We start from the raw sequence: 144,179 nt of genomic DNA, 5'->3' as shown, positions 1-144,179 counted from the left end.
ATGTTCAAATAAATCTGGGAAAACTTATTTTTTGCGTTTTAATTGTGACTTCGAGCAATTAATCATTTTATTTAAAAAAATTGTTTTGGCTAAAATTTACAATTCGCCATTTCGGATAAGCAACATGACCTCTGGCGGTGGAAAGTTAAATCACCGAAAATTATCGCAAACAGTGTTGCCAACTCAGTAGAAATTCTACTAAATCTAGTAGAATCTGACATCGGTTTAGTGGGCAAAATTTCGATCTAGTGGTTGGTAGAATTTTTAGTAGAAAATAAAACGCTACGAATACGAAGAAAGATTGCCGATCGTCCATAAAAAAAAATCGGTGTCGATAGGTTTTTGGTAGTTTTGGCACCCCTGGCCTTGAGTATCGACTTCGACTGTCGGCTGTTTTCTTTCATGTTCGGCACAGATGTTCGGTTTCGGTACTTCGGTCTTTTTACAACTTTTACAAACAAGAAAATGACCATCCCCTCAGCCCTCACCCCTATCAGTCCGGGATGGTAGAATACTTTCACTCTCACTCTCACTCTACAGTCTACACTCTGGCCTCTGGCGAGTGGCGGGTTTTGAAAAATGCCCAAATGGCGAATGGTGGTGCGTGGCGACAATGCCGACAATAGCCGTCGGAGCCGTCGGAGGACGACTTTTTCCCGTTTCCCGGTTGTTCTGGCACCAAAGTAGATACCTGATACCGACGACCGTGGGAATCGTGGGATACATGGCGGAAAAGTAAAAGTAGTTGCAGACGATATCATATTTTCATATTCATAAAATGAATTGGAAAGGCCGCTCCAACAACGTCCGAATATTTGGTATACTCCGTACGGTGATAGATTGCACGTTTTTAAATTCTAGTTCCAAAACATGAAGCAGTGAAAAATACTAAACTCTCCATCTCAATTGTTTCACGTTATGTAGAAAACCATTGTATCCCTGCAGATTAATTCCCGCCAAACCAGTTTCTGTGTCTGTCTTCTGTCAAAAAACGTGCAATCTATCAGAGTATGGAGTATATATTTAGATTTATAGACTTGTTTTGTCAAAGGAACCTTCATGAATTTCGACAAATAGTTAGAGTTACACAAAACTGGACCCAAATTAATACTCTCTCCGTTCGGAAATAAGTGTCCGATCTAACAATAATTAACATTAGTTGGGAAACACCACATTTGAATATTTGAAATAATAAAGATTTGTTCGTAAAAAAAATCTAGTAGAATTTCTAGTGGGATATAGTATTTATCTAGTGGATTTTTAGTGGAAAATTTTAAAATATCTAGTGATCAGAGCAAAACAAAGTTGGCAACACTGATCGCAAATGGCAAAATAACACGGTGATCTGTGACGGTGAACGTGTACGGGCCACAGGTACGGGCGTTAGTGACAAAAAGTGGTGTTACAATGGGCAAAAAGAAAGTACATAAAACCAAGTGTTGTGTCCATGGTTGTCATACATGCAGAGCGAAAGACAGGGAGACCAGCTTTCATTACTTTCCACGCTAAGATAGTTGTAAAGTGCAAATCATAAACATTTTTGGCGGCAAGGAAAGTATAGACAGAAGAAAAGCTTGGGAAAAGGTTTTGTTATTGAGAAAACCTGCAAGACGGCACATGCGAGTATGTGGAAAACATTTTTTACGTGAAGATTTTATAAATCGTAAGTTCCACGAATTTGAGGTTAAAAGTTTGTAGTTTATTCTACTTTTCTCAGCTCTACGCAGCATTTCCCAAAAATGGCGATTGAAGGAATTTGCTGTTCCTTCTCAAAAGTTACCCAAAAGGACACACGACACAGAGAAAGTTTGCATCAAAAATGACAGGCAAAGTAGACTGTAGTGCACTTTTCATAATAAGTGAGAAGGTAATTGTATTAAATAAAAAGACATTTAGTTTATTGATGTATTTTTATTGAAAACTTGTTGCTGTAAATAAAATTTCATTAAAATTTAACGAAAAAAACCTAAAATTACCTGTCCCATATCCCATCACACTGTACCACACACCGACTGTCAGCAGAAGCCTCCAAGTATTTAAAAATTGTAGCTAACTGAAGAAAAGCCATCCTGTAACTGAAATATCAACATATAGTATGTTTTCCACTTTTTAAAAGACTTTCAATGTTTTGAAAACAAAATATTTAATGCACCTAACCTATCTTTACGCCTCTATTTATTTTACGCCTGTTTTACGAAATTACATCATAATCTTTGACGTCTACATTAAAAAATGTTACTTTAACGAATACACTTACCTTACTGAAAAACACACTGCACACAATTAACAAATAAAAGAGTTTTGAGCACAAACATTAACACGTAAACAAATGGAAAATCTCACGAGGAGGATTTTCGAACAGCTGATTGTCAGAACAGCAGCGCCCTCGCAGTAGTCGAAATCGCGAATACAATGGTCGTTAGCCTATAAAATTGTCCCAGATTTATTTGAACGATTACTTCGCCTGGTCTATTTTTGTTACAAAACAGATAAAATATTTATTTTTATTAAATTAGATAGAGTGTGACCCTTGAGTGAAATTTTTAAATAATTTTAAATTAAGTTATCCGAGTCGAGTTGGCATTTACAGGAAATAAATATGGCAATGTTGCATAATCGTGAGACCCAGCTGTCAAAGGTAAAATATTGAAAGGTCATCGTTGACAGGTGTCAAAGAAAGTCATCCTGTAATCCTAATTTCTTTATTGTTTAAAATAATGCCATAAAAGCTCCTTGAAATCGCAATTTATATATAATAAATGGAACCGGTAAAAACAAAGACACCATAAAATGACTTCATAATTACACCATCTCATTAATTACACGATATAAATAATTTAAATAGTCACGTTAAAATCTATACAATAACCTAATCTACAGATCTACACCTATGGTCAGTAGTAAGTCATTAACAATTAGATTAACACTATAAAAGAAAACAGATTTTTCAGTGGCAGCTTGATAAATGCCCAAGTCATGTAAGTATATTTTTGCAACATTTGAACCAATCGCACCCTGGGCCGGACCGTGCACAGATCGGAGTGTTTTCGCAAATGCTCTTTTCCAAATAGATTCTTTTTCGTAAACACAACACAAGGTGTCGAGTGAAAACAAGTCTAGCGGGAACAGAACCTTTCACTCTACACAAAGTTGCAGCAGTACCGACTCCTCTACTCTGTCTCTCCGTTCGACATTTCGAGGGGGTATTGGTACCTACTGTGATCTGTACAGGCCGACCGTCACCGCCGCACCTGTCAAAACAAGTGCCACTTCCAATAGCACCCGCATCAGGCTCCGGACTGCCGCACGGAAGGAACTACAGAATTAAGGAGAGCTACAACAGAGAAAGACAGATTAGGAGGGAGGGGAGGTGGTTAGGTGTGTGGCCGTCAGTCGAGGCGGAGGACCTTCGGCTTTTCCCAGCTGAAACCGTCCCGACCGAAGTGACCGTACGTGCTGGTCTTCTGGTAGATGGGCTGACGAAGATTCAACTCCCTGCAAAAAAAAAACACAATTTTCAAACCATCCCCACAACTTCACTACCCGCGAGAAAACAACGATAACCTCAGTGTGGTGTATTTGTATCATTACCCATCAAAAGTAGCAAATAGTAACATAACATCATATACACTATAATACGTCAAAAAAAAAATGTAATTTCGTACTCACTTTACGATCTTTCCTGGTCGCAGGTCAAAGTTCGACTTGACAACGGCGAGGAGTTCTTTCTGCGACAGTTTCGATGTACCGTAATCGAATACGGTGATCGACAAGGGTTCGGCGACGCCGATCGCGTACGCCACCTGGACCAGGCACCTCCTGCAAAGACCAGCTTTGACCAGGGACTTGGCGACCCAGCGAGCCGCGTATGCCGCCGACCTGTCCACTTTGGTGAAGTCTTTTCCGGAGAATGCGCCGCCCCCGTGGGCGCCCCATCCGCCGTACGTGTCCACGATGATCTTTCGACCGGTCAAACCGGCATCGCTCTGCAACAAACAAAACGCCGATCAATACGGCGTGCCGAAGAGATCCGATGAGAATCTGTCGTTGACCTCCCGCATCAGCTTGGTCTTGACATCATAGTCAATCAAGAGTAGCAAATACCACGATGACATCATTTGTATCAAAGTGTACTGTTTGGGTCGTGCACGCCACGGTTGGAGACTCACCTGGGGTCCCCCGATGATGAACAATCCACACGGATTGATGTGTACAACGGTGTCGCTATCGAGATACTGTGGTGGGATCACGCTCTTGATCACTTTGTTCAAGATCTCTTCTCTGAGTTCATTCAGAGAGATTTTCTCGCTGTGCTGCACCGACACCACGACCGTGTGCACCCTCTGCGGTATGCAGGCCCCGTGTTCGAACGTGTACTCGCAGGTCACCTGAAAAACACCCATGTCACAACATCATCCATCACAAACTCGCCGTCGAGTCTTACTTGCGTCTTGGAATCCGGTCTCGCCCACCAGAACTGTCCCGATCTTCTCAGATCGGCGATTTTGTGATTGAGTCTGTGAGCCAGGACGACCGTCAGGGGCATGCACTCCTCAGTCTCGTCAGTGGCGTAACCGAACATCAGGCCCTGCCAAAATGACGACTTTTAGAGTGTCGTTCTCGTTGCCGCCCCGAAACGGCAATTTCCCGTTAGAAATGACGCATGTTCGATGAGCATTGCCCTTGTCTAATACGAAAGGATTAGATAGGAACGCCTATTGCCACCGGTTTATTTTGCACACTCTTGGAACATTCTAGCGAATAGGAATCGCAAGAATGTGGACATTGTTGTGTGCAAAATCCTACGATAACCTCGATACATTTTTAGCTGACAAACGTACAAAACCGATAAGCAACGAGACTGGTCTCCTTTTTCATCAGCGCTTGCAGAGATTTTTATCGTCAACCAAAAAAAAAAATGAAATTTATTTATTTCTCTTAATACTCCGGCCTGAATGCCGTACTGTCGTCATGTGATCTATAATATCTGAACCATTAAACATGTTGACCTTTTAAAAATTATTTCGCCTAGTGAAAATAATTATCTGATAACAAAAGCGAACTGCGTAGTACGTTATTAACTAAAAAGTAATACGCAACACGATCTGTGAAAGTATTAATTACGCATGATAAAATAGCAGACCTGTCAACGGATGAAGACGTTACACTTTAAAGTAAAAAGCCGCAACAGCAACCAACTTAATTTCGCACTTTTGTGGACTTTCAAGGTTTTGTATAATCTTCAAAGATGCGATGGAACAAAATTGTTTACGAAGTGTTAGACAAAAGTGCAAAATGTTGTCAAAGTTGGTGATTTCGGACATTCAAATGAATTTTACTGTTGCTACGTGTGGCACCATGTTCATACAGTGAAGCTTCAAGGTCACGAACGGCCATTTCCCAATGAGGCAAAACAATCGAAATAATTTAAAATAAAGCGATCTATGTCGACGATATGATAAAAACTGTCCTCGGCTTGGGAGTTTTTGCCGATTAGTTACATTATAAAAAATGAAAACAAACCAGGACAAATTCGATGATACAAAAATATCAAAAGCCATTTTCAAAAAACGTCCATCATTAAAAATAAATTATTTTCTGCCACATTTTTGCCAAATGTCATTTACGGAAAAGACAAGACGATTACACAATGTCCGTGGCATTATTTTTATCTTTTAACTTGTTATCATCTTTTCCAAAAAAAATCGTCATTTTTGTTACAGTTCTCTCCCAGCATACATTTTATGTCCGAAACCAACCAACAACATATCCAGTCAATGCCGACAAAACACTGATAACTTGCGGACAGAAAATTGCACAAACACTGGAAAAAAATTTTCTCCAAAAACTGACACCAGTCCCACCGGACCAATCTCCTGTCCACATTTTATCTAAACATCCCCCATTTTACAAGCCATGAACAAAATGGCGCGTCCCAATTTTTATTCGACTGAAAAATCTCAACACGTCAAGCTTGAAAAAACACTGCAAATCGATGCGTCAATGTTAGCCATTATTGAAAGCACTCCAATACAAACTCAAGACATGCTGTTTGTTACCAACGATCCAACAACGTAAACCGCAACCGATTCAACACACTACTCGTACGCAATGACTGGAAAAAATCTTTTTCAAAATTAATAATAATGCTAACAGCGGCAAGGTAGTACCGTACCACACTACTGGAGTGACTGCAAAAAAGTTTTCAATCGACTTTCAAAGATAATAATAATAATGACAAGACTATAGTACTCTATCACACTACTCTTATTTTTTTTTCGATTTCCAAAAACAGTTGCAAGACTAGTACTCTACCAGAACCGCGTTTCGCAAGCAAAAAACAAGTTAAATATTACAAGAGGGGGGCGCCACAAATCTGTCCTAAGCGCTAAGTTTGGGGTTTGTTGTTAAAAAATCACCTGATCACCAGCGCCGACTTCTTCTTCATTGCGGTTCTCGTGTACGCCGGCCGCTATATTTGGGGACTGCTGGTCCAGTGCCAACAACACATTGCACGTCTTGTAATCAAAACCTGCGTAAAACCGTGCATGCAATAAGTGACATGATCATGGAAACAAAGTTCGAAGTCTGAAATGTTGCATCGAGTCCAACATTTTCAAGTCGCGCGGCAGTCAACTGTTTTTAAGACCACTTTACGTCACGTGTTAGGGTTAGTCGTGAAAATTCGAAAGTTAAAGCTCGGAAGTAAGCGGTGAAAGCCAATCATGCTCGAGAAAAAAATTTACACATTGAGAAGCAGTCGATTCAATGATTTTTTTCCCCCAAAAAAATTTCGTGATTTTGATTGATTGTTTTTTTTTATGTTATACCTGATCACCAGCACCGATATCTGGTTCTTCTCTGTTTTCGTAAACGCCTTTTGCAATGTTCGGAGATTGTTGTTCAATAGCCACCAGAAGGTTGAGCGTTCGCCAGTCCAAGCCTACGTCGAATCAATTTTAACGAAAAATTTTCAAAAATTCTCTCAATAAAAAAATTTCGGTTAGAGGTCATGCACACACAGTCTCTCTCCGGGGGGAAAATTAACGACACACGGTTAGCAAAAGAGATTTGAAATTATAGCGCTCTCGTTTTGACTGACGCTCGAAGTTGAAGAAGAGGCAAAGAGAGAAACAGTTGGGAGGAGGGAGATCATCGAAAGAGTGGTCAACTCACCCTTGGAGGAGTCGTCGTAGCCGATGTGAGCGACTGTTTCCCTGACGACTTTCTGATAGTCCACGACTGCTTTTGATGTGATCTCTCCGCAAAGAAGGATCATGCCGGTTTTGGTGACGGTTTCTGCAAATTATACACAGTGAGTCGACAATTATTATCGAAAGCGGTTCGGACTTTTACCGCAAGCCACTTTCGCATCCGGATCTTGCTGGAGATGGGCGTCCAATATGGCGTCGCTGATTTGGTCGCACATCTTGTCTGCAAAAGAGAGAGGAAATTATCATCACCACCAGGAATTTCTCCGAACATTTTCTTCTATTAACGGGTCCCGGTTCAGGTGCTCTATATTTGAAAGTGGTACACCGGGCGATATAGAAAATGAAATCATTATCTCATCGGTGACGCCGAGATATAATTGGGTGCGGTCATATTTCTTTAACCGCATTGGCACTCTGCCCTTGGCACTAATAGGTACCATGGAATACGGCGAAACAGTAAAAATACAATTTTTTCAAGGACAACATGCAGGTACGTTAAAAACTGAGAAAGTGGACTGCCCATTTCAATATTCTTCCAGTACAATTTTTTCCTGGAAAAACAAAATACAAAAGGACCAACAAAAACAAAGGGAAAAAACTTCTGAAAACGTGTGGCGTAGCTTCAAACATAGGAAGAAAGATTTTTCGGCCTCGATCAGTTCCGTTGCCCTCAAGGTCCAAAAATAAATTTACAAAAATGAATAGAGATGTTTGGATAACATTTTGGCGTTCAGGAATTTTGCCTCACAATGAACTGTTTATTTACGTCGTTACTAGGCGTCCGCATAATCGCGTAGAATTACATTCTTGCGCAATTGTACTTGTTTGAATCTATGGGTTCAAGTTCTGGAAGGCCAGGTGGCCATTTTATAACAATTTGTAGATTTTTTTTCATTACGTTTAGGACAATTTTTTTTATTCTAATCGAACCTTCTGGATTCAAGAATTGCACACTTAAGACATTCTAAAATTTATTTGGACAGATTTTTTAAAGCGAATTAAAATGTTGATGCAAAAATAAACACCTGATGAAAGAAAAAAAACATTCAAATTCTTCTCTTGTTCTAATCTCTTCTCGAAACTGTTAGTTAGCAAACAATTTAACGATTTTAATACCAAGATAAAAATAAGTACATGTTTCGAAAATGAAAATATGTATGTATTTTAATCTTCAATAATTATGTTCTTAATTTACATATTTTGCAATTCTTGGTTGACCATTCAGGTGTCAAACTGTACATTTCCATTCAAAGAAATCCTAAAAATAATCCCGACACGCTAATGACAATTGTGATTTAATATTCATACATAAATGAATATTCAAAGGGTTTTATAAAATTATTTAAATTCCTTTTTAATTTGTTAAAGCTAATTTTTCATTTTAGGCTTTTACGTTTTTATTAGTTCATTCTTTTTTTCAAAATTTCAAAAATAATGTGAACGGATTAAAAAAAAACAAATTGTCAAATCGATTAATTTCTACAAATTAATTTAAAAATACATGTTCTAATCCAAAAAATGTTTTATTTGTTACACAGAAAGCATTCACGTTGTTTTGGCATAATGGGAGGCCATGGAAATTTTACATTTAATTTGGCAGTAAAAGCACCTGTTTCATTAGGTTATATTTTTCGAAATTTGAGGTTATAAATAGCGTCAATGTCTAGTGCATTGTTGTTAGTTTTACTAGTTTGCAATAGAAGAATACTCAGGCATCGCGGGAAACTTCAGCAACATCTTATGTTGATTCTGACAGATCCGCATGTCAGACACTTTAGTGACGGAAGTCAAACAGTGTGTCCAACGCTAAAAAAAATAAATCATGACCTCATATTATGTCCAAACAACGTCACGTTTTTTAGTGTCAAAATTTCAAACGATAATTTGGATGAATTGAAAAAAAGTAAATTTCAAAATATTTACTTTTTAGATTTCTTCGTCAATTTCAGTGTTGCATTTCATTTAATTCCACAAATTATATACATATTTCTTTTCCATCTTCCATTGTACTTATAAATTTTTTCCAAAATAATTACCGAATAGTTTTCGACTAAATTCTGATGTAAAAAAAAAAATTAAAAAGAAAAATTTTGACTAAGAAAATTTAAATGTTTTAGATTTGTTCTTGACATTATTCAATTTTTTGTTAGCAATTCCTTCTAAAAATGATTCAGAATTTTTTCAAACCGATCTGAAAACACTGACAATACAAAGCAATATTTAGGCAAGTTAGAAATCCTAAGTTTTTTTTTTTTAATCTGAAAATATCAAATTACACATACTCCTATGTATTTATTGATTATAACATAATACATAATTACAAAAGCACAGAAGAATAATCTCAATATTCCAAGCGGTTAAATATTTTTGTTATTTAAAAAGTATTCCTCTGATGCAAAATAAATTAAATAATACGAATAGATCAAATCTCAATTTTTGTCCAAATAAATCTTGACATATATTAGGTACCACGTGCAATTTTGCGTTACAATCAGATAACTCTGCTGCGTACTTTATCACGCAACAGTAAACAATAGCAATTGCGTATCGTCCAAGAAAAATTTCTAATAATATTTTACTGCTGCAATAAGAATCGGAAATCCCCTCAAGAATATTCTGGAAAAACAGAATTAATTGCATCACGAATTTATGAGCAATCAAGTTTCCTCGAACAGGTGCATATTAATTTCCAATTTACACTTTTTTTTTAAGTTATCCCAGTACAAACATAACGAGAAAAAAACGTAGAAGTTAGTATTTTTGCGAGTTTCAACACGTTTTTTTATCGCGGTATTACACAGGAATTTGCTTGAAAGGTAAGAAATACATCTCTGCGCGCCTTGAATCTAGGCCACCCACAACACACACTTGTGACGCAGTTGCATCGAGACGCTTTGAAAGCGTGGTTTTCGGTACCGGTTACAAAAACTGCACTTTTCTGGCAAATTCTCGACAAAACTTGAACTCATCGTGACAAATTGTGACGGTGGCCCTTGCGGGCGTCGTTTTCTGGTGCCGACCAAGCGAGCACCACCTAACCTCACTTTCGGAGTCGGCGTGCACGCGGCACGTGAAACTTGGCGAGGCCCACGTGCCGGGGGCATGGGGGCGGCGCGAAAGCGTCGGTGAGGCTCGACGACGAGTCCCGATCGTAACGAAGGACCCGTGCCGAAAATAAAAGTGGAAGACGCTCGGTGCGCAGCGGCCATGTTCCCGTCGAAAATCAAAAATATCGTACCTGGATGGCCTTCTCCGACCGACTCTGAGGTGAAGAGGAAGTTAGAGCCGTCCTCCATCTCGAACATGTTGTTGTGGCCGTTGGTGTACCCGTTGGTGAGCGACGTCTCCGGCATTTTCTCCACCTGATTGAACCTCCGCCGAACTGACACAGCCAACTACAACTTGTGTGGAAAAGAGAACCGGTTGGAGGGAGTCGTGTACTTTTATAAGATGGGGTCGTTCACGTGTCGGCGGCGTCGGCTCTGATTGGTCGGGTGTTGGCGGCAAATCTGAAAAGCGCGCGGTCGGTTAGTGCGTCTGTAGAACGCGCGAGGTTTGTTTGGGGGCCGTGGATCGATAAGTGCGTGCGGAGGCGCGCGCCGCCGTTTGTTTGGATGGGTGGCAAGGCTCGGGGGGCGACCTCGGCGCGAAACCGTTGAGGTAGACTACGAAAAAAACTTGTTTGTATTCATGGTTTCGGAATCATTTGCATAAAGGCGGTTTTTGGAAGTTTTCAATTTTTCGACGGTTTAAATCCGTTGTGCAATTTCATGTAACACTAGCTCTTCAATGTCACAAACAATTTTGACAAAGTAATAATCAACACAAAGAAAAAAAAATCTTTTCTCTCTACATTTTATAAACTCAGTGCAAGTGCAATCGCTAAGCAAATTTCCAATTTTGTCAGGTCAACAACACTCCATTTCTTGTATTTAACAACAAACAAACTGATAAAATGTTGCTTTTACAGAATTAAAATCTTAACAATTCTCGATTTGTCCAAACTAACTGAATTCTTTTTGCAACAACAGAAAATACAAATTTGTGCTGTAGATCCTGTAGACCACCAAAATGTCCTAACATTGTCATTATTTTAATCGTTATTCTGCACACACTGCCAACGACATAAAATTTACAAACACCACAATCACCAGCCGATCAGGTTCTTGTAAACTTGAGCAAATTGCACCAGATATGACTGTTAATTACATATTTCTAATTATACACAGGCTATCGTACTTCCTCTATCGCCCGTTTGGAAATATTTTTACCATTATCACTTGACAATATAATAATATGTCGAGGCGATAACCTGATATACAATTTTGTAACAGGATTACATCACACTTTATGTTTCATTACAGCGATCGACCATTTATCAATCGACTTGGACAAAACTCTACCACTCGACCCTTCTAGTATTAGTTCTTGTATAGGCTTCAATTTTTTGATAACTTTTTAGCAACGACCTCTGACCTCCGTATTAGCAAATCGAACATGCAGATGATCCGGGACCACGAACTTGTATCCGACAACCAGAAATAACCAGTAGCGTGATTCCAACGATTTTTTTCTAATTGTCGTTTGTTTTTTTAGAAAAATCAAATTTACGTCGCTCTTCCCTAAATTGCAACATTTTTTAGTTGATTTTTGTTTATGAAAAATTCAAATTTTGAAAAGGAAATGTTTTTGGGAAATACCTGGGTGAAGATATCCTGTTCGAAGTGTTGGCGAACTGATCTGAACACGTCGGAATTCACTTAACACGAGCAGAGCAATGAGCGAAGAGCGTGAGCAAGCACTTCTGGCTGACGAATGTTGAAGAAGGGTGATGTTATCTCTGGTTTTTATATTTCGTCGGAGATGATGAAACAGTCGCTTTTATTGTGCCCCACCGATTGTTATGCTAAACTATTTGTAATATTTCTTTAAAATAGCACAAAAATAAAACATTACCATGACAATCGGGCACAAGTAGGTACGTTTTCAGTTTTTGCATAAGTGGTAGAAACGAGTCACAAAAGTCGTACTAGAGCTGGGCATAGGCACTAATAGTGATAAATCAGAGATAATCAATGAAAATGTCTGTAATTGATTGACATTTAAAAGAAAATAGCGTCAAAATTTTTATTTTCAAAAACAAAAAATTTATTCTTTGCACAAAAGCAAAAGCAAAAATTAAAGACCGAAATAAAATGAACGACAACTTTAACAAATCATGCGATAAAAAATTCTTGCCAACATTCAAAAGAAAAAGAAAAAATGTGGTGCAATTGAAATTTGAAAAATCTTTAAAAAATGTATTGTACAAACTTGTCAATGGGTTTTTCTGCTTTTGATTTTGATATTTTGACGCTAACGATAATTTTTGGTTGATATTGAATCCAGAAAATTGCTAAAATCCACAAGAGAAGTAGAAATAAGATTTTATGATGAAATTTTTTTAAATATAAAAACAGTTTTTTTATTATTTTTTATCAAACGCGTTTTTGTAACAGCAAACTGTTCGTATCTAATCAGGTTATAAATTATGCGCAAGTTTTAGCATTCATTCACAAAAAAATTCATGTGTCAGACTCGCTTCTTTTGATCTTTTTCTTCAAATCTTCCTTACGTCTGACATTAGAGTGGTGCGATTTTCCTGTTTGCACCAATTAGAATCGCAAAGGTCGTACTCTCTGAAATTGTAGATATTAAATGTTATTAACATTTAATTAACATTAATTGTTCTATTTGTTTACAAATACATACACGTGTCAACTTTTATCTAATAATTGTTCTTTTGATTTTTCATATTTTTATCGCTTCATTATATTAAATAATTTATGAACATTATAATCCGTTATGAGTTGCATCCTGAATATCGAGAACGAGAACGAATTAACTGCTGCAAAACTGAAGTTGATTGCGTTTCGCGAAGAAGAAGGTTATAGAAATCTGAGACAAGTGAAAAACGTTACATTTGGTTCAGAAGCATTAATACTTTAGTAATTCTATCTACTGTAGACAAGTTGAAGATGTTTTTGGCAATTTCAAAATGACCTAAAGCAATTTGCAAAAGTAAAAACGTTCACAATTAGAGATCATTATTTTTATGTTTCAGAAATATTACACGAATGTGTCAAGTACTTGTTTTTACTTAGATATACCTATTGAGCAAGACTCTAAATATTTCAGTTATTGAAAATTAAAAATTATAAATAATTCCACTAGAAATGACATTTACGTCAGATGGAAATGGCAACATGGCATGACGTCAAATCTTGCGAAGTTTTTACAGAAATGGAAATTTTGGCATAGCGGACAATTCGCATAATAAAAAATAACGAAGCGAGAAAACAATGAAAGTGAATCTAACAGGGGGAAAGAAAACATTTTCAAGTGTTTAGTTTCTGAACGTGACGTTGCCAAACTTCACTTTGTCCACCACAAGTAATTAATAATAATTTAAAATCGATAATCATGCAAAAGTGAAGGGTAAAGTGAATTGTTTGTTAATTTTTACATGATTTTCAAGATTTAAATGAAATAATTTTCACTTTCTGAAATTTTTGTCTTGGGTTTATTGACATTATGTAATTTCATTAAAATATAAGGTTCAGAGAGACCCAATGAGTTATAACTAAACTCTGTCCACTCATAGATTGCTTGACATAAATGTTACTAAAAATGTTCACTGTACGCTACAACAAATAGATCCGGCACGAAATTTACAAAAATTGAAAGAGCAGGTTTACACGTGATGTTTTATTATTATTCTGCATGTTTGCACTTCGGAAAGACGAAAGAAAACTTCAGTATAGTAGGAGTAATGTATTAGGTTTTATTAATACAGGGCATTTCACGAGTGATAATGTGCCCCACGGAATTAAAAATGCAACCCACAATACATTTTCGAATTTCCGAAAAAAGCTGGCTACTGAAATTAAAATATCCAACTTTTTTCGGAAATGGCTAAACACAAATTTTGTAATGTCACTTAAAGTGTTCATTATGCTAGATTCTTGAGGCACGCACTCACTTCACAAATTCAAAAAAATCAACAAAAAATCGCAACGGAACAGGTCAAAACAGCAACACGATCAAAATTAATAACTTTTAAAACCAGAAAAACGCAAAATAAAGCTCAAAAAATGAAAAATCGCAAATCTAAAAGATTGACACTTGACAGTACCATTGCCATCTCGAACTCCAGACCTTAAGCCAGACAGCGTGTGACGTCACGAGAAAGGCCAAACGTCAAAATTTGACATTTGTTTACATTTTCAGAAAGTATCAAATAAGGTGTTTTAATCATTCTTATGGAAAATTGTGAGATAAGCAAAAGCTTTGTGGCAAGTGTACCTATATAATAGTTTCAGTTGATACCAGGATATTTACTGTTCATCGAACGTCGCAAGAGACGTTGAAACCTGGGAAGTATTTTTATACCCTATCAACATTTTCGTGATTACAAGTCGTTGTAAGGGCAATTTAGTTGAAGCTATATTTGCTACACATACAATTAAGATGTAAGAAGCATTTGTTGTGATTTGGTGTTATTTAAATGATTCACAAAGTAAAAATTACGCAAAAACAATAAATACACAAACTTAACCTCACTTGTAAATGACAATTTTCGCGTCATTAATGGCATTTTACTCCACGAGGCAGTCATGTAAAGCCTAAACACATCGTTCTACTAAAAAAAAAGAGTGATAACCAAAAATGTTACTGTTTTTATTAAATTCTGGAAGTTTAATGCGTTTTTTGATAACGCCTTTACTGTGACGTCACGATCAAAAACAATTGCTGCCTTAAGGCTTTGTGTTCTAGATGGCAATGACAGTACTGACAATTTCAAATTTGAAATGTCATATAATTTATTTTTCGCCTGGGTTTCATAACAACCAATGAGAATCAGTGGCGCGAATGTTTGAAGATATTACCAACACAATCTATGATACTTTGTTAATATTTTAATGTTATGGTTTGGGGATTTTTTATCTAAGGATATTTAAAAAACTGCATTCTATCAGTGGACGTAGTCTACTAACTTTACTCATTTAGATGTCATACTTAATTAAACAATTGTTTGAAGCATTGGACATGCTGTATAACAACCAAAATTTAAATTTTATCTTCAGATATATTTGATGATCTATTAAATTCTTCAAAATCTTCTCATTACTACACTTAGCAACAAATTTTTGAAGCACTTTTTGACCTCTTTTGAAACCCATCAATTTCGACACTCTTATCATTAGCTAATTCTCTCAACTACCACTTTATTGAACGAAATCTCGAATTGTTTAATTAATTATTTTTAACAACGAATCGGTGTTTTGCTGTACTGGATCAAAACAATAATATGTGATGTTGCACAAATGGTGACCAAAAAACTACGTCAATATTTTCATGTTGGCTAATCTTAATTAATCGTCGCTCTTTATGATATTTTATTGCAAAATTTCACTTAGCTGTGTAAATTCGAACCTGCACCGAAGCCAACACAGTTGTTTTGTCTCCATTGTGGTCGCCGATAAATTATCTCAAGTGAGGTAAGCAGAAATGCTTCTACGAAGAAAAAAAGCTTGTCTGCACGTGGCTGAAAGTTGTCAAGTAGGTAGCTTGCAAAGGGGGGAAAGAATTAAGATAATTATAGATCGAGGAGGCCAGTCTGGCCATACCTGTAATCATTGGTAAATTTGTTTTGAAAGCGCTTTGAGCAATTTAAAAATTGTTTCAACGAAACTCCAGTTGTCGAGGTGGACCTAGTTTATGGCAAAAATAATTCCAAGTTAATAATAACTGATGCTCCACTTAAGAATGCAACATCTTTACGTAACTCTTTAATTTTTCGTTTTCAACAAAACATTATTTGTTGCCATGTCTGCAGGTTTCACAATTTTTGTTTTGCCTTTTCGAGGCATAATCTTCATGGTGTTTCACTGAAATTCGGTTTTTTCTGACCTTTATCCACGATATCGATTGGTAAAATCCTGTTTCTACGAGGTTTAATCGTCGGGTGATTGCATGGTGATGTATTTGTTACTAATTGTGCAATGCGACACAGATATTTGTTTTTTTTATTAGCAACAAATTTTCTGGTTAAATTGATAATTCATTTGAATGATCAAAATAGCGACGGGCTCGATGATATGAGCAATTGTGAAGCCCATGTTGCAACTTAAAAAAAAACAAAAAATTTATTGTTATTTTGTGCAATGTAATCTTACACAGTATCGTGCCAGAGATATATTTGTTATTAATAAAATTAGATAGATACTTAGTTTTCAGCAATACGAGAAGATTCCCCTGAAACAGTTTGAAAAGTTTGTGTTGAAAGATATTCTGAAGAATCGCAGACACACTAAAAAGTTCAATTGAGAACAGAGTTGTCAAGAAATTTGATCTCAATGAATATTTCGAGTTTAAACTTAAAGTTAAGAATATGTAGTCAAACGAAGAGTTTGCTTTGGCGCAAAGATACCTAGATTAGATTAATTTGTGTTTTAGAAAAACGAAATGAAAACGCGTTCTCAAAGAGAGGCAAACAGAGTGCAAAGGGAAAGAACTCTCGGCAAAAATTTGGGAGCCGCTGGTACATACAATCGTACTAAATCAACCAGTGGCGTAGATAGCTTTTTGCTTTGGGGGGGGTCCACATACTTTTGTATTAGGTACAGTTGCGGACACGGAATTTTAGACGTCAAATTTATGTCAATTCAAAAAGTGTCAATGTAAGCCACGCTTTATTGTCATTATGATTGACGTTTGAAACTATTTGACATTAGAAAGTTTTTCGCATCATCATTACAAAAATCGAAAGTGAGGTTAGTTGTACCTAAAGCCAGTTTTACATTTTTATGTCAATCGAATGATAAATCGTCCAAGATTCCGTGTCCGCCATTGCACCTATAAAAATTTGGTTTTTAATGTAGTTTGCTACATACAGCGTGATCAACAATGACTGAGTCTGTTGGCAATGAAACAATTGAAAAATATTGGTGTTTTTCAGTTTCGTAATTGGCACTGACCGGATGTTTTAACTTGACACGACATTAAAAAAAAATTAGGTTATGTCAGGTATGTTTATGCTAATACAAAAATGACCCTTTGATGGTAAAAAAATTGATTTTATCATTTTTCATTAAAATCTTATTTGCTGTGTATAATGTTTTCTTTGTCGTATATTCTTTGGCAAAGAATAACTTAAATAACACTTATCAATAGAATATGATATACCAAATATACCAAAAATTTTTTCTGAGACAATGAATTACTTAAAATTCAAAGTGAGTCGTTTTTTGTGACTGTAAGTGTATATACTGAAAGAGTATTATTCAGTTGTAAAAGTATATGGATGAGCTCTGGGGGGGGTCCGGACCCCCTGGCCCCCCCCCTTATCTACGCCACTGAAATCAACCACATCGACTTCAACACGTCGCTCTTCGACCTCAACAAGATCGACAAAGACTTCCAGAACCAACTGTTGGGAATCTCCGAGTACGAGTACTTCACGAAGAGACAGGTCGAGCGAATCAGCAACAACATTTCCTTCAAGAATGGCTCGCCGGTGGAGTCGGTGAAAGTCCATCAGATCAAAGTCCAAGTGGCCAATCGCTACATCAGCAAGTACAAGTTGAAGGCGATTCCGAAGAATCGGAGATTGGGATGTGTCGCACTTTTTCCAAAGCGACACCATTCATCCCGATGAACGTTTCGAGTGAGGTTCTCGAGGTGAAGATCGGTCAGAGGATTGCGGAGGTGAAGAGTTCGCGGTTTTTCCCAAAGACGGTTTAGACAAGTTTGTATTTTGAGAGAAGCGTGACGCAGTCTAGACGACTGCAATTTCAACACTTAACAACGAATTCCAAAGATACATTTTTTACCGAATTTTCTACTCGAACAATTTTCTGATGATGAAGGTGCCCTTTGTCATCGTCACCATTTTTCAAAAGTGTTAAAAAATCTTTTCGAAAGTATCGACAAAACCTACCAGTGTCAGTGGTTTTCGTACGACGTCTCGACGTCTTGCACGTGTCCCCGAACGTTTTCTGCAACAATAATTTTTTTGATTTTATCTGGAACTTTAACAATATTGGTCCGTATCACGAAACCCTTATTAAATTTAATCATGACTCGAATTTCCTTGGTGACGAATTCATCTCTTTATGGCAGGTTACAATTGCATAAATCTATATCATTTTATGTTTACTTTAATCATGACTCTAGTTAACGGCAACTTTAATAACGGTGTCGTGATACGGCCCATTGTATTTTCGAAATTTTTATAGTTAACTTTTAAACCCGAAAGTTCCTTTTGAATTTTAATCTACCGATCCGGTCGAATCTTTGTTTATAAAGTCTGTTGTACTGTTTATGTGAAATATACAGGTGTCTCTCCTAAGACTTTCGAGCCATATCTCGGTAATTTCCCAACGTATTTTTATGAAATTTAAAGTGCAGATATGTTAGACGGTGAAGTTTCAATAATTAGCAATAACAAAATTACCTCATGTTAAAAAATGTAATTTTAACACGTTTCCTTTATTGAAACATTATTAAAAAATAGGTATCTACAGAAACAATTAACGTAACTCACTCGTCCGATTGGTCCGATTCAACGAAAAAATTAGATTTTGTTGTTAAAAATTTGATCTGAGCATTGCCAAGCAACGCCCCTTAAAATCTGTCAAAAGTGGTCAAGCTTATTAGAAAACTAAAATTGTAGGAACATAAATTTATTGTAAATAGGTACCTACCTACTTGCCAAAAATAGACAACAATGGCAGACCTTTCAATATTGTTGAAAAGGGAAACAAATTTTGCAATAAATAAATAACAATAAACGTCAAATGTCAGCTGCGTTTGTGCGAAGAGGGGTGACCAAAATATGACGATAGTGCGTATCTATTTGTTTCATACGTTTTCAGACGACCACTGTGAAATATGGCACATTTCACACGGTTTTTCCTTAGTGAAAATTTAAAATTGCAAACGATTTCAACACGAACACGAACGAACAGCCTAACCGTGTACAATGAAAAATTTGAGAAATCTGATTGGCCGACAGCTGTGTGTTTTTATATTGTACACGGGCCGATGATTAACGATGTCTATCTCCGCGCATGGAAAATGCTCTGTTATAAAACGGTCTTCATAACCTATCATCATGTTGTATGACATTTAGGCCCGGTTGTACTGGGTGTTTATAAATGTCTGTGATCGCGATTTGCCATGAAATTAGATTCATACACATGGTAACCACTACTGTAAGAGAATTTTAAAAACGCAACAGAAAAACTACCTCTTCCACCCCAAACATGTGGCTCATAAATTATGTTCTGAAAGGTCCTTGACTCGGGGGTGATTTTTAAGAGTTCCACAGGCGAGACAGGGCCAGTGTCGCTTGGCAGCTGCAACCGACGGGCTGTCCAAGGTACGAGTACGAGAGTGACGGCAGGTGAATAATTGTGGCCCGGAAGTGGTGTAGTGAATTAGGCTAGTGATAGCAGGACATAGAGATACAGTTACCAGGTGTGTTGGTAACTGGGTGATAGCAGGTTTGGGCAACCAGGGCTATAAATCAGTACCTTAATGCGTAAAACCTCCCTATACCATGGTATGATTCCTGAGCACCGGATGTCCGGGTGGGGCACCTTTGACTCATGACACGGCTAGGCCGTTGACCGGGCGCGTCTCATCGGGACGGCCGGTGGTGGCAACCAAATGCACCGATCATACGTTGCTGGTCAAAAGGTTATGAGGTCATCCCGGCTCCCAGGTACTGAGGGGGCATAGTGACGTATGGAAGTGGGTTGTAGGCTCATACTCTGGCCGTGGCGGTCTTCCTCTGTGGAGACTGCGGGCGGGCTGTGCACCCCAAACTGCACACGGGGCCGTTACAGGTGCTGCCAGACCATCCAACGCAACCCCGGAATGTAGCGCTCTGAAGACGACGCCAGCGGTTCGAGCCCCTCATCATGTTAGAAGCTAGGGGGAGGAATCCCCTGGGTGAGTCACTGTATTACCTTGATTCGCGACAGATGTGTCAGGTGTTTATCAGTTACATGTTTGTACCGTCCCATTGAGCAAACCTGAGTCCGGACCTGTGCTTTACTTTAGGTGGAGGTGAGCCCGATTGTAGATTATCGTATGACTGTAGCTGAGATTGTCTAATTTAATGTGTACCGATGAGTCTGATCTATTAATTATCAAATATTGAGGGATAACGCCCTTGAGCAAAAACCAAGTCTTACACTACTATAATAAATTTTAGGTTAAGTGTAATCTGACAACATAATTTGTTCGAATTCCATCTTTCACAATCTGTCTACTTGACGTATAATTATTTTGACGTTAGTCAAGTTCACGATTTTGTAGAGAAGTAGCTTTTTTCAAAGGCAACGTGATAACAGACATTTATAAACACGCTGTATAAAGCTTAGTTAACATGTTAACATCGTGTCAGCTAACAACGCGTCAAGTCGGAAATCCGCCCATTTGATTGGTTGATTCAAATAAAATTTTAAATATCCTCCAATCAGATCGTTTGACATTATGTTAACTTTAACAACGACTTGACATCGCTTTATGCAACCGGGCCTAATTGACATTGATTAATTTATTTTTCCGTTGACCGCTTGTTAATTTCAATATTAATGAATTCTTTTGTCTAAATTATAGTGTATTAATGGACCTCATTAATACACTATTTTTCATTAATCAACGATTTTTGAGATTTTGACGTTTTGATGAAATTTTGATTTATAAACAACCTCGAACATGCATTGTTTGCACTTACCAACACTGCAGCAGGTAGTGCAGCAGGGTTTTCTATATTTTATAGCTCCATAACTGCACAATTCAATTACAAATTCACTTTTTCAAAAACCGACATTTTTGGTTATAATTCGCATGTCATATTTTTCAAAGGTAACTAGGTTTCCGTAGCAACCGTGATTTTTACGTGAAATTGAATGTGAATGGAGTTGACGTCTTCTGACACTCTTTGTGGAAAAGCGAATAGAAAGTGTTGAAAAATTTAAAAATGGCCTACCCTGAGGACAAAAAAAGAATGAAGGTATTTAAGGTCTCATCTTTATGGAAAAAGATGAAATTGGTTTTGATTTGGCTTTAATTTCAAAATTTGTCACCAAAAAAAAAAAGTTTGCGGTCAATGAAAAAATGTTGTAATCAACTCTTTTGTTAATGGGCGATTAATAATCTCAACTATTAAAGCCACTCACTCGCTACACTCGTTCGTGCTTTAAACAGTTTCGATTATTAATCGCCTTCATTAACAAACTAGTTTATTAAATAACTATTTTGACACTTTGTTGACGTGGGCATAATCAGGCAGGGAAATTTTTTAATTTGTGAGAATCTAACCAAATTTTGAAACGACATTGACGACCAGAATTTTTTGCTTGCGACAGTAGATCGTAAACAGTAACATAGTTTTCTGTTCATTTCTGCGTAAGGTTTAAACAATATAATTTTCACTTTTTCGAATGTTTATCTTGGGTTTATTGTGGCAAAATTGTATAAAATATGAGGTTTCAGTGAGTCTCAGTGAGTTTCTCAATCAACCATCTATTCAAGAAGCGAACTTTATTGATTTAGTACCCGGAAACTAGACGTCAGATTTGATACAAAAGTTCGTTTGAATGCGTTGAATTGTGCTATACGACATTGATATTTTTATCTTGAGGTAGACCTTTCACGTTTAGTAGAAAGTGTTGGTGCGCGGTTTTTGGTTTTTGGAAAAAAATTGTGATTTTAATATCAGAATGACAGTATTGACAGTTGAAAAATTACTGTCAAAATTGCAAAGATTAAATTTTGTCCGAAGAATCTAGTGTGCTTAAATCTCAGTCACCATTGACATCTGTCAAAAAAACTCATTGTGTAATTTCTTTATTGTTTAAAATAACGTCACAAAAGGTCCTTGAAATCGCGATTTATAATAAATGGATGTGATAAAATAAAGATGCCATAAAATTACTTCATAAATAAGTACCTACGCTGTCTCATTAATTCCCTGATGTAAATAATTAAAATGGTTACATTAAAATCTACTCAGAAACTTAGTTTGCAGATCTATTTTTACATTTAGTAGGAAGTTCTTGAATACCTACTATAAAAGAAAAAAGATTTTTCAATGACAGTGTAATAAAGTGATTTATAATCTGTTTCAAAATCAAAAATCCACCAACACTGCATTCTACCTCGAAAATAGGTACAACCGACAACGTCGCCAACTTTTGTTTTTAGTGTGTTTGTAAATGTCGGAAAAAGTGGGGTTATGAAAGATCACTGCTGACAGTCGTTTTGGTCGTAGTTCATCGTGTTTTTTTAATTCTCATTTTATTATTTCACTCAAAAGGTGTGACATGGCAGCTACCACCTTTTTATTCATAATAATTATTTTGCGTTACGTAATAAATTCAACAGTTCGATGTCAAATTTTGGCGAAACGTTGGGCCAACACAAAAAAATGAAATTTATTCTAGAGATTTCTTTGTTTCTGCCAACATAATTCAACAGGTGGTGGATTTTTGATTTTGAAACAGATTATAAGTATATTTTTGCAACATTTTTTTGGTTAAAACGTCTGTAAATGAGCGAATGATTGGCAGTTTTGAATACGTGAAGCTTCACGTCAGCAAGATCAATAAACATTACACCAACACCAGAAGGTGTAGTGTGTTTTAGTGTGTTAGAACCCTCATAATTTTTTTTTCTACAAACACTGGTAAAAAGTCAATTTTTAACAGGGCGTACATGCATTAAAAATTAAGTTTTTTTTTCTACTAGTGTTAAAAGTAATGACAAGTCGTTGGTCACAATGACGTTTTGACAGAGCACCACAGAAAGACCCATGAATACCAGAATAATAAGCTCTACCTACCTACAATCGGGGGACGGTGTTGAAAATAGGCAACACTCCATGACTCCATGCTCTTCTGCGTCCTGCTTTCAATTATATTTTTAACATAACCTCATTTTTTAAGTATTTTTAATGGTTTTTGTACTGTTTGTAGAAAAAATAGTGGGTAATTGTTCACTTTAACTACTTCTGGAATTTTCGCGTTTTTTCTGGCTAGACAGCCTCAGGGCGTCCTCCTAGATCGTGTCCCACCATTCAAACCTTGTTGTGTTTCAAGGTCGCGTCAAGGTCGCGCCAAGTCTTAGTATAACTAAAGGGTAAGGAAAATTTTCATTTGCACAAGGTTTGACTGGTGGGAAACGATGTAGGAGGACGTCCTGAGACTGTTTAGCCAGAAAAAACGCGAAAATTCCAGAAGTAGTTAAAGTGAACAATTACCAAATAGTATATGATATTCGTGTTAAAAGTGATTTAATTTTGTTCGAAAGGTTTCTCCACTCGCTGCGCTCGTCCCGAAAGCTTCCCTTCTCTCAAAATAAAATCTTACTTTTAACACTTATATCATAAACAACTATTTTATTTAACTAATCCAATATATCATACGGAAAATAACACAAAGCTAAGTTTGTATTGGTTTAAGAGTGGGTTGTAATCTTTGTACATCTCATATTTGCAAATGCAGTGCGAAAGTTGACGAAATTGGCATCCACGGTCTAAGTTGTTCAAAATGCAGTGGTAGATTTTCAAGACACACTGAAATTAATTCCATTATCAACCGGTCTTTGACTTCTATTCATGTTAATTCAACTTTTTAGAACCAAACAGACTGTTTCGGGATGATGAAAAACGCCCAGATGGGATGACTTTATTATAGTAACATGGGTTTAAAGTCAACCTTTGGTTTGGGACGTTACTGTTGTAGATACACTTGCAGACAGTTACGTATTGAAAACATCTGAAGTCTCAGGTTTTGCCGCTGAAATGGCTTGCAAACGCAAATATAGTTCAATTATTTCGTCAAACTACATATTTAAAGGTTTAGCCTTTGAAACCTTAGGCCCTTGGTGCAAAGAAGCCATCGATTTCATTAATGTCATCTGAAACCGACTTATCGCGGAATCAGGCGTTTCAAAATCAAAAAAAATTCTTTTTGAGAGGATTTCCCTTGCCATTCAACGTGGAAACGCTGCAAGCATTCAGGGCACTTTTCCAGATTCCGCATTATTATCGGAAAATTTTGTAGGTATTACTTATAAAACAAAAATGTTATGTACTTAAGTTGATTAATCATTATATTTTGTCTTTTCTGTAAAAAAAAATCTAAGTGAAAAAGAAATGACAAAACAAACTAAATAGGTAGGTAATCTTATTTGTCCTACCAAAAGTTTTCCACGGAACTGTTCTAATGTATGATTGGACTCTTCCAGACTAGCTATGGTAACAATTACAGACATCATACATTTTGTTCTAAATTGTTTATTATTAACAGTGTATATATTTTTTTCTGTCTCACTGCGTTCGGCAGCCAAACTACCAGCCGCAGCACATAAAACTTCATTTTTGCTCCTCATGACATAATATACTATTGTGACAAATAACTAAACATTTAGAAAATAAAAACGACGCCATATTAGGTTATCTGTTCATTAAAACCTGGAGTACCAGTGCATTTAAGACGAAGATTTTCTTCCAGCTAATACCTACATTACTTAGCCTTACTAGCATTACTTATATGAAATATCCAGAGCTGTCAGCAACAAAGTCTTCATTCTGAAGACATTTTGCCAGCTACTGTTTCATCCAACATCCAATGAACCTTTGTTCATCTAAAATGAAAAACTTCGCAACACTGTGTCTCTGGGAAAACAATTTTAAAAGATTATTTAAGAAATATCTCCTCTTCTTCAACTATCAAAAACATCTAGTTTGCTTATGATGACTCTTAAATTTGAATCTTTGTCACAGAATGGAAAATTTGGAAAATGACCACACCATCAGAGACAAAAATGAAGATTTTTCATAAAGATTTGATTTTTACTAATGAAAGAACGATTTAAGTCTTCAAACATTTGTAAACTTGTTAAACCGTTAGAAGATTAAAGAACCTTTGATCACTCAAAAAAATCTTCTAAGAACAACGCACAAAAACTTGTAGTATTTTTCTATTATAATAAGTACTCCAATTTTAGTTTTTGGAACGTCTCAGATTATTTTTAGTAAATTTACAAACATTCAAGTTGTCGACAATGAAATAAGCCTGTGATAAAACTTTCCAGACCACAACAACTTCTAGAATTTATTTAAAAATACCACAACACCCAGGAACTACTTCCACTCTTATCTACAACTATACATTTTTTCGTTACACAATTCTCGCAACTCGTCATCACCTTCATTCATTACAAGCTATTTACACAACACTCCACACCCGAGCTGCACGCACCGATATCTCAGATAGCTACAGGATCTATTGATAACCCCATCTTAGAAACACGACAACAAACCAGAAAAAACGTTCTAGTAGAGCACGTTTCCGTTCAGCACTCATCCACATCCAGCGCACCCAGAATCTGCATTATCTCTTAGGTCAAGGAGGCTTCTGGTTGGGGCGTGACGAAAGAAAGTGTTTGTAACGTGACATTTATTGTAAAACAATGTTATAAATAAAACTTAAGTGAACATCAATATACGCGCTCTGACAAAGCAATATCACTTGATCTAAGTGTAAATAACTATTTCTGATGCGGTAAATAATAACAGTAAGGTTAAAGGTATTGTATTCAAAAGGCACTCCTATATTCAAGTCTTATAAATAGGGGGTTAAACGCACGAACACGTTGTATCTACAGGATTGTGGATTAAGAAGAGTAATCTTAAGAGTTAAGTCGAGTTTAGATTCTCCTAGTTTAGTTTGGAAGAACAAATACCTTAGTAATCCTAACGACGATGATATTTCAATGATATTTGAACCTTAACACTTGGTGCGAACGTATGACCCTAACCTACAGATTATTTGGCTAATGACTAGATGCTTACACTATTCTACCGTTTTTACAATCTACATAGAAGCTCAAAGAAGTTGAAAATTGCAACTTGATGCATCATCGGCGTGTCACACTCTCTACTATTTTTCTATGACATTTTATGGCAATGTATTTGTAGTTAGCTCAGTTGTGTTTGTTCCGTTGCAATTTTCTTCGTCCCAAGTACCGATTCCTGTTGGTGAGAACTGTTGGTCGACGTGTTTGACACTCCGAGTGCTAAATCTTCTCGACGTAGTTCCCTGGGAAGGTACCGAAGGCGCCGGTACGATCGCTGGAACCGACGTACCATCCGTCGTCGCACTTTTCCAACACGTACACCGTGTCGCCTTCGAGCAACTCCAGCTCGTCGTCGTTCTGGGGGAGGTACTTGAACATGGCGCGGTATCTGCAAGCCGAGATACTGCAGTACCAAGGAATGGTACCAATTACAAACATTTCAATTGTTGCATCAGCAACCGAGTTGTATCCGGTTTGTTGGTAAAGGAGATGACTTGCAACTTGTCTTATCAATGTGGACCAAAATAATGTTGTGTTTACACAATCGCCTATCAGTGGTCATTTTTTATGTGTGTGCAATTGGGTACTAACACATTCCAAGAAGACATGATGCAAAATCTCGAATGTAAAATTAAAATACGTAAAATCAATTTGTTTTTTTATCTACTTCCATTCAAGTCTTTGTTTCATTTGATTCTTTTTTTTTTGACAGTTTGGAACCAACTGATTGACAGCAATTTGAACGGAAGCATTTCGGGAAGATTTCCCCGCGGTCGACCACCCCTATGACAACGTGTAACAAGTTTCGACAAAAACACGTCCAAACCCTTTTTTTTTCAGCTCGGTACTTACGGTATTGGTTCCGACTGGGTCTCTATGTGCAGGGCCTGACTGACCGGATTCTTGGCCCTGTTGAGCGAGCCGTAACTTCCGCCGGAAGTGACTTGTACGGGTTTGGCGTGGTAGCTCGTCGTCAGCTGAGTGGAAGAGAGACTTGGGGTGTAGCTGTGACTCCCCATTGACTCCTTGCCGCCGGACGAGCCGTTCAAGAGGAGCGAATGGGCGGCAGGCGCCGCCACCGGCTTGGAACTGGGGGGCGGCGGGTCGCTCGCGTCTATCAGCACGTCGACGTACGACACGGGGAAGATGCCCTTGCGGCCGCCGATCTTGCCTTCGAACCAGTTGTCGTCCACCCTGCGGGTGATCACCACCAGCTCACCCTTCGCCAGCGAGAGCTCCAGGTGGGTCTGGGCCACGAAGTTGTACTTGGCCCGGGCCTGGCCCTCGTGGGACTTGCGCGGGGTGGTCTTGGCAGTGTCGTATGTGACGATCTGGAAGAAAATCAGAAAAAAAAATCTAAAAGGGAGGAGGTACTACTAGTGTACTACCGGTACTACTTATCTATGTATCTAGTTAATTGAGACAAATATATCTAAATGTTGTAATTTTGCTGTCGGAAACAATATAGGGAGTAGTAGAGGGTCTCATTTGGATCCTTGTGGCACAACAGATTTTCCCGAGTTTGGTACTAGCGAGTTGACATTAAAAGACGGTTCTAGGAAAAGATGAAAGGGATGTGGTGCGAAATAATCACACTTGTGGTAAAATAGAAACCACCACGATCTTGGCTTTTGCAAAAAGAATACTCCATAGAATGGCAAATTATAGAAACGGCGAAACAACTGTCAACAAATTAGCGATAATTTGATTTAATGAGGAAACAATCGGAAACTTTCCTCGTCATTATCTCGGTGCGAGTTTCACTTTTCCGCTTCCACCGTGAGAACGCGAAAAAAAGAATCTTGTTTTTTCTTCATCTATGGAAAACTGGAACGTTCGTTGGTTTCATTCAAAACTGTCATGGTGCAACAGGTCAAGTTATGAATTAAAATGGATAAACCGTGTTTGTTATTGGTACTATGAGCGTGTTCGAATATTTACAGACCCCTAATCTATTGGGAGATACTCTTACAGTACCGGTTATCTGCGTAACCTCAAGAACGTGAAGATATCGTCGAAGAATGTTACAGATAACGCGCATTGCGTCACGATGAATCTAAAGAGGTGTTTCCGTTATCTACAAAGTTCTGTTGGTACTTGTCAAGCTGACGGAGAGAAAAGGTACTTTTGGGTACTTCTTTCGGTACATCTACCGATCAGGTGTGAATAGAGTGAAAACCCATACAAAAAAAGTAGTACTTCCATAACTTGAATACCTTCTTTTTTTTTTATAAGATAGTACCTCCCATATTGTTTTCATAAACGATTTTCCTCAATTTATTTTTGTGCTAGCAGACTGAAAAACTACATGAAAAAGTAAATTTGAATATTCTCTCCTTTATAAGGTAGTACCTCCGGGACTGTCCTAATAAACTGCTTTCCCCAATTTATTTTGTATGCGGATAGACCGAAAACCCGCATGAAAAAGTACTTCAATAACTCGAATAATAACTTCTTTATGAGGCAGTACCTCTGGTACCGTCCTAACGAGCTGATTTCGCCAATTTATTTTGTGTGCGAATAGGTTGAAAAACAACATGAAAAAGCACTTGGATAACTCGAATGAACTCTTGTTTACTAGGCAGTACCTCCGGTACTAAATTAACGAACAACTTCCCCCATGTATTTCAGTTGAAACTTAGCTTCTGCATTCACTCTCGCGTCAACTCGTCTCATTTGCGTGTTTCCACTCGCCGGCGGCACCATCCGGTACCACTCGACGGATCGAGTGTGGGCACCTCTCAGACCAACTCTTGAATGGGCGTTCACCCCCGGGCCCGTCTACTACTCTTCCGACGACTTTCACCACGCGGTACCACTACGGTACGACCCGTCGTAACCCACTAACCTCGACATAGTTGACGGGAAAAAGTCCGACCATGGCATTCAACTCTCCTTCGTACCAGTTCTTGTCCACCTGCCTCCTGACGTAGATCAGGTCTCCCTTGCGGAAGGTCAGTTCGCGGGCCGTCTGACCCACGAAGTTGTAGAGAGCTCTGGCGAGGAGGCGGGGCTCGGGAGACCGGGGGCGGGGTTTCACGGGGGGCGACAACTCCTCGAAGTCGTCGTAGCGGTTCAGGGGGATGGGGGACTTCTGCGAGGGGATGAAGTTGTCGGTGTGGCGGCGGTTATTCATGTCTTGGAGCTCCTAAAACGTCAAACCAATAATAATAATAATAAACATAAGAAAAATAACTGATTTCTTTTTGGCAAACTAGACAGAAGGAGAAATTTTTGAAAAGTTTTTGAAAAAAAAAACAACAAATAAAAAAAAAAAATTACGGTAATACATAATAACAACTGACTTTTTTGTTGAAAACTAGAGAAAACAAATGACTCCAAGGACATATGTTCTGCAAGAAAGATTAATAAGTGTGATAAATATTAATTTCGATTGTGTCAAAACAGAAAAAAATATGCAAAAATAATTTTTACCTTGAATGCGGAACTAGTTTTATGACCAAGTGAAGATTAAACCGTACAAGGTTATGTAATGTTCTCTAAACTGTAAATAACACTACAGTAATTCTAACGCTACAGTGTAAACTACCGCTCAATAATAACACAAAGTGGTGTGTCAAATTGGAAAAGATCTTATTGGTCAAATTCAAAAAATTTGGGGGCGTAATTAATAAGTTAAGCAAACTGCACAACTACTCCATACATACCAACCACCATTAGTGCAAGCGTTACAGCGCCACCCTGTACCTCCCTAAATCTCTACTTACTTGCAACGACTTGCTAACCTGGAGGTATTTTCGTCGGCGCTCTTCTTGGTAGATTTTCTTCATTGCTTCGGCTTGTCGGTAGGCGAGCTCGTCTTCGCTCAGGTACTCTTTGATTTCTTGCCTGACCGGAGTCTTGTAGTGGATGGTCACTTCGTTTTCCACATATTTTCTTGGTGATTCTGCAATTGCAAATTTTCTTAGAACTTGGTTCCAGATGTCGGTCGAGTCGACCCGATTTGAGGCCTCTCGAATGTCAATGGCACGATACAGTTACGGTAATAGGACGAATTCTTCGGCGTGTACGATTAGCATTCGTTAGCCGTGGCGACAATATAGTTATTGAGTGTTCGCGAGCGTGGAATTATTCGAAAATCAGAACGTTTCGAGATTTTATGGCGTGGTTATTGTTCTGCATTTATGAGGGGACACGTTGTAAAATGTAGAAATGATTTAATTTTTATCGAGATCGATGATAAATTATTACGTATGTATTTTGCTTACTAGAAATAAATAGATTGTGGCTTGTGAGCGAGTCCTCTGGTCCAAAAATGAGAGTTATTAGAAGTACTTTCGGTGGGAAAAAATAAGGAAAAGAAAAGAATTTAGATATAATTATGTAGCGAGTAGCAGAATGTCAACATAATGCTTCTTTCTGGTCCAAAATATAATATTGAAGGATTTGAAATGTAGAAGAAATAAAGAAAGTTTCTAGCTTTGTGTTATTTCTGAGGACTTTGGAAGCAGAAATACTGAAAGAATTTTCCTTTATACCGGGTGATCAAGAAGGACTGTTTAAGTTGGCAGCACAATTAAGAAAATTTTTTAATTCGGTTATTTATAACACTGCAACCGGATATGTTTTGTTGGTTTATTTGACAAATATCTGATGTAGGTATAGCATTAACAACGACAAGCCATCAACAACCGAAAGTTACTCCTGTTATACGATTTAAAATACAATTCAGTGTTACCAACTTAAACAGTCCTATTTGATCACCCCGTAGAAATAGACACTAACTAAGAAGTATTTCTTCAAGATATTTTTTATTGTTGACGAAGATAAGAATGAGAGATGAAGAAACAAGAAGTGAAGAAGATACAGAGCAGTACAAAACGATACAAGAATGAAGGTGAAATAAAACAAAAGAGAAAATAAAAACAAATCTCTTATTTCTGAGGAAAGCAGAAATGCAGAAAATGGTAGAATTAATTTTCTCTTCTTTGTAAAATAAATTAATGAAGAAAAACTAAAAGAAGGTTCAAAAAGAAACCATTTAAGAAGTATCTTTTTTACTTCTTCGTTTTTGGAAAATTTAAGAATGGGAACTAAAAAAAACAAAAAATGAAAAGAGACAAGCATTAAGGTGGAATAAAAGAAAAAACAACAAAGTGGTAACTTGAGATGAAAATTCTTTCTGCTAATTCGATTTTCTGTTAATAAAAATTTTAGAAATAGAAATACAGAAAGTAGTAGAGTTGATTCATTTTCTTTTATAGAAGAAATTAGAAAAAAAAAGACTAAACAAACTTCCAAAATAGTAATCAACAAAGATGTATTTATTCATGTGTTTCCATTATTAGGAAGATAACAATGAGAAATGAAATAAAAAGAAAAGAAAAAACACACTACATAACAAAATAAAACAAGAATTAAGGTGGAATAAAAAAAAGAAAAAAAATCAACATAATTCCGTTTGTTATATCATATCTGTGGAATGTTTTTCTGCAGAAAGTGGTAGAGCTCATGAAGCTGTATTTTTTGTATTATTTCGTTTTGGCTAAGAATAAGAAATGAAGAAACAAAAAAATATAGAGGAGAACAAAATAAAACAAGAATTAAGATGGAATAAAAGAAAATAATTGTCTATTTCTGGGGAATGTTCAGAAGCAGAAATACAGAAAGTGGTAGAGTCAAAGTTAAAGAAGAAACACTAAACTAAGGTTCAAAAAAGAAATTAATCAAGTTGTATTTCTCCCCTTTTATTCAAATAACGGAGCTGATAATGAAAAATACAGAAACAAGAAAATGAAGACAAAATAAAATAATAATTAAAGTTAAATAACATACAAGAAAAAAACAACAGTAACTTGGGATCAAAATTATGTTCTCTTATTTTATTTTTGAGGAATGTTTAAAGGTAGAAGTATGGAGAGTGAATTTCTTTTCCTTCATAGAGGAAATTAAAGAAGGAAGACTGAGGTGAGTCTAAAAATGAAAAACAAGTTGTACCTATTTCTTCATATTTTTTTGACGAAACTAAGATTGCGAAATGAAGAAACAAAAAGTAAAAAAGAAAACAAGAATTAAGGTGTGAATAATAATACGTGAAGAAAAAATGGGGGAAAACAGCAGGCTGTTTCTTATTCTTATTTCAGAAGAATGTTTAAGAAAGCGGCAAAGTTTTCTGTTGTTTTGTAGAAGAAATTAGAGAGGAAAGACCAAATGAAGGGACAAATTGTGTTTCTTCTTATTTTTACGTTTCAACTCAACGAAGATTAGAACAAGAAATGAAGAAACACAGTCACAGAATCAGAAAAAAATATAAAGAAGATGCCAAAAATAAATTTGTCGAGTTACAAGGTACGTACATTTCCAAATTCGAACTGTTGAAGTGTTGGACACTCTTGGCGTCTTGGCATGTAGTTGTTGAACCAACAGTACAACCAACAACATTTCAATATTACTATTATTACTTACTCAGTCGATTACAAATCTCTTCGAGAAATGGAAACAACAAAACAACAGATTATGCCGGTTAGATAAATACTGAGGAAACGACCATAAACGCAACGCAGACACGTGACACACTAAGCCGAAGAGAAAAAACAGATAAGTGCACTTAACCACTACAAACACACTGACCTGTTTCGCGTCTACTTAACGAGCCGCAACATTTTTTTACAGAAGGTGTGCAACAGGTGTAGGAAGACGGAAAACGCCACAACAATTTTTTCCCCGGCTTACCCCAGCGCCCCACTTCGCGCACAATCCTATTAATACCACCTATCTAAATTTAATAAAGTGCACATTTCTGCAAATAGCGCAAACCGACGCCGCCATTACGTAATGGTGCAAAATCAAATCTGAATTTTTTTTTAACTCAAGGTAAAATCCACCGTAAAACCCGATTAGCATATCGGAGTGCGCAGCTTGTCTCGAATTTCCTACCTAACATCGCACTTCCGTTCGTTTTCCACCGGGCGTACTTTATCAAAAACTGTCACAGACTGACCGCGATCGCTCGCTCACGCCTTCTTTAGGGATCCCCACTGACCATGCTTGGGCAAGACACGCTGGAGATGGTCGTCTGGTGCGTGGCGCGACAGGTGGAACACCGGAGAGAGCAGAGCTGGCACCCGTTGAGTTGTGCTGGTGGGACGTAAAACGTGGCTTCCGCCCGAGCGGTTCCGTTGTTTTGGTAAGAAAATGTCATCTGGGCGAACCCGTCCGGTGCATTGTGCAACCATGGTATTCTTATCGGTGCGTCACTCTGTTTATGGTCGCGCAAACTTTAAAAATGGATTCGAGGCGCCCGATGAATGATGCATAATCGGAGGAGGATTAATTTGGGCGGTCGTAAAACGCGAGATTATGATCACGTTTGGCGGCGTAAAAGATTGTTTACGTTCGAAATATTCCTCTCCGGATTTTGGTGCGCTTCAGATATACACGGTGTCCTTTAAAATGTCTGGCATCTTGAGGGCAGATTTTTTTTGCAATATATGTAATTTACAAAATTGAAATGAAAAAGCAACGAGAAGAAAATATATAAAAACAAATAAATAAAGGCAAATATAAATTTTCACGAATATTTTGGAAAGTTTTGGAATTTTTGGACCTCTTAAAAATTTAAAAACCTAAAAAATTTTTTTATTTATATTTGATAGATCGTTATTGGTTAAAGTCAATTGTAAATAATTTATAAAATTGTAAATAACTTGACTTCTTGCAAATTCCATCGGAACGCTGTCTTCCAAAATTTTTCGAAATTTTCAGTTTGTAATACATAATAATAATAATAAATAGGTTTATGGGGTGCTAATATTATACCGCATAATCACAGATATCGAGAAAACTATGAAAATCAAAACATATGAAAAAATAAATCAATAAATCCAGATAGACAATTGTTTTTGAATTTATCCATAACACATTTTTGAAATGTTTTGGAACCGCAGAGATTTTTAGTACATCCGAGATTGATTAATTATTTTTGATAAATCATTGTTGATTGAAACTAATTGTGTAATCTACTTTTATTTTTAAATTATTCAAATAAATTATATACAGGGTGGAATAAATTTGACACTTTTCACGAAATATTCTTGCACATATTATGATTTTCGGCAAAAACGTCGTTAGTTTCAATCTTGTCCTGTATCTTGAAAAATGTTTTGTGTCATTTGGAACGCATTGGAGCCGTTACATCTTTTTGAAAATATTTTCAAAAACATTTTTTAACGTCTATCACGGTTGTGATGTTTGTATTTTCGAATAAGATAAATCTTAGGTGAACAACATGAAGATTTTTTGTTTTAAAATTCATTTTTCTTCTGAACTGAATAATAAAAAACTTTCCATGCAATGTAGAATTTTTGAAAAATGTGGCAATACCGTTATGTAGGTACTAAGATGACTGAGACATTAATGTTTTACCAAACAAAACACTATTTTTAACTTTTTTCAAAGTATAATTTTGTTCCTAAATCAAATAATAAAAATATTTTGGTTTTATTTCACTTTTTACAGAAAGAAAATTTTGAGACATTTTCATATTATGTTGAATTTTCGAAAAACGCTTGTTAGAAAGGCCTGAAGGACGTTTTGCAATGCGCAAACACGATTTCTTGCAATTTAATTTTTTTTTCAGTTTTCCAAATCCGAAATCTGACAGGAAAATTCTATTTAATTTTTTTTCAATGTGAGCGCACCACGATCCCGACCTTTTTGGGAATGACTAATCTGGGCTCAACAGGATGAAGCTTCGTCATATTTTATCTCGTTTTCTGCCAATTAAAATTTCCTCACAATATTGACTAAATTAATCAGCGTCGTTAGCCAACTTTCCAGATTTATCTCCGCTTGATATTTTAAGGCGTCAATTTTTCAACTGACCACGTCACTCAGTTGCTCAGCAGGTTGTCCAGATTTGATTCCCCCAGATGTTTTTTCCGCACTTGTTAAAAATGTTCCAAAAAATATTTTTCAAAAATATCTTTTTAAATCCATCCAAATTTCTACAACAAAAAAAAATTCTTCAATGGTAAAAATCGTATCTGGGAGAACGTCTTAGTCGAAAAAAATCTGTGATGCAACCACTTTTGCACATAAATCTCGACAACTTAATCATTCATTAAAACTTTTATCTTCCCGCGAAAAAAAATTATGAAAGTTTAGACAGTTTGCAAATATGTGTTAACTCTTCCTCGTTCAATTTGAATGACAGAAATCAAATCGACGCATCAACTTCTCATTTTTAATTTTGCAAAATTTCAAAAATTTCTACTTTCATATTTGAATATCAAAAGGCGCTCAATTTTTTTTTGGTTCATTCTAGTTATTAAAAATGTCACACAGTAGCAGTAAAAGTCTCTAAAATGTTTCCGGTGAAACTTAAAGAGTCAAAAATAGAATGTTCATTTTTTAATTAATTGATCAATTAATTAAATGACTTCAACCTGTCATGCTTGATAGTTTTATTTCAAATCTAGATCGATCTTATCAGTTTGCGCAATGAGAAAATCGTCAGAGCAAAAATAAAAAATTTGCAAAATTTGTACTGATTTTCTCTAGGTTTTGAGGAGGTAAAGTGAAACCACCGCAAACAGGTTGTCCACAGCTCGGGGCCTCAGTGAAAATAACTTTTACCAGATTTGGACTTTTACAACCAACAAATTGAATAACTAATCGAGCATAAACACTTATCCGAGATGCGAGTGAAAGTACCACTTTACGTAACACCAATCAATGAGATACTAACTGTACGGTATGGGTCCATAAACCAGAGGAAAATTGGCTATGGTGTGCCTGTACAAGGCCGTTTCCTGCCGTCGTGCCACCTGCTCGGCAGTTTTCCTGCGGAGATTCGCTCCCGTGGCCATCATCACGTTTTCTTTATCACTGCATCCGCCACTGCACCACTTCGCATTTTTCGCTCGACACTGACTGCTCCACTAATTCATTCGCGCTTATCTGATAAGACAATGGTGATATCGATCGTCACAGTATTTTTCTGATTGTGTCCGGTTGATGAGGTCGACCGCGAAAAAAATTATCGCCGTTCGGATTTCGAACAGTTATGTCAGGCGTGATTGGGCAACGGATATGTGCCAAAGTGGAGGTGGAAGAGTCAAAACAAACTAGCGGAACCGCAAGAATGTCTACTGGTAGTGGAGTAAACACCGATGGTATTGTCGTGGTAACGTCACTTCGTCAATAGCCGCCAGGTTTGGAGGCGATCAATAATCGATGCAAACGTCACACGTGCCAAATTTTAACAGGTTGGTATAATTCGCAAGCTCGCTACGCACTAGATAAGACGTTCGGGGTTCTTGACTTACGGATTAGAGGCGAATTGTGGTGAGCGGAAAATAAAATGTGCAAATAGAAGTTGTGGAGATTTACTTTTCATTTTTGTAACGGTTTTGAACTGGTTTTGAAAATCGTAACAATTTGGAGGGTTAGTCATTATGGTTTTGAAAGTAGTTGCGACCTTAAACAAGTCTTCGAAACTGTGGTTTTGGAAATCGTGGTTTAAAACTGGTTTTGGTCATTTCTTTAAATGGTTTTGAATCCCCTCATAGTTTTAAATTTAATAAGGTTTTAATACGTTTTGTAAATCGTTGTGGTTTTATTACCACACCTTCAGCATTTAAAATTTTTAAATGGTTTTGAAAGTGGTTGCGGCCTTAAATAAGTTTTCAAAACTTTACGATTATTATTTTAAACTGGCTTTGGATATCGTTGTGGTTTTAAGCTTGTCTTGGTCATTATATTTTGAATTAAATCATTTTTAATACGTTTTGTAAACCGTTATGATATTCTCAAACAAATTTTCCCAGTTTTAATTTTGTAATGGTTTCGAGAGTCATGTCGACATGGTTTTTAATTTGGTGGCGGCTTTGAATGAGTTTTAAAAACTGTAAAGAATGATTGCGCTTTGAAAACTGTCACGGTTTTAAACTGGTCTTATAACTCTTATAAGATTTTAACATGTCTTGCAAATCGTCATGGTTTAATTAAAAAAAATCTGCATTTCTACTTTTGTAACGGTTTTAGAAAATCGAAGCAGTATTGGGAATCAGTCGTCATAGTTTTGAAAGTGGTTGCAGCTTTAAATAAGTTTTAAAAACTATTCGAAAATGATTGATATTATGGTTTTAAGTTGGTTTTGGTAATTGTTGCGCTTTTTTAAATGGTTCTGACTAACCCCTTCGCCAATTTGAATTTAGATTTTTTTTTAAATACGTTTAGAAAACGGTTTCGAGTTTGATTAAAAAAATCCCGCCGTTTAAAATCGATATCGAAAATTGTCTTGGTTTTGAACCGGTTTGAATATTGTTGTGGTTTTAAAAACTGTGACGGTTTTTGCGAGGTCTTGAAATCACATAACTGGGTTCAAAAACCACAGAAATTTTAATTAGGATCTTGAATTTTTTTCTTGAAAATGGTTTTTTTATGGTTCTAAAACGGTTTGTTGTGGTTTTAAAAACTGTGACGGTTTTTGCAAGGCTTTGAAATCACAGAAGTTTTAGATAAGGCCTTGAAAATAATTCTTGCCTCGAAAATGGTTTTTTGATGGTTCTAAAACGGTTTTAGTGTGTAATCGGATCGACGGGACTTAATTTTCGACTTACTATCTAGCAAACTGTACCTTGTTGCAGGTTTCTTACTCCGTGGTGTCCCTTTGGAGGTGGTACCGGAGGCTCTGGTTCTACACGTAACAGGCAAACATGAGCATGACAGTACTAGAGAAGTGTCAATGTTTATTGAGATGTCCACTCAAACTGCAACTCTCAATAAAACCATTGAGCGGTCGTGATCAAGCATGAGCATGCAATGAAAAGCATTTGAACTATGAGTACCGAAAAAAAAAATTGGTGCCCGGGCTACACTATGATGTGTTTTCTTAACTTAATACAACACCTTTAAACGAGACTGAGGGTCTGGTATGTGGGGAAGTCCACCACGATTTGTACCTTACTGGTTCAGGCTGGTACCGGTTAATCGGTTGGTTCTTGGCGTCAAACTTCTTGTCGGCAGAATGGTGTCTTTGGTGTGTTTTGAGTATCGAGGATTTTTTGGGCTGGGGAGAGGTGGACTTGGGTCTCGGGCGATCCCTGCGCAGTGCAGTGGTGTCGCGAGACGTAACGGAACTATCGGGGGAAGACAGGGAGCGCGTGTTGTCCTCCGTTCTTGGGTACCGATGGGCGATCCAGGACGCCGCCAAGTACGGAGCTATGTCCCTCAACTCCTTGATGTTGGGGGAGGAGGTGAACATGTGCCCCAACAGCGAAATCTTCTCCCCGTACGCGTCGAACTTCTGCCTCAACTTCTCCACCTCCCCGACCGGACACCCAAGAATCTTGGCCAACTCCTCGGTACTTCGCCTCTTCTCGCCGGTACCCTTCTTGGAGTAGAGATTCGCGATTTTGCTTATGATGTTGATGTGCGGCATGAATCTGTCCTCGGCGCGGAGAAACGTGGGGGAGACCACTCCCCCGCGTCTCACTCTGCTGCGCCCCCTCCCGGCGTGCGCCGGGTACTCGTACTTGCTCCTCAACAAGTCCACGTCTCCGGAACTCTGCCCCGGAATGCTGATTTGCGCGTACTTGTACAGGTTGGAGTCGCTGCGACATCTGCGAGGCTTGAACAGGGTGATCTTGGGAGGGTAGGGGGACTCGGGGTACTCGAATTTGTTTTTCAAGCGACGCACCTCGCCGGTCTTGACCAACGCGAGGGGTTCGTCGAAGTAGGGCGAGAGGCTGCGACTTCTGTAGAAGCTATCATTAGTGGTAGCTTCTGAAATCGGGGGGCTCGGTACTCGCATCGTGCTCACCCTCAACTGGGGTCGTTCCGGGGAGGTGTAAGCTTCTTTTCGACTGGCAGAAAGTGGTACCGTTGCGAACTTCATCAGTTCTTGCTCCCCGAACAGCTCCTTCAAGTCTTGGTACGACTGGGACGTGATGGAGCGCCGTTTTAAGGAGCATTCTGTATCTGTTGGACTCTTTGACAAAGGCGAGAGATCACCAAAATCATAGTGACTCTCTGATGGTTTGTAAATCGTGGGGGAGTACTTCTCCTGCTCGGCCACGTTCTCAAAGTACTCGACCTTCTTCTTGATGTCATCCTTATCCACGTGAATCACAGTCTTGGTAGATTCATCAGTACTACCACTCTCCGTCTCGCTAGCAGACGGCATTTTAACCGCCGCTGTCGCATCTGTCTTCACGAGAGCCTTGCTAGGCTCTCCGTCACTCTCCTCCCTAGCAGACTCTTCTTTGAGCAACTCGGAAGGACAAGATCTTGACATCGAGTCTACCGCACCCGCAGCTGCGATAGCACCTCTGGTTTCTTTTCCCAACACTAGAGGCAGCGCAGTCTCGCAACTTTTTCTCTTGGTGACGTGGTCCAAAACCTCCTTGCTGATGTTCTGGCTCAGTAGTTTTTTCTCGCTCTCGGACAAAATCTTCTCAGGGGTCTTGTACATGTACTCGGACGTATCCGAGTTGCGTCTCACTGTTAGTGGTGGCCTGTACAAGATTTTTTCTTTGGGGACTTGAATCGAGTAGTCCAACACCGGTTCCTCCTCCTCCTTTTTCTGCTTCTGCACATTCTGACTATAAATCTCGGAGAGTTGGTTCTTCAAGATGTTGACCTGTTCACTCGACAAACTACTCCACAAGCGACTACCGATCCCGTGTGTCAACATCCTCTCAGAATCGATCAATTTTTGCCTTGCTGCGGCCACTCTACCTTCTGACTGCGATCGCCGCTCCACCATCTTATTGGCCAGACCCAACACAGAATCCCCCCTCCATAGAGGCTTGTACGTATCCTTCAAACACGCTAGTTCGCGCCTCCTGGCACTCTCCCTCTCCGACTCCTCCTCCTTCAATCTCTCAAACTCCTCCTTGATATTATCTACAGATTTTTCCTTGATTCTTAGACCCCTATCCAGTTCTTTTCTCCACCGATACGCGTCCACTTCCTTCGGACAAAACAAAAAACCCTTCTCTTTGGCATCCTCCTTCAACTGGATCACGAGCGATTTCAACTCTTTCTCCGCGCGTTCTCTTGTTCTGACCTCGCGCCACCTATCGTAATCTATAATCTCGTCTTCGAAGCGTCTTCTAGGTTTCAAATTGTAACTAGAAGTGGTCTGTTCCAGCTGACCGAACTTTTCAATAGCAGAGTAGAACTCGTTCAGATCCTTGAACCTACTACTCCTCCTGGAAGACCTCAGCAACTCCTTCACATAGTTCTGGTACTCTTTGCGGTCGCACGAATCAATAGAACTAGTACTATGAGAAATACTAGGACACGAATAAATCGAAATCTCGTTTTTGGGTCTAGCACTCTCTGACTTTTCCTCACTCACGGGTTGACCCTTCAACTGCATGATTTTTCTAGAAGACGGAGACCGAATCAATCGCGGGGAAGCTGGAGGAGTTGGAGACTTGACAAACCTCCTCTCCACTCTAGGAGAAACCGGTCTACTGGTCTGCGAGAAGACCAGTTTAGGTGGAAGACTCGAACTCCTCTTTTCCACTTGTTGGACTGAACTGGTCTCCCACGTGACCGATTTTGGACTCGCCGATCTAGATCTAGACGTGGCCAAATCCAGACTTCTGAATTTGGAGTCTGTCACGGGTCTGGTGTGTCTCAAGTAGACCTTCATGGCGCTTATTGTCGGTTCGGACGTCGAGGACCTCCTCTTGTGGAGCTGGTACGCTCGCTCCATCAACCAAGACGTCCTGCTCACCATAGAAGGTGTGGGAGACGGCAAGTCCCTCAGGAAGAGGTGTTGGAAGAAGTAGTCGGTCTGGATGGCCTCTTTTTGCCTCTGTATATCCGTCAAGGTGTCATTGGACCCGAACTCACTATCCCCTTCCATTTCTTTGAGTTTCTTGACGATTTCAGTACCGGCAGCACGACCCGCACACTTGGTCGACATCAATTCTTTGCCGGTCCTTGTCGACTTTTCCTTCTTGGCAATTTCTCCATTGATCTCTTCCTTCTTAGCTTTCCTCAACTTCTTCGAATCAGTACTAGTTCTAGTTTTTGGAGGCTTGGACGATCTAGTCAGCGGAGCAGTTTTGCCAACAGTCGAAATAATCTTCTTGGTACTGACTGGCGACTCAAGCGACGTCTTCACCTTGCTACTGGACGGTACCGGCGACAGCGACTTGTTCCTCAACCTTATCGTTGCTCCAGGACTCGACGGTTTCTGAATAGAATTCTTCAAAATCGCCTTCCCCTTCTCGCTGATCCCGACCTTTATCGGTATCACAGCGTCTTTCACACCACCGGAACTGTTCTTCGCCGACGCCAGTACCGCCGTAGACTTCTTGAAAACGGTACCAACAGGCAAGTTTCTGTTTTGGGTCTCCACAGCTTTCTTCACCTCAGTGGGCGACAACAAATCTGGAGAACTGGCAATCGTGGAGCGCTTGATCTTGGGCAAAATCAAATCGACTTTCTTCTTTTCAGTACCAAACGTCCTCATCTGCGGGGAGGCACTCTTGGTTCTCTCAACCGTCTCGACTTTGCTACCAGAACACTTCTTGCAAGGTTTGCGTATGGAACCAGTCGAGTGGGACCGTGCCGACGTCGCGCAACACCTCTCGCTACTCCTGACAAGATTGGTACGACTCTGTATCCTACTAGACGAAGTTTTGGGGTCTTTGCTCGTGGTCAAAGTGGAAACAATCTTGCTTCTGATCTCTGGCGAGGCGCTCACCACTTTCGACACTCTCATTTTCGGTTTGGTCTCTTTGCCGTCTTTGCTCCTCCCCGGTGACAACTTGCACGTGATTTTGTCCCTCAAGTACTTCACGTTCGTGTTGTCGACGCTCGAAGTGGTACTGAAACAAGTCTCGTGTCTTCGACACACTGGTAACTTCTCAGTTTTCACTTTCATGGTCGAGATCAGTCTCAGAGTGGAGTTGTTCCGCGAGGATCGTCTTCGGGGAGGTGATGGTGGCATGGGTGGGGGTTTGGGGGCGCCCGAAGGTGCGGTTCTTTTGTAATGGGCGAAAACCGTAGAGGGGTGGGGATGCAGTGTGACAGGATAACACAAAATCTCTTTTTGTGGTTTGACGTTTTTATGTACTCGGATTCGTGTCAGTGTCGGTGATATCGGAAAGAATTCCATTTCTGGTTCCTCTGTGGAAAACCTTCACTGTTAACCTAGTCGCAGAAGAAGAAGTGAGTCGTGAGGTCCAGACGTGATTGGAACTGGAGTGTGTCGTGTAACGTGAGAGAGATAGTTCAAACACTTTTGTTTGATGAGCATGAGACAAACCTTAACAGTCCAACACCAGTGTTAATCTCTTTGAGTAGCCTTACATGCAATCACCATTACCTGGATTAGTATTATTTAGGGACGTCATTGGACACATTATCTAGAGGACAATTCAGAAGGACTGACCTTTGGGGCGTTCTGGCGCTGGCTTCCTCAGTCCGTGCAAGGGGATGTCGCCTCCTTTCTGAATAATCTTGTAGGCTTCCTTCTGTTCAGAAGGACTCAACTGTTGAGCGGTGTCGTCTCTGCGGCGAAACACCAGAGTGGAGTCGCTTTCGTAACCAGATTCTTTCAAAGCTCTGCAAAGACAACGCTAAAATCGTTTCACCCTACAGTTTGGGACTTACTGATTGATGAAGCTCTTGGTCTGGGGTACGCGCTTCTGCTGTTCCAGATGCTAGAAGAATCGGAAAGAGATTAGAAGAGAGAAACGAAGAAAGGGCGAGTCATGCGCATGCCACATGCCTAAACTGTGTGGTCGCGAGTGTGTTTTGTGTGTTTTGGGCAAAGAAGAAAAAGAAAACAGAAGTGGTACGTGTTTGGTCCTTACGGATTTGGCTAGGGCTCTGGAGAACATATAGTCATAGCTCGGTAGTGCCGAATTGTCGTCCAGCCACTAATTCGGACGAATTAAAGTCAAATGTTAGTGACAAACCCAACACCAAGACGAGACAGTCGAGGGGAAAGACTGTCGACTGTCTCTGGAGGTTAAAAGTCTAAACAAAAATATTGTAGGTAAAAAAAAAACATCCTACCCCGTCGAATATGTCCATGACTTCGTCCCACCACTAAAAAGGGAAAACACGGATTTAGTCTACAAGAAAAATCTCGGGGGACTGGTTCGTGGCCGACGTGGGTACACCAAAAATTCCTACTGAAGCAGAACTCACCTCTTTGGCCTCCTTCTCCGAGATGGAGGAGTGTCCAGGAATGTAGTTCTCGATCCGGCCTGGCTGGTTCTTGTAGGGGTCGTGTCCGTGCTTGATCACGCTCGCGCCCACCCTACAAGCGCCATCAACTCGTGGTACTCCTCTCTGTCGGTACTCACCTCTCTGGGGCGCTCCTGGGCATGGTGGACGGCACCGAGTACTCGTTCTCCTTGTCCCTGGCCGGGAGGCGTCTCCGGTCGAGTGTGGCGTACTTGTAGTCGGCGAAGTCGCTGTCGTAGGCTCCGGGTTCCGGTTCGGACAAGTACCCGGAGGTGTAGGGGTACTGAGCTGGACACAAACACCAAATGAGAACGCACAGAAATGAGACGAGCGCACACGCTACCAGACTGCGTCTTTACTAGGAACGATTAGTCTAAATTGTTAGGGGTTATCAGCGGTGAACTCTATCGAGGAATTTCGTTATCGGAAAGGTCACGAAAGTGTCCCAGTGGGGACTGGTGGTAAAAGGGGTTGGAGTGGTACTGGAGAAGCGTAGAAAAATTCAATACCTCTGCGTTGCTTGTATCTGACGGTGACGTAGTCGTCTGCAAGATCATATGAACGTAAACAAAGTGGTGAGTGTTGGAAAGGATCAAGACTCACCTCGGTGGGGTTTCTGTTTGTGTATGGTGTCGTACATCTTCTTGTACCATTTGGACTGGTTGGCGTCTTTAACCTCCTGCTCCATCATCACGAAAATGTGTACGAAGTTTAGTTATCAAGTGTATTAATCAAACAGAGATAACGTAAATATTTGCGGTACTCACCGATCTCAATATGAGGGGCATGCCGTCTCTGGTGGTGGGACCGATCCCTTCGAACTGTCGGGGGCCAAGGTCGGCCATTTTTCTCGGCCTTTCGCTGTCGGATTCGCTCGTGTACTCGTTTTTGATCTTGTAAACTGCAGCAGTACCGTCAGTACTTCCACCGTCGCAAAATCGGTACTTACGGATCTCGCCGGGTCCTACATGCGGCGGCTTCTCATTGTGGGCCCTCTTCACGCTCTGCTCCTGCTCTATGTACGCAGCCCCCTTCGGGAGTTGACCTTCTGCAATCAACGAATGTTTGCTCTCGTTATCAGCGCTCACCTGGTTGCCGCACGCGTCCACGAAATATTTCGTATTGATGGACTCGAAGTGTTTGGGAAATTTCTGTTTTACGACTTGTTTCGGCGAGGCTTATCGGAGCCATCTGGCGGAGGGTGCTTCCGCTTTTATCACTTTCTTACGAGTTCTCGGATAAAATGTTCGAGTGCGTTTTGGAACGGGCGAAATAATCGCGCGGTTTGCTTTAACAAGCGGGGGGTGGTTGATTCGGGGGTTGTTGCGAGGGTTGGGACGACGAGAGGGTGCCGAAAGTTTCAGTTCAGGTAAAGTATTAAAAAGATAAAAGAGATTTGTGGGGAGATGTTTTGCGATTATTATGTAAATAGCGGCGGAGTGCTGATGGTGCGAGAAGGAAAAGTAATAAGGATCCAAAGTTAATAATGCTTTGCTTAAAGATGTTCAACGATTCGTAAAAATCTAATGAAGTTTTCGATGTACACCGTGGAGGGAGAGAAAAGCAGACGAAAAAATTGTGAACAAAAATTGGCGAGAAGAAAACTTTATAAAACAATTCTTTAATAGAGAACAAAATTTCCTGAAGAAATTTCAGAACGGCTGTTTCATAGATTAGATGTGAGAGATGTTCAAAAACGCGCCACGAAATGTCTCCATTTCGCGTGACTTCAGAGATTCGCACCAGCTTAGTAATAATTGATTAAAAACAATCTAAATGCTGGCTAAAAATTCAGAAAAAAATCACATATTCTTCATATGCTATAAAATTTCTTTTAATGTCAATTAAAAATAATTTCCACTCTTTTTCGATTTTTAACAGTGAAAAATACAAAATCGGAAGGAAGAAATTGTCGCAAAAGTTTTCCAAGATTTTTTCCCTTCCAGTTTTTACTAAACCAGTCGTTTTGTGTGATTAACTATTCTATATTTTTTGTAATCATGAGAATTTTAATTTTCCTTATTTATTTTTTTCTATAACAACGTAACTTTTTTGACAAGGCACCGCCCTTACCCTTAGGCGGCTAATTTTTCAAAATTTTAAATCAATTTGTACTTAACGTTTTTTCGTAAAAAAAATCAAATAGAAAAACGTTTTATTTAACAATCTCTGCTACGTGTTAAAATTAACACAGACATTTTAGATACACCCTGTATATCTCTAGAAATAATAGATATAAAAAAATGTCAGAAGCTCTTTTTAGCACATAAATAGACGAACATTCTTTGTCTAATAACTTTTTTCGTAGTGTCAACCGTTTTAGCATTACAAACTTATAAACCATTAAAATGGTTTAAAACGACAAATAAAGTAGAAAATATGTATTTCCAATTTTTTTTTTGGAATGATCGTTTACTTCTGCGTTTAGAAGAAAATATCAGGACATCAAAAAAATATACAACCCTCTTGAGAAATTGTTTATTACAATTTGTTTATTGCCAAGAAAAAAAATGATTTTAGGAGATTCCATTAAAAAAAATGATTCAAAACTAAATCTTCGTTTTTAGTTCTATTATAATGTTTATAACGTTTAAATAAATTATTTAAATTTCGACAATAAACATATTTTTTGGGAAAAAACCAAACGTGCTGTGAAATCGTAAAAAAAAAAACTAAAGAGGACGATGTGCTATAAATATTTATTGCAAAATTGTTTGCAACAAATTGTCTACAATTTTTTTTTAATTATAAACATTTCTTTTAAATTTAAACGGTCTTTGGTAACCATTTAAGAATGTACAAAATTCATAGTTTTTTAAAAAATTGTTTAATTTCGACAATTTGATGGCTTTTCATTTCTTCTTTATAAACAATACATAGTAGTTAGTAGAAAATATCAGCATACCATTGTTTAGACGACAAAAAATGTACAATTCAAAAATAGTAATTTTACGATAAACAGTACACCGGGGAGCACTTCAAAATTTAGTAAAAAATGGAAATTAAAATTTCATTCTTTTCGCTGTTAAAAATCGAAAATGACTGGAAACCACTTCCAATTCGCACAACAATATCTTTATGACATCTGAACACTTTGAATTTTTTTCAGAATTTCTGGACAACATTTAGACAACTTCTGCGCTCCGTAGTCACGCAAAATTGGAACATTTCGTGGCGCACTTTTTGAATATGTCATACGCACCGCTACAGCGATTTTTGTAGTAAATTTTGTGCCCTATAAAAAAGATCTTACCCGCTTTAGCCCTATCAGCCGCAGAAACAATTTCTTGGGTACTTCCTCCGCCCCCCCCATTTTTTTCTGCATTAAAAAGGTGAATGGGAGCGCTTTCCCAAGTGCATGTCGCACTTCAAGTGCATATTTTTAGTTCCCTCATGGGCCATAAAACTTTTACACCCACAGCCTCGCAAATAAACTCTGACACACATACCTCTGGCCTTCTGCAACAGCGTGATGGTCGGATTCTGTGCCCTTGGCAGTCGCGTCGTCGGCAAATCGTTAAACCCGGAAGCTGGCGACGAGTGACTGGTCGGAAGACGTTTCTGGAGGGTGGAGGCGAGGACGACTCCGGTGTCGCTGCTCCTTTCGGGTACTTTCCACGGCGGTTCCTTCGAGTCCTCGAACGGTTCCTGCAAACTCCTGTTACTACAATTCCGACACCGCCCACCTCTCTCACCTCCTTGCTGTAGCCCTTCCTGCTCAGCACCGGCGATTCGAACTTGACCGGCCTGAACTCCTTCCGTTCCACAGTGGGGCTCGAAGTGGCGCTCTTTGGGGTCCACACCGGAGAGATCGGCTCATCCTTGATGGGGAGTTCGCCTCTCTCGCCTTCCGGGAGTTTGAACTCCTGCTTCTGGCCAGGAGACCACACACCTACAAACCACCAAGAGATTGATTCACCACCGTGAGCAAAATTTTTCCCAACGGCTGGACCAAAACGCGATTATGTACAAGTGGTCCCCCCCAAATCTTCGACACCAGTCTATGTACAGCGTGACGAAGTTGCAACGATTTTGGCACAAAAGGAAAAAAAATAATAATAGTGTTGATAATAAAAAATCAAGACGAGTTGTTCTGCATCATTTTTAATTCGACGAGACCATTACATAAAGCAATTTGAACACTTCCTTGTTAGTTTTGGTCGATTGAAGATGATTTGCATTAGACTGTCCATTTGGGTAATGGAGGGCGTGGGTGGACACCAAGGTCGATTCAGAAGTCGAAAATAAATCCTCTCCGGAGTACTAGACCCGAGCAGAAGTGGTACCGCTTCAGGTACTATTTTGAAACGTCGTCAAAATTTTCTGTGCAATCCTAGCAAAGTGAACTTTCGGCTGCTAATTATAGAGTTGGTGAGTCAGCGAAGAGGGGACATTCAAAAATAGTCCAGTTTGTTCGACGATCAAAACAGAGCTAATTACCCCCGATTATAAACACCATGTGGACAAATCTGCTGTCCGCATGAACTAGCACGATAAAAACCACCAGGAAATCCAACCCGTAACAAACACGGTCTATTTCGAGTGCCTTGCGGGACTCGCCGAATGACTAATCGCAGGTGATGCTGTTTTGGCAGTGCATGAAAGAAACGTAATAACTCTCTTGTTTATTTACAAGATCTCGCAACGACCGGCGAGCGGTGATAACGATTCGCGAGTGGCGGTGTGCAAAATCGCTCGGTTCCGCCGATCGTGACTTCCGGTCTTGTGCAAGTCCATTTTTAATTTCACCAGAAATAACCGCGCGCTTCTGTTTTCCGTCGGCGTTGCCAAAGCGCGGAAATCGACCGAGTGGGACGCGACACTTACACAAAAAGGGGCGCCGAGGACGGTCCAGGTGATGCCGTCCGCACCTGGACCCACTTTAAAATTAGCACGATCTCGAAAGTGGTGGTCGCTTTCCAAACTTGATAATTGACTAATCGACGGAGGTGGGCTCGTAAGCGAAAAAATCTGAGCGCCACGACGACGGTGATGGATTAACAGAGTCGAAAATAAATTGGGAAGAGTGAAGGAACGGGGACACCACGAGGAGAACTTGGAAGCAAAATGAAATGGAAAAAAGTGTAAGGGTTTACGATGAGGAGAAGAAGGACAAAAATGAAGAAGAAGGAAGAACAAAAGGTCCTGTTATGATTATTTTTTTAAATGCATAAGAAGCTTTTTTTGCGGCCAACCATCCAAACACTAACCGCAACCGATGTTGCTTAACCCCACTGACCAAACAATATTATTACTGTTTTTGTTTATGATTTTGAATGTTTGAAAGAAGGGAACACTAGACAACTTAATTCTTGTTTTTTTTTTTTAATTTAGGACACTCGACCAATTCCGAGTAGATCCGATCGGCTTAAAGCCTTGACTTTCTCGATTTATTTTTACATTATGTACAAATTTGCCAACGGACGTTTCCCGCTCCCCCTCGCAGCTTCAGGCTAATTCACTAACCCGAAACGCTAATGGAATAACAATGGGACACTATGAAATATTATTTGTGGGGAGAATCTATTACGGGACCGGCTCAATCTGCCGCCTCTTGGAGGCCATCAGAAGTGGGATTGCATTGTCTGCCAAAATTTATCGGCCTGCCCCCGCCGCCACACTTCCGGAATACGTAATGGCAGCAGAAGTTTCCTTTATTTTTAGACGGCGCATTTGTGTTTTGGGAGAATTGAACGCTCGAAACTATCTCGATTGGTGTTTTGAGAAATTTAATTTTACTATGAAGATGTGTACGCGGCGAGTCTTGGTGGATCCGGCGTAGAAATTGTCAAAAACAGGTTTGCTTTGTGCGAAAGACAAAGATAAAATAAAAATAAAATTAATGAGAGATATTTTTACATATCACATAATACGTTCAGATGGAAAGCTAAAATCTATCAAGTAGAGGTGTTGGAGTATCTCATGGGCTGTGACCTTGGAAATATCTGCGCGAAGGTGGAGCGATAAACCAGCGAAAAAGCTATAAATGGAAACTGAAAACGTCGACTACTTTAGCGACTAACGTAACGAATGACGATGCTTTCCGGTCGGTTTGTAGCGCCTATTTGAGACCGATATTCGTCGTTTGCCCAGATATGACTCATAGCCCATGAGAAAATCCAACACCTCTACCTATCAAAAGAGGTATGTAAGTATTTTGAAAATATTTCAGGGGAATTTTTTTTCAGTTTCTTAATGTAGAACTAGGCAGACTTGATCAAATTCTCAGATTTGTCGAACATTGTGGTCATGTTTTATTTTGGTGTTAAGCTGCAAGTTCAAAGACCTTGGTTCTGCTTCTTGAAAAACAAAAAAAATCACCCTACTAGGATTGTGAGATGAATATACAAAACAAAGCAAGCAAATAAGAATCAATTTTGTACTTTTAGCTCAAAAATATTTGTTCCTTTCTCTGGAGGACCGCAAAGTTCCAATCTTGGACCTCTCCTATTTCCGTTGTTAGCAAATTAAAAAGAAAAAACAGAAAAACAACTGAAATTGTGAAAGCTGGGCATGTTTCGTTGAAAAAAAATCTCTATCACGTCACTAATTAATTATTATTATCGAAACACTATAAATACAAACATATTTTTGGTTTATTCTATTATCAAAAATTTTCCTCTCTTTGTCTGGAGTTTCTCAACATTTCAAACTTGGACCTCTCCTATTCTAGTTTTTGTCACATTTTGAAAAAAAAAAAAATTCAAAAACATAGATCTTGTACAACTGTGAAAGTTTGTGTTTCAATGAAAAAAATATCTTCGTTACGTCACTAATTGTCGAAACACTATTTTTAGTTTATTCTATAATAAAAAATGTTTCCGCTCTTTGTCTGGAATACCGCAACGGTCCAGCTAAACCTGTCCTATTTTGAAAAAAAAAAAAAAAATCAAAAAGAGCAGAATTTGTAAAATTGTGAAGGTCGGACGTACTTCATTGAAAAAATCTTTATTACGTCACTGTTTGTCGAAACACTATAAAAATACAAGACTATTTTTAGTTTATCTGTTATAAAAAATATTTCTCTCTTTGTCTTCAGTTCTGGAGTACCGCAACGTTCCAATCTAGGACCTCTCCTATTTCCGTTCTTTTGGAACAAAAAATTTTATACACCTAGAATTTGTACAATTGTAAAAATTGGGTGCGTTTCATTGGGAAAAACATGTTACGTCACTGACTGTCGAAGCACTATAAATTCAAAAATATTTTTAGTTTTTCCTATTATAAAAAAAATATGTCTCTCTTTGTCTGCAGTTCTGGAGTCCCGCAGCGTTCCAATCTTGGACATTTCCTATTCCCCTTTAAGTTATAGTTTGAAAAAAAATTCAAAAACATCTAAAACTTGTACAATTGTGTAAGTTGGGCATGTTTCATTGAAAAAAATCTTCGTTACGTCACCGATTGTCTAAACACTATAAATACAAAAATATTTTTAGTTGATTCTATTATGTTCGTCCACCTCGCCATCAAAAACCGTTTCCGTCGGTTTTTCCACTTTGCGTATTGCTGAACAAGATTGGACCAAACGAGCACCTTGCGGCACCCCGCGTTTCTCTGTTGGTGTGTTGTTATCAAAAATTAGGCCGCGTCGCTTAATTAATTTACGACACAATCTGGCAAACACCGAGCGCAAACATTCGCTGTTTGTCGCGCCCGAGACCTACTTGGGGTAGGCGCCGTGGCCTTGAAGTTTGGCGCTGGGGAGATCATCGCCTGGGGGTTCACTACATCGCACTGCACATCACACGTGCTCCGGCACGGACGCGACGCGGGGAACTGCACGACGTCTTGGCACCGACGCCGACAACCACCGGTGGCGTCGGGACGCCCAAAATACCGATTTAGACCTCGGCACCGACTGACCGACTAAATTTGACGAATCGATCATGGACCGCTTGTTTGACGGCTGGATGGGCGCGCTGGGGTGGTACCATGGTCCGGATGGGGGCGAACAAGCGGGATGTTAACTTTGGGGAGGTTTATAAATACCGATTCGGCTTGTGTTACCGGGTGGCTAAAATAAGACCGAAGATGAGCCGACACGTGGTGGAGGAAGTGGTGACGGCGATGGTGGTTTGGGATCCACAGGTCTTTCCGTCTTTGTGCAGTTTGCAGAATTAATTGTGTGCCTCAAGATACCTCTAGAGGACCGCTTCTTTAAAAACAATATCGCAAAAGAACTATGATAAATTAAAAAAAACAATTGAAATAAATGACAGCTATACTAGACTATCTACTTTCTGTAAATGTACGAGATAACGTAACGTCATAAGATGTTATGTAAAAATTTAATTGTACGAGATAACGAACTCAAGGAATCCATATCTTATCACTTGTGAGTAAGTGTGTACATCTATTACGTAAAAATTTAATTTATCATAAATAATACGGTTGGTGTACGTTGCGACAACTTACAGTGTATAAATAAATTTGATGTAAATTTCCACGTTAAACAAAACAACGCAAAAAATCGGTACTTTACCTATTCCGTGAGGTGCCATTCTGATATGTCACACCACAATGCTTCAGGTTTAAAACTGACCAAATTTTATCACGATAACATTGGATTTGGTGTGTTTTAGGTGAACATAGATAGCAGGAATTTTTTTTTTCAAATTTTGTCGCATTCGTGCGGTGTATATAATTAAAGGAGTCATTAAGCGGTGGCGCAAGTCATAATTAGCTTTGCTACCTATTTCAAGGTCGGCGTTTGGTGTTGAGGTCGTGCATAAAAAAATTGAAGAAATCTGACGTGGTCTAGTATGCAACCACCAATACTGTGTCAGAGTGTCGAGGTTATTGATTTTGTGCGGTCAACAAATAGCGGTGAAGCTTCAAGGTCGCGCGGCGGCCATTTGCCGGAAAGGCAAAAATTAGAAAAAGTTACAATAACGTTTTGTATTAAAATATACAAAAATTGGACCAGTTTAAAGTGTTTAAACTTAAAAAGAAAGACAAACACCCTATTTTAATAGTTTGCTCCTTGGCGGGCAAATGGCTGTTGTGTGACCTTGGAACCTCTTGTTCTAGTTCAATACCTTGTAGAAATTATTTATTAACGTCAAAAAGAGTGATGCTTTAAAATTCTGCAGTCGCCATTTGTTGGAAAGGCAAAGGCTTCTATAAATATATTTTTTTTAATAACAAAGAAAATAGGACCAGCTTTATAAAACATTTTCTAAAATTAAAATGAAAACGATATGAAGTGGGAAAACGTTATTTCCACAATAATTTTGTTGATTTCATATTCAGCCTCATCGACAAATGGCCGCCACCAAACAATGAAATTTCTATTTTTTTCGCTGCAAAATCACAGTACAGTTACCCCAGAGAGAGCGACGCTTTAAAATCCTGCAGCCGCCATTTGTCGGAAAGGCAAACATTTTTTGTTGAGTTACTGAAAACTTTAAATCATAGAAAAAATTAGACTAGTTTAGTTTCGAAACTAAAATAGCTATTACTGAATTGATTTAAAAAAAACTGTTTTGAAGTTTTGCCTTGGTGGCAAATGGCCGCTGCATAACGTTGTAGTCTCATATCCTTGCTGTTAAATCTGTGTAATTCCAATTAATTTATTGATGTGATGTAAAAAATAGTGATGCTTCAAAGTTCTGCAGTCGCCATTTGTCAGAAAAGCAAAATTCTCAAAAAATATTTATCCAAATGGCAAAGAATATAAGACCAGTTTCGGAAGCACTTTCAAAAATTAAAATAAAAACGACATGCCAAAAAGACCATGCCCACAGTAGTTTTGTTGATTTGATACTTTGCCTCATCGGCCTCAATGGCCGCCGCGTGTCCTTGAAGCTTCACTTTTCCTAATAGCTTTTCCACAATTACTCCGCCACTGTGCCTCGATTCACTCGTTTTTGTTTATTTTTCATCTAAAAATATCGCGGAAAATCTGGCGACTGCGAATCCCTCTAATTAAAATGGATTTTTTTTTTGCAAAACAAAATCCTTCACTCAGAATTAATCCTCATATAATTTGTGGCTAATTAAACTCGCCAACTCTTTCATGTTTACAAGAATTTTCCACTATCCCGAACGTGTTGGATGTTGAATATACAATTTTGATTTGGAAGATCACGAGTGAGAAACCTTCACAAAAAAAATATAATTGGAAATTTATTGAGACTGCGGCAACAAAATGATCAGCGTCAGTTAGATAAATAAATAAAACGTGGAAAATATAACATCGCCTAGTTTTACAGAGTCAGGATGATGACTTCTTTTCAAAACATTGGATTACATAATTATAGGATTCATATTTATAAACTTGAAAATATACTAAATCAACAAACAGAAAATCGTGCCAAACAAGATATTTGTCTGTGATTGGGTCTCGACAGATTTACACTTTTGGTCCTCCGCTTTTCGAATCACCACAAAATCAAAATGGTGTCAAATCCATGCTATTAGTAATCCTCTTTATATTTAGTACCAAGATGCTTCCATGCAAGATAGTTATCGAGTTAAGACGTCGTCGAAGCGGATGCTGGTTAGTGCCAGGCATTAATTAGAACTTAAACTGCACCACCAACCTCTACAAAGCAAAAACCCTTTGGCAAAGACTAGCGCTGAGTCAATTTCGTGCAGCAAACTGTCGTTGTTTTGCGGCCTATTTTTGCTGAGGGCCCTGTTAATCCTTCGCGCTTCCTTGCAACATTTCCTGCGACATATGCAAGGTGGCGCACCTACGCCAATCTCTGTTAGAGGGAGAGTTAATGCGACAGGGTGCAAGGATTTGCCAGCGGACATTGTGAAAAGTGAAGCGTCAAGGTCGCGCGGCCGCCATTTGTCAGAAAGGCGGAAGATGAACAAAACTGGCAAACCCTTGCAAATATGACTCCGCCCACTCGAATAGCCCCCTGAGGAGTGTTTTGCGTCGATAATGAGTCTAATCTAAATTTAGACCGCGTTGATCGAGCCCGTAAATTTAGATCGCGTTAAGCGAAACGGTGACGTCAGACACGAGCCAAGCAACAATGGGGTAAGACACCGACAACAAACATTCAGCGATGCCACTCTCAAGCCACTCACCATCTCCCGCGCTATTTTCGGCGGCTTGCTGTGCGATATCGATGAACTCCTTCAAGTGCTTGGGCAAGTTCCCATCCGTCAAGTCTCTATCTTCGTCCGACTCGTCCCTACCCAGCTTGCCCATCTTCTGCTTCTGCTTCACCTTGTCCATGAACTCGTCTTGGATGCCTTGGCTCGATTTGGCCTCGAGGCTCGCGTCCACCGGAGTCACTTTGATGACTTTCTGTTGCTTGCGCTCCTCCATGGCGGCGATCTTCCCCATGTACTCGTCGTACATCTGCCTCCGGAAGAACTCGGTGGCGGCGGGCATCGACAGCGGTCGCGACTTTTTGGTCTCGGCGAAGTCCCCTCTGCGGGAGATGTGGTAGTCCTCGAGGTGGAAGTGTCGCGTGGGGACCATCTCCGTCGTCAGTTTCTGCTTCTCCTCCTCTAGCATCTCCAGTTCCCTCTGGATCTCGCGCTCCTTCGCCTCCAGGTAGCGCATCTGGTGCTCGTAGAACTCTTGCGGCAGGGAGGTGCGCCTCTGCGTTCCGGGCCCCATTCTATTTTCGTCTTTGGTCAGGTCCGACTCGCTCGTGCTCTTATTCCGAGCCAGTTGCAACCATTCTGACAGGTCTTTGGCGTGCAACCGCGCGCTCTCCGCTCTCGCACTAAGCCGGTGCGGTTCTTCCGCATCTCGGATGATTGCCAAAAGTCGATTACTCACGTCGGCCTTAATCGACGGCATCTCGCTTTTAGCTTGTCTCTCAACCGCGTCGTGATAACCTGTCCTATAAATAAACTTCTCGTGCAAATCTAGCAGCTTCGACGCTTCGTCGCCCACTTTCTTGCTTTTGTCCAGCTGCGATCTCTGCGTCGGGCTGAGACAGATCAAGACGCGAGGGTCTCCCTCGGTGGCCAGACCCACCCATTTGTCCTTCGCTGGAAGGTCAACGTTGCCGTTAGAAGGTTTGCGCATGAAAGCCGGCAGATTAGCTGGGGCGAGGAGGTTATTGGTGAGGTGCTCGATGCTGGAGGAGACATCGGCCAGTTCTTGCAAGATGTCGCTGCCGAAGGGGTGCGACATCAGGTTATGGATGCACAACTCGCGCAGACTTCGAGGAGAGTCGATATTGTCGTTGATCGAATCCATGTCGGCTATGGAACTGCTCATGGGGTTGTATTTGGCGGTGCATAGAGAGGTGGCTCTGCTTGAACTCCCGCTGCTCAGAGAAGGCGAGGGTGATGGAGCTGGGGGACTCACCACGTTGGAGTAGACTATGCTTTCGGGCAAGCGCAAACTGCTACAGATGTTTTCTATTTCCTTATTCAAGTCTTTTGACGGAGACTCTATTTGTTTGGCTTTCTTCAATTCCGAAGCACTTTTAGAGAATTTCTCTGCCTCCAAAGTCACATGAACAGGTTTGGAGAACAATTTCTCATCGGAATCTTCTACTTTACGAATTTCCACTATGTGAACTTTTGGCGACAATTTGGAGTCGGCAGCTTTATCCAAAGTGGTATAATCCGGTTTGGAGGGCAATTTCCCATTGGAACCTTCCACTTCTTTACGAATTTCCACTATGTGAACTTTTGGAGACAATTTGGAGTCTGCAGCTTCATCCACTGTTGTATGAATCGGTTTGGAGAATAATTTCTCCTTGGAATCTTCCACTTCTTTACGAATTTCCACTATGTGAACTTTTGGAGACAATTTGGAGTCGGCAGCTTTATCCAAACTGGTATGAGTCGGTTTGGAGAACAATTTCTCATTGGAATCTTCCACTTCTTTGCGAATTTCCACGATGTGAACTTTTGGAGAGAATTTGGAGTCGGCAGCTTTATCCAAAGCGGTATGAGCCGGTGTGGTGAACAATTTCTCAGTGGAATCTTCCACTTCTTTACGAATTTCCACTATGTGAACTTTTGGAGACAAGTTGGTGTCGGTAGTTTCATCCGTAGTAGTATGAACCGGTTTGGAGAACAATTTCTCATCGGAATCTTCCTTTTCTTTACGAATTTCCACTATGTGAACTTTTGGAGACAATTTGGGGTCAGCAGATTTATCCAAAGTTGTATGAATAGGTGTAGAGAACGATTTCTCCTCCGAATCTTCTATTTCTTTACGAATTTTCACTATGTGAACTTTTGGAGACAATTTTGATTCGGCAGCGTTATCCGTTGTTGCATGAACCGGTTTGGAGAACAATTTCTCCTTAGTATCTTCCATTTCCTTACGAATTTCCACTATGCGGACTGATGGTGTTTTTGAAGATAATTTTGAGTCAGCAGCTTTATCCAAAGTGGTAAGAACAGGTTTGGAGAATAATTTCCCAGTTAAGTCGTTCATTTCTTTGCGAATTTCCTCTTTGAGAATTCTTGGAGACAATTTGGAGTCGGCAGTTTTATCCAAAATGACATGAACAGGTTTGGACACCGATATTTCATTTGAATCTTTCACCTCTTTACGACTTTCTACTATATGGACAGATGATGTTCTTGAAGACAATTTACCGTTGGCAGCTTTATCCAAAGTAGTATGAACAGGTTTGGAGAACGATTTTTCATCTGAATCTTCCACTTCTTTACAAATTTCCACTATGTGAACTTTTGGAGACAATTTGGGGTCAGCAGCTTTATCCGAAGTAGTGTGAATAGGTTCAGAGACCGATTTCTTATCTGAATCTTCCATTTCTTTTCGAATTTCCACGATGTGAACTTTAGGAGACAACTTGGAGAAGTCAGCAGCTTTATCCGAAGTAGTGTGAATAGGTTCAGGGAACGATTTCTCCTCCGAATCTTCTATTTTTTTACGAATTTTCACTATGTGAACTTTTGGAGACAATTTGGAGTCAGCAGCTTTATCCGAAGTAGTGTGAATAGGTTCAGAGACAGATTTCTTATCTAAATCTTCCATTTCTTTACGAATTTCCACGATGTGAACTTTTGGAGACAATTTGGAGTCGGTAGCTTTATCCGAAGTAGTGTGAATAGGTTTGGAAAACGATTTCTCGTCTGGATCTTCCATTTCTTTACGAATTTCCACCACGTGAACTCTTGGAGACAATTTTGAATGTGTAGCTTCATCCAAAGTAGTATGAACAGGTTTGGAAGACAATTTCCCATCTGGATCCTTCATTTCTTTGCTAATTTCCTCAACGTGAACAGACGGAGTTCTTGAAGACAACTTTGAGTCAGCTGCTTTTTCACTTCTCGACATAACGTCAACACTCCTTTTGTTTATTGTTTCTTTCTGAGTTTCACACTTGTAGCTTTCCTTTGTGAAATGCTTCGAAGTAGTATTTTTGTCTTGATCCAGAATAAAATTGGCCGATGAAGTTTCCATGTGGCTGTTGTCATATTTTCTTTCACCTTTACTCCAAGATACTTCCCTTTCGTTTGGTTTGTTTACGCTTGAGGAAGATATAAACTTAGAAACTTCTTTTGGTTTAAATTTACAATACACTAGATCTTTCTTCTCTTCTATATTTACGTCAGTCTTACTTTTAGGTGGCAAAATTTCGACATCTTTGTCTATGTTGCAAGATACAACCAACCCCTTGGACGTATTTGCATCTGATGAAGACACAGACTTAGAAGATTCATCTAGTTCTAATTTAGAACATACCAAATTCTCTTTATCTTCTACCTTTCTACCTTTAGGTGGCAAGACAGTGGCATTTTTATCTATATTGCTAGCAATTAATTCTTTTGAATTATTTACTTCCGATATCGATGCAGATGTAGGAGTTTCATCTACTTCTAATTTAGAACATACCAAATCTTCATCTTCAATCTTGACGTCTTTAAGTGGCAAGACAACGACATTTTTATTTGTACTGCTAGATACCCTTACTCCTGTTGAGTCGTTTAGGTTTGATGAAGATATAGACTCCGGAGGTTCATCTTGTTCTAACTTAGAACATAGTGACTCTTTATCTTCTATTTTTACGTCAACTGTATCTTTGGGCGTCAAGGCACTGACAGTCCACTCTATGTCTTCTGCTTCATTCACTTCTGGAACAGTCTTGTTATCGGCCTTCAAAATAGAATCTTTTCCTTCTAAAGAAACTTCTATATCTGTGCCACCTTCAATTGGTACCACATCAGAAAGCAATAAATCACGAGATGAGTCTACTTTCACGCCTAAACTTGCTTTTGAAGTAGATTTGTTTCTGTCGGCTTCCCAAGTTGTGTAAACATCTGTCACAGAAGACTCTACTAAATCTGTACTATCTTCCATTTCTGAAATATTGTCATTTTTACGCAATAAATCACCAAAAAATGATTCTTTTTTGTTAGTTTGACTCACTTGCTGAGTCGCTTCACTTAGTTCTAATTTAGAACATTTTAAATCTTTCTCTTCAAATCGCAAAACTTCGATGCGTCCTTCTATTGCTTTATTTACATCCGAAGTAGACTTCGATGATTCCACATCTTCTACTTTTCGATCTTCTACAATCTGCGTTTGAGCAATTTCATTTTTCGGCGAAACGTCATCAGGAGTGGGAGGTGGAGTCAATTCTGCAGAAATCTCGCTCCTTACTTCGATCCTGTCAGTCTCTCGCTTAGAAACAGAAGTGTCACACTTTTTCTCCACAGAATCACTTGCAGATACCAAAACATCATTTCTCTTCACCGTAACTTTCACCTGTTTGGTCTCTTCCACAACTTCCGACTCCTTCAAATCTGGCACACTCGAAGTACTCGACACCAAATCATCATTAGTGTCTTTCTCGTCTTCGTTGTCGGACTTTGGATCCGGAGTGGTACTGTTCGAGCTGTCCTCCTCCAAATACACCACCTCCGCTTCAGAACTAGACTGGAGCGCACTCCCGCTGCAGATCTCGTGAGTGACACTCGGAACATCGATTATCTTCGTCCCTACAAGAATAGCAGGATTGGTGATGACCCTCCGAGTCTTGCGCGGTCGAGGCGGAGGTGGTACTTCCGGTTCCGGCGTCCCTTGCTTCAAGTGTTGGGTGACGGACAGCTCCCTGTCGCTCAAATCGCTCGTCTCTTCGCTGATCACGTCCAGAAAGCGCGGGTTTTGCGCTATGGGGGCGAAGTACTGCTCCAGGGCTGCTCGCTTGCGCGCCCTTCGCGACTTGACGCTCTCCATGGTGCTGGCTTCGCACGCTCGGAAGGCATCTTCGGGCGAGTTGACGAGGTTCAAGCCTTCGAGGAAGTTGCGCAGGTTGAGCTCTTCTTCGGGGGAGATGAGCGAGACCGGTTCGGTGGTGTACTTTTCGAGGACGAGCGACAGGGAGCTGAGGCTGCCGGTTTGGGGTTGCGGTTCGGCGATGGAGGCGGCGGTCTCCCACTCCACGTCCGATTCCGCTTCGGACACTATGGCCTTGCACTCTTTGTCTTCGCTTTCGCTCACTTCCGATAGTTCTTGGATTTTCACGTCGTCGTCGTCGAGGCTGCGACTCTTCACGGGCTGTTTCTTGGGAAGGGTTTTCGGCGAGTCTACGCGGTACTCATCCGGGTACTCTCTCGCCTCGTCGGGGCACTCTTTCGCATCGTCAGGGTACTCTGTCGCCTCCACGGGATCCTCCTTCGCGTCGTCGCGACACTCTCTCGCCTCCTCGGGACACTCCCTCGCGTCGTCGTGACACTCTCGCGTCCCGTCGCGGTACTCCTCCTCGACGATGGTCGCGTGAGTATTTTTCGCTTTCCTGCGTTGATTTCGCGCCCGCCTTCGCCGCGACCTTGCCCCGTTATCGGCCATCGAGAGCGGTTCCTCTCCGGTTCCTAGGCAAACACCGACGGACACATTAAGGAGACAACGGGAAGGAGCGTTAGTTTGCACTGGTCTTGGTTGGCACTTCTACAATTAAAACCTTTGACTTTGAACCGTCACAGCTGATGTCACGTTACGTAATGTATGTAAATTGCACCTATTTGGCGCGGGGGGATTGCTGGAAATTGTTAGCTGGCACTGCACAACACACAACACTGAACAGAGGAGGATTTTAGTCGGGCGAGGTGGACATTTTTATTGCGAAGCTATTTGAAGCCGCGCCGTGCGAATGCTGTTAACAATGATAAGGAAAATTTCATTGTTCCGGAAAACAATCGGATTATGCGATTAATGCGCCACTGGCAGAAATTAGTGTTACTGTAGACGCGGTACGGACCGGAACTGAGTCCGGGTGAAATGTTGTGGACTCGGGCAAATTGGGTCGTGGCTTACCTGACGGAGATGTGTACGTCGAGGGTGTGGACGAACTGGACGAACAAGTGGACGAGAGGGTGGACTTCTGCGAGACTAAAGTGTTCTTGTTTTGGTGGTTGGAGTCACCTGGAAAACACCATCCTTAATTTGACGATCTGTCTAATTCAAATTAGATTATTCACGACTCATTAATTTAGATAATCGCGCTCCCACATCATGACATGCTTCAACAGTTTTGCGAATTTCTTCGGGCGAGATGACAAACACAACAATTTTTTTTTCGGATGCAGTACTGACAATCAGTGCTTTTAACGCCCGTAATTATCCTGTTTCCGCGGAATTGCCCCCAAATTTGATCGTAACGTGCACAGGTCTGGCTCTATGTGTGTCAAGGTATTGTGAGCGGATATTTGCCATTATTTATGGCCAAAAATCTGCAAATGGTTGCAAAATGTGACAGGAATTATCGCACAACTTTATGAATGAGATAGTTATTTCCAAACATTTTTACTGTGTTAATTATGAAGGATTTGAACTTATTGTTCTGCCAGAACCGTGATACATCACGCTGAAGGACAGTCTCGCTTCTTTAACCCTGTTCGGAGCTGTCCATTATGTGAAATTAATTTAGTCTCACCTGTTGATTCAACAACTGTTCTCCGAAAAGTTTTATTCTTTTATGACGCGAACCCGAGCACAATGGGCAACTCGAAGAGGACTCTTTTTAGATTTGACTCAGTTTTCACTTTTTGTGATTTGTGTTGTAAATATTTTATTTAATTTGATTTCGAGGTAATAAAAATGTCGTTGTTGACACCGTTCAATATTATCAGAGTATTTTTTGCAGAGATGACCTTTGATGTGACCTAATCTGCGACGTGCCAAATTTGGTAAATGTTACTAATATTAAATGTGCGATCTAGACCCAGTTTCGAGTTTGTGTAAAAGAGATAAACGAAAGTAGTGTCGTCAAATTCTTGTAAGTGAGTATTTTTAGCAGCAATTATCCAAATCAAACAAACAGTGCGATTGCCAAGGTTTAGGAGTTTCCCGTGTGCGTTTTTCTGGTACTTCTGGATAATAAACAAAAAGGAATGGTGAATGATTTATCGCAAGAGAAAAATGGTTTGATATTAGGTTTAAATTAAGCATGAAGAGTAAAATTTTCGTTCTGGTCTGTTATGTTTGAAGCACTCTACAGTGAATTTTTTTTATCAATGAACCATAGGGATTTACATGGTGTAAACTTTATTTTGTGTTAATGGTTTTTCTACTGCTAATTTCAAAATTAACATTTGACTTTCTACATTTTTGCGGAGGTTTTGATTTTTTTAAATTTGACAGTTTATTTAACACTACGTAATGTACAAAATTGATTTGTTGAAATTTGACAGTCCAGTGGGTTTTTTAAATTTTGTATATTTATTATCATTAAACATCTTTATTCTTCATTTCTAACCTCTAGATAAACATGAAGTCTCAGGTTTTGCTGCTGAAATGGCTTGCAAACGCAAACATAGCAAATATAGTTCAATCATTTCGTCAAACTACGTGTTTAAAGGTTTAGCATTTGAAACCTTTGGCTCTTGGTGCAAAGAAGCCATCAATTTCACTAATGTCATCGGAAACCGATTTATCGCGGAATCAGGCGAATCAAAATCAAAGAAATTCCTTTTCGAGAGGATTTCCCTTGCCATTCAACGTGGAAACGCTGCAAGCATTGGGGGCACTTTTCCAGATTCCGCAAGATTATCGGAAATTTTTGTATTATAAAACAAAAATGTTTATGTAATTATGTTATTAAATCCTTTTTCTGTTTTTTTTTTAATTGTAAGTATAGCTGAAAATCTTTATCTCATGAGATTTTCATTCATCGTCATTTAAAAATTTGAGTAGTTAAAGGTTTTGATTTTTTTTATAGTTTTTGTTTTTTAATCTAGAAAATCTTTCTTTCAACTCTTTCATATTGCCACCCAAAAGTTCATATAGAACTTTTCAGAAAAAAAATTGTCAGAATAGTATAGTGTCCAGAAATTAAATTTTGACAGTTGTGGTAAGTACTGGAATTTGAAATTAATAAAAAAAAATAATATTTTTTTGTTATTATTTCCATTCCCTGCCTATTTTCTTTTTTAATTTTTTCTTTTAAGTTAAACAATGTCTCTTAACTGTTTCAAATTTGCACCTAAGAAAATCATGTTCTAAAATTTGTTTTTTTCAGAGCTTTTTCTTTTTTTTTCACAATAAACTAACCTGTTCTTGGGCAAGATGGAAACTTGGATAATGTCATTTAAGGATACTTTGTAATTTCAGAATTTCTGAAGTTAACAAATTTTTTTATCAGCTTTTTTCTTTTAATTTAGTTTAGACAATCTGTTTTTTAACTGCTTTTATTTTGTCATCTAAAGAAATCGATGGTTTTGGACTTCTCGGACTAAAAAATAAACAATAAACGAAAAATTTGAATGTTAAGGCATTTTTGGCAAGAACTAGAACAAAAAGCAATTTTATTATGTCTATTACTGGTTAATCAAAATGTCATACAGGGCCTCTAAAAATGGAAGACACTCAAAATTTCGACAGTTCTGGCACTCAGAGAGATTTACAATACATACATTGATTTTTTTAAAATTATATTTACATATGTAATTATATTTTTATTATTCATTTTTAATTGCCCAGTATGTATGTTTTTTATTTTTTTTTCACTGTCTATTAAGCTTTATTTTGATGAAATAAAAATTTGATTATTGCCATTATCGGACTCATTAAAAAAAAATTGTTTTAGAACTTTTCAAAAATTTTCAGTCTAACATAAATTTTTAAAAACAAGAAGGTAATCTTTTTTTTTAATTTATAAATAGTTATTTATGTAACAAGTGAGTAAAGTAATACTTTTTTTTGCGAGAACGAAAATTTAGCGAAGCGAGAGCGCAAATCCGCCGAGTAAAAACAAGATACTTTACTAACGAATTGCATACAGAACATTTTTGGCGTCCGTTATTAAATGCACAGGTTTTTTCATTCATTCGCGTTCATAAAAAACTTTTTTTTAACGCAAATGCGTGAAAAAATGAACCGCTATGGCACTTTTTTCAACGTTTCTAGATCGATTCAAAAATCACATATTTTATGTGGGGTATTAATTTCTGGACACCTTATATGACGTTTACGCTAATCAGTAATAAAGACAGTGAAATATGATACAATTACTTCATCTTCAAGCGATCGAAAACCGCCTCTTTGTGTATCTCTATAGAAACAATTTCTCATGATTTATTTTTCAATAATTACACGAAATAAGTATTTACATATTTAATAAGTAATTCATCCCTATTAAAAAAAAAGCATCCAAAAAAGCGAAATTATTACCCAATATTTAAACGGTGCCACTGTGGTGTAACACGAGTCGCCCATGTGAATATGGATGGGAGATGTCAAAATCAAAAATAGCCAGATGGCCGTTCAACGTTAAAAAGCAAACTTTAGACTTTAATAGAGTTTACCACATAATATTTTTTAACCTTCAAGTCTTAATACAAATATTGCAACAAAAGAACTAGGAATTACTGGTGCCTTAAAATTTTAAAATTTTACTGTAACTGCAGCAAAAGAAAATAAATGAGTTCAGTTCATGTCCGATTTTTTTTGTGATCCGCTAGAAGATAAAATAGTATATATCATTCAGAGTAGAAGGTCCTTTTGTGCTTCGCCCAGTTGCCGACCTCGACATCGTCTCGGTCTTCAATCACTGGGCTTAGCACAAAAAGGCTCACTTCTACTCTTAATGATATAATATACTATTTTCTACTTCTTGCCAGAAATGCCTTAATATTCTAATTTTTGCAATATAAATTTTTAATTTATTTTCAAAAATTCTAAAACAGATTGTTTAGGTGGTACAGTAAAAGTGTTAAAAACTAAAAAACAAATAAAACTCCTGCAATTTTGAAATGATACAATCCGGGAATATAAATGAACTAGTAATTTATTATACGAGTTTTATAATTATAAGACACCATTTTGTCGCACGCGTGACTTATAAAACGAGTATAATATGTACAATATTTTTTCTATTTTGCCCCTTAGATTTAAAAAAAGTTCAAAACATAATGCTAGGAAAATTATATTTGGCAAATATAAGGGTTGGTACCGCTGGTAAATAGATGAACAATTGTAAGTTTTGAATTTAAAGTGTAGTGAAGTGCAGTGATCACGTAGCAACAACTCACTATGCGTCACTGCCAACATTAAAAATTTAAGTAAATGTTCCTGAAACGCGTATCGAAAACACCTCCTTTTCGAAACCCGTTTGAGTGTTATACTGACTGTGTTATAGGTGCAAAATAGAAAAAAAAATCTCATCAAAGTAGAGATTTTTTTATGGTGAAAAAAAAACAAATATTTTATCTGGAGGTTAAAAATATGTATACATAGATAACAAAGGAACAAAATAAAAAAACTTTCACTCAATTTCTGGACACTCTGTATCACATTTTGATTTATCCGTAACAGACACAGTAAATTAACCAAATACATACATACATACATATGCAACTTTTTTTAATTTTTGCCAGAAATTCCTTAGCACTTTAATTTTTACAATCGCATTTAATTTGTTCTAAGTCTTTTGATTCTCTATTAAAATTTTAAAATGCAAAAACAAATGAAATTGCATCCGTACATAATAAACATGTCGGTATTTGATTAATGTTATTTCTGCTAAGTCTGATATACCAGGAATTTGTAAACGAAACACAATCCACAAGAAATTTTGAAACAAAGTATTTCTGTTATGACTCGCGGTGTGTTTACAAACAAACCACAACAATTCCATCGCTATCTTACGAGTACGAACGGCGCCGACAATCCAAGCGCACCAGAAAAATACCACTCGAGGCCTGTTAATTTTGCAAAAAAAATTCAACAACAATAGACGCACACCGCATTATAAAAATCCAAACGCATTGTATAATTTTTACCGGATATGCACAATAGCGGGCGTCCACAATCGAACAGTCATAATTACTGCATTCGTGTTGTTCCTGTTCGTTTCATCCCGCAAAAAGAAAATAAAAACGAAGAGACTTACGGCACACGAGATTAATCCAAAAAAACGAAAAAATCACAAACCAACTGTCACGACCGTCCAATCATCGCAAACTATCCGATCGTGTGTCGTGGGTTATCTGGTGGCCGATCAAAACGGACCACGGGATATGTCCCACTACTTCTTCCGGCTCCGGACCCCGGAGAGGGAGCGCCGCCGCCGGACCGTGTCCGGAGCCCGCTCCTTAAAATTCGACAATAAAAAGCGCGTTTTGCATAATAACCCTGGCTGTTACACAATCTGCGTGATCCGATTGATTGTTCGAATAGGAACAATCCGAGGGGAAGTTGTAGCCGATTACGCAAACGTGGACCGTAATCGGGAAAAGAATGGGCATTGCGTGGGCGCCGAATCGGTCACACTTAATTGGGTGAGCTTTGGAAGGTCCACAAAGGTCAGAGATGGGAGGAAACGGGCCTGGAAATTGTGTTGCCGCGGTATTCAGGCCGCCGGAGTTTTTTAAATGTAAAGCGACAAGCTCAACAACGTCAAAGCTTGACGGTGGTTAGTCAATAATCAAATTCGAATTCATTTAAATCTGACTGTCGTTGATTTGACAAAAAAAACATAACACGTTAACGGATGAAGACCATTTTTTTACACCTATTACAACTTGTTGAAACATTGATTAATTAAGTGTAAATTAAGTGTCTAAGAAAATTATGCAATGAGATAGTTAAAATAGGACTACCTAGGTATAATTTATCATAATTTTAAATTAAGAACTAAGTGGGTTGAATTTAATCACGACTTAGAATTTTGTCTGTTTAATCAGGAGAATGGTTTTTACTAAGAGTGTTTCGTTTTATTGGATATTTCTTAGTGTAATAAATTGGGAACGAATTAGAAAAAAATGTTCGATGTTAATAAGTAAATAACTCCTCTTGACAACAAAAGCATTAAAGTTAATTTAGTTTTGAGGAGAAGTTCCCGCAATAAATTGAGAAGCGATCAAAGAAGTTAAGAAATTTAAAATAGGAAACTTAATGCAAACTATGTAATTGCTGTAAACTAATTTAGGAAATTAAGATGTTTTTAAAATTTTTCTGAGCAGAAGCTAAATTCAATTAGGTAAGTGTAAATTAAGTAAAAAAATTTATATGTAGAATTAATTTTTTTACTTAAATACTTCGTTATTAATTATGTACTCTCATTATTTTTTTGGCGTCCGTTATTAAATGCACAGGTTTTTTCATTCATTTGCGTTCATAAAATATGTGATTTTTGAATCGGTCCAGAAGCGTCTCATAGAGGTTCATTTTTTCAGGCATTTGCGTTTTTTATGAACGCAAATAAATGGAAAAACCTGTGCATTTAATAACGGAGGCCAAACAAATTTTGTATGCAACTCGTTAGTAAAGTATCTTTTTTGTACTGGACGGATTTGCGCACTCGTTTCGCTCGTGGGTAAATTTTCCTTCTCGTAAAAAAGTATTACTTTACTCACTTGTTACATAAACAACTATTAACTAATTTAACTACGACAAAATTAAGAGTAATTCAGGCTTGAGTTAATATTCAGTAAACTGATTTTAACTGAACATTTTTATATCTTTCCTCATACAAAAGGATTAAAATTAATTATTACATAATTGAGAAATAAATTCTTGCGGTAAATGAAATCAATTTAATTAATTCATACACATTTGGATGGTTGTTCTAGAAGATCTGGTTCTGCTGGTCTTTCAGGCGAAAAATTAAAACACAAGAAATATTTGTTGTAATATTAAATTTATATTTGATATTAATTAGTGAGCAGTTGCTATAAAAACAAATGAATATTATAAATAGTTTTGAATAAAAAATAATATAAACAAAAAGTCTGTCAATAGTTTATTGAATTAAAAGGATTCTTCTAATAATACTACAAAGGGTTATGGGCCCAGAAGAATATTAAAAGAAAGAAGATTTAATAGAAGATGAGTGGAAATGTAATAAGAATTGAACCACTGGGAAAAGAAAATTATGATACATGGAAACTTCAGATGGAGGCAGTTCTCGTAAAGAACGAAATGTGGGGATATGTAAATGGATCTATTGAAAAACCAAATAATGAAGAAAATACGATTTGGGAAGAAAACGACAAAAAGGCAAGAGCAGATTTAATCTTAGCGATAAATCCCAATGAACTAAGGCAAATAAAAAATTGTGTAACTTCAAATGGAATATGGAAAAAATTAAAGGAGCTTTATGAATCAAAAGGTCCTGCAAGAAAAGCTACGTTGTTAAAACAACTAATAATGTCCAAAATGAATGAAGGAGAAACGATGAAAAATCACTTAAATAATTTCTTTAATATCATCGATAAATTAGAAGAAATGGAACTAAAAATTGTAGATGATCTCGTAACAATATTGTTACTGTATAGCATTCCAGATTCATATGAAAATTTCCGGATCGCAATAGAATCTCGAGATGAGTTACCGAAGCCAGAAACACTGAAAATAAAGCTTACGGAAGAATATGAAGCAAGAAAAAGTAGAGAAAATCAAAATTCTCCGGGTGCTCTATTAATTAAAAAATGTTATAAGAAAGAAGATGGACCAAAATCATCAAAGGAAAATTTAAGAAAAAATAATTTCAAAGAAGCATTCAGATTTAAATGTCATTATTGCAAGAAAATAGGACACAAAGCTGAAAATTGTTGGTCAAAAGCCAAAGCAAGAAATGAAATTTCGAAAAAGGCAGAAGTTACCGAAACAGTTCTTCAAATCAATGGAACCAAATCAGAAAGCCAATGGTGGTGTGTGGACTCAGGAGCGTCTTCGCACATGTGTTCATCAAAACATCAATTTCAAAATATCGCTCAAAATGATCAAGTCCTAAATTTGGCAAATCACAGTTTCACAAAAATAAGAGGAACGGGAAATGTGAAAATAAAAGTGTCAAATGAAAATAATTTACGATCTGTCAATTTGAATAATGTCATGTATGTTCCTGATTTACGTTCAAATTTATTATCTGTCGGAAAAATCACAGATAAAGGTTCAACGGTGATATTTGAAAACAATAAAGTCTACATCCTTGATAAAGATGGAAAAGAAATCATGATTGGTCAAAAAAGAAATCATCTTTACTATGTTCGCGAAATTCTAGATAAAAAGGGAGAGACAGCAGCTGCAAGTATGAACATTTCAAGAACAAAAATACAAGAGTGGCATGAAAAATTTGGACATATTAATGAACAACAATTAAAAGAACTTGCAAGAAGTAACGAAGTGTATGGTTTGAATATTGGATGCAATGAACATTTAATAAATTGTTCAATTTGTTTGAAAGCAAAACAAACTAGAAAATCTTTTTCAAGAAATGAATCACATAAAAAGGAAACATTATTGGAATTAATTCACACCGATATATGTGGACCAATGAGAGTAAACTCGATTGGTGGATCAAGATATTTTATTACGTTTATTGATGATAAGTCAGGTTGGTGCGAAATTTACTTTATCAAGAAGAAAAGTGAAGCTGCCAGTGCATTTTTTAAATACAAGGCAATGGTTGAAAATCAGCTAGGAAAAAGAATAAAATGTCTTCGATCGGATAATGGAACTGAATATTTATGTAACGAATTTGAAAGTTATTTGGAGAAACATGGAATAAAACATGAAATGACGGTGGCATATACACCAGAACAAAATGGCGTCGCAGAACGAAGAAATCGCACTTTAGTAGAAATGGCAAGATGTATGATGATACAATCGCAATTGTCGCCCTCATTTTGGGCAGAAGCAATTTCTACAGCAAATTATTTAAGAAATAGATGTCCATCTAGAAGTATAAATGGACAAACACCGCATAAATTATGGACGGGAAAGGATTTTAGCGTGAAACACTTTCAAATTTTTGGAACGAAAGGTTACAGGTTAGATAAAACTCCCAATAAAGGAAAATTTGATCCAAGAAGTAAGAAATGTATTTTCGTGGGTTATTCAACAGAAAGAAGAGCGTATCGAGTGTGGTGCCCCGATTCTAAAAGAATTTATGCAACAAGAGATGTAAAATTTGTAAATAATTTTGAAGTAAAAGAACAACCGATGCAGGAAGAATTTACTTCTGAAGATATTATGAAGAAAGAAAAAGAAGTTGAAATATATTTGAACAATTATAGAAAACTTGAAAATGAAAATGAATCAATAAAAAATCAACCAGAAAATGAAGAAACAGAACGTGAAGCTAGTAATAATGAGAATCAATTAGAAGATCAAACAGAAATAGACAACTTGCAAGAAAATTACAACGAAAGAAGAGAAGTAGAAACAAGAGAAAAGGGAAAACCTGGAAGACCAAGATTTCTTTATACAGGAAAGAAAGGAAGACCTAAGAAATTATACGTACAAGCATGTGAAGAAGAAATAACAGAGAAAGAAGGTTCAAGAACAAATGAAATTACTGAAGAAGATCCAAAAACAATTAAAGAAGCATTTTTACGACAAGAATCCGAAGAATGGAGAGAAGCAATGAAAAATGAATTTAATTCTCTAAAGAAAAATAAAACATGGGAAATAGTTGATCGCCCAAGTGATCGAAAAGTAATAGGCTGTAAATGGGTTCTGAAAACAAAATTTAATTCGGATGGTACGATCGCTCGTCGAAAAGCGAGATTAGTTGCAAAAGGTTATGCCCAATTGCCAGGAATAGATTTCCAAGAAACTTTTGCACCTGTTTCAAGATTATGTTCTGTAAGACTAATAATGGCTATCGCAGCACAATACAATTTAATAGTTCATCAGTTGGATTTTGTAACAGCATACCTGAATGGGGATATCGATGAGGAAATTTACATGGAATTACCTGAAGGAATAAATGAAATTGGAGAAGAAGTCTTGTTCAAAAACAAAGTTTGTTTATTGAAAAAGGCATTATATGGATTGAAGCAGTCAGGTCGTCAATGGTACAAAAAATTAGATGAGAACCTACAGAAGTTGAACTTAAGACCGCTCAGCACAGACAAATGCATCTATATGAGAAAAACAAGAAGAGGAAACGAAGAAAACATGGTTTTAATAGCAGTGTATGTAGATGATATAATAATAGCGTCTAACAGCATGGAAGAAATTAATAATCTGAAAGAAAATCTTGCGAAAATTTTCCAGATGAAAGATATGGGACAGATAAAATATTGTTTGGGAATTGAATTTAACGTAAAGAAAAACAAAGTTACTATGAGTCAGAAGAAATATGTTGATGATTTATTAAAGCGTTTTGGAATGGAAAATTCAAAAGAAGTTTCAACTCCCATGGACCCAAATGTTAAACTGTCAAAAGAAATGTGTCCAAAAACGGAAAAAGAAAAAGAAGAGATGACAAGGTGTCCATATCAGAATTTAATTGGTTCCCTCATGTATTTATCAGTTTCAACAAGGCCAGATATTTCATATGCAGTAAGCTGTTTAAGTCAATATAATACGTGTTTTGGAAAGGAACACTGGATTGCTGCGAAAAGAGTACTACGATATTTAAAAGGAACTAGGGACTACGGATTAGTTTACGAAAAAAATGTTGAAGATATAATTGGTTTTGCAGATGCTGACTGGGGAGCGAATCCTGACGACAGAAAATCTTACACAGGATATATTTTTATTTTTGCAAATTGTTCTGTCAGCTGGGAAGCAAGAAAGCAACAAACAGTAGCACTCTCAAGTACAGAAGCAGAATATATGGCTTTATCCGATGCAACAAAAGAAGCCATCTATTTACGACGATTTTTAAAGGAGGTGTTGGACATAGATAAACAAATTCAAATAATGAACGATAATCAAGGTGCAAGGAGCCTCGCACAAAACCCAATTCAACATTCCAGAACCAAGCACATAGATATCAGGCATCATTTTATACGAGAAATATTGCAAAGAAAAGAAATAGAAATCAAATACATACAAACGAGTGAAATGGTCGCCGATTTTTTAACGAAGCCCCTATCAAAATTCAAACATAACTATTGCTTAGAAAATTCCGGCATTAAGAATATAGAATAAAGAAAAAATAAATTTAAGGGGGGCTGTTGTAATATTAAATTTATATTTGATATTAATTAGTGAGCAGTTGCTATAAAAACAAATGAATATTATAAATAGTTTTGAATAAAAAATAATATAAACAAAAAGTCTGTCAATAGTTTATTGAATTAAAAGGATTCTTCTAATAATACTACAATATTTTAGACTAGAATTAAGGAAAGTCACACTCTTGTCGCCTTTTCTATAGAAAATTAGAAACCATGGTCCATGGAGCCCAGATGCCAAAGAGCTTATTAAGCAAGTTGCTTCTTGAAAAATCAGGTATTTCGCAGTCCTCCTCCTAGAGGAAGGAAATGCGTTTTGGGAACTGTCGCCAAAAGCTCAGGACTTGAGGAAGTTTTTTTATTTGCTATGAAATTTTGTTTAGGTGTGTAATGTGTAAAATTTTCCAAATATTGTAATCAATTGTAATATATTAATTTTTTGTTAGTTAATAAAATTAATCGAAAGTTTGTGTGTATGTAAGTGGTAGTTCAGGTGTGTTTATCATAAATTAAATCGCTACGGGTAATTAGTGAGAGCTTATTTTAATTTAAATTTATTTTAGTTTTTGATGAGCTTAAATTAATAAAACAAACGATATTGCTGTTAGTAAGTCAATTAGAAGATTAGAAGATATTAACAGCACATTCAATGATTTATAATAAGGCAAGTACCTAAATTAAATTTAAATAAGATACATTTAATTATATGTATAATCAATCAAAGATCATTAACCGGCAAAACAATATTTGCATTAATAATAATTAATACAAAATTAGTGAGACTGTAAGAATTGTTAAATAGAAATGTAAAATTTTGGTATCTTAATTCATCACTAATTTAAGTCATTTGCAAATTAGTCTTTTAGAAAATTGCGTATCATATGTAAATGAAATTAATGTAAATTAAATTAAGAAAATTTATTACTGTAGGTTTGTGAAACAATTTTTAACAGAAAATGTAATTAAAAAACAATTTATATTAAAATTAGACCAATAAAAAAGCAAATTTTTGTCTCCACTTAACGATTTGCATTTGATTGGATATTTACTATGTACTTCCAAAAAATTAAAAAACAATTACACACCCCTACAATATAAACGAATTATCGTGACTAAAGGATCTAAATTAATTTACATTTAATTGAGATTTAAATTCGTAGGATAATTAAATGTCAATTAAATTAACATTTTGAAATTAAATTTAGCATTAATTTGGTGTTAACGAATTTAACGGGATAAAAATGATTTTATTACTTAAATTTGGATTAATTTCTAAGCATAAATTGCCCCGCCCCGTTGGGCATAATTCTTTTAACTGCAATTAATGTTGTGAATTTACCCCTCATTTATGAGATTATTTTTTATTATTTCTAATAAATTGAAGACAAATTCAACAGTCATTTTGACTTAAGTGCGGCTTGAGTTTGCTAAATTTACAATAAACTGAGTTCACACAAATATTTTTGAAATATTTCTCTTCTCACAAAATATGTAAGATGAATTGATTGAAAAATAAATTCTTTGGGCAAAAGAAATTCATAAAATTCATAATAAAAAGTCTAGAATTTTTAGTTATCATAATTCATATGTAGAAAAACGAGCCTCATTAGAAATTTCATGTTAGTTAATAAAATTAATCGATAGTTTGTGTTTACGCAAGTGGTTGTTCAGGTTGTGTTTACCATAAATTTTATCGCTAGGTAGTTAGAGTTAATTTTAGTTTAAATTTATTTTAATTCTTGACGATACTGAACTAATCAAATAATTATTATGCTATCGATTTTAGTAAGTTACATAGAATACAAATTTAATTTTGTAAATTAATCAGTCAAAGCTCATTAAACAACAAAGCATTATATTAAAATATTCAATGTAAAATTAAGACCCAGTTACACTTGTAAAAAAATGTTTCCTTAATTCGTCACTACTTTGAGCTAATTGCAAATTAGTCCTTTAAGAAATCTCGCATCATAATTTTACTCGTGCAAATTAAATTAACAAAATTTATTAGCTTAGACAGGTAAAACAGTTTTAAATTAAATCACAGAAATAAGAAAACATATCTTCATCATATCTTAATTAAATGATCATGAAATTAACATTTTGAACTGAAATTTATCATTAATTTGGTGTGAATGAATTTAACAAAAGGGGAGTGTACAATTACTTAAACGTTGATTAAATGTTTAACATAAAGTGTCTCCCGACTTTAGTTTCTTTTAATTGCAATTAATTAATTTTATTAGGTTCTTTTCAACATGTCGAAATTAATCAATTTATGTTTTACTGGAGCTTAAGTTCCCACAGTTAATTAAACACCAATTAAATTAATGTTAAAATAGAAGTATTAATTTAATCAACCATTTAATAATTAATTATTTTTTTTGTAATTCACGACGGGTCGAATAGAATGGAGAATTAAAATATAATCACCTAAATTTGCACATTTAAATATTTATAGTCTCCAAATTTAGTTCCAGTTTAATTGTATTTTAGAGGGAAGTTTAAAGAACTTGACAGTACACAGACTAAATTCAATTTAAAGTTAATTCAACTGTTTTTGATCAAATTAAATGAAAATTGTAATTTTTTCAGGATATTTTTAAATCAAGACGGAGATTGGAAAGTCGCAGTTATTGAACTGTCCGTGTGGAGCGCTAGTGTACAAAGTGATCAAAAAGAAAACAAATCAGAGCAGGCGTTGCAAATTATCGGTCACGTCGTAGCGGAATCATATGCAAATAAGCATTCAATGCATGGGCGTGGATAATTTGTTGTCTCAAATGCATACCCCATGAATTTTAGACGTTGGAATTATGATTGTGCATTTTATTATTATCTGATAATGGAACTGGCTGATAAAATAAACACGAGTAACATTTTATATTCGTAAGAATAGGTAATTTACCAGCTTTGATGAGTAGATTTTGCGGTGAACTGTCAAAGAAACGTCAATTTTAAAACAACGGTGTTGATGTTAACCTTGAAAATAATTTTCGATGTCGGCAAACTTTACGGATGTGGTAAAATGAGTTTACCGTTGAGGATAAAGCATTAATTATTAACAATTAATTAATTAATAATAGATTTTTTTGGGAGGTAGGCAACCAATACACGACTGTGTACATCAAGTATATATAATCTGTACGATCAAGCTAAGAAAGACGTTTCGATAAAACAAAAGATAAGGTGCTGCCTCTTGATTTGTTTTCTTGTTGATCACGTTGTATCATTCCCTAAGACTTTTAGAAAATTGTCGAAGAATGATTTCTTTATTTCAGTCTTTACTAGATGTCACAACTATGCATTAAAGGTTATTCTAGAATAAAACAAATGACTGCGTTCGCCTTTGTAACGGAAAATAACAAAAAAAAAATATATCTATGAAATTGTACTTTAGCACGATATTATTGTATTACTCTAATTTTCGTTCCCACACAGAAACTGAAATTAAATTCTAATGGAGTTTTTTCACTTTAAAACGTCATTAGCGCGCTGTTTTATTAATTCGGGGTAAATTACACCATAAAAAACGGCATAAATTTGTGTTTGAACAAAATCGAAAAAATATCGACCCCGGTCCTCGTGCATAATTAATTTTCAATGTCGGACGAAAATTGTTCTCACGTAGCCAATCAGAGCCTTGACGTGACACAATTAAAAGCAAGTGTCCACCAACATGGAGATATGCTAGTTACGAATGAAAAGCGCTTTGTCCCGCCGATAATAGGAGAGGAAGTAACGGCCTAAACCGCCACCATTGGCGATTTCCAAAATCACTCAACTTACGCTCCCTCTGCGGTCCATTTCTTTTCGTCCGGAACAATTTGGCCAACCTCCGGTTCTTCCTCCTCGCGGTGGCGGACTCGACGAGCTTGTCAAAACAGATAAACCACCGGAATTTCATCTGGAACACGACTATGGATTTTTCGTGTCTTGAAGCGTCGCCGACGTGATAGTCGAAGTTGGTGGAACTAATGCGTCTGGCGCACCTTCGCTTTATTGTTTTTCGTTCGTTTGATTGGCTTTTATTGTGCGACGTACTCTGGAAATTTATTCCCGGAGCTTTTGAACAGATCCAAGTGAACTTTTATTGGACGGATCTAATTAATGAGAGTTTTTACTTCGGGGAGCCAACCTCGGGGAAGTTTGCGAGGATCTGGAAAGCTACTTAGCCGCACCTCGGGAGCTTAATTATTTTTTACTGGATATTAGTGGTGGAAAAGTTACGTAATTCTACTTTGTAATTAGGCGAATTAAAGCGTCGCAAATATTGGCGCTGGGTGGTAATGGCGGCCGTGTCAGTGGGTTTGGGTGGAAAATGTTTTAATGGGTTGACAAATAACGAAACTGTCCGGGTGGGGTTTGTGTATACGTTCAAATCAAACAAAAACTTTGCGTTAATGGAAATTTAAATGAAGATTAGTGCAGGTGAAAATTTAACAGGTTTCGATGTTACGGAGGTAGAATGACAAGTCTTTCGCGGCACATCCTTTAAAATTTATCATTTTACTGTTTTGCTATTCCAGACACCGTCAATATTTATTTACATCTGTTGTAATAAATGCACGAATTCTCTTAACAACATTTATTGTTGTATTTTTATCGAAAAATCTAATTTTGCGAATGGAGTGTTAATGAACACATCTTAGGAAGTCGAGTCACGATTTGCGCTTTCCATTAAGACTTAATTGGTGTTCAGAGATTTTAATTTTCACCCATTTACAGTTATTTATTACAACTCTTGTTCACAACTAAGCTATTTAAATACTTATGCCAAGTATGGAGTGTTAAATGGAAAGTTTGATTCCAAATGATTAAAATTTTCACTTTAACAATGTAATGAATTGAAAACTGTAATAGTTATTTGTATATCAAGGCCGCGAAATCATTCTTTAACGTACCGAGAGACAAATTGTCGCCGAGGCCGCTTGCGGCCGAGGCAAACAATCTCGAAAATGTTAAAGGATTTCGCTTACATTTGTAAACACAGTTCACATTGTTTTGGGATAATGGGAGACCACCATATACAGGGTGTTAGGTAAATGTCCTGCCAAACTTGAACCGCGAGCTACTGGCTTCATGTAGAACTCGGAAAAAATATTTAAAAAATTCTATGTCAAAAAATAAATTGACATTTAATTTTTGAGGTACAATTTTTTTTAATTGCTTTTAGTCTTCTACGTTGTCCCACAACCTCGGAGGTAAAATTTTGGCATATTTTAAAAATACACCCTGCATATCATATTTTATAAAACGTACGCCAATGCGAAGTAACCTCTAGGAAATATACTTTAAAACAAAAAAACCGCATTGGTGTATGTTTTATAAAATATGATATACAGGGTGTATTCTTAAAATATGCCGAAATTTTACCTACGAGGTTGTGGGACAACGTAGAAGACAAAAGCAGTTAAAAAAAATTGTACCTCAAAAATTAAATGTCAATTTATTTTTTGACAGAATTTTTTAAATATTTTTACATTTTTACATGAAGCCAGTAGCTCGCGGTTAAAGTTTCGCCGGACGTTTACCTAACACCCTGTATATATGTAAAAACATAACCTAATTCAACAGACAACTTTACTACCAAATCAAATGCAAAATTTCCATGGACATTCAATTTTCGCCCGATGCACCTGAACGAGCTTAACGAACACATTTCATTGAACAGCAATGCCATCAACTTCATTCTCCGTGTCAACACGACCCGGTGTAGCGCAGTACAAAACTCTCCCGCCCGGTGTTTATTTGATTTGGCAGAAGTTTGATTGGGGGTGGAGTAGAAATTTGGAAAATGTCCAAACTCGTTACTCCAGTGTGTGACAACGACGACATCCGAGTCAAGTCTCAATCAATAAACCGGTCGTAGGTGCAAGCGTGCAGCAATAAATCTAACAGACCCTGTCTAAAAAGGGAATTCGGAGAAGAATAAAATCGGCAACAGTACTCACCATCAATACCATTGGTATTTCCGTTCGATGTTTTGTGCTCGTTGCTCGTCTCGCCTTGGGAAACGCTCTTCGAGGTTATGGTGTACGAAGTAACGCTCGACTCTGCAAGAAATCTTGTGTAAATAGACTCGCAAATATGCATGGCGAAGAATTTTCTTTGTGGAGGAGTTTATTAGTCAAGATGCGAAACGTTGCATTTCTCTTCCGGGGCGCCGTAAATAATGCCATTCGGCGGACCGTGAAAATGATTTTTCCCTCGGCGGAGACGCAATCTCTGGGGACCGAGAGGCGAATTCGAAAAATGTTTTTCTGATACTTCCATGATTAAGTGGCTGGGGGTCCAGAAGCGCCATTACTGCTAATATACACTCCCAGCGTGGCTTACGCCACGTATTGATTTATTAACGGTGTGGTTTTAATGCAAGGGTTGCGGCGACTAGCTGTTTTGGGAGAAAAATGATAAACGACAAGTGTTTTCTTGGAGTTTTTACCGGTGAAGACGTCACTTGAATGGAGGGGATGGAGAACTGTTTAAAAAAATGCATCGATTGGGGCACGGCGAGATGTACTCTTCATCAGAAGCGGGAAATTGGGGGATGTGGAGAGAAAACATTATTACTAAAGGGATGTATTGATGCTAACACGTGTAAAATTGAATTATTTTAGAGACACCTTGTACATTATCTTAAACAATATTTTTTACAGGGTGTTATTGAAATGCGCGGCAAAATTTTTACCACGAGCTACTGGCTCATGTAGAACTCGGAAAAAATTCTATGTCAAAAAATAAAATGACATTTAATTTTACCTCGTAGGTAAAATTTAGGCACAATTTCAAAATTGTTTTCCTATTTCCTAGAGGTTACTTCGCATTGGCGTACATTTTAGAACACTAAAAGCAATTAAAAAAAATTGTAGCTCAAAAATTAAATGTCATTTTATTTTTTGACAGAATTTTTTTTCCGAGTTCTACATGAAGTCAGTACCTCGTGGTTAAAATTTTACCGTGCATTTCAATAACACCCTGTATATTATCTCGGATAATATGTTATTATATTATTATCATGGATGAATGTGTGGAAGGAATGAAAACCAATGATTGCTCATCTCATTTAAATCTTTGCGCCAAAATCTTGTACTTGTCATAGGTACAGCGCCACGAGCGACTGAACCAGAAACTAAAAATGTTTCATTCCAAAGCATGAAACTACAAGATAAATAAAAAAAAAAACAAAGAAACTGGACTTAGATGTAAAAACGATAACGTGGGGCCAGTGACATTTAAATTGTGCCGCCAAAAATGACAACTGACATATGGAGCGCTGCACGCAGCACGCGGTGACTAAAGACCACGACTGTTCCACTGGTCAAGTGACACCAACCTTGTAAAAAATGCAAGAACTAGACCCCTTTTCGAAAAGTGACAGAATGTCACCTATCACATCCCATCAAATCTCCACCTTTTTAATTTTTTATGTAAATTGGCACAACAAAATGACTTACTTTTTACGGTCTCCGAGTGCGTCTCCTGATGTACGGTCTTATACTGCCTCCTCTTCGGCGAGCCGTTGGTGTCCCTGTAAAAGCGAGGATTATGTAATCGTCGATGATCAATCAATCGATCGGTATTTATTGTTGGGAGCGTGTTGTAAACCGTGTACGCGTTCAACTTGTCGGATATTGTCATGTCAGAGCAGAGGATTTCTGCTTGGGAAGTTTTAGGGTCATCGGGAGTGACGGATGGGGCGAGGCAATATCATGTGGGCACATCACGATGTCACCTTATTTATTTTTACGCCGGTTCGGTTCAACGTCAAAGCGAAAAATGTACAAATTGGGGAGTTTCGACGTGGGGTTGGGCGCGACAGGGGGCGGATCAGGTCGAGTTCTTTTGGGAAAAATATATTTTTTTTGGGTGGATGAACGGTGGATGGAATGAAAATAAAGCGGAACGGAGAGGAGGAAATGATATTCGTGGCGTTGTAGGAATTATGATGTCACGGCGGAGTGACATGATTGTTATTAGAAATGATTGTTGCTGGGGTCTGTGCAATTTAGTTTTGCGCGGAATGCATCGATGTACAGGTGGTCGTGAATGCATTGTCATGTTCATGAGTAAGTGTCAGCTGGCAGAGAGAAGGATGGGAGAATACAGAGGCAAAATTAAATACGTCAGAGGCACAAGTGTAGATGAAAGAAAAAGGCGAAAAGGGAACAAAAAGACAACAAACAACAATAATAATAATAATATTTTAAAAGATGCCCGATTTGCATACTTAGTGCACAATTTTTTTTTAAGTTAAAAAAAATACAATTTTTTACATTCTACAAATTAATTATTAAAATATAAATGTTTCAACCATCTGACAATATCTATTAAATATTTTTTAATTATTGGTGCCCTCTAGTAAAATCGACATTTCATTATTTCTAAAGATAAACTCAGACATATTCAAAAAAGGTAAAAAAAAAAGAAATTCAAAACACGTATTCTACTCGGTATTCTATATTTTTAAAAGATTTGAATTTAAATTTTTCAAAATTAATTTTTATTCATGATTTCTTTATTTTTTGAAAATTCCGTAACTCCGGTGTTTGAAAATCTCTGAATTTCTGATTTCTGATAAAAGTTTGTTTTTTCTATTTCAGTTGTACTCTTGAACATTTTTTTCTTCGAAAATCATTACTTATAATTTTAGAATAAACTTCTTAAATTTAAGGAAGTATTAAACTATTAGTTGCAAGTAAAAAAATGTAAGCCTAGGATTAGAAGTAATTTTAATCCTAGGAGGTAAAAGTGTTGCCTTAGTAACACGTAACTTTTTTGTATAGTTACAAAACATCAACTTTAGTGACAGAAAACGGTATTAAAAGTAACCTCTTTTAAGACGGTTGGAGAAAAAAATATACTGTTGAGCACAGCATATTTCTTACGATAATCTATTTCCGAAGCAGTTTTATTAATAAAAATGGTTATTGGGAATATTCACGACAATCGGTTTTGTGTTTTGTATTTTGAAAAAGAAGAGAATTTTGTGTTTTCTCACAGCATCGTGGAAGAGTGATTGAAGACTGGCAGTGTAGATGCAGGCAAGTCTATTGGACGTGTTAAAGTAGCTACGCCAGATGTTGTGGGAAATGTTAACCAAATTGTTCAACGAAATCCTCACATTTCTGTCCGTCCTTTATCCCAACAAACAGCCAGATTTGAATTAATAATTAACCCTTTTCCTCCTTTGTCCAAAATTAATTTCCATCATTTTAGTACTTCCTCAAGAAAAATCGTCAAGAAAGGCATTACTTTTTTACTGATGAAGCTTGGTTTCACCTTTCTGTTTTCGTCATCTCTCAGAATGATACAACTTATTGAGGCGCCATCGCGTCCAATTAAAATTGATGTTTCTGTTGCAACATTCCGATTTTCTCAAATGAAATTATTAGCGCTCAAAGATACCAAAGACGCGTTCTTGGGTCATTTATAAATCAACTAGATGATGTGGAACAAACAAACGGCTATTTCCAACAAGATTCAGCGTACACAATAGGAACAGCAATTAGAAAAATTATTATTTAGAAGTGTTGTTGCCGGCTCGATTGATAAGTGTAGGATTGTAGCCAAGCCGATTACCTGATTTGGCTCCTATTGATTTATTTTTGTTCCCCCATTTAAAAAACTTGTTTACACGTCCGATTAACAATTTGCAAGAACTGCAATAAGCAACTAAAGATGCTGTAGCAAATGGACCAGGGACCAGTAATGCAGATACAGATTTTTCTATTTTCAATTACATAATTCAATTAATTTTCATAAAAATTCAGAACATTTTCTTCTCACTGTTTTAGTCGTTATTTTGTTGTTTCAAAATTTTATTGGGAACTAAGGAAAGTATAAGCAAATTGTTCGAGTTTTAAATTTGATTTGAGAAAATTACAATTTTTTTATGGAAACCATAATAAACAAAAATTATCAAATTTAGTACAGAAATGATGACATTTCACACTTAAAAATCAAGTGACAAGAACGGAAATAAGATTTGGTGTGCGACAGGGATATTCACACACGCCGTCCTCATTTCCTTCATTTATGACAATACAAAAATTGTCTGAAAGCCAACAGACACACTAACATGTTTTCTTCTTACTTCAATTTCTCCGTCAATATTTTTTTCACTTTAAGATGTGAAAGCTTCATGAGTTCCTATGTTGAAAAAGCTTAGAAGATAGGTTTTAGAAACATTTTTTGCGGACTGATGAGGACCAAAAAATTCTTTCCTTCAATCGAAACATAAATCAAATCGTGTGGTTTTTCTCAAAGCTCTGTGACAGTTTGTTTTAATTAATTTTTTACGTTTATTAGTCTTCGATGTTTTACTGTTATAAAAATATTTTAACACTAATCAAAGGAATTGAGATGATTTATAGTGCCAACCCAACGCTGTAATAATAAGAATAGTCATGTCATAATAATAAGATCATTTTAAAATTAAGTGGGCCATGTTACTTCACTTCTACATTTTCTTCAATCTCATTACTACATACAGATGCCCAAATAAATTCAAAATTTCTCCGGTGTTTTTTTACAAAAAATTGCAATGCTACACTTTGGGCAAAATTTACAAACTATGTATAAAAAATTTCACCAGTCCCTTTAAAAGAACCTTTTTTATTTTTTACTCGACCCAATGTAACGCTTCACCTATTTACGAAACTATCAAAGAGAATATTCTTAAAACTTTGTCCCATATGTACATATGTTTGCATTATTGAATAACTTACCTTGATTTATCGTTGTTTTTTTTTATTCTAAACTTGAGTGGGCAAAACAATTCCTTAGATTTTTTTCTTGGGAAGGACAATAATAAGATTAATGAACGATCCTTAATAAATTGTTCCATTGGTAATAAGCAATCAATCAGTCATGTGTCAGTAAGAAGATTTATGAGTAATAACAAAATGCGTCGTATCAAAACCAGTGCAAGTATATGTATTCAATTTTTTATCTAACAAAGTATTGAAAAAGTATTTCGTAAACATTTGGTTCAACACTCTATTTCTAAATGTGTAGCATTTTTTATTTTTCCCATTTCATGTTGATCAATTATTTCAAAATGGTTAAATTTCGAGTAAATGAGCACCTGCAACATCAGTATTATTATTATTATTATCATCATCATCATTCATCACTGTCATGTGCGAGTCTATGGTAGTTGTAGCGCTGGCGCCATCTACACCTCATCTCAAAAAACCGTCTAGAAATCTTCATTTAGTCCATTTAATTCCGAAGCGATTCTTCCCTCGCCGTTCTGTTTTCGCAGCAAACAATATCGTTCGCGTGCATAAAGTCAAAAGCGCAAAATCAAAACCTTATCTCGACTTCCGTTCGTAGCGAACGAAAGAGCTTTATTTTATTGGCGGGTGTAAAGCCGGTAATGACACGTTCCGTCGAAGGTGCACTTACTCATTCAGCCCTAGCTTGAGGGTATCTCCGGAATTCCTCAATAGAGCGTGAGCCTCTGCGTTGGAGATATCCTTTGTGGATTGGTTGTTAATCGAGGTGATGAAATCTCCTTCTCTGATGCCTCGGAGCGCCGCTTTGCTGCCCGGGTTTACCTATATCAAAACACGTCAGTATAGAAAGTTGCCTATCTGCGGAATTGACGGAATCTAATCTAGCAGAGTCGGTGATTTTTTTCCCTACCGGAGCGAGATCAGATGAAATGTTTATTTGAACAAGACTTTTGGGGATTTTATTGTCAAAAGGATGCGTCTGGTTGGGACAACGGAGGGATTGTCTGGTCTGACGAAGATTCTAATAGCGATGCGTGTTTACATCGGTTCTTTATTAGATGTTTTGTTATTCAGGAGAAGTTTCAATTTTGAATTCGAGAAATGAACGGATGTGCCGTCGGCTGGGGCATCTCTACTATACATTAAAGATTAGATTCGAAATATAAACTAATTTGGCTAAAAATAGAACGGTAGAAATCTACACAAACGCCAGGAATGCCGACAGACAGTTTTATTATTAAAGCCAAACGTGACAGGCTTTTATGTTTTGTTGGGATTCAAAAATGTTTTTTAATTAAATCTGACGTTCTTTTTTGGGAAATAATCAGTAAATTTACAACTTGTAATAAGTGGTTGATGACGAAACTCCCTGAGACTGGCTAAAACCTCATACTTTTACTAAATTGAGCCACAACACATCTACCTACGAGAAAAAAAAATCAAAATGTGACAATTATATTGTTTGAATTATTCAAAATACCTACGTAAAAATTTGTCGGAAAATGATGTCACCGTTCCCCTTTGACACAAATTCGATTTAAATTATTATAAATCGTCGAAATCACACCGACGATATTCTAACCTCAAACAACTATCAACACTGTGGAAGTGTGACAAAATCGCATTGAAACACTAACTGGGCAAAAATCTTTCTTCTTGGCTGATGTTGTCTTTCTATTTTACTACATTTTGCTTTGCAAACCTTTTTTACACAGAAATTAATTTTTTTGAGTTTCTTCATGAATCTTTCATAAAACTTATTCAGAAAACAACAAAGGCTTAAACAATAAAGTAAAAGGACTGTAATTGTGAGTAAAAGCATAAAATGAAACCTCAAAGAAGTTGCTCAAAATGCCTGCCATCGTTCGCAATGCACGACGTGTCCAAGAAAACCGAACTCGATTCAGAATGTCTCTGTTTTGAAACATTTCCTGAGCGACGTTTTGAACTGGCAGCCAAACTACAAACTGAGAAAGTTCCGACTACTTGTTTGTGGCTGATTCTCAATTCCGTGAAGAATTTCTTCTTCTGCAACTAAAATGCGATTTTCTCGTTGGCGACCAAGATCGCGTTTATTCATTTCGAAAAATATCAACATTTGTATAAGGCATTATTGGCTTAATCGTTACCAATTGTGGAGTTCTACCACTGGTTAAAATACCTGCATAACTTTGGGAGACAATTAAAAAAACAGTTGAAGAAAATTTTTAAAATGTTCGTCCATTTAATTCTCTGTTTTCTAGAAGTACTGTGGCGAGCAAAAAAAAACTGGTCGTCAAAATCATGGTTTGACGCAATGGAAAATGCTCCATTGTAAAACGGTCGTAATAGTTATTTATGCAACGAGGTTCCTCGCTACGCTCGTATTTTAATCTGGCCTCTCGGGCAATTAGAAAAGCCCAATTTACACAGAAACGAGTTGCATACAAACTTTTATTGTTTGAAAGACGTCCCTAAAGCTTCCAAATCTTTTAAAAATGATTTCGCATTTGCTTTTGACAGTTTTGACAAACTTTTCAAGAAATGTCACTTTGAATGTGTTGTCTAGGGCAACGGTTGGTTATCTGCTATTTTTTGCTTTAGAGCAGTTAGGAGGCAGTTCACAAAGGAGAAAAATGAGAATTTATGATAGTTGAAAGCAATAAATATCATAACCTGTCATCATGTTGTATGACGTTAATTGACACTGATTAATTAATTTTTTGACACTTTGTTGACATGGGCATAATCAGGCAGGGAAATTTTTTTCATTTGTGACAATCTAACCAAATTTTGAAATGAAATTGACGACCATAATTTTTTGCTGCGACAGGAAGAACTCAAAAACGAATAAATCATAATTTAAAATTTCACAGACTCTTTATAGGTATGCAACAAATAATTTTAATAGTGGGTTACACTAATAACAATTTCACGATTTTTCATGCATAAACCCACATACCATGAAGGTTAAATTAATTTTAATTGTTATTTGATGTTAAGAATAAGTACTTCTTCTGTCTTAAGCATCTTGCTAATATACATAAATACAAATAATTTTGATGAGAATCAATAAAAATAAAAATACAAAAAAAAACTGTGGCATCTGGAAGCCCTAAGAAATCCAAGAAACCAATTTTTAATTTTTTAAAACAAAAGGGATAAAGTAACCCTATTTCTGCATATTCTACGCCTCAGGCGGGGCAATATTTTTTAAACCTTGGTAACCAAGCGTGATGATCGTAGTGATAATGAAGGACTATACAACAATATGAAAAATTTATATTTTTTTGCAAAATCTTGGCAACCACAGATTGACAGTTTAAGAACATCAAATTTTTTATTTCGTTATTGCTTAACAACGTGAAGTGTCTTTTTAAAATACCTTAACTCAGTGGTGCACTAACAATTTTAACCCAATTTTTAGTAATTTTTATCTCGAAAACTAGAGGATTTTTATTAGAATTTTCTTTTGCCGATGACTTCAACTCACCATCACCAATTACCAGTTTTTTTTTGTACTAGCAATTTTCAAACAGCCTGTATATACTATTCTACTCCCCAGCGTCAACTTAATAAAATTGTGTGGGGTAAGTTGTGTTTAGGGGAAAATCTGTCAAAGAGTCAAGTGAGAATATAAACACGAATTCGGAATCATTTATATGTAAAACGCAACAACGCTTATATAAAGCGTACAAATGCACTTGCAGTGCTTCTCTAACATATCCCTGGGGACAAAGATCAAAACTGCCAACCCTACAACGTAAAACGTTCTAATAGGTAATGTGACATGATGATTATCTCGATAGTTATTACGTCCAACATTTGGAAAGAAACTCTGCAAGTAAAAAAATCTTCGAGATTTCTTTAAAATGTTCTCATTCTTTCTACATAAATGCGCATCACGTGATTTCCGCCTACCCCAAAACCTATCTAGTGCAAACCCACCGAGTATTCCTGGTGCTTCTCCTGCCCCGAGCAGAACTTCAACATCACTCCCGCTTCAACGATCACGATCCAGACGTAGCAAACCAACTGACAACTGAGACCTTCGTCTCGAAAAAAAATCAACTACCATACAAGTTCATTAACATTCACTCGGTTTCCACTATCACGAGAGGGTGCGCAAGAATGCTAATATTAACAGAGCATCAGTATGCACGCGGCCTCCGAAGACAAACACCCACAATGTTCCACTAAACGTTTATATATTCATACTCAACGGCATAAGTTTTACCGGATTATCACGTCGACAATAAACGGGCCCCGAAAACGTCACCCGATCCAGCTACGCCCTCCACGGATCATCTTACACTTGATACACGCGCGGCTGTACAAAGTTTTTCAGAGATAAGGGAGGCCCAGGAGATGATGGTGTCGGATGTGGGTGTGGAATGGAACAGTACGACAAGTTGGTAGCGACATGGAAACGTACATAATTGCAATTTAATCGGACGGAACGGTGTTATTGTTTTTTGATAGTTGATAAGTCAACAGCGGGGGACGAGGGAATTGTCTTTGATACGGTTGTTATACGTGACACAGATTATTTTATTCGATTTGGAGATAACTCCTTGAAGCGTCGACTTCAATTACATCTTATCGGAACAGGAGATTGTTTTTTCAGGTCTTGGACAAGAAGAGAAGCAGAGTGAGATTTTTTCTTCAGGGTTAGAAACCATAGAAACATATTTTGGTGGAGTTCAAGAACACTACAAGGTTCCACTCAAGGACTATTTTTATTTAATTAAAAGAAAAAAATTAAATAATTTTCTTAATGAGGTCATCTCAACATTAATTTGCTTTTAAGAATTAGGTACATAACCTAACTTTTCCGATTTCAATTCGACACAACAGGAAATATGAATTAGAACTTTGGAGTACATGAGTGGTGTTGTATCATCCAGTTTAATAATAATAATCAATGAGAGCACAATTTCTTCTTGTAAGTTAAAACTACTACAGCAACACATTTTGGTGTAAAATTTGTTTTTCAAAAAATTTCTTCTATAAAAAATAATGGCAGTAGAAAACCGACCGAGTAGATATGAAAGACCTTGATTCGCTTGACTCTCATTAGAAAAGGACATTTTAGATTCTTTTTGTCCATTTTAGAATATTTTAAGTCATGTTCTTTCAAATGATAAGTCCAAGATTCGATCTTTCAATCTTTAATCTGGAGCACCATAAGGTTCCACTCCAGGATCCTTTGTACCTATTTAATATATTTATGTCCATAAAGTACAATTATCTGAAGGCATACTTAATTTCGTAACTAAAGTCACTTCAAGACTTGCTTTTAAGAATTACATAACCTAACTCTTCGGCGCTGACAAGAAAAAGAAAAGAATTAGAACTTTGGAGTACAGAAGTGGTTGTTGCATCATCCAATTTAATAATGAGAGCAACATTTTTTCTTCCCGTCTATTTTATAATTTTTTAAGTCAGATTTTATCAAATAATAAATATGACTTTTGATCTTCTGTCATTATCATTAATCTACAGATCCATAAGGCTTCCCGGACCCTCTTTCTTTAATTAATTTATTTATCCAAGTTCATATTATTAATCTTGTAATTAAGGTCACCTCAAGATTTGCTTCAAAGAAGTAGATAACCTAACTTTTCAACACCTACTTCAATTCCACTTTATTGCAACGCAACAAGATATTGTTTTTGAGTGTTTGGTACAAGATGAAGAAAACAATAAGAACTTTGGAGTAATGAAAGGAAGGTTTTTTCTTGCCGGTTTGGACCATAGAAACACATTTTTGTTAGAAATTTGGAAAGCTTTGTTTTCCAAAAATGTTCTAAAAAAACTGATAGAACTAGCAAAACAGCGAAGTAGATATGAAAGACTGTAAATCTTATCTAACGTCAACGTTGTTAACTTTGTTACTAAGGTCACTTCAAGATTAAAAAAGATCATAACCTAACTTTCCAACATCGGCTTCAAGTTGCAACAGGAGCTTGTTTTTGAGCTGTTACGACAAGAAGAAGAAAAGATTTAGAAATTTGGAGTACAGAATGAAATCATCCGATTTAATCATCAGTGAGAGTAAAAATTCTTTTTGTGAGTTACTACCATAGAAACACATCTCGGCGGAAATTTTGTAGGTAGTTTTTTTTTCTAGAAAAAAATGATATAAGTAGGAAAGTGACAAATTAGATATAAAAGACCCTAAACCTCATAAGAAAAGGACATTTCGGATTATTATTGCCCATTGAAGAATATTCTTAGTTATGTTTTGTCAAATCAGTCTTTATTCTGGAGCACCACAAGGTTCCTCTCTCTCCAGGACCATTTTTATTTATAAAATATAATTATCCAACGGCCACATTTTTAGTTTTGTCACTGAGCTTCAACTTCAATTCTACATTATGCAACAGGAGTTTTTTGGAAAAGAAGGGCAAAAGAATAAAAATTTTGGTGTACAGAAGTGATTGCATCATTCAGCCGATTAATTAATAAGAGCGAGATTTTTTTCTGGGTTAGAACAACAAAAACACATTTTGGTGGACAAAAATTTCCTTCTACAAAAAATAATGGAAGCTGGAAAACGACTAAGTAAATAAGAAAAAGACATTTTAGAATTTCTTAACATGTTTTATCAAATGATAGGTTTTTCATCTGGAGCACCACAAGGTCCTACTCCAGGACCCTTTGTATTAAACATATTACGTTCATAAAATATAACCATCTAACGTCCATATTTTAAATCTGGTAACTAAGGTCACCTCAAGACTTGTTCTTAACAATTACATAATCTAACCTTTCAACACCGACCAGTTATTTCCAAAATTTTCTAATTTATAGCTCTAAAAACTAAAACGATTAGTCTTGTCAACCGGCGGACCGGTATTAAACAATTTTGCAAACCAGACCACCATTAATTTATTGTTCCACTTAAACGAATAACTTCTATCCACTAAAATTTCCTCAAAACACTTGTCAAAAATTTGGGACAACCCGAAAAAATTCAACCGTGAAAGTAGTTTCTCGCAGAACGAAATGTCAAAATCTGTCTGCTTCCTGGTGCTTTTGCAACTTCCCTCGTCTGGTACCGATCCATTTCCTCAAATAAATAAAAATCAGTTTCCACAAATTTACATAACGTTCTAAATTATTCAGCTTGACGAAACCTGTAAAACTCGAACAACTCGTGCCAAACAATAATTTATTACACAGTCGTGGTAATAAACGTGTCACAGTCGGAGTAACGATGTTAATAAATAGATTTTAATTGCTTCAAAAACTATGAAGAGTGAGACACCATGGTGCAAGCGTGTTACGACCAATGCTACAAGGTTAATTACTAGAAACAAAATTAAAATTGCATTATTAAGTGTCAAAGCAGTAGGTGACATGCTGTTTAGGTCGATTCGCCAAACTCTTCCATACCGGTCGAGTCCCACAAAGGTCCTGTTTGGGACCAATGTTATTCAAAAACTACACCCTGAAGGTTAAATTGTTGTATTCTTTTGGTCCTTTCAATTGTTACGTCAATGTATGATGTGTTTCGTCCAATCAGGTCGTATTTGACCAGAACTTCACCGTCTGACCCCTTGACTTTGCAAATTAAAAATTACTCAAACAGGTGCTGATTCACAAACGCCAGATTACAAAATCTACCAAATTGACCCCAGTCTACTTCTTGGCCGACAGACGTTAATAATTCAATTGAGAGTGGTAGAGAGCCTGATTTCCCAAATTAAATCACTCACTTAACTCCATTACGTCTGGAGAGAGTACCAGAAGGTCAATTGATCCGTCACTCGTTCCCCTCATCCAACTCCAATCTAACAAATCACACAGCTTCCCAAAATTTTCCCTTAGACAAAAAAATGGTCCCTCTGGACCTCTTCGCGTCCAATAAATTCGCATTTCCTCGAGCGGCTAATTCCTGTTTATGAGGTACAAAATGCAAAGTGCATCCATAACTTGGGCGCAAACATGTCGGTTAAATAATGGCGGCGTGAGTGGCGAAGGAAGGGAAATAATAGAGCCGGCTGGAATTAATAGTAGCGTTGTCGTCTTTAAAATTATTCACTTAAAAGAAAATTCATAAATTGCACTTAACGACCACTTGCCCGCATCTGTGAGGATGCGCCGACAGACGGTGCTGTGGGGGTGCACCAGGGGAGACCCAAACGACCACAACAATAATAATTATGGTAGTAATAACGGTACAAGTTGTTTCGTGAGAGATTGAAGCATCTACCTGACAAGGAACGAAGAGCTACCTGCGACAGAAACTTGCACAGAAAAACGAAAAAAAAAAGAAAAAACATGATAATGAATGAGGAATGATGAAAGAATTTCTAAGTTGTTGATTATAAACGCTGTGAACATGAATGATTCTTATTAGGGTGTCCTCCATGGGTCCCCCACTCTTGTAAAAAGGTTGAAACACTCTCCCGCCCTAATGGGGCCCTTTGGCGGCCTCGTAAGAGCCCTTATAAATCTAGATAGTGACAAATGCTCGCCTGCGGCACGATTTCGAGTGAAATTTTTAATTTGTTTGATTGGCCCATGAAAGCAACTTGACCTCACGTTTTGACCTTCTTCGACAGCTTTGGTTCCGTCGCAGCGAGGAAAAATCGTCGCTGCAATAACACTGGGCACCATTCATCGCGGCTTGTTTATCCAATTCAATGGATTTATTCATCTGGACAAGCAAACAACTTTCATTCATTCGGTCGGAGGTTGTACAAGTGATGTAATGTTGTTTGATTAATGGCTACTAAAGCGTGGATAACTCAGGTGTTTAGCAGGAGAGGGGGACCGTTTGGACGGTAATTAATGATTGGAACTAAGTGATTTCCTAACCAAGTAATGACAGGTTTTATCAGAATCATTTTTGTTAATTAGATGGTTGCGGATCCGTTAGCTGATAAAAAGCGATGGGAAAAAATTGTTTGGATTCGTCGAGGACGCAAATATTGAAGTTGACATCATTTCCGACGAAACAAAAACAAAAACAGTTGGGTTGCGCTATCAATACCACCAAAAAAATTGAGTTTTCGTTATTTTTTAAATTTATATAGTGATAATAACAAAGATTTCTACAGCAGGATCCCAATTAGGACAAAATTCAATTTTTCCAACAAACACTTCCTAATGCATCACAAGAACCCACATCCGTCTTAAATTAGATTTAGTTCGACATAATCAGAAGTGGGATAACAAAATCAGTTCTTTCAGAGCTGCCCTGTTCAATTTCCCCACAGTCCTAATTGAAATTAGCGCCAAATGCCACGTTTGAAGGTCATCCCGCACTGCGAACGTTTCCATTGGTGAACAGCTTTGGTACGCCACAGTCCCCTGCGGAACCCCAAACCGATAAACGCTGACTTATTACCATCATCAACACATTACAAGCCAGATAAACACAATTAGATGCAGTTTAGTTCTAAATTTGACAGTCGGGACCGGGGATGGCGTCACACGCGGCTGCAAGCCCCCGAGAGTGTGATATGTGGCTACATTCGCCGCCCCCGTCATTTCAACACGCCGCCATTTAAAAGGCAGGGGTTGCCTGCCCTTGATGGCCTCTCTGCATATCTAAAAATACCCACAGTCGTTCTCATTTCTTGTCGGATGTTAACGACCTTTCTGCTGATAGATCCAGTGATCGGTGGCTATTTCAGGACCTCTTGTCCTGAAAAGGACCACTCGATTGGACAGAGTTTAATGACAGCGCATCAGATGCGGCCGGAAAAACGCACCGAAAAAGTACATTACGTCATGTGATAAGAACGGTGGATAAGGACAAAACGTCAGGATAATGTAATGTTTTCATTTCCTCGCTTCCAGGACTGTCATCAATCAAACGTGTGTGAGATTGCAGAAGAAGGGGCTAATTCAGCGATTCCGGATGTGTGAAAGTGGGGCTCGAGCTACCATGGCATATGCTTGGGCCAAAACGATTGTGAGGTGAGCGTCACAAGGTTCCAAAACACACGAATTAGAATTTATGAAGGGTGAATAATGGCCAATAAAATTAGACGTTTATGGGTTCGTAATAAATATATTGACTTAACTATTAAAGCAGTAAAGATAAAAATCTGAAGTGGAGTGTAAAAGCCCACCGATGAGACGTAAACTGTTGTAATTAAAAACGTGAAAAGTGAGGGGTTGGGAGTCAAGGGTTGCAAAGTGTTATCGATTCGGCATCAGCGCTCTATAAATATAGCGGCGAAATGTATTGCGAAGGGAAAAAGGAAGTGGTGGACCGGATGGCGTCGTTTCTCGGGTAGATTGGCAAAGAAAGGGACTGTGAGGAGGTCGTCCATCTTGCTGATGGAATAATGAACATGTGTCGGTAGTTCTGGAAACAAAAACGAACCAGCGATTTAGATTGAACAGATTTTTTGAGAAAATACCTCAGTTCAAAATCATCACTCTCTCAAATGAATGGCCGAACCGTTGCCAAAAATTTTTGCAAATTTTTGTTTGTTTGGCAACACTCGCTACTGACAATTGTACAAACATGCTAAAATAAGACGGCAACCGTGCAATAGATCTTTACCTACTTACTATAATTACCCGAAAAGTGTTCACTCTCGCTCGCGATGAGTCAGGCGCGCTGCAGGGAAGTGTCCCAAGACCAACCAATTTCGCATTCAGCACAAAATTGAAATTCCGATCGCGCCAGCCTAACAGAATTACTGTTCGGCAACAAAATAGACTTACTCCATTTGTAATTTTATCGTGTTTGTGACAATCGCGTGCCGAATGCGAAACCGACGTGACAATGCCATTGTTACCGTTAATAATAATAGATCAGGTGAGTGTGGAATCTGTGCGCATCAAATATTGACACAAGTTATTTTTACAACATTGTTCAATATTTATAAGCAATGATGTGTTGCTACCAGCGAGATTCTGGAATGAAAAATGGAGGATTTTTCGGCGAGGTAGGTCAAGTGTAAATTCTTTTTTCGAAATAATAATAATAATAATATGTTTTTTTATAACAATTTTGATTATTAATCAAAAAACAATTTTTTTTTTTTGATTACTGAAAACGAATCATGCGGAGAGAAAAGAAGAAAGGAGAAACAATAATAATATTAATAACAATAATAATAATAATGAATGTATGTGTTTTGGTGGTTTTGTTGTGTTGTTCAAATTTCAAAACGGAGATGTAGTTACTGAAGGTTTTTAGATGGAAATCAGCAAGTGGCCAGCAAGACGCCCAGATCTGACCCCAGACGAAATTTTTTTTTGTTCTTGTTTTGTCTCGAAATTTTCCAATTAATTTTGTCTCCGTGTTTGTCCTGGTGTTGCATTTTCACATCCTGTCTCTTCTGGGCCCCCCGCACGCCTCATCTTGGCCAAGCCCACTCGATGTCGCAACAGCCGAATCGCCATTGTCGATTATTCGCATTTCTTATGTAATAAAATAGCAATTAATTATGAAAATTCGCATCTACCTAGCAATTAATTGGGACCGTTTATACCGAGGTGTACGATTACAAAATTGCAAATTTCCTAAGGCCACACACAGTTCCAATTATTATTGGCACGACACACGGCGAAAAAAAATCGCTATCTCTCTTACGATCTAATATTCATTAGATTTTCTCTTAATAAGTCTGCTTTACATAGAAATCGTTTTGCAGGCGGTCGTGTTTTAAACGGAGCGTAATAAAGCCAAATAAAATGCAAATAATGAAGATGAATGCGTCGTTTTATTCGTGCGATGTGGTGTAAAACATTTACTCCGTTTGCTTAATGTAATGCGGTAATGAATAATTTACGGTTCGGCATGTTAGAGCACTTGTGCTGAAAGATCGATTCGGGCGGAGTAAGACAAGTCTTGATCTGGCTTTTACGAGATTTTGTGCAAATATGATTTACATTTTGCCGGATTTGAGAGTTCAAACAGCTGCGGGAGTTGATTTTATTAGGGATTTTTCAAAGCTGAAGGAGTAATGATTTTTATTGCGTTGTGGAGAGAGGAACTAATTAAACCCACGCTGGGCTTTTTATTATGTGAAATAGTCAATTCATTGAATACGTCAGAGGAGGTCGTCTCCTGGTGCTTTATTATTACTCGACAATTTATTATTCAAATTAGAAAATTTTCCAGATGAGGAAGAGCAAGCTGGGCAGGACGAGGAAGAACGCAAGGACAACTGTGTCAAGGACTACTCGAAAAGCTTTGGAGCTTTATGAAAAATCACCATCCATCAAAATGCTGATTGCGCCTACTGGTGCTGAACTTTTGTTATTGAAGGATAACTGATGTTTTCAAAATGGCAGGGCAGCCATTACTGTTATTGTTATAATTATTAAAAATTTCGCAAAATTTAATTTGTTTTCTGTACGCTTCACAGACACCATTTTATTTATGCTTTTAGAAATATTTCAGTAAATTGAAGCTTCTACGTGGAAACAAAATGAGGACGTTCTATTCTCGGGATCTATAATAAGTTCTATTTTTTAGAAGTATCTTAATGAGAGCTTTTAAATGGTAGCGGGTCTAGGTCTTTCTCTTCAAAGGATGACTCGTGTAAGAGTCATCATCCAAAATAAGAACAACGTGTAGCGATCAAAGCGCTTAATACATAAATAGGATGTAACTTTCTTAAGAGTTGAATAAGTTTGTAGACACGTCAGACTTCAGAAATAAAAAATATGTATCTAGGATATAAAATTTTCTGATTGATATTTAAAAAAAGAAATAATAACGTGAAAAAAGGAGAAAGCAATGAAAAGATTTAATAAAAAGATGTACAAAAGAAAGATTATACGAAGAAAACGAATAAAAAAACAAATAAATAAGAAAGACAAAGACGAAAACAGTGAAAGAAAATTAATTAAATTAAAAAAGAAAAATTTTGCAATCACTCTGTAATATAATTGCTACTGTTTTGCTATGTTTCGTGAAATTTTTACGATTCTGCAACTGAAACTTAAAAAAAGATATATTTTTGACACTTAAAATATATCGATTTAAAAACAAAGTAATTGAACTATAATTAGATCTAAGTCGCATAAAAGTGACCGATCCACCGGGGATTTGCAATGAGCGGTGGCACCGCATCCAGGCCGGATTAAATTACTGTCTGGCAGCATAGACATTATATTTTTACCACTCAGAGCACAACTAGTCAAGTGTGTCATAACTATTATTATCACTACATTTATTATCATCTTTATTATTATTATTTCGGAATGTTTTCAGAAGTGAGGCAAACCTTGACATTAAGAGCACTTCGATTTCACGTGACTAAAATAAGCCGGGGAAAAAATAAAAACCATTTGAATGACAAGAGTCTAAGTATAGGACGAATGAACGCAAAAAATTCCTAAACTATTCACGAGGCGCCAGTCAAGTGGTTTTCACTGATTCAAAAGAAGAACGCAGCGAAAAATGAAAATGAAAATGCTTCTGTTCCGGTCTAGATTAATCGAATGTCGGAAGCAAGGCGGCCGTGTAAAAGCGAAACAAATTCCCATCGGACGTGGAACGCATCGCGGGTAAACAATGGCGTCGGTAATGGTAACAATGGCGGCGGTAATGGTCGCGTAAACAAAACCCAAAAATAAAGCGGCCACGGAACTTACCCTCGATATCCTGAGGGGCTGGTTGAGATCGGCGCCTCCGTGCAGCCGGAACCCCCACGGAGAACCTCCGTCCAGGACAACTTCGCGAGTTGTCATGGCCTGCTGGATATCGGCGTCGGGCCAGTTGGGCCGCAGCCAACGCGATCGCTCGCACACTCCACGTTGACTCTAGTCGGGGCCACAATCATCGATCAAAATAGACATTCCGCAGACAATGCACGCCCCTGGGACCTGTTCCGGAGTCCCGACGATTGCTCCGATTGGCTGGGCCTGGAAAAGTGTCACGACTTGAGTTATCCAGACCCCAAAGCTGTCTTGGGGGGGCGTGTCCAAATTTTTGACAAATCTAGTCGGACAAAAACCACACTAATCTCCACACCACAATTTATTAGCTATTTACATTAACTAACCAATAACTACAACAACCACCTAGCAATCTAGTTAAGTACTTAATTATTCCACTTCTACGCTACGCTCGGGGGGCGCTTCACTCTTTCCATATCAGGCAAGATATAAAATGAAGTCAAGAAGAAGAAACAGCTTCCCAAAATCTCTACGGCACAAGCGATGAAGAAAGCGTACTGCAAAGCCTTGAACTCGTTGATGCTGTCACTCGAGTGACTGTTCAATCTGTCGTAGAAGATATCCGACAGAAGTCCTAGCAGATAGGGACTTCCTGCGTCTCCGAGACCGTGCCCCACTAGTAGTTGTATCCCTACAGCTGAAGACCGCCTCGGTGGTACCACCACGTACAACAAAATATCACACACTATAGCCCAGTTCAAGTTGATCATGCAGAGTCCAAAGAACAAACACGTGTAGCAAAGCAGTCTGCTGTAAGTTGCGGCGTAAGAAGTCCCAATTAGAATTGGTCCGGAGATGAACAATCCCAAAGCGCACACGACTGGGTCTATTTGGGGGTACTTGGGCTTCAACTTGAACGTGACGAAGTACCCGAGACACAATCCGAAGAACCCCGCAGCCAAAGCGATGAACCCATAGATGGAACCTTCTGTGTGCGGATTGATGTCACTCTCCCTCGACTGCAACCCCATCAAGATCAGTTTCGGGGCCCACCAGGATATAGCTCCGGACGAGAACGCAACAGCCGTGAACCCCATCGTCGACAGCATGAAACTGCGATTGCGCAGAAGATACTTGACGTCTTCCTTCCAGGACGTCGACGCCAGATTGGTTTTACCTTCACTGTGGCCCCTCTTGGGGTCCCGCAAGACCAGCAGAAGTAGAATCAAGGACAGAATCGAGACGAAGGGAGTGGCTCTCAGACTCCACCTCCAACTGTTGAACGCTTGGGTCATCTGGGAGCCCACGATGTAGCCCAAGCCGCCCCCAACGGGGATCGCAACGTAGAAGATCGCCAGGATTTTCGATCGGCTGTTTCCGACGAAGAGGTCGCTGATGATGGTCGGGGCTACTGTCGTGTAGCAGGCTTGGCCCACGCCGAACATCCCGCGGAACAATAGGAAGGCCCAGAAGGACGTCATGAAGGACGACGCGGCGTTCGCAGCGTTCCAGAGGAAGACGCCGAAAGCTAGGAGGATCTTGCGGTCGTGTCTGTCCCCTAAGTAGCCGCAGAGCGGGGCGGCGACCATGTACATGGTGACGAAGATCGTCTGGATCAGTCCGGCGTGGTCGTTCTTGATGTCAAAGTAGGTCTGCACGTCGGTCAAAATCCCGGCGAGGTTGTACCGATCGGTGTAGTTGGTCAAGTTGACGAAACACAAAATCACAACGTCGATCCACTTCCGCCATGCTGCTTCCGGCAAAGCAGTATCGCTTTTGGACTGAGCGTGACCGACTTCTACTCGTTTGGAGACTTTCTTAAAGTAGATTCTTCTGGGACTTGTCGATGATGACATACCAAATCAGTCAAAGAGTCTTGACATACCGCGTTTGGTGCATCAACAAAACACTCAAAACACTTACTTTCTTCAGCTCTCTTCTCTACCTTTTGCCTTCTAGGTTCTGCGTGCGTCCCAAACGAAGAGACACAATTCTGATAGTTTTGACAGTGACAATTGTCAAAACTATGGAATTTTGGAAACAATCACAATTACCACAATTTGGACATGGCCAACAAACGTCAATTTCGACTTACAGTACTACCAAGAGGTGATCTAGACCCCACTGTAGTACTATAGTACTAGTGTACTTGACACTTGGACATGATGTAAGCGTTCAATTTGTGCCGGACAAATCTAATTTGAATTTTTGAAGGTCACGAGTCCTGTCAGTTTTGATTACCATGCGCGAATGAGAAAATGGACACAACTCGACAGTCTTCTGGATCCCAACAGAAGATCCCTTATCGAAACTGGATCAACCTGGCGATCCTGTGCTTCATCAACATTATAAGCTACAGCGACAGACTGGTTCTATCCGTTCTGATCTCTGAAATAAAGGAGGACTTCGACATCGACAACGACCTCGTCGGACTCCTGCACAGCTCCTTCTTCATCCTGTTCGTGATCGGTGTCCCGGTTTACGGCTACTTGGGCGACAGATACAACCGGAAATACCTCCTGAGCTTTTCGATTTTTCTCTGGAACATAACCAATCTCGGTAGCTCTTTTCTCACAACCTACTGGCCCTTCCTCTGTCTTCGTACCGTCTTCGGACTAGGACACGCCGGTTTCACCGCCCTAGCTCCTGTCATCCTGGGGGACCTGTTCCGCGGGGGCGAACGCACCAAGATTTTGACTATCTTCTATTTGGGCATTCCTGCGGGATTGGGACTCGGGTACATAGTTGGTAAGCACGTGGAGGTGATTTGTGGGTCGTGGAGGTGGAGCCTGAGAGTTACCCCCATAGCGAGCGTCTTGTATATGATTGTGTGGCTGGTGGCGATGAAGGAACCTAGAAGAGGCGAGATCGAAGGCAAAGCGTTCTCTGCTGCACTACTGATCGACGACATACAGTACTTGTCCAAAAACGTCAGCTTCATACTGTCTACAGTGTCCTTCGCGTGTGTCGCTTTCACCGCTGAAGCTTGTTCCTGGTGGGGCCCTCATCTTTTCAACATCGGAGTGCCGCTATTATCTGAAGATGTTGATTTGGTACTCATCGACAGTATATTTGGAGGCATCGCCATACTCAGTGGAGTGATTGGCGTCGTTTTGGGCTTCATTTTCAGCACCAAGCTCAAAGCAAAATGTCCCAAAATTGACCCAATTATTTGTGCGACGGGTCTCTTCATAGGAATGCCCATTCTGATAGGAGCTTCGTTCCTGATTCCTCACAACTTGACCATTTGCTTCATTCTTCTCTTCATCGGACTCATCACCATGAACCTGAACTGGGCCCTGATGGTGGACATCGTCTTGTGCGTGGTACTACCCACCAAAAGATCTCTAGCGATGGGGCTTCAACTCTTCGTGGGACACGGATTTGGAAGTCTCTTGAGTCCCTACCTGGTGGGACTCTTCAGCGACTATCTTGCCACTCTGGAACTATCCAGTACTCAACAATGGAACGATTTTAGAGCTCTCCAATATGCTTTTTTTGGAGCTACTGCTATAGCTTTCGTGGGTTCTTGCCTCTTGATGGCGTGTGCTTGCTTCATTGTAAGGGACATAAAGAAAGTGGACACAGCTCGCGATAAACACGGGAACACAGACGAAGAGTTGCCTTAACTTAAGTCATTAAACTATTAAACCGTAGCTTTTGTTTTTATTGATCCGTAGAATTGCTGAGACCAGTCGCGATTTATTTCGCGTCCGTGACATTTATGGACCGTATGAATCAATCAAAGACTCCAGTTTAATTTGTCAGGGCCAGTTTGAAAAGTAGCTTTTCGGAATCATTTGCATAGATTGATTAGGGTCCAAAGCTGTCAACAGAAAGTCGACCAGTGTTGACCAATAAGTATCCACTTTCCCACTACCCCTGTCAGGGGTGAACTGTGAAGAGGGTCCCCGCTTCAAAGGACTCCAATAATGTTTAATGTCCTGGCCCGAATTGATTTTTAAAGAGTTTCACTCCGATTCGAAGCGACTCTAAAACTGTCACAGCTCCTTGTGGGGGTCGCTTCCAAACGTTATCGTGAACACCGACAACAAGCACATATTTTTTTCAAACGTGCTCTTCTCAATGATGCATTTTGTTTACATTCGTGCATCTTTCAGTGATGACTTCATCGACGGACAGGTGAAACCGAGACTTGCACATTTTTTAAAAGACTGGAAGAGCGCCACAGCTTATTTTAAAGTTGATGTCATTTCCATTTGTGGCGCCAGTTTATTTACCATCGCTCCAGATCCGAATCGTGCCAAGTGCGCCCGCTCGATACAGGGAAAATTGCTAAATGAAAACAGGAAGAGCAAAAGTTTTGGGCCAAAACAATTCATCCTTCGCACAATCCGCACAATGGAAGATTGTTGTTGGTCCTCGATGGCGTAGAGAACAATAATTTTCAAATTTGCTTGTGGGTTTTTCAATGACTGCTAATAATCAGTCTCATAAATTTTAATTTCGCTTATAATTAATAGAACGTTTGTGGGATCTGGAGCCGCCTACAGCTCACAATGATTAGCATGTGGGTCTTGCATTAACAGTGAAAGAAACATATTTTTTACAACAGTACGTACAAATTTATGTCAATTTATTATTATTATTGTTTCAGGGAGATTACTGAAGTTGTACTGAAAGGATTCTTAGTACCGTTATCAGTATCATTATTATTACTATTAAGAGGTGTTGGATTCTGTCATGGGCTGTGACCTTGCAAATATCTGCGCGAAGGCGGAGCGATAAACCAGTGAAAAATCTGTAAATGAAAACTGAAAACGTCGACTACTTTACATGCAAATAGACGAGAGAGTGAGAGAGAGAGAGAGAGAAAGAGAGAGAGGGAGAGAGAAAGAGAGACACAGAGAGACGAAACTAGCGTAATGAATGAACGATGTTTTCCAGTCGGTTTGTAGCACCTACTTGAGACCGACATTTGTCGTTTGCGCAGATACGACTCATAGCCCATGAGAAAATCCAAGACCTCTACTATCCTCCTTTAAATATTTATTCCATTTTTTATTTTTCATATTATTTATTTTTTCTTCGTATCTCGAGGAAGCGCACGATTCCTTTTGAGGGAGACACTTCAATGTTAATTTAATTTATTATAACTATGTACTTATTATTATTAGTATTATCTACTTATTTTTCTGTTGTACCTCCAGCTACCGCTTGATTCCTTTTCAAGGAAATGCTTCACACAACTCTGAGAGTACCCTTTGCACCGCTATTATTATCATTATTGTTATTCTACTTTCTTATTAAAAAAAAATATATTATTCTTATTATTCCATGCACCGTAAATTTTTTTTGTTATTATCATTATTATTATTTTATTTTTGATTTTTGAAACATACTAAGTTATTATTATTATTCTTAAGTGAAAATTTACAACGTTACGCCACTGTCGCCACTGTCACCCGTGAACAATCCAAAATGTCATTTTTGTCAATTTTGTACCAATTGGAGTGGTGCCAACTTCTGAAAGTCAATTTCACTTTTAGCTTCACTTCACCTAATAAATTTTGAACGATAAATAACTGGCGAGAGCGTAAAATAAAACAGGATAAGAAATCCTGTAAAAATGGTCCGGATTTGGCCGAGACTAAGAAAATAGAATCGATAAATCAAGCAAAAAAAGAGAGCGCAGAGAAAAATCTTGATAGACTTGTCAACTTGGACCTTGACGCCTGCAACAATAATTCACGCGTAATTCGCCCTCGATTGTTGCAATTTTTTTGTACGCGGGGTCGCGCAAGGGTCCCGCTGGACACCCCATCTCGTCACGCCACACTTCTTGTCCGAAGAATCGGCGGCGCTCTAAATCGCAAAACACGGCACGTACCTTGGTCGCAGGAATTTTCCGGTGTCGCTGCAGGATGCTCACTAAACGCACCAGTCACTGTTTTTCATCGGAAACGAGGTTTCAACACTGTCCGGAGCATAATTCCACTCCTACGCGTCCGTCGATGGTCACTAGTGGAACTGGTGGAGAACTAGTGGCACGCGATCGACTTGCGCGCTCATACTTCCAATTTTTCACATTCATTTCCATCACAACGCAGGATGCACTCGCAGGACTGCTGCGTTTCACGGACACTTTCGGCGCTCGCCTAAAAATAAAAAAATCGTATCAGCTCGATAAAGGCAGGAATTTCAACACGAGTGGTCATACAGAGTGGTCACACAAATTTTGAGCACACAGGATATTTTCAAACGTCATGTTTCTTTTTCAGTTTAGTGATAAAAAAAAGAAGAAGAGTTTTCTAATTAATCTGGATCAAGTTGTAACTCATTACTATTAATTTTTTTTTTTGTATTCTTGCACGTGGCACTTGATTCGTTCATAATTTATTCATTACTTTTACGTTCTGGTCTGCTACACACCCGGAGACACGGCATTCAGGCCAAGTCATTATTACTATTATTATTATTATCGAACGGAAATACAACCTGAGATCTTCACCACAACTCTTTAATAATTTTCTGAAGAAGCTCAAATCACACTGGGATACCCTAGCGCCCAGTTTGACAAATCGTCGTGCGAACCTATCTCAGACCGCTTTTGGTTTCGCAACGGCGCCGTCGTCCTTCCCGGCCGCGGTTAAAATTCAGTTAAATGTTATCCAAATATGTCAATAATGTCGGTTCAAGGTGTGCATAAAATTACACACCTACGAGTGTGACGTCGGGAAAACGGTGACGCCGTTGCGTAACTGTTAAGGCATCTTATTGGTGAAATTGCGACTTAAGTGGAGCGGGATTTTTCCGCGGGACAATAAAATCGGAGGTGTTGCGAGTGCGAAAAAATTTCTAGTCTTGCCAAAAATTAAAAATACGTGCTGGTCGTGGTGCAATTAAATTAAAGTGGGACAGAATTGATGGCGATAAATGAGAAGACAGTACAGGTGGTCCTGGATGTAGCAAAATGTCTAGATTTTGTCAAATCGCAGCAAAATCGCTTCCAACTCCGGTGTGGTCGTTGCAAGTGTTATTACCCATTGTTTTCTCGCAAACACCGTTAGGTTGTGATGTCCAAGGTCTGTTTATGTTAGATGTGACGTGCACCGAAATTTTGTTTGGTCTATTAATACCTCTTGAGCGGAAGAGTTGAATTAGAACAACTCGCTCGTCTATTATTTGGACAATGATAGCGAGGAATTCGTGTCCTTCGCCTAATTTATGTTAATGAATATTTGGAAATGAGCAAATAAATTGCTTCATTTAATCCGGCTCAAATGGGATGCGCAGGATAAGAAGGGGTTTTTATCTCGCGAATCACTTTGTCAGCTCCATAACTGTTGTAAAAATGCCGAGCACAATGCCGCTTAATTATTTAAAAAGACTAAAGAATTGGGCCAACAGCGAGAGGTTCATTAAGAGGAGTAATTCATAAATGATGTATTTAAGCTCGAAGGGGCAGAAGTTTGCTGTTGTGAAAATTGGGAATTTATTATTAATTCATTGGGGAGTGTGTAGAACGACTTTTCGAATTTTTTGTACCACAAGGATCACTCTTGGGACCCCTACTTTTCTATATTCTCTCACGCAACGCTGTCGTCGATAGTTTCAAGTGATTATACAATAACAACAAATACTCATAACCTGCTGTAAAACACAGTTTTTGAAAAATTTTGGACAATTTTTGAAAAATTTTGGAAAATTGAAAATTTTTGGAAAATAAAAAAAAAATTGGTAATTGTTCACTTTAACTACTTCTGGAATTTTTGCGTTTTTTCTGGATAGACAGCCTCAGGACGTCCTCCTACATCGTTTCCCACCAGTCAAACCTTGTGCAAATGAAAATTTTCCTTACCCTTTAGTTATACTAAGACTTGACGCGACCTTGAAACACAACAAGAGAGAAAAAAAAGGCATTTGCACAAGGTTTGAATGGTGGGACACGATCTAGGAGGACGCCCTGAGGCTGTCTAGACAGACAAAACGCGAACATTCCAGAAGTAGTTAAAGTGAACAATTACCAAAAAATTAATACATATTAAAATTTTCAACTAATTTTTTCTTCACCTTTCATCTATGTAAAATACAGTCACTTTTGTTATGCGTCATTGCTGGAGCTTGCAATCTGTTGGATGAAGAAAAACTGCTATTGATATCATTATTATTATTTTTTTTTTAATTTTTTTAATCTGCGAAGCATCTAAATCTCCTCTGCATTATAATTTACGACAAATGAAATGAGTTTTGGTCTCGAAAGCACAGTTTCAAATGTCAGAGCGTCACCGAAAGCTCTGACATATAATTTATTATCGCAATTAATTTTTTCGACATCTTGAAGCTAATAAAACTTTGAGCCCGTCTGAAATCGAGAATTGCGAGCAATAACCCTGGAAAGCTCTCCGTTATAAAAAAAGAACGAACTTCTGGGTCTTCCACCCTGCGAAAAATTCTTAAATGACCTAATAGAATCGTTGAGGGACGAGATAATGTTTCTTCGGTAGTAAGATCGAGGCATAATGAAACAAAAGGAAAAACACTTCAGGAAGTTGATTGTTTCAGGAACACTTCCAAGAGCTCTGCTCCACATAAATCCAATTTAATGTTGGAGTGATGTGGTGGAGTTGTCGGAGTGCTGAAAGTAATTCAGTATTAAAAATATGTCTCAGCTGGGACTGGAGTACAATGCGATTTTATTCCAACTCCGAAAGCTTGGGTGCCGAAATTCAGGAAGTATCGATCACTTGTGTGAAATTGAAACGCGACTATTTATGAATGAAATGTAGATGGAGTTGGCCGAAAATGTAAAGCTGGCTCCCGTAAGCTGCATAATTAAAATTCGGTTAGTTGGACCTGAAATTTCGCACATTCAAGCTGTGAAACTATTCCAACTTTAGGACGACGAAATGTTTCCAGAAATTCCCAAAGTTTGGCTAGGACCAAAACATTCACGCGAACAGTTCCGGTTTATTTTCGCAAATAGTTGAGTTTTGGTGGAGGCGCCGGTCTATCATTTCCCTCGCGTTTAAATTTATTTCACAGCCTTTTGTCCGATTGGTTGTTGTGTCGGTCTCAATAACAGGAAACGCTGAACGTAATCTGGTGATTAAAAATCGTTTGGATAAATGCCGACTCAGCGAAGTGAGAATGAGTGGAATTGAAAAATAATATCGGTTGCAACAAAGGGCCAATCGGAGATGTTTGCGGCGATTAGCGGCAGGTGATGGAACGATTAGGCCAAGGACTGGCATGCGAACGAATAAATCGGTAAATAATTGCGGCTTTGATGTTAACGAGAGGAATCAGGCACGAGGTGTTGCTCGACCACAGTTTACCTTTTCGCGTGATTGTTTTATTTAATTAGAGGGAAAATTCGTGTTTGTGGTGGTTTGAAAGTTAAACAAACGGAAGAGTTTTGTGGGGTGTGCTTTGAGTTGTGATAGAGAATCATGACGAGAAAAATCACAACAAATTGTCTGGAGGGTGGAAAAGGAGGGATTTAATGAGATAACTTGATTTGTGTAGGTGTTGCGTAAAAATGGTCTCAACACTTTTTGTAGAACATTAAATTATGAACAAATTTAGTTATATGTATAATTTTGATAGGACGAATACTTTTTGCGATAATACCGTTTGAATGTTTAGTCGCGCGACGGGACAAGCGAATGAGCGATTCAAATATCGGCGCCCAGTTGAAGCGACTTGTTGGTAAATCGATTCTTTAAGTTACAATTTCCGTTAGACGGTTTTGTAGCAAATAAAATTATCTTTAAAATGGTGAAAGAAGAATTATAATTGTCCCACAATTGCAAAAGTCCTAGGCGTTCAAAATTGATACTTATGTCATGTCGGTTGAAATTACTCCTGTGACATTTTTTTCTCGGATTTCTTTATTGTCACTCCAAATTCAATCAAACTCAAGGAATCTATTAAGAACTGAATTCTAGATTAGATGATGTCTCGATAACTAAATTGTCTCAAGTATTTCGCAAGTTATGGGCGCTCAAACTCAAAGATTTCCTTTTCAAGTTTTATTAAATTTGTTACTCTGCAACTGTATTCAGAAAAAATAGTTGCAGCCCAAAATCAATTTCTATAATTTTTTAGAATGATTATTTAATTTATTGTTGATACAAAATCAGATTAAAAATATTTTTGATTTGTTCTAGAGTAGACAATTTTTTACGAAAGAGTCAGCAAGGGCGTATTGCGGCTGTTACAGTTTAGACGTGGAGATACTGAATGGCGCGCCGCGAAATCCTCCAATTTCGCGTGACTTACAAATTCGTAGTGTCTAAACAATAAACAAATGATCATTAGAAGCAATTTCAATCATTTTCGATTTTTAACACCGAAAAACAAAAAAAATCAATTTAGATTGTAGATTGTAGGGTCATTATTATATTATTGTCTCATCGCAGTAGGCGTTGGTGGCGTAGTTGAATGTGCCGCAAGCCTCATAACATGAGTGAGACTGGTATCGCCGATAGGTGGCGCTACCGACGGTAGTGGAAATCTGTCTACTAGTTTATTTAACGTTGCCAGGCTGGCGGCACATCCAAAATTTAGGTGGGTTTTCAACGCCAACTGCGATGGGACAATCATTTATAATGACCCTGTACATAAAAATAACCTGAATATTTTTTGTACATTACAAAATTCTGAACACATTTTCTAATATGTAAAATTTCAATAGATCTAATACTTTTAGCGATATTACCGTTAGAACATTAATAAGCGATTAAAATGTCGGCGCACAGTTAAAGCTCTCTGTTGCTAAATGGATGGTCGAAGCTTCAATTTATATTAGATAGGTTTGTAGGAAATAAAATTATCTTTAAAATGGTACAAGAAACATTACACGCGTCGAACAATTACAAAAGTTATGGGCATTCAAATTCAAAGCTGATACTTATGTCACTAGTGCTAAAATGACTCTTTGACATTTTTTCCCAGAACTTTTTTATTATCACTCCGAATTCAAGAAAACTTAAGGCATTTATTAAGAATTGAATTCGTGGTTAGATGGTGTCCCGAAAATTAAATTGTGTCAAGTATTTCGCAAATTATTGGAGATTAAACACAGATATTTTTTTAGACTTTATTGATATTTCGATCGTGTAAAACCGGCACAATAATCACAATAATTTCACTGTAATTTATCATGATCTTCATCAATACATCATTTTACATGGATTAATTATCAATTCTAAATAGATCTATTGTAGCTTTTTAAAATTTAGGGTGATAGTATCGAATTGACAGAAACTTCACAGAATTATTTCAACAGACATAACTTTCAGTACCAAATTTAACCATCCAGAACTTTTACGGCGATTGAGCAATCCCAAATTTTCCTGTCACAATTTCAAACACAATTTTATTCTTTACAAAACCATATAGAAAAATTGAAAATCTAGGAATCGGTTTAGCAAGAGCAGCTTAAACTCTGCGGAGACGTTTGATTGGCTTAACACCACAAACTTTCAAAAGCCATTATCATTAAAAATATTAGTCCTAGCGCAATTTCATGCAGAACCAAATTTGTAAACAATTTAATAAGCTACAAAAAATATTCAGGTCATTTTCACGTACGACAAACATAAATCAGTGTTATTTGATTGAAATGAATCTTTTGATTTTCCACCCCACAGAGGGTGTGGCGAACGAAATTAGATTAGCAAAATTAGGGATTGTCATCTTTACCCTATAATAAAAAAAAAAACAAAATACATTTTTTTTTTCATTTGGATTCTATTCCTAAGTGAATTTTTGAACACGAAGTTAATTTCATCCTAACTAACTAACTGAGTCTCAGTTTTCTGGCCGAGGCGCAGCCGAGGCTTCAAAACAGGTGAGGACAAAAGGCAGTTTTTGGCAGAGGCCCACATTAAATTTTTTAGGCGACACCGCACGAGCTACAAAGCAAAAGACATCATTGGAAAAATTACAAATTTATTTTGTATCTACCTATTTCAAATAAATACATTTATTAATACATATTAATCATTTTTTTACAGAACATTTATGTATTTGTTATAGAAATTTACTATTTGCAATACAATTACTTATTTCTATAATTTATGGTGACAGGGCAATTATCAGATGGCGCCACGGCCAGCGTCCGAAAAAGAGTTACCTTTCGTCCGCTTGTGAGTACGTAAAATTACCGTTCGTGTCTAAAAATATAGTTACTAGTTACTAGTGCAATCTAGTCGTCAAGTTGCGTTGCAAAATGCGTTGTAGCTTCATCCTGTTCAAGTCTACTAATGGTTTTTCCCATTACAAACAATAAACTATTTTGTAACTTTTTATAACAACATATCACACTGGCTCGATGCATCACATCCACCAATATTTAAAGATTATCTCCCAATAACATATGTTGTCCCTTTCATGATGTATTGGTCTACCTCACCACTTAATTAAATTATCCGCAATCGATTTTTTCGTGGGTGGAGATTCTCCCTTTCCCCATAATTAAATTATAAATGAAAAGTCCACCTTCAAGGTTGCACGATTTTATTAATTAACGATTCTCCGCTTTACTTAAATTACTGGGTGCTTATTAATTGCGGTAACTCCGCACCAGCACTGGAATTACCTCATGGTAGTGATTTTTGTGGGAAAATTACCGACAAATTGCCAACGTAACGATCCGAGGGAACTGAATTGAGCAATTGGGAAGAGGATATTTAGAACCGTTCATGGTAGTGTGTGGTTACGTAATTTGAAAGCATTTTCTTGGATGTTCACCTGTTTTGTAAATTACCTGTGCTTGGAGATTAATGATCGAGGGACAGATTGAAAATTTAATTTACTCGAAGTTAGGTTGCAAATTGCTCTTTAAACTCGGAGTAAAAAATATTCTTTGAAATTGATTTAAAAAACCATGTAAGACTTGATTTTTGCCCAAGGGCGTTATCCCTCAATATTTGATAATCAACCGATCAGACTCATCGGTACACATTAAATTAGACAATCTCAGCTACAGTCATACGATAATCTACAGTCGGACTCACCTCCACCTCATTCAGTCATTCAAACGGTAAAGCACAGGTCCGGACTCGGGTTTGCTCAATGGGACGGTACAAACATGTAAATGATAAACACCTGACACATCTGTCGCGAATCAAGGTCATACAGTGACTCACCCGGGGGATTCCTCCCCCTAGCTTCTATCATGATGAGGGGCTCGAACCACGGGCGTCGTCTTCAGAGCGCTACGTTCCGGGATTGCGTTGGATGTTCTAGTAGCACCTGTAATAGCCCCGTGTGCAGTTTGGGGTGCACAGCCCGCCCGCAGTCTCCACAGAGGAAGACCGCCACGGCCAGAGTATGAGCCTACAACCCACTTCCATACGTCACTATGCCCCCTCAGTACCTGGGGACCGGGATGACCTCATAACCTTTTGACCAGCAACGTATGATCGGTGCATTTGGTTGCCACCACCAGCCATCTCTACGAGACGCGCCCGGTCAACGGCCTAGCCGTGTCATGAGCCAAAGGTGCCCCACCCGGACATCCGGTGCTCAGGAATCATACCACGGTATAGGGAGGTTTTACGCATTAAGGTACTGATTTATAGCCCAGGTTGCCCAAACCTGCTATCACCCAGTTACCAACACACCTGGTAACTGTATCTCTATTCACTACACCACTTCCAGGTCACAATTATTCACCTGCCGTCACTCTCGTACTCGTACCTTGGACAGCCCGTCGGTCGCAGCTGCCAAGCGACACTGACTCTGTCTCGCCTGTGGAACTGTTCAAAATCACCCCCGAGTCAAGGACCTTTCAGAACATAATTTATGAGCCACATGTTTGGGGTGGAAGAGGTAGTTTTTCTGTTTCGTTTTTAAAATTCTCTTACAACCAATTAAAAGACAATTTGCTTTGATTCTTTTGTACACTTTGCCTAGTTCGTTTAGTTTTTTTAGGAATGTTTTAAAATTATAATAAACCAATCAGAAAATGGTACAATCCCACACTTGATTTTTTTCCATGTTACATAAACTGTTTTTTTTTGCCTTCTCCATATTTTTATTTCGCAGACAATTTAATCAGACCTCGTCGACCAATCCAATTGTTTCTCTCTTTGCATCAAGTAATGCAGTTTCTATTTTAAGCAGTCCCTCACACTCCTTGTCGTGTCCCATTCATCGCCAACTAACAATTTGATTATTTGCAGAATATAAGAACTGGGAGAGTGCCGTCTCTCCTAATCCACTTTGTTCTTTAATGTCCTCTAATGCTTTGCTCTAATGTTTTGAGCAAAACAGGCAAAACGACATCACGTTTCGACTCTCTTGTCCCTTCGAGATTTCAATAATAATTATTTCAAATGAATATTTCAAGCGTGTACAATGTTTGCTCTTGTGAAAGTACTTTGAATCTAGACAAATAAATTTTTCTCGAGTACCTCTTTACAACAAAGTAGCCAAATAAGTAATTTAAAAGATTTAAGTGTTTATTTTTTGAGCTAATTTATTAGTGGTGAGATCAGTGTAAATAATTATACAGTAAGCAGATGTGTCAGTGGCAACTTTAATTAAATGACATGTTTAATTGTCGATATTAAATATCAAAGGGATGTTCACGCCACTTATTTAAATTATGCTTAATTTAGAAACCACTTAGACTGTGACAGATTATCGTCGTTTTGTACGAGCAGGCTCGTTAAATTTTTACAGGGTATCTTATCTATAAATGATTGTCTGGTCCAGCTTGCTATGAAAACATGTCAAATTTTGAATGTGCCGCTTTATATGTAGAATAAATTGGCCAAATTCTGAATGGCACATTTTCAGGTTAAGATGTTGGCTAAATCTTACCATCATAAGCTTTGCCAGTCTGTTTAGTTCTAAAACTAAGTAAGAAGGTCTATCAAAAAGAGAAGAAAAAAGTGGGGGTTGTCATTTAACAAAATTGGTGATGACGTCATTGTGCAACAACCACTGACGTTATTTAAACAAATTGCATGCCACAGGATGGCATTTTTCGAAATAAAATCGACCTGTCCAAGCGATTTTCAATAATCCATCACATGAATTTTGGGTAATTGTTCACTTTAACTGAATTTTGTCCCAAACTTTATGTACGGACTGTATATCATTCAGAGTAGAAGATCTTTTTGTGCTTCGCCCAGTTGCCAACCTCGACTTTGTCTCGGTTTTCAATCTCTGGGCTTAGCACAAAAAGTCTCACTTCTACTTTTTATGATATAATCTACTACTATTATTTCACTTCTTTATGCTTAAAACAATTAAGCAAACAATTTTTCAGAAACACTTGTTCAATATTTTGATCCCGCAAGTTGTCTCGTTTCACTCTGCAAATTATTTTTAGACCTTCGTTTATTGTCTTTATGAAGGTTTCCATTTCATCGCCCTCTTAAACAAAAACGATCGAGTCTCAGTTTTGTACAACGAGTCTTTCACAAAACATTGCACACTTCCAGCTGTTCAAATAAAAAATTCACATCCATGATCATCCAATTAATAACATCAACGAAAACACCAGCCGAGGCTAATATCTTATTTTTAAATTTTATTTACGAGCAAACCGTCCAAACAATTTACGCCTGACAAGTTTACCTTAACATCGTTTGAAAACTACAAATTTGTTGACATCTTTACGACCAATACACATCCAGAATCCGCCAAAACGCTCCAATTAAAAGCGACTTAACCCTGCGTCTCGTAAAACCGGGCGAAAGGGGTAGCGGATCGCTTTGACGCATAAAAATTGCCGCCAGGGGGGCGGCGCTGTTAAGAAAAACCCCCGCTGTGCCAGTTTTACTGGTGATAAAGTTTGGAGCGGCTAGTGCGAACGCACCTTTAGGGCGAGGGGAATTAATATTGGTTGGCAAGCCTCCAACCACCGACATTTGCATCGAGGCATTGTGCAAGGGGTGACAGGCTTAAGGGTGGTTTATGATAAGTAGTGACACACCTGTAACTCACCACTGCATCGTTCTGTCGGAAGAGTTAAGCCAGCGGTGAAAGGTCCGGATTAGTTGAACTCACTGGATGACATCACTTGGGGGTTTACGTAATCGAGCGAAATTGACTAATCTACGGTTTAACTCACGTTTAAGACGGCAGAATGGAGCAAAAGCAACGCGAACAAAATAAATTCGAAGAAAATAGCAGATGTGGGGCGCCATTGCGCGCGGGACATGCGCCTGCAGCGTTGCCACACTTGCACTGACATTCTGTCAGAAATATACAAATTTCTTTGTTGCTCAACTTGTGAAACTCTATCTGACCAATGAAAAGGCACAGTTGTGTTGCCCAAACGTCAATCAGATCATGGCTTACTCAGATACAACGTTACAGGACATTTTGACACCTTCATTAGCTGTTTTGTTATCTTTTTCCATTCTGGATCGCAGAATGTGTTGAAACAATTTATCAAATAACATTTCCAAAATTACAAGTTTTGAAAGTTTTTCTGTTGATAAAAAAATGATTTTGGTTTGTTTTAAATTTTTCAAATATGTAATACTACAAAAATTTTGACAGTTTCACAATGTTGACAATTCTGTTGGTATCACCGTTTAATCTACAACTACAAAAGCAAATTTAATTTGATAATATCGTACATTTTTGCAGTTTTTTGTATTACCAAGTAGTCTTTGTACCTTTTGACCTTTGCAAATGCTGACACTAAAAGATTTTCCAATATTTTCTAATAATCAAAATCAAAGTCAAAGGTGCTAAAAAACTTTAAGGTCAAAGTTCCGATTGCTTTATTGAGACTTGATGATTAGCCCTGGCCTACCAAAAATATATTTTTCGTGCTTTCCGAAAACTGGGTCACAATTGACCCAACGTTTTTTTTTTAATCTTGAAAAAAAAAAACTAGCTGCAGTGTCGGCAGGTAAATGTTTTTTTTCTTCACATAATTAGTGGTTACTCTATACGAATTTGTTGCTAAATCTTTTGCGTATTGCGTCGAACCCCACAACCGGGTCAAATATAACCCGGGTGACGCAAATGGTAGAAAAAACCATTATAAAAATTTTCTTCACTGCGTATGCATAAACATCAGGTGAGTTAAAGTGTACTGTTGGAATAGCTAGAAGGTCTAGTTATGAAAAAAATGTTCTGGAAGATAAATCGAAAAAACCTACTTCTGGGTCATTTTTGACCCACTTTCCAGTATGCAAGGGTTAGTGGAAAATTTAAAAAATTGAGAAATGACTGTCCAAATTGCTAAATCTTCCATTATGGTTTTTCTTTTGAAATACACAAGATACCTACAGCAAAATAACTAGTTTTCAACTTTTTTCGGTTAGTCCAGGTGACGTGAACGTTAAATACAAACGAAAGAATATTTGAAGTGTGAAAGAACAACCAATAAAGTTAATACATTGTTTAAACAATTACACGAATTTTTCCCCGATTTGTTACGACTTCCCTCGACCCGGCAACACCGCCCCAACTTTTGATCAATACCATCCACCACATGTTTATGTTTGCTCTCCTTCTCTTTTTACTGACCTTCTGCGCTTGACATTTTCAGCTTTTCGCATTTTTACTGCACCCGAAAGCTCTGGAATTCCGCACGGATGCATAAATTCACAATCAAAGGTCAAACAAGCTGCGCCTGAACCAGGATACACAGGTTCCTGCGCAGCTTTCGCGATGCTCACACCAGAGGGCGCCACGCATGCCGCGAGCTAGGGAGCTTAGAGCTTTGTCACGCGCGTTGCAGATGTTTAATTATGTTTTCATTTGTTTATTTTTTTGTGCTGTTAATTGACGTCGAAACAATGTTTTATGGATTTGTCATTGCGGAGGAGGTCAGATGGTCGTTTTGCGGTTTTGTTTTGTTTTCAACAGAACAGATGACGAATGAGAGTGGTAATAAACAGTCTCTTTTAATAAGATCGAATTTCCCACACATTGGTAGAACAAATGAGGAAGATTATTACAAATTGACGTCCATCTTGCTTGTTCCTTTATTGAGTCATTTCTATTTCATAATTTATAATGTAATAAATAATAGTAGGTATGTACAGTCGGTGAACAAATAAAACTGGGACAAAAATGACAATCACATAAGTCAAAATTTACAAATTCGCATCGTTTAATTACGGCTTTATCACAAATAGGTTAACTTTGGTATGACATATTATAGGTATAGACACTGACAAATATATTGACAATTAAATGGTCTGATTTACATAGATTCAATTTTAAGTGTCCCAATTTTATTTGTCCACCGACCGTACATAATATGTAATTAAAAAAATACAAATAAAAATCTGAAGCATCTCCCTGAATAGGAATCACGTGATATTTGGAAAGAAAAACATAAATACCTACCTAATAAAATAATAGTTTTTTTTGCAATATTAATCACTTTTATTTTTTTATTTCTTAATATTAATGTGTTGGTTTTGTTATGGTTTCCAGAAGAAGAAACACAGGATCACTTGACAGACGCCCCGAACAATTATTTTATTCATTTCTCAAGTGTGCAAAGACTCACGAATGTTTCCCAGTGTATTAAGAAGTCCTACGTCCTCCATAAAACCACTCCGGAGGACTCTCAACGCCCAAATTTATATTTTACGCCAGTCCGAGATTTTTTTATTACATTGTTACCGCCAGCAATAACTTCCGACTAAAATCCACACACAAAAATGTCTCTTGTCTTCTACAAAAAGCTTTAAAACGTTATTACTCGAGCCGCGTTTTATGCTGGGAGTTTTAATAAAAAGCGCGTTAAACTTGTCAAATTTAATATTTTCTACAATGGACTCGCTTAAAAATTTTAATGACCCTTTAACGTAATTTTTACAAAGTTCACATCATGCAGGACTTGTGTAGATTACCTTCTTTTCGTGGAGAAACCATCAGCCAGAGGAAAATTTCTAATCGTTTAATTTTCGTTTGACATTTCGCTAGGTTTGACATGGGGATTTTTTAGTGAGTTACGTTACCAACTGTTCGCTGGTTATGCAACCAGTAATGACACTGTGCATATCTTCAGAAGAGCATTAAAATAAAATGATTTGTGATTGTGACACTTTATTGTTACTGCAGTCATGTACAGTTATTTACATCTGTATGTACAAAAGAAAATAAAAATAAAAAACAAAACAAAAACTTAACAAAAATGAAAGTGTCCGGAGAGTGAAACAGCAGAGCATAGTGAAAAAGCAAACCAGTTAGACAATCTATTTCTTTGTGTTGGCATTGTACTCAAAATCAAGTGTACTGTCCCCTAAATTACAAAAAATTAAAAAAAACAACATTCGACTATTTGGGGTAAGTACTCAAATTGCCTCGAAAAACAACATTCTTGGTAATTTGAGTAGGGAACGTGTCACAAATAGTCAAATATTTTTACAAATAAGGCAAGAAGCTTGTAACGAATTAAGGCACGATTAGGCAACCAAACAAATTAAAATTAGGTGGGCACTAATTATAATTAATTACTAGAGTAATTAACTTAAATTAATAAACTAATTAGTAACTTTATGATTATTCTACAAGTACGTAACTTCACACCGGTTCTAATCTCTAAATTAAACCAATAAAATTAAACCTAACCTCAAACATGTAAGTCTACAACCAAGGCACTCTACAACACACTCTTAACCTATACTTAATTATTTTCCTTAAGTCAGTATCATTATTATTGTTTTTTTGTTTGTTTTGTATTGTGTGTAACGGATCGATTTTGTGTTGACCAGTTTGTAATGTTTTGCGATTTTTTTTGTTTTTTTTTTAGTTGGGGTTCTTTTGGTAGAAAAACAATCAAAATAAAAAAAGATAAAATACAACTGAAATAATAAGAAACTGAAAAATTGAAACTTAAAAAATGAAACTGAAAATAAAACGTAAAATAAACTTAACGGTATGTAACGGTAACGGTAACAACATAACGGCAACAGTAATGTCAAGATACTTACAAATTTTCTCAGCGGAAAAATTTTGAATTTTGAAGCTCTTGTCCTAGATGGGTCGAAAGTTTTGTTGCAAAAAATGTAAGTATCTCGAGTGAACACAGGGAGAAAATTAATTATGTATATAGACAAACTTAACGTGGTTGTAAACTTAACGATAACGTAGACTTTGTGTTAACAAGATTAATTGGAATTTTGATTTGTGGGCCAAATAAGAGATCAACAAGAACAAATTAAAACGTAACAGGTATAGGTAACAGTAACAGCTGATTCTGCAAACTTAACAACAAACGTAACGTCTTAAAGTTTGATTTTTTTCTATGCGGAGTAACAACAATATAACGTATAAACAAAAACTTAACAAAATTAGTGGTTACTCCCGTATTTTAGTGTCGATAATTGTAACAGTAAGGTCTTAACCATAACATAATTAAATAAACTTAACGTAACGTAACATCTTTTTACTTTGATTTCTCATTTTTCATTTTTGAGTTATGAAGTGAACAAGTGAAGGTTGTCTGAACAGTAAGTTTTATCTGAGTTCCACGTAGCGTAACAACATAACGTAATAATCAAACAAAAATTCAACAGGTTGGATCATCGGGTTGGATAAGTTCTCATTTTGATGTGTTTCTCGAAACACAAGATTTACAATTTTTCGTAACGTAACGGAACGTAACAATCCCTATTGGATATGCGAATTTTCTGTAACAACAGAAAATGGTCTATTATTTTGTGGAATGCAGAAATCGGGATGATAAGTAATTTACAACTTAATGATAACGTAACTGATTACGTTAAGTTAACTTACCTAGGTTAGAATTCTCTTGTACAGCGTAACGTAAGACTGTAAGGCAGTTGTGTAAACATCGGGACATAATACCTTCCAGGTAATCCTGGCGTAGCGTAACGTACCGTTTTTCCTTATTTTTGACGTCAGAATGAGCTGCAACGAAACAAAACAATAGAATTCAGTTTCGAAATGCAAAGAAAAGATTTAAATAATTGTCAAGAAAGTTGCAGCTAAATTTTTTACCTTGTGTGAATCTTCTTCCGTGCCGTAAGACCATAACGTAAATAACAAACAAAAACTTAACAAAACAGTAATGGTGTTTCTGGGTATGTAGTTGGTCCATTGTATTATAAAATCTTCCAAATAATCGTGAAGTAACGTAACGTAATTTCTTTTCCTCTAAAGTTATTGGAATGAGCTGCAACTAAAGTAAACGATAAGATCTAGCTTTCAAATGTAAAGTAAAAAATACTAACGTTAAGTATTTTTTCCATAACGTTCCGTTAAACCATAAAGTAGACAACAATTGAAAACTTAACAGAATCATAACAGTCATTTTCAGACAATGTAGAATTTGTTCGTGACGCAACGTAACGTAGAACATCTTGTTCGTTCTGTGTGTGTCACTGTTAAGAAGAATATTCTTTAACAAAACAATAATGAAATTTAGTTTAGAAATAAAGAAACATTTTAAAAATTATTACCTTATGTGTCAATTTTTTCCCACAACGTATCGTAAGACCATAAAATAACTAGTAGACAAAAACAATCAAGACAGGAGTCATATCTCGTCGTGTTGTGGATCAGTGAAATATGAAATATTTTTTTAGACGTAGAAAAGTAACATAACGTCGCAGTTAAGAATTGTAATTTTTCTGCAACAAAATGAGAACATTAAGATTGGCTAACAATATAATAATAAAATAAATTCAAATAATAAAATTTGCAACTATCTTACCTATCTGAGAATTCTGCAACGTAACGCAAGGGCATAACGTAACGATAAACCAAAACTTAACAAATCCGGAGCCATTTTCGTTCATGGAGGAGACCAACAAAACCGAACATAATTTTGAAACATAACGTAACGTAACGTAATTCTCTTCATTTTAGATTTTAGCCACAAATCGTTGGTTTGTCTGTAACAATACAACAATTTTATTTAATAAAAACAATGAAAATTTGGTGCAAATGTCTTACCTAAATGAGATTTTTCTCTTCGCAACGTGACGCAGACATAACGTAACCACAAAACAAAAACTTAACAGAATCAGTATCATCCTTTTAAATACGTTGGAATATGGATTGACAGCGGAATATTAACATCTCGTAAAATTAGCATAACGTAACGTAACAATTTTTATTAGTTCTTCCACAGATTATCTGCAACAAATAGGTAAATCATTTAAACGAACTTACGATTTGCGTTGAAATTTCTTACCTCAATCGTAATCTATTCGTACGTAACATAGCGCAAGCCGTAACATAACCGCAAACAAAAACTCAACAGAATCCGATCCTACTCGTATAGTCCTGTTTCTCCGTCCAGTCGATTAACGGAGCAGAAATTATGTCAAACATGTCGGGACATAAACATAACGTAACGTAATAAATTTGATTTAGCGTAACACGCAATTTTCGATTGAGTTATCTGGAACAGTAAAAAATAATCGGATTAGTTTTTAAAGTCCCGAGCGGTGTGGCGTTTTAAATGACACATTTAACTAGTTTTCCAGGACGTGCGGCAGCGAATCCTTTTATCCTGTCTGCAGGACGTTCGCCGGCTCACAAAGCCGACTTGATCCGCTGCATCGTACAAAGCCGGCGCAATCTTGCAAACATGCAAACAGTCTCTGCAGATTTGGAAACACCGTTTTCAGATTAAAATTTTTCGAATGAGGACGAATTGATTCGGCGAATAATAAAATCTATTGTGAGATGGAGTTCCACACGGAGTTTCTAGAGCATGAACTGATCGAAAGGACTCCAACAAATGCATTTATAGTCGACTAGGTTCGAATAACCGCGAACAAATAAATCATGAAATAAAGCAGCGAAAGAGCGCTTCTTTCGAAAACAAACGAAAAAATGTAAAATGTTTACCTGCAGGCTGGAGGAGATGGTGTCGACGTTTGTTTCTCTTTCGGGAGCAGGATCGGCCGGTTCATCGCTTCAACAAGAACAACAACACAAAAATAACAAAATATCAGAGCAGAGCCCGAGGGCTTGCCCTGAATACAACAACTCGACGGCAACAAGTAGAATGAATTTCGGAAAAATCTGCGGGTTTTTATACACTTAAGACCCCTCCTCTAGGAACACTCTCCCTACTACGTTATTTAAACGGGTCCGACTTGGACAATTGGCCATTGTGATTACAATGAGACCCTTACCGGCAAACATTACCCACCCCTGGTGTTCAAGAAATCTTCTCAGGGTGAAAAGGACAGGTTGAGGGTTCGAACGGTCCTTTTCTACTTCGGCCCCGGGACTCGGATATGTTTGTTTTGGGAACGTTTGCTCACTGATAACTGCTTATATCAATAACATTTTATTAGACCCATTCTATCCACTTTATAATTCAATTTAATAAAGAAAATGTTTACGTATATTTTCAAGTTTAAATGAAAATGAAGAGAAAGAAAAGTACAGAATACACGCTAAGTGGGAATTCATCATCATCTCCATTGTTACTATTATATTCGGGTCAATTACACACCTAGTGACACAGCATTCAGGCCGCATTAATTTATCACTACGAATATTATGATCAAATGATTATAAAATTTATTAGAGATGTTGGACTAGTGTAGAACCATCTTAAAATCCACCCGTTATTATTATTAAGTACTATTATTATTATAGGAGAAAAAACACGTAGAAGATTTAATAATATTCTCACCTTATTCCAAAGTATCTACTAGTTTCAATAACTTGAAATAACTCTTCAATCCCAGCTTTAAAAATAGAGTGCCGCCAGGGTCAGTTTTTGGACCAATGCTATTCGATCAAAATGTTAGGATTGTATGAAGATTGATGAATCACAATTTTACATCGTCATTAAAAAGGAAATTTTAATACAGAAAATAAACAAAAATATATTGTCTTCCAGGCATATTCAGTTGGGATCAGATCTGGACAGTACGTAGTTCAAAGTAGAATTTCTAGTCGCCCTGTATGCGAAACTCATACAAATCTACGTAGAGGTATACAGGTTTTCATGTGCAAACCATTTTTTCAGCACAGGCATTTATAAATCTCTTCAGAAATTTCTACAAGGTTGGTCAAGAGGACGTAAATCCAGATATCTTGGTGTCCAGGATTTTTTGGTTCGATTTGTTGCTCCAGAACAACACTAGTTACTACTTCTTTAGTTTATTATTACTCTCATTGATTTGAAAAAATATCTTTGAAGAGGCGGTTTCGAAGTTTCGGAAGAAAACCAAACCTTCTTTTCTTGAAATAATTCGGAATTGCTAGAAAAAATTATTTTTATTATGCTACTTATTGCGTAACAAAATCTGAGGCAATGAGCAATATATTTAGAAAAAAGCCTTTCCAACAGAGAAAATAAATAGAAAATTGACAGTGAATAAAATAAATGTGTATTTTCCAATATATTTGCTTCCATTTATATTCAATGGGGATTAGATTTGGACAACTGCTAGTCCTAAACAAAATTTGTAACTATGCATTCAAAATGCGCACAAATCTGAAAATGAACAATTTTCTTAGTTATTTCCTTCACTCAGAAACTTTTATAAATTTTAAAGATTGAACAATTTTTTCTCAGATATTTTTACGAAAAAAACTCAAGTGGTGATGGAAATCTTCTTGTCCATTCACTTATTTATTCAATTTGTTGGTTCAGAAAAACTCAAATCGCAGAATCTGCAGATTATTATTATTATTATTATTATTATAAACTTAAGAAAAATATACGAAATTTGTTAAAAGATTTGTTTCTCTGTAAGGTTCGGTGAATCTCGTAGAGAACTTTCAACAGTTTGTGGAAGAGTAAATATTAGAATTATGTCTACATGATTCTTTCTTTTCCTTTTAGAATAATCTTAGAAACTAGATTTTTCGCTAAAATGACAAAGAAACGTCAACGGTGTGCTATTGTTAACCTAGAAAACGACTTTTCGATTTCGGCAAAGTATAAGTGGTAAAAGGGGTTTTACCATTAATGGTAAAGCATTAATTATTAATAATTAATAAATTTTTAATAGATTTTTCGATCCGCAGGCAACTAATAGAACGACTGTGCGTAGCAGGTAACTTTTCGATAAAACAAAAGATGACGTAGTACTCTTGATTTGTTTTCTTTTTGATCACTCGCTACTTATTCTTAATATTCATCGCGTCAAAATGATGCAATTGACAATTACTGTAATTATTACTATTATTTATTTATTATTTATTTAAAAAATTGTAAAAAATGCTGGTAAAAGATTTGATAATTGGTCTGTACTTGATTTGAAGACAACTAAGAAATTCCAAATCAACGCCAATTTTTTTTTGTGTGTGTTGTGGGATAATCTGCCCCCGACAGACATCTTCCGTCCTATTATCTTATTTATTCGTCCCTCAGAAATGCAAATATTCCCTGTTTATCCCACTTCCCATAACACATCAATGCCGGAATTTGTACACACCTGAAGGTGCTGGGGTCAGATTCCCCCACACATTTCGCTTTCCCACGGCCCTGTTCCCTCTACCAACACCTTGAGCCACGATCTCACCCCACAAGGGGTAGCGCAATGATTTTGTGCACGTCGTATACGACTTTCCCACACTGATCGAGTTTTACCTGTTTCCCCTGAACACATTTTTCCTCACAAAAACGACAAGGTTTTTAATGGCGCGACTCCACACTCGCACACGACAGATTCACCCTCAACCCCTCCGAGTATTATTTATTCGCGATATTCGATCCGACTCGATGCCGATTTATGCCGCCGCCGCCAACAATCCCTTCTCGCCTCCGCCTTTCAAGCGCGATGGTGGTGATATTTTGTTTTTATCACGGAAGAAATTGGCGGTGGCGTTTTGCTGGAGCTTAAATGGTACAGACAATTCCATCGATCACGCTGACCGGTGAGCGATGGCACCCTCTCGCTCCCCCATTACCGACGTGGTGATGACGATTGTTCCGAATGAAAATCACCGCTTCGGTTCGTTAATTTGCCCTAAAAGCTCCATTAAGACAAAGCCGTCATTGTCGGAATATTTTGCCAAAAGCGGAAAAATGGATAAAATGCGTGCTGGGTGAGGCTGCAGCTTTGAATGAAAGCTCCAGATTCGTGACGTCCTAGAAAGTGTGTTGCAGAAGCTAAGCAATGGCGCGAGTGGTGGATTCTTGGATGGGTGGCCCTCAAGGAACCACGTTCCGCATTTATTCTAGATTTCTAAGGCTCCGTTTACGCCACAAAAACAATATTATAACGAATGAAAGCACCAGATTGTTGATATGCTGGAAATAATAAAATTTCACAAATCATTTGGAGAAGCTAAGCAATGGCGTGAGTGATTGTTTTTTGGATGGGTGGTCGCCGAGAAACTGCGTTTAGCGTGTATTTTACGTTGGTAAGGCCTCGTTCATACCGCGAATGATTGTACTAGAATCTTGACATCATGAAAATTTAATTTCATTAAACCATTACTTATTGTTCGATATCAGAAGCTAAGTAATGGCGCGAGTGGCTGATTATACGTTTCTAAAGTCCCGTTCACGCTACAGGAACAAATCTTTGAAGAATGAATGCACTTGTCTTAAGATCTTGTCAATGATAAAGATTTCATTACTTAGTGTTCGATGAAAGAAGCTAAGCAATGGTACTAGTGGCTGATTTTTGAATGGGTGGTTCTCCAGAAACCTCCTTCAGAATCTAATCTAAGTTTCTAAAGCGTCATTCACACCACATAAACAATTATTCTGACGAATGGATGCACCAAATTCTTGATAACATGGAAATGAGGAAGATTTCACAATTTATTCTTCAATTGGAGAAACTAACAACAATGCGAGTGGCTGATTTTTGGATAGATAGTCGCCGAGAAACTGCGTTTAGCGTCTATTCTACGTTTCTAAGGCCCCGTTTACACCACGAACGAATGTGCTATAGTTTTGATATTTTTGAAATAATAAAGATTTTTATATTTATTGTTTGAATGGAAAAGCTAAGCTAAGCAATGTTGCGAGTGACTAGTTTTTGGAAGGGTAATCATCGAGAAACTGCGTTCAGCGTCTACGCTACCTTTCTAAGGCCCCGTTCACACCACAGGAACAAATCTCTAACGAATGAATGCAATGGATTGTTGACAACTTACAAATAATACACTTTTCCTACTTCTTGTTCGATTAGAGGAGCTAGGCAACGGTACGGGTGACATATTTTTGGATGGGTGGCCCACAATGATCCACATTCGGCGTCTATTCTACCTTGCTAAGACCCCGTTCACACCACGAATGAATGTCCTAGATTCTTGACAATGAAAATAATAAGGATTTCATTACTTTATTGTTCGATATCAGAAGCTAAGAAATGGCGCCAGCAGCTGATTTTCGGATGGGTGACCGCTGAGAAACCATGTTCTGCGTCTATTCTACGTTTCTAACTAAAGCCCCGTTCTCACCACAGGAACAAATATTTGACGAATAAATGCATTTAGAGTCTGGAGATCTTAGAAATGATAAAGATTTCATTACTTGATGTTCGATGAGAGAAGCTAAGCAATGGTACGGGCGGCTGATTTTTAAACGGGTGGTCCGTGAGAAACCTTCTTCAGAATCTACTCTAGGTTTTTAAAGCGTCACTCACACCACATAAATAATTATTCTGGAAAGAAAGCACCAAATGGAAATAAGGAAGATTTCACAATTTATTCTTCAAATAGTGAAGCTAACGACAATGAGAACTGCGTTCAGCGTCTATGCTACGTTTCTAAGGCCCCGTTCACATCACAGGAACAAATCTCTAACGAATGATTGCACCAGATTGTTGACATAATAGATTTCTGACCACTTCTCGTTCGATTAGAGGAGCTAAGCAGTGGTGCGAGTGACTTATTTTTGGATAGCTGGCCGTCAAGAAACCACGTTCCGCGTCTATTCTAGATTTCTAAGGCTCCATTCATGCCACAGAAACAATATTCTATCAAATGAACGCACCAGATTGTCGATATGCTGGAAATAATAAAGATTTTACTACTCATTGTTCAACTGGAGAAACTAAGCAACGGTGTGAGTGACTGTTTTTGGATGGGTGGTGGCCGAGAAACTGCGTTTAGTGTCTATTCTACGTTGCTAAGGTCCTGTTCACACCACAAATGTATGCGCTAGTATCTTGAGATCTCGGAAATGATAAAGATTTCATTACTTGTTGTTTGATATCAAAATCCAAGCAACGGGCGTGAGCGGCTTATTTTTAAATGGGTGACCACCGAGAACCGGCGTTCTGTGTGTATTCTCCGTCTCTAGTTAAAGCCCCGTTCAAAACACAGGAACAAATCTTTGACGAATGAATGGCACTAGAATCTTGAGATCTTGGAAATGATAAAGATTTTATTACTTATTGGACGCCTAGAGAAGGTAAGCAACGTTACGGGCGGCTGATTTTTGAATGGGTGATCTCGCAGAAACCGCCTTTAGAATCTATTCTAAGCTTCTAGAGCGTCATTCACACAACAGAAATAATTGTTCTGACGAATGAATGCACCAAATTCTTGATAACATGGAAATAATGAAGATTTCACAATTTATTCTTCAATTGGAGAAGCTAAGCAATGCTGCGAATGGCTGATTTTTGAATGAGTGGTCCCCCAGAAACCGCCTTCAGAATCTATTCAAGGCCTCTAAAGCGTCATTCACACAACAAAAATAATTGTTCTGACAAATTAATACACCAAATTTTTGATAATAAGGAAATAATGAAGATTTGGAGAAGCTAAGCAACGGTACGAATGGCTGATTTTTGAATGGGTGGTCCCCTAGAAACCGCCTTCGGAATCTATTCTAGAATTCTAAAGCGTCATTTACACCATGGAAATAATTATTCTGACAAATTAGTACGCTAAATTTTTGATAACATGGAAATAATGAGGATTTCACGATGTATTCTTCAATTGGAGAAGCTAAGCAACGGTGCGAATGGTTGCTTTTTGGATAGGTGGTTGCCGAGAAACTGGGTTTAGCGTCTATTCTAGGTTGCTAAAGCCCCGTTCACAACACGAATGAATGCACTAGAGTCTTGACATCTTGAAAATAATATCAGGGCTAAGTAATGGCGCGAGGGGCTGATTTTTGAGTGAACACCCAGAAACCGCGTTCTGCGTCCATAATACGTTTATAAATCTTCGTTCACACCACATCTGGAAATGATAAAGATTTCATTACTTAATGTTCGTTTAGAGGAACTAAGAAACGGTACGAGTGGCTTATTTTTGGATGGGCGGCCGAAAAACCATGTTCTGCGTTCGTTGTAGATTTTTAAGGTTGCGTTCACACCACGGAAACAACATTTTGACGTCAACCTGAAGCATTATACGAGTACAGCTAAATGTATTTGTCGATAAAGGATTCTAAATGAACGAAGCACAATAACCACCTACACAGCCCGTGGCTATTCATTAGTTTAAAATGAAATTAATATGTGGTGCACTGTTCTAGTTAAAAAGGGGTAAATTAGTGTAAATACTCCCTTTATACGACCAAATTAATGTTGGAACAAATAATTCCGTTTCAGTTATTTTTGAGTCGTCATTTCATCCGTGAATTTATTATATTTTGCAAGAGAACAAAGTTCTAGCTGGAATTAAATCCGCTAAATATTCTCCACTGAAAGTCGCTTTGTTAACTTTTTTTATCGCGGTAATGGGATGAGGATAGCTAATTCGATACGAGGATTATTGCGTTCGTTTCGTCGGTGTATCGCTTTTTCCGTTTCTATTTATACGCAAATAATTGTTTAAACGTACTTTTGTTGCGAACAACACTGAACGTTTTTTAATATTTCCTTTGTGAGCGGCTCGACGCAAACAACCCTCTTCTTAATTATTCTCTTTATTTAGAGCTAAATTTTTCTTTGATTGTTAAGAGCTTACAACTTTTCCAAACTGCGAAGTAATTATGATTCCCTTTTCAATAATGAATAATTCAGCTCTAATTACGGTTTCGAAATTAATTGTTCCAAGCGGAGAACGAAAAATTCAGACGCACCTCATTATACACCATCCTGGACAAAATCTATTTCGCAAATTTGAAACCAAAAATATTTACAAATGCCGTTCACGCCCCTTTTCAGTCTATTTTCATATTCTAAACGTTGCCCCAATATTATAAACATAACAACAAAAAGGTAAATAATAATAATAATACTGATAATTGTGATAACTTACGAAAAAAAAAATTATAACTAAGCAAACAGAAGGGAATTTGCTGTGATGTTATTCTTTCATTTAGCACTTTTTGAAAATTTTAAATTAAAAAAAAAAAATTGGACTACGAATCGAAAACCACGAGAAATAGAGCAAAATTGAACAGAATCTTTTTTGTGAAGCATAAAATTTCCTACAAAATGCCATCGATAGCTGTATTGTAGCTGCCTTAGTTTAGATATTGGAGATGTTAAAAAGAAGCGCCACGAAATGTTCCGGTTTTGCGTGACTTCCAGGTTTGGCTAAAATCATTTGAGTGTAGTCTAAAAATTCTGAAAACAATCACCAGCGTCAAGACAGGATGAAGAAGTCTTTAGTGTTGATTTGAAGTAATTGTCACTCATTTTTGATTTTTAACAGCGAAAAAATAAAATCTTAATTAAACAATTTTGAGATTATTCTCACTAGTGCAAATTAAAATAGTGTTTACAGTGATGAATTTTGATTCGATGACTCCTTTTAAAGCGAGCCTGGCTCTTGATTCTCCCTTCGCACCACCATTCATAACTCCGGGGCCCTCCGCGGCACGACTAACCCCAAAAGACGCGTTCCACGAGCCAAGAAAGCGTAAATCTCCGTAAAGAATGAGCTCCTTTAGAATTTGAAGTGCAGCTGTCCCGTGGCCGTTCTACCTCAGGTGATATGAAAGACGTATTATAAGTCGCTCCCTTCTTTGCCGATTGTCCTTCGTTCGCATTCTAAATCTTGCTTGCGCAGCTGGCCGGTTCGTGCCACGTGTCCTTTAAATTTATCACGAACAGATAACGGTGACGGCTAATCTCGAAATCCGATTTTCTTACGAGATTCCCGTTGCAACCGTTGCAACACTTTACAAAATGTTTATATTGTTATTTTGAATGATTGAACACTTTTAAAGCCCAGCAAGAAATTTTCAGTCTCATTAGGCAATTTATTATTATTATTATTTTATTTTGAAGCTTCCTACATTTTTCTACTTTTATTTTGGTTGATTAAGCTTCTCAAAATTTTTTCGTTTCATTATAGTATATTATTTGACGAGCTAATAATGCCTATCATAATCCACGAGGGTGAAAATTAAAAAACGAGTCGCAGGCGAGTTTTTTTAATTACCAGAGTGGATTGTTGGCGTTATTCGCGAGTTAAATACGACGCTTTATCTACGACCTACGACTTTTTTCATAAAACACTTAGCTTACAACATTTTTAAGATCTGTGACTTATGATAAATCACAAGTGACTTATAATACATAAGTCACGGGTGTAATTTATGACTAGCATAATGTATCTATAGTTACGTAAATAATACTTTAAAAAAAAAATTATTATTACTATTACCAGTTTTTTAGACTAATTGAACTTTTCTAAAGCTCAAAAAAAATTTTTAGTACTTATTATTGGGAACTTTATTATTATTTTATTTTGAAGCTTAACTTGTCTCAATTTTTATTTCTTTTTGTTCTCCATTCTGAAAATAGAAACAAAACAATTAAACATGTTGTTGTGGATTCATCCTGTATACTGCACCGGTACGCCGCCAAACGTCACTCGGGCCCAAAGCGCATTTCCTCCAAATCCCCCAAATTTGCAATTTTTCCCTCCGGGTGGAGATTCTGCGAATTAATTTGGTCATTCCCGGATTAAAATCTGCACCGACTCCGGGTAATTTGTAAAGTGCCCAATAAAGCCCGTCTTTCCTGGCATTAATGCGGCGCAATTACTTAACGCCCACTTACTCTAATAAGAAAAACAAAATCTAAATTACAAAGGACAATTCCTGCAAGTGAAATAAATTCGCAACCGGATTTTTTGCACACATAAGGACGCGTTGAGTTATCCGCCGAGGAAATATTTTATTCGCTCGTATTGCCCCGAGGTGGTACTTTATTTCCAAGTTAAGAGACAAAGGTTTAGTTTAATTGAAAGAAGAAGTGGAGACGACAGTTGGGAAATCGATGGTTTTCAATTGAAACTTTGCTTAATTTGAATCGAACTGATCTACGAATAGAGAGATGTCGAAGGCTGAAATGTGGACGTTCTTTCACGGCGATAGAAGTTTACAGTTTTATTTTCAAGCTGGGTTTCAGTGAGGAACATCCAAACAGAGGGAATTGATTTCGATTCTAATTACATTTGTATTTTAATCATTCCAGTAACAACAGCCAGAAGTGAGAAAGAATTTGTGTTTCTTTCTCTTGTGAAATCTTTTTATTATCTTCTTATTTTCCTCTGTAACACTTGATAAATCCATGCTTACAGCATCTTCTTTTTCTATATCAAGAAATTTTAAAATGGTCCTCCAAGCAGTTTCTATATACAGGGTGTTATTGAAAGTTGTACAGATATTTTAACTGCGGTTTCCTTGTTTTAAAGCATATTTTCTATAAGTTACTTCGCATTGGCGTACATTTAATAAAACATGATATACAGGGTGTATTTTTAAAATGCGCCGAAATTTTACCTACGAGGTTGTAGGACAACGTAGAAAACTAAAAGAAATTTAAAAAAATTGTAGCTCAAAAAATAAATGTCATTTTTTATTTTTGACATACAATTTTTTAAATATTTTTTCCGAGTTCTACATGAAGCCAGTAGCTTGTGGTCAAAATATCTGTACAACTTTCAATGACATCCTGTATTATCATTATTATTAATGGATTTATTACGTCAATCTGCTCCCTCGCAGCTATCAGTTTGTCTTTTTCCGCCCTCACCCCCTATCGCTCATCCTATCAATTTATTTCCGTTAATTTGGCCGACGTGGGGGCGGCAATTAATCCGTCGGCCCCCGAAATGAGCCCCGCAGCTGTTGGCGAGCGTGCGGCCGAGCCGCCCATCCGTCTCCGATGATCCTCCGGAGATGCAAGCAAGTGTATAATGGAGTTTTGATTTACAATAACAGAGCGTTATGCAATGTTAACCGATCTCGTCGGATAGTTATATTTCCCACGGGTGCTCAGCGGCAACGTTCACCTGAGAAACTGGTTCGCCGAGATGGTCTCCCCAGGATGAGTCCTGCCGGTCTCCCAGGATAACGTACTGAATAATTTCGAGAGGAGACAGATGAAGAGAATGCCGTTACGACGACCAGGTGAACGGCGGAGGTCCTAGTGCAGAGTCGTTGTTCAAAATTTATTTCCAAGAAAAGGTAATAGTAATAGAGAATATGCAAGAAATAAATTAGATGACGTAGAGATAGTGAAATTTAAGTGAACAGATACATATGTATAGTTCAATTCATTTAAATAGGGTTAGCACGAAACCTTCACATTTTCGCTAAAACTACATAAATATTTATCGAAACAAAGCTGAGTCTCGACCTGCAGTGGCTTCGCTTAATATGTGTATCCACCAAATGTCCCCGTATCCTGCCCGTTACGCGCAAAATGAGTACGTCATTATAATAATTCGCGCGGGAGACCAGTACTGAACTAGCTACACGCGAGCATGTTATCGGATATCGCAAGAAAATACACTTTGAGGCTTCTAATTATTTTTCACCTTGCCAGACATATTGAAGATTTCTTTTACTTATTTTTTCTATTTACTTTACTTAATTCGCGTCTGACTTTGTGGCACTCCTGCAAAAATAAACAAAAAGTTGAACCCAAATTTTCACATTTATTATGCAGGGTGTACTATACAAATTAGTATTTATACCATAAAAAAATCAAGTTCAACAGTTCGTTAGAAGTCGAATCACATTTTTGTGATTTTAAATTTTGGAGTAAAGAAACTGCAGGGTATGTCACCAGTGATAATGAGCCCGACGGAATTGAAAATGCAACCCACAATACATTTGCAATGCTAATGTAGATTATGTTTTTTGATTTAAAAAAACGTAGAACATAGTTAACCGTGCAGATTAGTAGACTTTGACATAAATGTCATATTCGCTTGGTTAAATGAAATTGTGAAAAAACAAAGAGCTTTTGGGAAAATGTTTATTGTCTGCACAAACGCGCAACGGCAGAGGCATTTTCTATTACATTCGTCTTAAATCAAGACCATGTCTCTTTTCTCATCGTACGAATACATTTTAGTCATTGTAATCATCGACAAATAAAATTATTGGAAGCAAAGCTATCATGGATTCATAATTTCATTTTAATTTTATCCACGTTAGCGTTGGAAATGTATTATGGGTTGCATTTTCAATTCCCCCGGACTCATTATCACTCGTGAAATATCCTATATATTCTTCAAAAGTCGACTTTCTTAACAATTCACGACCAATCAGATCACGTCCACCATCATCTTCTTTTTTTCTACCAGTACGAAAGACCTCAGACCCATATTTGGTGGACTGTTGGACCTCTTTGCTCTGTTTGACGACTACCATTGCTTGATAATTAAGTCCGAAGATCCAGATCGTACTTATATGGAGAAGCGTCCTGGACATGTAAAAAAAGTCACGGCCTAAACCTGATCAAAAAATTGCAAAATATTTTCAAAAACTTGTCCCTCGAAGAAATCGAAGATCTGTACAGCTTGAAGAGTTTACATGAGAAGATTCAGAAGTTGGAAGGTTTGCTGGTTGAAGATTTTAACATTACAGAAGAGAAGAAACCAAAGCAATCATTGTGAGGATAAAAAATTGTTAATCAATATTGTTTTTAGATGTAACATTTCATACAGTCTGTCCAAAAAGTCTGGAAACACCCCAATAAAATAAAAACGAATGATTTTCGAGAAAAACACAAAAGCAGGTGAACTAGCGTTTTCAAAAAGCTTTCTGTTGATGGTATCTGTTTGCTGTTTTTGATGACCTTGAAAGAGTCAGAGGTTTTTTAAATGGCAATGTCGCATTTTTACTACCGTTTTTAATAGTCTTTTAATTGTCTACCTGACGGTCAAAAAATTTTCAATTTACATAAGAAATTTCCTGAAAAAACTTAATTTTTTTTAATAACATGACTTTTTCAAGGTCATCGAAAAGACCAAAAAGAAAATATCAGCAGAAATCTTTTTTAAAACACTAATTGACCTGTCTAGATTTTTTCAAAAATTATGCGTTACGTTTTCATTTGGGTGTTTCCAGACTTTTTGGACACACTGTATAAATAGATGTTCCAAATCGTCATGAATACATTTTTCTGTAATTTTATTTGTTCACACTTCAGATTAAATTAAATTCTGTTGAAAACATCTCTGTCAGATTTCATTAGTAACTGATACGCCACTCGTGCACCACTCGATTTATCCAAAATCATCTCATAATTCCTCTACTATTTAATCTGGAGTTAATTCCCCATAAATTAGGACAATGCCATTGTCGCGATGTCGCGATTATTAATTAAAACAATTTTCCAGTTGGATCCGCGTCATAATGGTTATCGATATGGCAAAACATATCTGGAATGATCAAATATTAAGAAATCCGAGGGATAATACAGATAATCTAGTCTCGTCACCCTTGTAAAAACATTCGCAGACTCACCCCGCCGTTAAAACACGTGGGGATGGCACAAAGGGAGCCGGCCGGGGTATAAAATTGCAAAAGAAAGACGAGACGGATTTAATAAGACGTTCGGTGCATTTTTAAAACAGAAAATACAGTCTCCGCGCGAGATTTTTTATTTGGGGCGATAATAATCAAAAGAGTCGTGGATGATGGGGTGGGTACAATTTGGGTCGGGGTGAGTCAACGCCCCCGCATTGGGGTAATGATGCCGGAGGCGCCCGTATTATTTGATTGGACGCACGTGACCCTCATTTAGTCGATTTTGAAATTTCTGAGGTACCGCCATAACAATCTCAATCAGAATATAATATGTTACGTGTATTATAGGGGTGGATGGAGATTTAATGTCAAGTGAATTAAGGGTAGTTAAGAGGGTGGAAGTACCGTCATAGGATGAGAGCTACGCAGCAGCGATTAATCTGTGTGGAGTATGTGGGGTGTAGGGAGTTCGCCTCGTTCATTTCTGTTTTGTCGATTTTGATCTGAACGGATGCGGTCTGTCATTTTTAAGATTTTCTCAGACAAGTTAGACATTTTTGTATTTTTTGTGTGCATTATTTTTCGTATCAAAGTTTCAAACGTATTGTAAACAATTTTTTTCAGATTTTATTAAAAAAATTGAGGATGTTGTTGGTTGCATAACTTCCCAATTGTCTTTTTAAAGCTAATAAAACATGTTCCATTTTCAGTCACAATATCTTTCTTCTCTTAAGTATACTAACGAGTCATTCTCCCGTGTATTGTTGGTTGCATAACTTTTTTCAGCTATTAAGTTGTTTTTGCTAGTTAAACTTCTAGACGTGGTTTAACTATGATTAATCCATAGTTGCATCGTGGTTTAACTTTGCATTTGCGATAAAGTCCAAACTGGGTCACCAACTGCAAAGTAAACAGTACATATTCGAGGCAATCATTGTGAAATAATTATGAGAGAGATGTGGCAAGGATGCAACTTGGAAACTTTGTTTACAGAGTTTCGATTTGTTTGCAATGCCGGTTTAAAGGAGATGGAGTTTGTTCAACAGCGTCACCTGTTTTCGGCAAGGGTTGACGTTTCTGGAGTTTACAATTCACGAATAAATTTTTCTACTGAAACAAAGTAGCTGGTTTGGAAGCGTATTAGATGCAACGATGTGGCTTTCCGCACCTCGTTTTGTTGGTTGCACCCCCTGAAAGTAGGAATTTTTCCATAATAATTTCCTCTTGTGCAAATTCCCCAAGAGCCCGTCTGAATTTAAACCAGTCCCCGGTCAATACCGTGCGGGGCATATTATTTCGATCACGCATCGAATACATTTTACAACATTCACCTGACGTCGACCGTGTCCAACTCTTCATTTCCCATCCATTGAAAGGTCGACTTTGTATAAATGGAGTTAATCATAAATCAAAGAGGAGGACACAACCGGACTGGCAAAGAGGACGCGTCGAAACAGACTTAAAGTTAATTAAAAGTTGCCAGGGGAAAACTTGACTCTTTAATACTTCACTGCTTCTTGGTGGAGTCGCAGTTCATTGTCCGCAAGATCGTATACATCTTAATTTGGCCGGTATTGCGGGGGATTCAATGAAGATAAAGTGGAGGGTGGAATGCCAGAAGCTGAATGAAAATGGGGCATTCAATAAAAATTCGCAGAGGTATCAACTCTATTATTTAAATGAGGCTGGGTGGAGGGTAGGGTGTGATAACACCAAGAGTTTGGATGGGAATCTGATAAGACAAAGCAACTGGCGTGGCCCAAGAAATAAAATAAAAATCCCACTTCTGGTTTAGACCATTTTTTCTATGTTTCCTGCTGAATCATAGTATCAGGTTGTTTTACCTTAAGAACGTAATTAATTAATAAACCAGAAGCTTTAAACCACCGTCGTAAACATGCTTCAATATTTTAGATAAATATTATTCGCTAATTTATCTCTGAAAACTTTTCTGTAGATTTTTCTCGCTGTGGGTTGTGCAGAACAAACTAGAACTTTTGTTACATTATCTACACATTCTGTTTTAATTAATGCTCCTAAAACCGTATTAAATAGTTTGCTCAGAGTTTTTACCCTAACGATTTGCTCCACAATTTAAAAACAGTTCTGACCTAACAAAACAACAGAAACTAGCTTTCTGCCAGTCTGTTGCTTTTACAAACAGAAGACATTTAGCAGTTTTAAGAATATTTGTACATCTGATTCTCACTTTAAATCCACTTAACTCAGAAACTACCCGATCGATTTCCTTCAACTAAAATTCATTTGGAAAAGAAAGCTCGTGATTGCATTTTGCACTTTGTTCCATCACGGTGCGACGTCAGGGAGCTGCGCAACATCGATAAATCTGTGCGGGGTGTAGTGAGCTCGCGTCGTTTATTTTTGTTTCGTCGATTGTAATCTAACCAATGTGGGATCATCATTTTTAGTAGTCTTTCAGACAAATTGTGTCGGCACCACGCTCGTATGGATTCATTGCTGCCCTAAAGTCGCTTTATTTCAATGCAAAATTATCGCCCGGAACCCGGAGAAATCCGCAATAAAAACTCCCCTCCAATCGCATTTCCTTTAAAAGCTCTATATTTACGCGGAGTTCTCACCTCCCGCACTTACAACCCCGCTCGTCGGGACTTACATGCTCACTTTTCAAACTCCCCACTTTAGAAGATCCAACCAATGGCTACAATGTACTGTTGTAAAACTTTAATTCGGCGGAAGGAATCTCTTCCAGATATTCGCTCAGTAAAAGAACAAAACAAGTCGGTTCGCCTCGGCTTAATTATTTACGATAATCTGGACATGATTGCGATTTTCTCTCGAACAGTTTTAATCTTTGGTAACTTTCGCATTTTTCATTTCGGTGAACGAAGCGAAGAAGGGAAGAGTTAAATTGGTTCATTATAATTTTTTCTAAGGAAACGTGCCGATTAAGATTAAAACAAGATGGCGAACCGTAAAACACTTCAAGAGATACAAGAAAAATGAACAGAGATATTTAGATAAAGAGAAGGAGAATTGGAAAGAAAGAGTTTTGTGGATTTGGATTCCAAATATGTTTTAGCATAAAACATTTTTTTTTTGGGTGTAAGATTTTTCAGTAAATGAACAAAACATCTAAATTGGTAAATATTGGTAAGCTGGCTTCATTCCTACGCAAAAATCACCCCCTGGCCTAAATCTGCAAAGTAGCGAGGTGGTTGTTTGTGCTCTGCCTCGGGCTTGTAAAAAATATATTTTTTATTTTTCTCCCTTCACGATTCGTCCAGATTTGTTCCAGTTCATTCTCCTTAAACGAGCTGCCGGTGTTTCTCAAATTTCGCCTAATTACTAGTCAGACACCGACGAAACACGTGATTGAAATCGTTGGGCAAACTTCGAGGCAATTTAAAAGTTTTATTAGGTAGATGAGTGCCGTTTCCAGATGGAATTCATTTTTGTCGATAATTTCTCGCGTCGAAAGCGAACACGCAAAGCTCAATAACGCAAATTGATAAAGTTGTGAAACATTCCACGATCTATTCATTTACGCCAGTCAAAGGGAAATAGTTGGAACAATTTTCTCCGCATTAACGAGTAGGATTATATCTTCACCGGTGTACATTCATCGTCGTTGATTTTTCACCTGTGCTCTTTGATCTTCTTGCTAATGGGGATTAGGGAAAAGTAGCAATTCGACATCAAACGGTTCTGTTATTGCATAGATCAATAGACATACATTTCTGGATGTGTGGCTAGTTGCGATTACACGTTCAAACGATTCATCGACGATAAATATAATGTATTGGGTGATTAGTACAAAATGTTTGTAATGTATGTATGTATGTATGCACGTAATCAATATTTTCGTGTTGTGTTACTGTTGACGTGCACTCGACCTTTAATGATCGTATTAACTCTAAATTTGCTTTAATTGCAGTTGAAACAAATAATAATGATCAGTAGATGTTTTATTAACAGATATTTTCATTGCAGTTTATTGAATCCATAATTTCAAAATAATAAAATATCTGATTTGAAATAATCATAAATTAGTTGTTACATGTGGAAAATTTAGGCTAACAAAGAGGAAAAGATAGTTGGTCAATTTGTGATTAACTCTTGAGTTGCTGCGATTTTGTGAGGGCGACGTAATTCCATCCCAGTCGAGTGTGTGATAACTTCTGGGAGTGCTCAAGATTTGTGACACAAGGTAGAATGACATTCGTGATGAGTATCGGGGTGGGAGAAGATGCATTCACGTATTGATTAACAATCACAATCTCAGTAGTGGGACTAAATACAAAATTACAATATTAAACATATATGCAGTGAAGGTTGATCAATTTGTGATTAACTCTTGAGCTGGTGTGACTTTGTGAGGGCGACGTAATTCCATCTCAGTCGAGTTTGTGATGCCCTAACTGAACAGTCGAGTTTATGACACAACGTAGAATGACATTCGTGATGAGTTTCGAGGTGGGAGAAGATGAATTGACGCATTGATTAACAATCACAATTTCACTAGTGGGACTTAATATTTCATATTTGCAAAAGCAAAATACTTGCTGTGATTGTGTATCAATTTGTGGTTAAATTTTGAGCTGGTGTGAGTTTGTGACTTGTCTCAATCCCAGTCGAGTCTGTGATGAGTCGACTACGCACGTTTTTACTGTTTTCTAAATGTTTTGTGACAACATCACAAAACCAAACACAGCTGCGGTCACAACAAATGACAAAAACTTGCCAGCAGCACCGCTTCGGATCAAAGCGTTTGGAAAGGACGAGTAACTCACTTTGACGTTGTTTCGTCTCGACCAATTTTGAAGCCTTTTCAAAGTAGTATCATTAAAAACGTTTTTATAAAAGCATATCATTTGGATTCGTACGTAGCCTTGGAGGAATTCTTCAGAAATATCAGTGATCAACCGGAAGTTCTTTTATTTGGTTGAGTCCAAGAGTGACGCTCGTGTTCTGAACGGACAGTCCCGCGAAAAAATCTTTCTTCACAATTTCTAATTCGTTGTAGTTTAGATTGACATATCCATTGTCTTGTTTGATGATTTGGAAGAATGAATTCTCAAGAGATTTGATTTTGTTGTGCTGGGCAAGAAAAAAAGAAATTCGGGGTAAATACTTGAAGCAATTTGAATTCAAAACACTTAGTCTGTTGGAGCTGATTTGTATTGTGCTCAAAAGTGGTAGGTTGAAAAAGGCTTCTTCCTCGATTATGCTAATTTCGTTCTTTTCTAAGATTAAATGTTTCACTTCAAGATCCTGGAATGTATGTTTTCGTATTGTTTGGATTTTGGTTGACGTAATTGTAACCCCTTCCACAGTTTCTTGATTTTTGAGAAACTCTGTCTCCATATGAGTCACTTCAGATCCTGTCAACCTCACAAAGTTATGTCGATGGGAAATGTTAAATATCTTGTTGCAAATGACTGTATTTTGCTGAAGATTTACTTGAAGACTTTTCCAATCTGCGAATGTCGTTATTATGGTATCTTCAAATTCTTCATCATTCACGATGTATTTTATCATGGTGATATTTTCACACTCTGACATTATTTCTACGAAATTTAAGGATAAAATGACTATATAAGTTAATAAATACGTCATGGTGGACTGCTTGTTCCTAAGTCTTGTCGATCAAGAATGTCTTTAATTGATAGGATAGAACTTAGTAAGTTGTGCGGTTTCGTCACCTAATGTAGTCCTGACATTTCTTAGTAATTTTTTTTCACATTCACTTAAAAAAATTCATGCAGTGTGTTGAAAGAGCACTTGGATATGTAGTTAAACACTACTAGACTACGTCCACTGATAGAATGATTTTTTTTTTAAATCCTTAGATAACAAAATCCCCAAACCATAACATTAAAATTTTAAGATAGTATCATTGATTGTGTTGGTAATATCTTGAAGCATTCGCGCCACTGATTCTCATTGGTTGTTATGAAACCCAGGCGAAAAATAAATTATATGACATTTTAAATTTGAAATTGTCAGTTCTGTCAAGTGGTTTAAGCATTTAGATTTGCGATTTTTCATCTTTAGAGCTTTGTTTTGCGATTCTCTGGATTTAAAAGTTATTAGTTTTGATCGTGTTGCTGTTTTGATCTGTTCCGTTGCGATTTTTTGTTGAATTTTTTAAATTTGTGAAGTAAGTGCGTGCCTTAAGAATTAATTACAAACATCGAAAATGATACATAGGTAATTTTTGTTCATGCATTAAATAGGAGTACATATTAAATAACCTCTTGCTTGTGTTTAGCCGTTTCCAAAAAAAGCTGGATATTTTAATTTCAGTAGCCAGCTTTTTTCGGAAATTCGAAAATGTATAGTGGGTTGCATTTTTTATTCTGTCGGGCATATTATCACTCGTGAAATACCATGTACTAATAAAACCTAATATATTACTCCTACTGTACTGAAGTTTTGTTTCGTCTTTCCTAAGTGCAAACATGCAGAATAATAATAAAACATCACGTGTAAACCTGCTCCTTCTATTTTTTCAAATTTCGCGCCGGATCTATTTGTTGTAGCGTAGAGTGAACATTTTTAGTAACATTTATGTTAAGCAATCTATGAGTGGACAGAGTTTATACGATTGTGATTCTTTTAACTAAAAACAATCAATACAAAGGTATGATATGATATCCAAAATCTCTCTTCTTGACTTTTAAAGATTTAGATTAATCAGAAATTCTTCTGGACACTCAACAGAACTACTATGAAGGCAAATTAATTTGTTGAAAAATAGATATAAAAATTTCTAATGTAGTTTAGATGTGACAGCCTTTCAAAACCGTGTCGTGAAATATTCCAGTTTTGTATGACAGCAAATGTATAATCGGTTTTATTAAGCTGTTTTCTATTGGTCACATATTTTAACTACTACAGAGTGTTTATAAATGTATGTGGGATCTTAGTAGGCGTTGAAAGTTTCCCCACTCTTTCACCAGAAATCGAATAATGTACGGTCTACGTTATGCAACCCTCACAAGAAATTGGTTTTACGTGTTGCTTAACTTGATAAAATAGGTGCTTTACAAAGAAAATGAAATAAAAATAAAATTATTAAATACATTATTGACAGGTCTCAACATTCTCAACAAATTACATATTTATTGTACACTTAAGAAGAAGGTAAATAACATTAATGACTCAGACATAACACGTGAACTGATGCGTGTTTGTGAGGGCGACGTAATTCCATCCCAGTCGAGTTTATGACACAAGGTAGAATGACATTCGTGATGAGTTTCGGGGTGGGATAAGATGCATTGACGCATTGGTTAACAATCACAATCTCAGTAGTGGGACTCTATATTTCATATTTGTAAAATGTTCGATGGCAAAATGACAATATTAAACATACTTGCTGTGATTGTGTGTCAATTTGTGATTACATTTTCAGCTGGTGCGAGCTTGTGACTTGTCTCGATCATAGTCGAGTTTGTGATGAGTCGACTTCGCCATTTTTACTGTTTTCTAAATGTTTATTGACAACAGCACAACACCAAACACAGCTGCGGTCACAGCAAATGACAAAAACTTGCCAGCAGCACCGTTTCGGATCAAAGCGTATGGGAAGTATTTCACTTTGACGTTGTTTCTTCTCGACCAACTTTGAAGCCTTCTCAAAGTAGTACCATTGAAAACGTTTTTATCAAACCATATTATTTGAATTCGTACGTAACTTTGGAGAAATTCTTCAGAAACATCAGTGATCAAGTTGTGTGAAAGATCCAAAGAGTAGAAGCTATACCCGTCGAAAATTCCAACCGGAAGTTCTTTTATTTGGTTTTCTGCAAGAGTGACGCTCGTGTTCTCGGCAGAGAGTCCCGCGAAAAAATTTTTCAAAACGTTTAATTCGTTGTAATTTAGATTGACATATCCATTGTCTTGTTTGATGATTTGGAAGAATGAATTCTTGAGAGATTGAATTTTGTTGTGCTCGGCATGAAATGTAGCCATTCGGGGTAAATACTTGAAGCAATCTGAATTCAAAACACTTAGTCTGTTGCCGTTAATTTGTATTGCGCCCAAAAGTGGTAAGTTGAAAAAAGCTTCCTCTTCGATTATGCTAATTTGGTTCTTGTCTAAAATCAAATATTTCACTTCAAGATGATGGAATGTATGTTTTCGTATTGTTTGGATTTTGGTTTCCGTAATTTTAACTACTTGCACTGTTTCTTGATTTTTGAGAAACTCTGTCTCCACATGAGTCACTTTAGATCCTGTAAAGCTCACAAAGTTATGTCGATGGGAAATGTTAAATATCTTGTTGCAAATGACTGTATTTTGCTGAAGATTTACTTTAAAACCGTTCCAATCTGCTAATGTCGTTATTATGGTATCTTCATATTCTTCATGATTCACAATGTATTTTATCATGGTGATATTTTCACACTCTGACTTTATTTCTACAAAATTTAAGGATAAAATGACTAAACAAGTTAATAAATACGTCATGGTGGACTGCTTGTTCCTAAGCCTTGTCGATCAAGAATGTCTTTAATTGATAGGATAGAACTTAGTAAGTGGTGCGGTTTCCTCACCTAATGTAGTCCAGACATTTCTTAGTAATTTGTATTCACATTCACTTAAAAAAATTCTTGCGGTGTGTTGAAAGAGCACTTGGATATGTAGTTAAACACTACTATACGATTGTGATTCTTTTAAATAAAAACAATCAACAAAGGTAATTGTTATGATTTCCAAATCTCTCACTCAACAGAACTACATACTATGAAGGCAAATTAATTTGTTGAAAAATAGATATAAAAATTTCTAATGTAGTTTAGATGTGACAGCCTTTCAAAACCGTGTCGTGAAATATTCCGGTTTCGTGTGACAGCAAATGGATAATCGGTTTTATTAAGCTGTTTTCTATTGGCCACGTATTTTACCTACTACAGAGTGTTTATAAATGTATGGGGGATCTTAGTAGCCGTTGAAAGTTTCCCCACTCTTTCAGCAGAAATCGAATAATGTACGATCTACGTTATGCAACCCTTGCAACAAATTGGTTTTACGTGTTGCCTAGCTTGACGAAATAGGTGCTTTACAAAGAAAATGAAATAAAAATAAAATCATTAAATACATTATTGACAGGTCTCAACACTCTCAACAAATTATGTATTTATTGTACACTTAAGAAGAAAGTAAATAACATTAATGACTCAGAAATAACACGTGAACTGATGCGTGTTTGTGAGGACGACGTAATTCCATCCCAGTCGAATTTATGACACAAGGTAGAATGACATTCGTAATGAGTTTCGGGGTGGGAGTAGATGCAATGACGCATTGGTTAACAATCAGAATCTCAGTAGTGGGACTCTATATTTCATATTCGCTAAATGTTTGATGACAAAATTACAACATCAAACATACTTCCTGTGATTGTGTGTCAATTTGTGATTAAATTTTGAGCTGGTGCGAGCTTCTGACTTGCCTCGATCCCAGTCGAGTTTGTGATGAGTTGACTTCGCACATTTTTACTGTTTTCTAAATGTTTATTGACAACATCACAACACCAAACACAGCTGCGGTTACAGCAAATGACAAAAACTTGCCAGCAGCACCGTTTCGGATCAAAGTGTTTGTAAAGTATTTCACTCTGACGTTGTTTCTTCTCGACCAACTTTGAAGCCTTTTCAAAGTAGTACCATTGAAAACGTTTTCATCAAAGCATATCACTTGGATTTGTACGCAGCCTTGGAGGAATTCTTCAGAAATACCAGTAATCAAGTTGTGTGAAAGATCCAAAGAGTTGAAATTATACCCGTCGAAAATTCCAACCGGAAGTTCTTTTATTTGGTTGACTCCAAGAGTGACGCTTGTGTTCTCGACAGAGAGTCCCGCGAAAAAATTTTTCAAAACGTTTAATTCGTTGTAATTCAGATTGACATATCCATTGTTTTGTTTGATGATTTGGAAGAATGAATTCTTGAGAGATTTAATTTTGTTGTGATGGGCAATAAAAGTAGTTATTCGGGGTAAATACTTGAAGTAATCTGAATTCAAAACACTGAGTCTGTTGGTGCTAATTTGTATTGCGAGCAAAAGCGGTAAGTTGAAAAAGGCTTCTTCCTCGATAATACTAATTTGGTTGTTGTCTAAGATCAAATATTTCACTTCAAGATGATGGAATGTATGTTTTCGTATTGTTTGGATTTTGGTTTCCGTAATTTTAACTACTTGCACTGTTTCTTGATTTTTGAGAAACTCTGCCTCCAAATGAGTCACTTCAGATCCTGTCAAGCTCACAATGTTTTGTCGATGGGAAATGTTAAATATCTTGTTGCAAATGACTGTATTTTGCTGAAGATTTACTTTAAAACCTTTCCAATCTGCTAATGTCGTTATTATGGTATCTTCAAATTCTTCATCATCCACTTTGTATTTTATCATGGTGATATTTTCACACTCTGACATTATTTCTACGAAATTTAAGAATAAAATGACTAAACAAGTTAATAAATACGTCATGGTAGACTGCTTGTTCCTAAGTCTTGTCGATCAAGAATGTCTTTAATTAATAGGATAGAACTTAGTAAGTGGTACGGTTTCCTCACCTAATGTATTCCTGACATTTCTTAGTAATTTGTTTTCACATTCATTTAAAAAAATTCATGCGGTGTGTTGAAAGAGCACTTGGATATGTAATTAAACACTACTATACGATTGTGATTCTTTTAACTAAAAACAATCAACAAAGGTAATTGCTATGATATCCAAATCTCTCACTCAACAGAACTACGAGTATATACTATGAAGGCAAATTAATTTGTTGTATGTAGTTTAGATGTGACAGCCTTTCAAAACCGTGTCGTGAAATATTCCAGTTTCGTGTGACAGCAAATGTATAATCGGTTTTATTAAACTGTTTTCTACTGGCTACATATTTTAACTACTACAGAGTGTTTATAAATGTATGTGGAATCCTAGTAGGCGTTGAAAGTTTTCCCACTCTTTCAGCAAAAATCGAATAATATACGATCTACGTTATGCAACCCTCAAAACAAATTGGTTTTATGTGTTGCCTAGCTTGAGGAAATAGGTGATTTACAAAGAAAACGAAAAAAAAAATCATGAAAAGTATTATTGACAGGTTTCAACACTCTCAACAAATTACGTATTTATTGTACAGATAAGAAGAAGGTAAATAACATTAGTGACTCAAAAATAACACGTGAACTGGTGCGTGTTTGTGAGGGCGGCTTGGCTCCATCCCTGTCGAGTTTGTGATGAGTGGACTTTGCACACTATTTTCTAACCGTTCGCAAACAACACCAGAAAACCAAACACAACTGCAGTCACAACAACCGACAACAACTTGCCTGCAGCACCGTTCTTGTTCAAATTATGTTTGTAGTATTTCACTTTGACGTTGTTTCGTCTCGACCACGTTTGAAGCCTTTTCAAAGTGCCGTCATTGAAAACATCAAAGGATATCGTTTGGATCCGTACGTAGCCTTTTAAGAATTCTTCAGAAATATCAGTGACGAAGTTGTGTGAAAGATCCAAAGCACCGAAGCTATACCCGTCGAAAATTCCAACCGGAAGTTCTTCTATTTGGTTGACTCCAAGAGAGACACTCGTGTTCTGGACGGACAGTCCCGCGAAAAAATCATTGTTCACAATTTTTAATTCGTTGTAGTTTAGATTGACATCTCCATTGTCTTGTTTGATGATCTGAAAGAATGAATTCTCGAGAGATTTGATTTTGTTGTGCTGGGCATGAAAAGTAGTCATTTGGGGTAAATTCTTGAAGTAATTTGAATTCAAAACACTCAGTTTGTTGGTTTTAATTTGTATTGTGTTCAAAAGTGGTAAGTTGAAAAACGCTTCTTCCTCGATTATGCTAATTTGGTTCTTCTCTAAGATCAAATATTTCACTTCAAGGTCCTTGAATGTATGTTTTCGTATTGTTTGGATTTTGGTTTCCGTAATTTTAACTACTTGCACTGTTTCTTGATTTTTGAGAAACTCTGTCTCCACATGAGTCACTTTAGATCCTGTCAACTTCACAAATGTAAGTGGATAGGAAATGTTGAATATCTTGTTGCATATTACTGTATTTTGCTGAAGGTTTGCTTGGAAACCTTCCGAATCTGCGAACGTCATTATTATGGTATCTTCAAAAGTTTTGTCATTCACATTGTATTTTATCTTGGTGATGTTCTCACACTTTAACATTATTTCTACGAAGTTCATGAAAAAAATGGCTAAACAGTTTAAAAAAGACTTCATAGTGGAGTGTTTGTTAGTAGGTCTTGTCGATCAAGAATATTCAGTTGATTGGATAGAACAAAATGTAGTAAGCGTCACGGTTTCGTCACTTAATGTAGTTCAGATAATTCTTGGTAAATTCTTTTTACTGTCATTTATTCAAATTAAATAAAAATGTTGAAATAGCACTTTGCAAGGTAATTTCTTTGGAAAGAGTTTACCGTAAGAAGATTAAGTGTATTACTAGTGCTAGCTAGTACTTAATACGATTGTGAATTGTTGAATAGAAGGGAATCAATACTAAGATGTTCAAATGTATCCTACCCAAAAGTACAAGACATTTCTCTTGAGCCATTCCAGAATTTTAAGATTTTTTTCATTCAGAAATTCGTTTGGAAACTTGATATAATCAATATGAAGGAAATTTGATTTGTTGAAAAATGATTAATTAAATAG

The 144,179-nt window shown here is 37.5% G+C and overlaps 6 protein-coding genes and 3 long non-coding RNA genes across 23 annotated transcripts; 2 read left to right on the top strand and 7 right to left on the bottom strand.

The window, feature by feature from the left end:
* Positions 1 to 2,688: 2,688 nt before the first annotated feature.
* Positions 2,689 to 12,048, bottom strand: Sam-S (S-adenosylmethionine Synthetase). Of its 3 annotated transcripts, none has more exons than XM_069055565.1 (9): positions 11,915 to 12,048; positions 10,453 to 10,723; positions 7,357 to 7,434; positions 7,177 to 7,299; positions 6,831 to 6,943; positions 4,445 to 4,588; positions 4,170 to 4,388; positions 3,670 to 3,986; positions 2,689 to 3,495 (listed from the first exon to the last, which is right to left on the bottom strand). In XM_069055565.1, the coding sequence occupies exons 2-9, from the start codon at positions 10,565 to 10,567 to the stop codon at positions 3,390 to 3,392; spliced, it is 1,215 nt and encodes a 404-aa protein (XP_068911666.1). In that variant the 5' UTR covers positions 10,568 to 10,723; positions 11,915 to 12,048; the 3' UTR covers positions 2,689 to 3,389. The 3 variants fall into 3 exon arrangements, 2 of the variants coding, with proteins under 2 accessions (XP_068911666.1, XP_068911665.1); XM_069055564.1 differs by lacking the exon at positions 6,831 to 6,943 and adding an exon at positions 6,420 to 6,532 and having other exon boundaries at positions 11,915 to 12,045; XR_011161271.1 differs by lacking the exons at positions 2,689 to 3,495; positions 3,670 to 3,986; positions 6,831 to 6,943 and having other exon boundaries at positions 4,244 to 4,388.
* Positions 12,049 to 25,717: 13,669 nt separating this feature from the next.
* On the bottom strand, positions 25,718 to 112,109 carry LOC138137123 (uncharacterized). 13 transcript variants are annotated; one of them, XM_069056411.1, is made up of 25 exons: positions 111,879 to 112,098; positions 101,811 to 102,078; positions 95,936 to 96,205; positions 83,046 to 83,197; positions 79,091 to 79,164; positions 77,588 to 77,689; positions 60,538 to 60,645; positions 54,360 to 60,095; positions 47,012 to 47,208; positions 46,766 to 46,964; positions 44,266 to 44,364; positions 44,084 to 44,217; positions 43,920 to 43,998; positions 43,826 to 43,861; positions 43,436 to 43,604; positions 43,278 to 43,389; positions 43,143 to 43,175; positions 42,938 to 43,003; positions 42,735 to 42,784; positions 42,514 to 42,686; positions 37,735 to 37,794; positions 29,879 to 30,039; positions 28,981 to 29,280; positions 26,985 to 27,463; positions 25,718 to 26,535 (listed from the first exon to the last, which is right to left on the bottom strand). In XM_069056411.1, exons 3-25 carry the CDS (start codon positions 96,029 to 96,031, stop codon positions 26,352 to 26,354), a joined length of 8,799 nt encoding a protein of 2,932 aa, XP_068912512.1. In that variant the 5' UTR covers positions 96,032 to 96,205; positions 101,811 to 102,078; positions 111,879 to 112,098; the 3' UTR covers positions 25,718 to 26,351. The 13 variants fall into 13 exon arrangements, with proteins under 13 accessions (XP_068912512.1, XP_068912508.1, XP_068912509.1 ...); XM_069056407.1 differs by having other exon boundaries at positions 29,861 to 30,039; positions 111,879 to 112,097; XM_069056408.1 differs by having other exon boundaries at positions 29,861 to 30,039; positions 111,890 to 112,097.
* On the bottom strand, positions 37,970 to 42,239 carry LOC138136982 (calponin homology domain-containing protein DDB_G0272472-like). The gene is made up of 2 exons (XM_069056287.1): positions 38,065 to 42,239; positions 37,970 to 37,993 (listed from the first exon to the last, which is right to left on the bottom strand). Exons 1-2 carry the CDS (start codon positions 42,235 to 42,237, stop codon positions 37,970 to 37,972), a joined length of 4,197 nt encoding a protein of 1,398 aa, XP_068912388.1. The 5' UTR covers positions 42,238 to 42,239.
* Positions 92,098 to 93,034, bottom strand: LOC138137127 (uncharacterized). The gene is made up of 3 exons (XR_011161563.1): positions 92,903 to 93,034; positions 92,740 to 92,849; positions 92,098 to 92,684 (listed from the first exon to the last, which is right to left on the bottom strand). It is a non-coding gene; the product is annotated as an uncharacterized lncRNA (long non-coding RNA).
* On the top strand, positions 92,796 to 94,678 carry LOC138137126 (uncharacterized). The gene is made up of 2 exons (XR_011161562.1): positions 92,796 to 93,273; positions 94,455 to 94,678. It is a non-coding gene; the product is annotated as an uncharacterized lncRNA (long non-coding RNA).
* Positions 96,310 to 97,815, bottom strand: LOC138137125 (protein spinster-like). The gene has a single exon (XM_069056421.1). It carries the CDS (start codon positions 97,813 to 97,815, stop codon positions 96,400 to 96,402), a length of 1,416 nt encoding a protein of 471 aa, XP_068912522.1. The 3' UTR covers positions 96,310 to 96,399.
* Positions 98,218 to 99,588, top strand: LOC138137070 (protein spinster-like). Its single transcript, XM_069056361.1, has one exon. The coding sequence runs from the start codon at positions 98,218 to 98,220 to the stop codon at positions 99,586 to 99,588; it is 1,371 nt and encodes a 456-aa protein (XP_068912462.1).
* Positions 112,110 to 114,950: 2,841 nt separating the features above from the next.
* Positions 114,951 to 119,123, bottom strand: LOC138136886 (uncharacterized). Its single transcript, XR_011161478.1, has 9 exons — positions 118,745 to 119,123; positions 118,083 to 118,292; positions 117,842 to 118,024; positions 117,600 to 117,780; positions 117,346 to 117,516; positions 117,118 to 117,284; positions 116,885 to 117,065; positions 116,660 to 116,794; positions 114,951 to 116,553 (listed from the first exon to the last, which is right to left on the bottom strand). It is a non-coding gene; the product is annotated as an uncharacterized lncRNA (long non-coding RNA).
* Positions 119,124 to 142,763: 23,640 nt separating this feature from the next.
* Positions 142,764 to 143,618, bottom strand: LOC138137069 (leucine-rich repeat-containing protein let-4-like). Its single transcript, XM_069056360.1, has one exon. The coding sequence runs from the start codon at positions 143,616 to 143,618 to the stop codon at positions 142,764 to 142,766; it is 855 nt and encodes a 284-aa protein (XP_068912461.1).
* Between the last annotated feature and the right edge of the window lie 561 nt (positions 143,619 to 144,179).

The sequence above is a fragment of the Tenebrio molitor genome, chromosome 8 (genome assembly GCF_963966145.1).
Source record: "Tenebrio molitor chromosome 8, icTenMoli1.1, whole genome shotgun sequence".
Taxonomy (NCBI): domain Eukaryota; kingdom Metazoa; phylum Arthropoda; class Insecta; order Coleoptera; family Tenebrionidae; genus Tenebrio; species Tenebrio molitor.
The sequence above is the reverse complement of the archived record's forward strand: the minus strand, read 5'-3'. Positions and strand labels throughout refer to the sequence as shown.

Excerpts from the sequence above, each read along its gene's own strand:
- Sam-S (XM_069055565.1), bottom strand. The coding sequence starts at position 10,567 with ATGCCGGAGACGTCGCTCACCAACGGGTACACCAACGGCCACAACAAC. Across the intron at positions 7,300-7,356 it reads GGATGCGAAAGTGGCTTGCG|AAACCGTCACCAAAACCGGC; the intron begins GTAAAAGTCCGA and ends TATAATTTGCAG. Across the intron at positions 3,987-4,169 it reads TCATCATCGGGGGACCCCAG|AGCGATGCCGGTTTGACCGG; the intron begins GTGAGTCTCCAA and ends TGTTTGTTGCAG.
- LOC138136982 (XM_069056287.1), bottom strand. The coding sequence starts at position 42,237 with ATGGAATTCTTTCCGATATCACCGACACTGACACGAATCCGAGTACAT. Across the intron at positions 37,994-38,064 it reads ACCGGTACCAGCCTGAACCA|TTAAGAAAACACATCATAGT; the intron begins GTAAGGTACAAA and ends TGTTGTATTAAG.
- LOC138137123 (XM_069056407.1), bottom strand. The coding sequence starts at position 96,031 with ATGACAACTCGCGAAGTTGTCCTGGACGGAGGTTCTCCGTGGGGGTTC. Across the intron at positions 79,165-83,045 it reads CTCAAGCTAGGGCTGAATGA|GGACACCAACGGCTCGCCGA; the intron begins GTAAGTGCACCT and ends TCGCTTTTACAG. Across the intron at positions 37,795-42,513 it reads AGCGCCAGAACGCCCCAAAG|AACCAGAGCCTCCGGTACCA; the intron begins GTCAGTCCTTCT and ends TGTTACGTGTAG.
- LOC138137125 (XM_069056421.1), bottom strand. The coding sequence starts at position 97,815 with ATGTCATCATCGACAAGTCCCAGAAGAATCTACTTTAAGAAAGTCTCC.
- LOC138137070 (XM_069056361.1), top strand. The coding sequence starts at position 98,218 with ATGGACACAACTCGACAGTCTTCTGGATCCCAACAGAAGATCCCTTAT.
- LOC138137069 (XM_069056360.1), bottom strand. The coding sequence starts at position 143,618 with ATGACGTTCGCAGATTCGGAAGGTTTCCAAGCAAACCTTCAGCAAAAT.